General features: G+C 36.5%; 1 non-coding gene and 2 pseudogenes across 1 annotated transcript; all 3 read right to left on the reverse strand.

Moving 5' to 3' along the window:
• Positions 1-14,838: 14,838 nt before the first annotated feature.
• On the reverse strand, positions 14,839-18,526 carry LOC149215351 (separase-like; annotated as a pseudogene).
• A 9,088-nt stretch (positions 18,527-27,614) lies between these two features.
• LOC149215352 (uncharacterized) lies at positions 27,615-81,373 on the reverse strand (annotated as a pseudogene).
• Positions 81,374-129,064: 47,691 nt separating this feature from the next.
• On the reverse strand, positions 129,065-129,137 carry TRNAF-GAA (transfer RNA phenylalanine (anticodon GAA)). Its single transcript has one exon. It is a non-coding gene; the product is annotated as a tRNA-Phe (tRNA).
• Between the last annotated feature and the right edge of the window lie 15,042 nt (positions 129,138-144,179).

Genomic DNA, 144,179 nt, shown 5'->3' on the forward strand with positions numbered 1-144,179 from the left:
TTTATTTAGATCTTCATGTGCAAAAACACTTCAAACTACAAAAGACTGCTGCTCAATCTGTACCAAGAATCACAGCTTCACCCAGGTCGTCTCGGCCCAAATGACAAGGAAGTCACATGGTGGTCGAAACTGACATTTACGGAAATTTCCATAAAACCCATGCAGGTAAGAGAAACCCTCAGTATTTAACCAGAATGCCATTAACTTATAATGCTCAAATAACCATGGACTCTTGAGGGAAACGAACAGACAATACTGTGACAAACATCAACGCCACTGGAAAACGCCAAACGACAGAGGAACAAACATCTAAACAATACAGTAGCCGAACTTACCAAAGCGACACCAGACAGTCGAGGCATACAAGCCGGACCTGGAACAACAGAACCGCAACCAAACGTTTGCTATACAGTTAACCGAGCAGGCAAAAACCGCATTGTGTTTTCACCGCAGACAATACAACAAATACAAAGGAAAAATCGCAGAGACTGCAGAGCTAAACAACCAAGTAACAATAATAACCCAAAGGGCGCGAACAGGGTAAAACCCAAGCCGAGTAACTTTCCAGGATCTCGAGGAGGGACAGTTGTCCGCCGATAAGACCACCACAGTACATGCCGTAACCCAAGTTGATTGTAAATCAATCTGAATTTATTACCAAATCAATTGTATACTGTCCGATTCATAGGAGCGTTACACATCCGCTTGGGAGTCGCGGGACCACGTGCCCTTCACCTCGAACGATGCGAAGCCCGCAATAAGACCCCAAAACCTTTCCACCCCCAAAACTTTGGTTCGACTTAGGTTATATTGTTAATATAATGAAAAATCACGTCGGTCAACCAACGGTCAGCGATCGATCGATCGCATATAGTCCCCGACAGGGATCACGGAGTAACTCGACTATAAACCTAGAGTAATTGGACCATAAATCTACACAATGCAAAAATTAAAAGCCTAACAAATTGACAAAAAGCAATTAATAGAAAAATTGACAAAAAGCAATTAGTAGAATAACGCCGTACCTGCAACGATGCTGAAGCAGTCCGCTCAAGCCTGACAACTCGTGAAACCAGACCCTTGAATTTAACAGAGGAGTACCAGGCAAACAACGCTCCTTTCCCCAAACCATAACACATTCCATTAATAACAATACATTCCATTAATAATAAAAAAAGCCAATATGCGGCACATACATACATAAATACTTGCAGGTCTTTATTTCTTTCTCCAAACCACAATACATTCCATTAAAAACCCAATATGCGGCACAAAAAGTTCAAACAGTTCAAAAACCCCAATTTATTTAGATCTTCATGTGCAAAAACACTTCAAACTACAAAAGACTGCCGCTCAATCTGTACCAAGAATCACAGCTTCACCCAAGTCGTCTCGGCCCAAATGATAAGGAAGTCACATGGTGGTCGAAACCGACATTTACGGAAATTTCCATAAAACCCATGCAGGTAAGAGAAACCCTCAGTATTTAACCAGAATGCCATTAACTTATAATGCTCAAATAACCATGGACTCTTGAGGGAAACGAACAGACAATACTGTGACAAACATCAACGCCACTGGAAAATGCCAAACGACAGAGGAACAAACATCTAAACAATACAGTAGCCGAACTTACCAAAGCGACACCAGACAGTCGAGGCATACAAGCCGGACCTGGAACAACAAAACCGCAACCAAACGTTTGCTATACAGTTAACCGAGCAGGCAGGAACCGCATTCTGTTTTCACCGCAGACAATACAACAAATACAAAGGAAAAATCGCAGAGACTGCAGAGCTAAACAACCAAGTAACAATAATAACCCAAAGGGCGCGAACAGGGTAAAACCCAAGCCGACTAACTTTCCAGGATCTCGAGGAGGGACAGTTGTCCGCCGATAAGACCACCACAGTACATGCCGTCCGCTTGGGAGTCGCGGGACCACGTGCCGCTCAATCTGTACCAAGAATCATAGCTTCACCCAGGTCGTCTCGGCCCAAATGATAAGGAAGTCACATGGTGGTCGAAACCGACATTTACGGAAATTTCCATAAAACCCATGCAGGTAAGAGAAACCCTCAGTATTTAACCAGAATGCCATTAACTTATAATGCTCAGAAAATACTGTGACAAACATCAACGCCACTGGAAAACGCCAAACGACAGAGGAACAAACATCTAAACAATACAGTAGCCGAACTTACCAAAGCGACACCAGACAGTCGAGCCATACAAGCTGAACCTGGAACAACAGAACCGCAACCAAACGTTTGCTATACAGTTAACCGAGTAGGCAGGAACCGCATTGTGTTTTCACCGCAGACAATACAACAAATACAAAGGAAAAATCGCAGAGACTGCAGAGCTAAACAACCAAATAACAATAATAACCCAAAGGGCGCGAACAGGGTAAAACCCAAGCCACATGGTGGTCGAAACCGACATTTACGGAAATTTCCATAAAACCCATGCAGGTAAGAGAAACCCTCAGTATTTAACCAGAATGCCATTAACTTATAATGCTCAGACAATACTGTGACAAACATCAACGCCACTGGAAAACGCCAAACGACAGAGGAACAAACATCTAAACAATACAGTAGCCGAACTTACCAAAGCGACACCAGACAGTCGAGCCATACAAGCCGGACCTGGAACAACAGAACCGTAACCAAACGTTTGCTATACAGTTAACCGAGCAAGCAGGAACCACATTGTGTTTTCACCGCAGACAATACAACAAATACAAAGGAAAAATCACAGAGACTGTAGAGCTAAACAACCAAGTAACAATAATAACCCAAAGGGCGCGAACAGGGTAAAACCCAAGCCGAGTAACTTTCCAGCATCTCGAGGAGGGACAGTTGTCCGCCGATAAGACCACCACAGTACATGCCGTCCGCTTGGGAGTCGCGGGACCACGTGCCCTTCACCTCGAACGATGCGAAGCCCGCAATAAGACCCCAAAACCTTTCCACCCCCAAAACTTTGGTTCGACTAAGGTTATATTGTTCATATAATGAAAAATCACGTCGGTCAACCAACGGTCAGCGATCGATCGATCGCATATAGTCCCCGGCAGGGACTAATAATATTAGTTAAAATTTGTTTTTTGTATTTATCTTATAATTTAAGTGGGTTTTATATATGTTACTTTTAATCCATCTTAAAACTAGATCACATATCAATGGGGTTAAATTTATTAATGTTATTTTTTTTACCATTTAATTATCATGTTGTTGTGTAGATTTTAACTATTTAACATATTAAGAGGAATTCTTTTGGATAGAAAATGTGTCCAGTGCTTTGAAATGTCTAATTTTTCCAGTGGAAACACCACCCATCGTCAAGGACCAAAGCTTGAATGGTAAAACAAGAGGCCCAAAGAAAATTTAAAGCGACAATGAACAATTGACCGTTGAGAAGATTTTCAAAACGGTCTCTTCTTTCATGAAGGACTCCACCAACAAGCATATCACACAGTGCTTCATTTCCAGTTCTAAATCACACACCTATTTTTTTAATAGTATCATTCATTTTCAGGGAAGCAAACACATACAAATATATTTAACATATCCATCAGTACCATCTCCCCATCGGGGTGCAACCACATGTTCATACATTGATAATATCCCTTTTTATCTAGAGATGCAGTGCCAGTTCAACAAGAATGCAATACAGATTCATTGATATTTAAAACAAGTGTAGGAGACTACTTATCATAAAATTTGCAAGGAAACTGAGTCAGGAATAAGGACTCTCCACCCAACCATAGACAACTGCAACCACACTTACTTGCAGTTGTCACCCCCGAGCTAGAGTCCAAAGTCTAAGGGGGGTGCTTGCTTAAGGGAATCAATCACCAACCACCAACTGAAAGCATGGAATCCCAGAGAACCTCTTCCTCAATCCCACCAGTTGATTGCTACCATCTTCCTCAACACAAGGAGTCCAGAGGTTCTCTACCTCACCCCAACTTCACTCACAATGATTCACTCCCTTCTAGGAAGTCTAGAATCCAATGTAATAATAAGGCAATAACCATATGTATTCAATCAAGTCTTCCTTTGATGCTGCTTTAGGATTAGCCTCTTTCCAAGCTGTCTAGGGCTCTAGAGCTTGATATCTCAACCCCAAGCCTACAAGAGACCAAATCTGTTATAGGGCTCCAAAGATTACATCCCAAATCAAAACCTCCAAGGACCCAATCTATTACAAGGCTCCAGAGACTTTATTTCAACCCAAAACCTCCAAGGAATCAAGCTATTATAGGGATCTAGGGATCCGATCTCAACCCATAGCCTCTAGGGAAACAAAGTTGTCACAAGGCTACAAATACTAGCATCTCAACCCATAACCTCTAGGGAATCTGAGGACCAATCCCCTTCTCTTCTCTTCACTTCATGTTGAATGCCCACGTTGGATACCCTAAGGTGGTGTCCTCTTCTAACTGTTGCTCACCTCCCTTCTTCCAACTACTACTTGCTTCCATCTTCCAACTATTGCTCGCTTCCCTTCTTCTAAATGTTGCTCGCTTCTCTTCTTCCAAATGTTGCTCGCTTCCCTTCTTCCTATTACTACTCAATTCCCTTCTTCCAATTGTTGCTCACTTCTTGTTCTACATGGATTCTTCATCCTCATCCTTGTTGCCTTCCTAGTCTTGTCCTCCCTAATTTTTTGTTCGCTTTTTCTTGCTAAGGTTCTTTAGTGTATGGAGATGTGTCCGTTCTTTTGCATCTCATTTAATTTAAGAGTTATCCCATTAAAATCATGAACTCACCAATGTTTTATGGTTGTCCAAGAAATTCAAGTTTCTTTCTCTACACAAAAGAACCTCAATCATCCCAACCAAGGAATCCTCCTACCCAGCTTTGGAATATGTGTCCCTTTGACTAAATCCCCTTATTAAATTTCACATATTTGTAAAAATATTTACAATGCATTTTATGAGAGAACCATGGGTGGGGTTGTCACATTCCACCCACTCGCTTCACACCTCTCCTCTCCCTGACTTTCCAGCAGGTGAAATGCAAGATCGAGACCTTTTTTTTCATGGCTATCCAAGCTAGAAGCCTGAAGCAAAGGTGTGTAGCTTGAAACAAGCCCCCACTGGCGTTGTTCAGACTGTCACCGCAAAGCCTTCTTAGCAGGACACTAGTTTGTATGGATGCCTCATTGTTGAGGAAAAGATGGATGACAGGTCCCCAAGCAATGTAAAGGTTGACCAAGATGGAATCAACAAAGCACAATAAGTCTCATATATATCCAAGGGGAAGCATGCAACCTAAACAAGTTTTATGTTTAGTTTCTTTTGCTTTATTTCTCCTTAGCTCTCTACATGGCACAAGTTTTGATAGCCACACCTAATGGAATCCTATCAGAAGCTATTTTAGTAAACTTTGTTTCTTTTTTACATGGGCTGTGGTACTATGTCAGATCTACATTCTCATTGAGGGACCATTTGATTCCCCTTGTCGGGTAGATGGTGCACATTTATCTCTTCTCAGTTTGACCTCAGCCTCACGCCTCACAATGACTCTATGACTGTACTTTATGTATCATAGAGTCATATAGAGCAATATATATTTTTTTAAACGAAACTGGTACTTTTATATTAAAATCCCAGATTGCACGACCAAAACTGTTTACATAAAAAATATAAAACTAGCTTCAGTCGTTTCAACTGCTTTCGTGTTCTAGTATATCCAAAAAATAATTTTCTTACCCCTATGAGCCTTGTGGACTATGTTATTACACTGATATTCCCCATAAACTCGGTAAAACTTTCCTAATATATAGACATAGCTGCAATACATGAAAAAACATTAACCAAGATTTGTAGGCCCAAATTCCTCATTAGTGCCTTTGTTCCTTCCGCTCGTTCCTGCTCCTTCGTCACATGCATTGGAATTTCCTTGCAACCGGGAAATGAAAGGGTCACTAAGCCCAACGATAATTTCTTTTACCTTAGTGAACATACTATTATTGATTAGGTCTGAATTGGGGGAAAGAATATTTGATTCCATCTTGATAATCTTCTGCTCCAGGGACATCTCTACACTCTTGAACTTAATGCTGATTCGGTCTGAATTTGTCGCACGATCTTTCTCCAACAACTCCACCCTATGCGTGAGGAGGTTGAGCTTGCCCATCAACAATTTAAAAAATATTTCAATGACCCTTTTCCACCGAGCCGAGTTAGTGTCCAGAAGTTTCCCTCCTTGTGATGTCATCCTTAGTTCACTTAGAAATACACAATTACCTACCCTATAGTTTGCTTTTGTAACAACATGTGTCATATATGAAGATATAGTCTCCTTATATAAGATTTATTCTCCAACTTCACATTTTCCTTCAAATTTCGCCATTGATGCGTACATGTTTTCGAGCTTCATTCCCATTAAGTATATGACTTGCGCGAGAGACCTATTAAACTGACTGTGCAACCAATTTGCTGGGGCACTAGGTGAAATCTTCTCCATCTCTCCGTCATTAAAGTCCCTGTGAGAATTGAGGTTCTCCCGGACAAAAAAAAAAACCACCTATCCATGGAGCTCCTATGCTGAGATATGTATCTTGTCAATGATTGCAACACCTTGTCTTAGGATTCCAAACAACCCCCAATTGGTAAAACCTCTCGTTCCAGCACCCACCTTTTATGCATGCATTCCATTATTTCTCTCATCATGTCTCTGACAACACCATCATTGATGGCCATGCACTTCACCCATACAAACATTCCTATATGGTATGGGATTTGGGCCCTTATTCCAACCATTTATTTCACATGTTCTTGCTTCCAAAAACACGCCATGATTCACCATCTCATCAGTTTCCCTATTGAGATGGCTTAGTGCGTGGAAAAGCGAGAGCTCGTCAAAATTATTCATGTGGTAATTGATCCTTTTACTATGGAGGAGCTTGCGGGATTATATTTTTGTTGTTGGTTGAAAATATCTGGATGACTAGTAGAGAGTGCCCTACTACCCTTAATTTCTTGATTATGAGACTGAGAGTAACATTTAGGCCCTTCCAAAGCGCAAGGATCTCAACCTTATTATTAGTGGCTACTCCTAATATCCATGTAAATTTTATTTCCTCATGTTCATTGGGGCAAAAGATCATCCCTCCCGCTCCTGCTGGCCCTAAAAGCATATAAAGTAATAGTTACTAAAACATTCTTAGAGATTAATGTAATGGATCCAAATTAATATGTTACACTATCCAAAAAGGGTGTATCCCAATTGAGTGAATTATCAAATGAATCTTTGTAAGTGTGAATTGAATATGCTATTATTTTTCGAATACATGTTAGTATAAATATATTTCTAAAATAAACGATTTATTAATTTTAGTTATTTGTTATATATTAATGTAAAATTATTTTAATTTTGACTTTATTATGTGTTAAAAAAGTAAATTTCTTGAAAAGTATATCTTTTTTCAAGTTTTGTATTTTGAAAAGAGGTTTATGGATTTAATCTCTATTGATATATGATAGATCTGAAATTTAAATAGATCTAATTTGATTCTTTATATATGTGCACTACATATCAAATTCATGTGGAGCATGACAAAAATTACACATAACCCTTTGCATTGAAATATTTTAACTATGGTGGATACACACACATATATATCCACCTAAAATAGATAGAGAACTTTTTTACTTTCAGTCATTCTTTTTATATTATATATAATTGATATTGAAATATTTTTTGTTAATTAATATTTTTTTAAAATATTAGACACCAACTCCATATTTTTTTTAAAGGAACAAATATATTTATATTAATCAAAACTAGAATATGGCTGGTGCCATGACATTTAAAAGCACCAAAATTTCCACAGTCCTCCAAAATTGCTCTGACCAATGTCTTTGGCTATGTAGTGATTTTTTTTCTTCCAAATTTACTACATCATTCATCTACCTATTACTATGAAATTAACTACCTGGTTCCCTCCACATTGTTCTGCTTGAATTCTTCCATAGCAACCTTGTCTGCTTCCTCCTGTAGGTATGGTTCCATTGCTCCTTGCTAGCCCTGCTCCTGCTGCAACTCCTGCTTCTCAAGAATCATCGGAGTAAGAGCCCCTCCCTCACAAAGCGTCATATGCTAATCACTGTTGTTAGTGAGACCACATATTTCTTTTAACACTGAAACCAATGGAGTATCCACCTTGACCTCAAATTTCTCCACTTTGTAATCAAGATTTTCTATCTTGGATATGATTACCTCCACCGTCACTTGCACATTTTCAAGATCTTTTTTCAAACCTTCCAACTGGCCTGTTACCAGGGTGAAGTGAGAGAGAGCCTTAGAAATTATTTGCCCACCTATATTGGAGATGATCTCCTTGATTTCCTGCTTGAACACTAAGTCAATCTCATTTGGGGAGCCACCAACACTGTTTCTTGACGATGAGGACTTTTCTTCGACTCAGAGGGAATGTATGGACAGTCGCTGTGCGTGAATTCTATACAACCACCATCTTATAGCCAAACTTAACTCCAAAATTATGCTGGGGGGAGTCCCTTCGAGTTTAATGCTATTTGCATTCATTACACACCCTGCAAGCAATTGCGAATTCATTGCTTCTTGTTCTGGACCATAAACACATAGTCGAGCTAAGATGTTCTTCCTCGATCACAAAAATATCAATTCCTTCACTGCTAACTTGCCTTAAATCTTTACTGACGACATCCCACCTGTCCATGTGCTTAACATTAATCCTCGTGTTTATGCATCTGTTGGATGAAGGGCTCGTCATTCTGTTGGAACGATCACTAAAGTGCATTTGTACCGTGAAATGACTACAAAATTCACGCAACTTGTCAATCGGGTTATCCTCCTTAATGACCCTTAAGTATCTCGAGATCCTTGGGTTATGCACAACCATGGTATGTGACATATAGTTATTATGCCACCCTCCTCCATCAACTCCCCTTGATCCAAATTGAAGCCAATGTTGGCTTTGTCCTCTGCCATAGTGTTGTTCTCTCTCGTGATATGATAGAACTCCAAAAATTCAAAATTTATCCATGATCAATTAAATTCATTGTAGAGTTGGTCTTGTATTTGGGTCCTTGCACTTTTTCAATTTGTTAGATTTTTTAATTGTAACAAGAGTATCTCCAAAGACACTTAATTGAAGGATTCCTTCCATTGTTGCCAGCTTGAGCCCTTACCAAAGCCCAATTTCTTCCTCCTTATTATTTGAGGCAAATCCTAGACCCCACATAATTTTTTTTTTCAATTTTTCCATCAGGGTGAAAGATAACCCCTCATGCTCCTCCCTTGACACCAACTCCATATTACACAAAATTACTTATTTTATAATAAGAATTTTCTTATTTTCAATTAATTTCTATAGACAATTACCTATATAGAGTTGATATTGAAATATAATATTTTTAAAATATTTTATGATTATTAATATAAAAATATGTAATTTTTTTGTTTTATATATATATATATTGATACACATCAACTTTATTTTTAAAAGTAAAGGAGTTACATATTTCCTTTATAATAAGATGTAAAAAGTATATATTGGTAAAATTACTTTCAATTATTTATTTTTATTTTTATTTTTTTTATACAAAATTCATATTAATTTTATTTAATGTAGATATTGAAATATTTTATTTATGGTCTATATTGAAAAAATTATTAATTAAATAATAATTAATTAATTATTTCACCAAAGCTATAGCCTTGGCGATACTTGGCAAGCATGTGATTGTAAAGTTATGTGAAGGATAAAATCTCGTTGACCTCGTCGACAGAGTTGTTGATTCCTCTAATTACCAGAAATAAAAATAAAATCAAACAAAAAATCGCTATTAACCATTCAAATATTATTTATTAGTAATTTTTTTTCAAAATCCAACAATATTTAATTAATTAATCAACCAAAACCTATAATTGATTTATCAAAATGATCTAAATTTATTTATTTAATAACTTTATTTTTAATAAAAAAATTCAATAGTTTTTATTATTAGTTAGTTCGAAACATAAACCAATTCTATACCATTTAATTAATCCGCAAAAAAAACTTATTACTCTTAATTTATCAAAATTTATTTATTTAATAACTTTTTTTTTAATAAAAAAATTTCAATATTTTTTATTACTCTTCAATTTAATTTCAGGTAAATAATTGCTTACTAATCTTAAATTTAAAACTAAATAATTGCAAATGATATTAAATTAGGAGAGTTTATAATTCAAATATTTAAAAAAATACATCTCAACTTAATAATAAAGGAATTAATTTAATAATAAAATCCAAATTTAAAAAATTATAAAAAATAACTTAAAAATTCCAAATTTAAAAAGTTATAAAAAGTAATTAAAAATTATTAACTTTTAAAGAAATTTATAAAATTCGCTTAAAATTTATTTTTATTTTATTCGAATTTCCATTTAGGAAGCTCTTCACCGACACATCGTGTTTGTTTCTTTTAAGATATGGTATTTCAATAGAGCAATATAATTAACCTTTATATTAATTTTTATACTAAGTACTTGGAACTCCAATATTTACCTTTCAACTTCTCCTTCTTTCCACCTATAAAGCATTTAGTACAGTTGTGTTTTTTCCTTTTCATAATATAAATTCTATTTAATATATATTAAATAAGAGTTAAAGTTAAAATCATATCTATCTTTCTTCAAAGAAATAACTTCATATGGAAAATTTATCCTACTTCCCACCTATAAAGTGTATTAATGAATGTATGTGTTTTCTTCATCATGGGCGGTAAATCTTATTTAATATAGACTAGCAATAATTCCACTGTGAGATGCAAAGGAATGCTAATAAGAGGAGTGAGAATATGAAAGGAAATAGTTTGCACATTATTGTTTGTAGTATTTCGAGTTTGCATGAAGCTATCTAGGTTGAATGATCGCGGTCAACGAATCACATGCTTAATATTTAGCTGTCAGACTACAAAGGAGAGGGAGGAAAATCTTTTGCAAGCAAAAGTCTGAAACATCTTGAGTCGTTATTGACCAAACACTTTATTTAATGATCTAAACTACCCCACATCCAACTCCATCTTAAGTGTATATATGGCCCTTACATCTAACAACCCCAGTTTATGGATACCATGCACATGAAATATGAAATCATGTTGTGGTTGACATGGTTATCCTAAAGTAAGAAATATGATTCATTGTGTTGATGGTTCTCGTTAACTGACCCAACCAATTCATACATAGGTATGCTATTTACACATTAGGTTGAATAACCATTTAAGCTCCCCTTCGAGGCAAACATTTAATAGAAGTTTTTATGGTGTTCTTTACTTTCCAAAGGCAATATCATTAACACAGAAAAGTGATCCACTCCTTGCTTATCAATATAATTTAATTAAGATGAATTTGTCCAAAGGTAAGAGTCTTGAGTCCTACTCATGGCAAGGTTATTATAACACATAAAGTCAACAATAATTCATAGGTTACCATTGTCAAAAAGAAATTGTCATTAAAGCCTCTTGACCACCACAATTTACCAAAGTATGAATCTAGTCTAGTTGATATATTTATCAACCCATTAGCACACATGATCTACCAAAGGATATGAAGACAGGAATATGAGGAGGGGTGATCATCATTTGCACATAGTTGCACAAACACAACGTTTCATACAACCATCTACAAGGAAAATTAAAATCTAGCCTCGTCATGCTTACATGTCCAATGTCCAACACAGTTACTCATGTGTTTCACACAACCACCTACGAGGCAAAGTAAAACTCACCTCTCCATGCCTATATGTCTAGTGTCAAACACAGTTACAATAGGGACGTGATCTTAAACAATATAAACAAGTTAGAAGCATGGAATTTGGAGCAAGACGAAATCCTCCAAAGTCATGGAAAATCTCTAGCTTTGAAACTATACATATCAATCAAATAGATTATGCATAATTAATTCCACCTAATAATTACACCTAGCATAAATGGTACTATGCAAAGTATTGGTTTAATTCATTGTCACACCAACATTTACAGAGCAATGACAATTTATTCCATTTTCACCATAAAAAACAATGCAAGTACTCCCCGCATTGGTTTTTTTTTTGATTTTTTGTTTTCATCAGTTTCCGGGGAGAATTTGACCATCCGGGTGAAATTATGATCTCGGTAGACAACGCCAAAATAATTTTATCAAATGCTCATTCACATTGTGTTTCAAGACAATATATGGAGATTCCTTTCCAATTTAAAATATGGTTTGTCTGCCATCATTCTAAATCTTTAGAATGACAATCAAGGATATTATGTATCTTCCAATTAATGGTACCAATTTGATGTTCTTTATTTATTTTAAATGAAAAGATATATTTTCATTCAATCTTTTTCATGATAAAATATTATACAAATAAATATAGTTTTTATTAACAAAAATGTAGTCATATAAGGGTTCCAATTATTGAACTTATTGAGGTCAATTAGAACTGGTTTATTTATTTTATGCTGAAAGATATATTTTAATTCAATTAATTAGATTTAAAGGATTTTCTTTTATTTTAAGTTGAAGATATTTTCATCAATTTTTTATTATGATGAAAACTTGTATATGTCATTTTACTTTAATTGGCCTGAATTACATTTCAATGGTTTGAAGTTATATTTTCATTTAACTTTTTATGATGAAAATTTGTACAAATAATCTTATTTTAATTGATAAAAGTAGAGCAAATATACTTTATAAAAATATATATATTTTAAATAAAATATTTACTCTTCCAATTTAACAATATTTAAAGTTAACAAACCATATATAGATTGTAATTTTAATACAAAATAATAATATTCATATGTGGAAATGTTAAATGTAATATTCTTATGCATTATAGGCATATTATGAATAAGAAAAAAAAAAGAGAAACACTAAACAATTTTTTCTTTTTGTTTTTGAGAGTTTTATAATGTTTTAGATGACAATGTAAAGTTTTAGACACAATGTTATAGTCAAATATTTTATTGGACACCTCTATAAAAGATGAATTGTTCAATGTCTCCATATAATAAATGCACATTTCAACTTATATTTACATTTCCAATATATCATAATTATGCTTGACCATAGGAGCCATGTTGTTGATCTCGTTAGAGGAGAAGAATAGTCCTAAACCTTGAGACTTTTGTTGGAAAAATCTAATTTTATCAAAACACTATAAATGGCATGAAAAGACTACTCACTTTATAGGCCTCTAGGAACACAAATATAACATGCATGCATACCCTGCTTATTTTATAGGTTAAACCATGATCGTCACTTTAGTTTATGGTATTTTTTTCCCTACACAAAAAAACATTTGTTAACCAATATTGGGGCCCCATATAGGTCCAAAACTAAATTAACCTACCTAGTGTGCTTGTGGGAAGTGGCAGTAAGCTAAAGAGTATAGGGGAAGTACCCTTGACTCAACCTCAGGCTTCCTCGATGACAAGTGGTAGGTCTACTGATTCCCCTAATAAGAAAAAAGGTGGTAAGCCTAGTAAGTTAGGATGAACAATTATCATCCCACACAAGAAAGCATTTGTTGACCAATACTAGGGCCATGACAAGGTTCCAAACTTAGTTTACTTACCTACCATGCTTGTTGGAGGTTGCATTAGGATCAAGAGTATAGGGGCAATCCATTTGACTGAGCCTAAGGCATCCTCAATAAAAGGTGGTAGGTTTATCCTAATATATATATATAAAAGTGGTATCCAATTCCTACACAACTAGTTATAGTCGATGAGGATGGTTATCATTGGATGAGGATGCCCTAGTCAATTCTTAGGTTGACCATGCTTATGATGGTGACTATCACTTAATGTAGGTGGTAGGTGATTATCATTGACTATAGGTGGTAGTCAATTTCTGCACCTTTCACAATTGATGAAGAATAGAATCATTTGATATGGTTGGTTATACTCAATTCCTATGTCAACTATCATTACTATATGGGGTGATCATTTAGTGAGGTTGGTAGTCAATTCTTGGGTTTTATAATTTTAATTAGGATGACAACTCGATGAGGGTAGTAGTCAATTCCTACAATAAATATCATTAATAAGAATGACTATTACAAGATGAGATTATTATTCAATTCCTAAGCTTATTAACTTTCTTGAGGTGATGAGGGTAGTAGTCAATTCCTACCATAACTATCATTAATGAGAGTGACTATTACAAGATACTCATCTCACCTATGATATACATCACCACTTCTCTAGAGATGGGTATCTTTCTTATTTTTTGTTTTTCCCTTAAGTTATTCTAACTCTAAAACAACCAATTACCATTTTATTGATTATGACATGTCTATTGTTATTAAATGCTTCACTACATATCATGTTTCATATTTTACTAAGTATTATTAATGGGAAGATTGTAATTTATATTAAGATAAAAAGTATTAAAATCTTAAATACAATTTTTAAAATTAATTAGTATAATAAAGTTTGCTTTAAAAAAATAATATATATATATATATTTAATGTAACAAAGTTCTATACTAATTATTAAAACAATAATATTTTTGAAAATTATAATAAGTTAATAATTAAAACTAATTAATTTTATTTAAAAAAAAACTCTTCCATTACATGAAATGAGGGGCATTGGGTACCTTTTATAACACTGAAAATGTGGCCCCTTTAATTGTAAAAACCTTTTTTCACATGTTTTTTTTAATGGTAAAATTCCTTTTTCCTAGGTTAGTTTGGAAGACATTTTCCGTCAAACTCATCTAACTTATTTTCAAAAGTGGTTCATATCTCAAAAGCCCACATATCTAAGAAGTTAACCTTCAATTACCAATGTATTAAAGGATATAGACACTAGAAAGTGCTTTGGCAACTTTGCCAACAATTTATTCTTTTTGAGATCCTTCCAAGTTGTCTACCCTAGAGCTCTGCAGAATATTGAAAATTTTCCACAACAAACACCCTTCTCAATTTCATTATATCTGAGAGAAGCACTACTAGCCAAAAGGACTTTCATCCACTGGAACATGAGTTTCCACACCTCGACTTGTTGCCGCTAAGTCCAACATTAGCTTGACATATTTTATACACACATCTAAAACATTATGGATAATAGATTCTAAGGGTTCTCCCAATAAGAAGCAATTCCATGGACCAAGGCAAGAATCCTCAATTCCCCTTAGAAGTTTGGAAAGCCTTTTATCAAGTTCAATTCTCCACTGCCATCATCTACATTTATCCTCGTTTCTTGGAACATGCAAAGAATCAGAGGTTGACAACCAACTTTACTCAAGTACCATCCCAAACTCTTCAACAACTACATCCACAACTATTTTGGATGATCCATGGATCAATTTTTTGACCTTTGAGCCACTATGGATGTCATTTCCTTCTGAATCTTCATAATCCAGATCAACAGTGTATGGACAAGATACTGTACTCCCTCGAGCATCATCTTTTGACAACCCTTCAAAATAAGAATGAATAGGGAACAAAAGACCCATAGGTTTCCCCTTAGAGCCAAATCGTGTGAGAAAAATCCATGCTGAAGAAGAATTATTGAATGGCAGATCCCCCAGAAGAGACAAATATTTAGAATCCAATAAACTGCCACAGATAACTGTAGAAAGTGATACCTTTTTGAAAAAATCTCTGACAAAGTGTTCAAGGTCCTCCACAATCTCAAACATAAGTCTGAGGGCTTGTTGCACTCTTGTTATAAATTCATTCGAATTGTGATGATGTTCCTCACTATCAGAAGCTAAGGTTTCAAGCTTTGAGTCCAAAACAATAAGATGTTGCCGACGTAAAGTTGTTCCAAGAGAAGCTTTATGAAAATACGTATCCCAATGACTTCTAGAAGAGTTATTACCATGCCTCACAGGTAAGGAAAATAACCCACCCAATTCCAAGGGCAGATGCATAATAGCTAGTAACATGGATACCTTTTGAAAAAGTGTAGGAATTTGGCTACAAATAGAGAAAGCATAATGCATCCATCCTAACACCAATGACATTCGATTTTCAACAAATTTTCCACACTGTATCCAAGATAAACTACATAAAATTTTACTTAGAGAAAGCCAATTGACATGGTACAACAATGCTACCCTTTCAATCAGGAATATATCCACAGGCCTTCTCTTGCCAGAGCATTCAAGCTGGCAACAATGTGCAGTACCAAATGAACACATGCATAGAGATCTACCATTATGAAAAAATAGCAAAGAGATATTATGCAAAAAGATCTCATGCACCTTGTCCAACTCCTCATATGCCTTATAACATTTTCCTATTTGAAGTTGCAGTCTAGACAATACACTTCTTGTATGGCATTCCCAACAAAATGCAATAAGGTCATGCATAGAATGTACTTGATCTATTTCGATTTCACAATGACCACTGCAATCTCTCTCATGTGACAGTTCTTCAAATTTATTTCTAGATCCAATGTGGGAAACACTTTGTGGCTTCGAATGCGTTTTTTTCCTGAGTGAATAGAAAGATTTATCTATGTCATCCCTTGCTATCAAGCATCCACTTGATTGCTATGGAGTTTTTGATAATGACATATGTTTTGTACCTTCACTAGATAAACGACAATTATTTCTGGCTTTCAACCTGAACTTGTCTTTTTGCATGTACCCCCAGACTCCTTTAGGTAATCCCTTACTCCAATGCTAGAGTAATCTAAGTCCACTATTCTAGAAGACATTTTCCCCCTTTGACCAATTCCTCTTTTCTTCTTTATGTCATTGGCCATGCAAGCAAGAGATTTTGCTAGTTGTGCTTTGCTCATTTCTTTACATAAATTTTCCCGTGCCAATGTGTAAATATCTGAGTTGTCTTTAGTGCGACTTTTTGGAAGCTTTTCCGGTGGGATTTTTTGGTCTAATTTATCTAAAATCCGATAGGAATGTATTGAAATCACAATCTTGATGGATAACCCCTGCACAATCAAAGTTCCCTAGGGGTTTTTCAGGGTACTAAATTCATATATACAGTAAAAAAACTAGTTTAAATAACATAAATCAAGATTTCACCTCAAATTTTTCCGCCAGATTGCGGCACTGGAATGTCCAAAAAGTCGCACTAAAGACAACTCCGTAAATATCAACAACAAAAATCAGGTTCTTAGGAAAATGTACATCTTTTTTCTCCTTTGGATGCCTACACAGCAAATCTCCAATCTGCATGTCAAGCATGACTTCTATTGTTACTTGGAAAAGCTTACAAACAAGCTTCAAGTCCTGACAATGAAAAATCTGCTTTGCATTTTTCAATACCTCTTCAACTTTTTCCCATGAATGACGTTTCCGATAAATTTCATAAAGAAGGGTCCAAATGAATCCTGACCAAGTGGTAGATCTTGTGCATTTGAAATCTTCAGACCTTCCTAAAATATGTTTTCAGCTTCATCTCTATCTCCCACCATTTCATAGAGAACACCCACCTACATAAGATTTTCCAAATAATTTCCAAGAAAAACCAATTGACTAGGTTAATACTCCCCATTCTTCTCTACATCTAAAAAAGTTGGCCACACATTTGTTGTAACTGGTCCTAGGGCCTCCAGATAAATACCTCCCACTTCATTTGAGTCAATTTTTAAGTCAGAATTATTATCTCTTGCAACTTGAAATGACTTCTTATCCAAAAACATGAATTTTCGATTCAGAGCTTTTTTTGTTTGTTAATTTTGGTAGTTCCATTCCATTTTCTATTATATAGTAAGCAAGTTTACACCACACAGATTAACCAGGTGGCCTCAACTTGCCCCGAGGGTAAACCAAGTCTATTGGCCACCGGTCATCGTTATAAGCCATCCAAAAATATAATTGTTTTAATCTTTCTAGCCAGGCTAGATATGTCTATATCTCATGTCCAGACACTACATAACTGTAAAAACTAACATATGCATCATAAAAATTAAAAGCTAACCGCATAAACCAAAATTATGCATGGGGGAGTCTAGTCCTTCTGTTGCTCTAAGGCAGATGCGACGGGAGCATAATCTTCAGTAGTAGCCCCTGGCATAAAATATAGCTCTAGGATGCAAGGGATGTGGCGGTCAATCTTGTCCATCCTGACATCCTGTTTCTGCAGCTGGAATATAATTTTATCCATGTCTTTCTTGTAATTCGGCAGACCCTGGACTCTCACTGCCATCCCCACAGAAATTTTTTCCATCGCCTTACTGAGTAGACTCTTCATTAACCAGTACAAGTAGAGCGTTTGTTTAAACTATGTGATTCTCCCTCGAGTGTTCCATGGATTTGGAACAAGAGTCCTCCAATTGTCCATCTCTTCCTAAGTCTCCCTTTCTTTCTTTACCTCCTCTTCCCATTCTTCCATCAACTTCCAAATGCCAGCATCCATCCCTTCACGGTATGTCGCTGCAGCTTCAGCGATGAGGTGCTCTATAGATTTACGACCCCTGCGAGTTTCTGATGTGCTTGACCTCTTGCTTATCTGGTGGGCAGGGCCTCTCCTGCTGTGCCCACATCCTCTCTCTTCTCGGGCCATGACCTATTTGGCAAAGCCCTGATGACACCCAAAAGAAGTTAGATTCATCAAACTGTTCTTAACACACCACCTTGCCCAAGCATGAATTTCCTCTCCATACCTCTCCGCGTGCGTATAGGGGTAGCCCAAGGCCCACAAAAACTAGAGGGGGGGTCTCAGACTCTTACCCTAAGGCCCGTCAATATTCCCTACCCCCTTACTATGGATTATATGTCGATCATCTCGCTACGTCCCAAGTTGAGACAACAAGCCCTTCCTGAATCTGGAAGGACACCTATAGTGATTCCATCTTCTTGCACCCTTGGCCCGCAGAGAGATGGCTTTGCCTCTCATGTCCCTCCAACAAGTTTTCCACACAGGGTTCTTGGCTTTGCCTTCAATGTCATACGGGTTCCATCTATCCCAGTGGTTTATCTACAAACTACTGCCATGGTTGCAGTCCCATCCCCCTACCCTCAACATTTTCCTGCCTCTCGCTACATCCCCCATCCCCTCTGGAATTGCGGTGCCTCTCTCATGTGTCCCCTTGGCCTTAAATACAAAGCACAGACCCTCATAGCCCCGCAACCCGCTTTCCCCCCCACCGCAGCCATGGTTCTGACCCAATTGGGAGAAAATATAAATGAAAAATAAGGCCATTGAATGCAATTGTTGCCCCCAATGCCACTCGAAACGTTTTATTCCCCATTGCTTTGGTTGCTTTCCCCTCCCTTCCCCCCAACAAAACCCCAACCAGAACATTGATACAATGCTTAGGCAAGGCCAAGATACATACCCGGTTTCTGTAGGAGTCTGTTAGCGACCAAGGTTCCTCTCTTGCCATCGACCTTCCCCTGTTTTGTATTGCCACCCTTCTCCACAACCTTTCCCACCTGCACTGCATGTCAAATTTTCTCGCCTACTCCACCACCCTACCTTATTCTCTTCCCCGCCACCTTGCCCACTTACCAAACATGCATTCATGCCGAAGGACACTGCATCCCCTGCCTTGAGCATGTGGGGAACGATGGTGATTATTTCCTGAGTACTACGCATATCTGCAACCAGCGTGGCCGGACTGACAACAACTCGCACCCCGATCGGGAGCTTGATTTGCATGGCTTTTGATTTCTTGGCTCTGTCTGAGATCCTGGGCCATAATTGCCTCCATGGGTTCAAAGGCTATATCCAAGGGTCGGACTGGCCATTGCTTTTCTATCATGTCTTGCTGATGGTTTCATCCCCAATTAGCGAGGAAGTCGGCCCCTTTGTTTCCATCTCTCGTGACATGTCTGACCTGTATATAGTCAAATTTGGGGATGATTTCGCCTATCTCTTAGATGAGTCTTGCAGTCCTCCAACTATGGCTGAGTTTATCCCACTTAGTGCCATTGTTTAATTTTGCCACGGTATTTATGACCAAACTTGAATCAACTTCCACTTCTAGGTTTCGATATCCCATTCTGACAGCAATTAGGAGGCCTTGTCGTACTGCAGCAAACTCCGCCTCGTTGTTGTTGGAAATCTCGCAATTTTCTGCATAAATACGAAAGGTGTTAGCCTGAGGGTATCGGAAGAGGCCACCTAGTGCTGCCTCTCCAGGGTTTCCTTTGCAGGACCCATCAAAGTTAAGTTTTATGAATCCTTCTTGCGGGGGGATGAAATGGGACCTGAAGGTCATACCCGCACTGCTTGTCTTTCATGCTTTAATGTCAATCATCCCCAGGGCTAAATTGAGTTTTTGTAAGATTCGAGCTTCTTGGGGTGGCACTTGCCAATCCTCTTTGTGCCATGTCTCTACAAGGATTGTTTCCCTTATATTTTTTCTACGCCTTCCCATACTTTCTCTTGCGATGTTGCTTTATTCTTGAAAATTCTATGGTTGCACTCCTTCCAAATTGCCCATAGGGCGAATCCTGGCCCTAGACTCCAGGCCTGATTTACTACAAGGCTGGAATATATATGGTTCTGCCATAGGAGAATTTTTCCTTTAATGTTGTTTTGGTCTCTGTCCATTATTTCAAAAACTCCTTGCATTTGTGTCCATTTTGTTCCACAAACTGGCATGTGTTGAGGATATGCTCCATATCTTCCCAATGTTGGTGGCATAACCAGCTAAACAAGGGTCCCTGGAAACCTTGTCTCTGCAATTTATCCCAGGTCAATATGCATCCTTTACAAACCATCCAAAGGAAGTGAGTTACCTTTGGCCACCAACCTCCTTTCGAGATCTTTTTCCATATGATATCTTGCCCTTCCTGCTCTTGTCTTACTTGTAAATCGTACTTGTAAATGGCACATGGTTTCTTCACTGTGGATCTTTATAATATTGAGGACAAGAAGGCCATCTGTGAAGTTGGGTCGTGGTTTTGGAGGAGTGTTGGTCTCTTCATGCAGCCCTAAACTCCCAATTTTGACCTGGTAATGACTTCAATCTCCACAACCCCAGTTTGGGTAAGGCTTTTGAACCTTCCCTTGCATTTATGGCATCACACATCACTTTCCTCCATTGGGAACGCGCTAGGAAAATTCTATCTTCATTGTTCTGAAACATATATTTTTTTTCAAAACTACTTATGCCAGCATTTGTGTGGAGTTGGACTTCAACAAGGGTTTTCCTGTGGAGATTAATTTGATGGCTCGAAAATATGTTTCGGTCCAAAATCTTGACTATGAGAATATTTCATTTCGGTGTAGAGCATGCTATGAAATGGGGCATGTAATTAAAAATTTCCCCAAGCATTCTCAGAATAGCAAAGACTGGAAAAAATATTGGAGGCCCAAATGGTGGGAAGGAGCACAAGGTGATCAATATACAGTATTCAAAGAGGAAGAACTTCAGGACAAGAAATATCCAGAAGACAAGAAGGAAGAAGATCCAGTCAAAGAAATCATATCCACGACAACAAAATCTAGGCAAGAAAAATCGCTTACCAGTAGGGATTCTTGGGTGCAACTTCAATTGAAAAGCAACAAACTCTCATAGAAAACAGATCTCCTCCAAAACCAGAAGGAATATCATTGAAAAGGAAATTTCTTGGGCATATCATGTGAAGAGGAAGATTTCAAGAATATTATCGTGCAGTTGTTGAAGAATGATCCACCTGAATTTGCAGAAAATGTTGGTTTGACTCAAGTTGAGAAGAAAGGAAAAACAATTTCTCCAAGGAAAAAGTTTTTCTTCAAGAAAAACAAGAATTCAAACTATATCAAAATAAAATTGTAGTGAAAAATGGAATGTAAATGTGTCTGTATTTTGGGGGTTTTGGAAAAAAATTATTTGGAAAGGGAATAAAGTTTATGTGTCACGAGGAACTCATTTGAGGGTTTCGATCTTGTAATCCATTTTTTTTAATAACACAAATATCGACTAGTTCCATTTAAAAAAAAATGTTTTTAAATGTATTCTTGGGTCTAGCTTAGTTGGCAATCACCTTGATATGAATTATTGTGTCAACTAAGAGATCCAAGGTTCAAATCCCCTGAAAGTAACCCAGTCTATGGAGATGAGGATAGGTCATAGGCCCGAAAGATATAGTGGTAGCGATTAGAATCAACCTTGTGTCGCACAAGTACAAAACTGATCGAGTTGTTGAAGAATTCACATTATACAGGTTTCACAACTCAAACTTGTAATTCCAATAGATCCCTATTGGATTTTAAACAAAACTGACTATAGAATATAAAGGGCCAAAACATAGAAGATTTAAACTACAACTTTTTTTTTTTTTTGTATGGTGGAACATAATTCATAATTTAATGGTTAACGAGTAATGATAATACTCAAGTCCCCATCGTTAAAGAACGTTTGCTATTGAGAGGTCATTGGTTCAATTCTCTTGACACTCTTGGTGACAAGCTCTATGGTTGAGCTGACAGGAAGTGATCCTTTTGGGGGGATATGTTTGGTACAAATATTCCGTGGACGTAGAGATCATCGATCTCCGGGGATTGTGAACCACATAGGAAAATAGTACTTACTATTAATTTTTATAGACCGTTGTGATTAATTCATTATCATTGATCAAGGAAATTCAAGTCAATTAAGATTACCTACAAATGATTTGTAAAGAAGTAGACTTCGACTCTTACCACATGCCTTTGATCATTAATGTGTATCCATAAGTTTAAAGAAAATAAGATCTTACCCAATGAAAAATACTTATAAATCTTTTTATAAGACCCCCCAAAAAAAAGAGAACAATTTTAACATAAATACTCTTTCAAAGAAAAATAAATAAACTATATAAAATAATATTAGTTAAAATTTGTTTTTATTTTTGTATTTATCTTATAATTTACGTGGGTTTTATATATGTTACTTTTAATCCATCTTAAAACCAGATCACATATCAAAGGGGTTAAATTTATTAATGTTATTTTTTTTCACCATTTAATTATCATGTTGTTGTGTAGATTTTAACTATTTAACATATTGAGACGAATTCTTTTGGATAGAAAATGTGTCCAGTGCTTTGAAATGTCTAATTTTTCCAGTGGACACACCACCCATCGTCAAGGACCAAAGCTTGAATGGTAAAACAAGAGGCCCAAAGAAAATTTAAAGCGACAATGAACAATTGACCGTTGAGAGGATTTTCAAAAGGGTCTCTTCTTTCATCAAGGACTCCACCAACAAGCATATCACACAGTGCTTCATTTCCAGTTCTAAATCACACACTTAGTTTTTTTAATAGTATCATTCATTTTCAGGGAAGCAAACACATACAAATATATTTAACATATCCATCAGTACCATCTCCCCATCGGGGTGCAACCACATGTTCATACATTGATAATATCCCTTTTTATCTAGAGATGCAGTGCCAATTCAGCAAGAATGTAATACAGATTCATTGATATTTAAAACAAGTGTAGGATACTACTTATCATAAAATTTGCAAGGCAACTGAGTCAGGAACAAGGACTCTCCACCCAACCATAGACAACTGCAACCACACTTACTTGCAGTTGTCACCGCCAAGCCAGAGTCCAAAGTCTAAGGGGGGTGCTTGCTTAAGGGAATCAATCACCAACGACCAACTGAAAGCATGGAATCCCAGAGAACCTCTTCCTCAATCCCACCAGTTGATTGCTACCATCTTCTTCAACACAAGGAGTCCAGAGGTTCTCTACCTCACCCCAACTTCACACACAATGATTCACTCCCTTCTAGGAAGTCTAGAATCCAATGTAATAGTAAGGCAATAACCATATGTATTCAATCAAGTCTTCCTTTGATGCTGCTTTAGGATTAGCCTCTTTCCAAGATGTCTAGGGCTCTAGAGTTTGATATCTCAACCCCAAGCCTACAAGAGACCGAAGCTGTTACAGGGCTCTAGAGATTACATCCCAAACCAAAACCTCCAAGGACCCAATCTATTACAAGGCTCTAGAGACTTTATTTCAAACCAAAACCTCCAAGGAATCAAGCTATTATAGGGATCTAGGGATCCTATCTCAACCCATAGCCTCTAGGGAAACAAAGTTGTCACAAGGCTACAAATACTAGCATCTCAACCCATAACCTCTAGGGAATTTGAGGACCAATCCCCTTTTCTTCTCTTCACTTCATGTTGAATGCCGACGTTGGATACCCTAAGGTGGTGTCCTCTTCTAACTGTTGCTCACCTCCCTTCTTCCAACTATTGCTTGCTTCCATCTTCCAACTATTGCTCGCTTCCCTTCTTCCAAATGTTGCTTGCTTCCCTTCTTCCTATCACTACTCACTTCCCTTCTTCCAATTGTTGCTCGCTTCTTGTTCTACATGGATTCTTCATCCTCATCCTTGTTGCCTTCCTAGTCTTGTCCTCCCTAATTTTTTGTCCTCTTTTTCTTGCTAAGGTTCTTTAGTGTATGGAGATGTGTCCGTTCTTTTGCATCTCATTTAATTTAAGAGTTATCCCATTAAAATCATGAACTCACCAATGTTTTATGGTTGTCCTAGAAATTTAGGTTTCTTTCTCTGCACAAAAGAACCTCAATCATCCCAACCAAGCAATCCTCCTACCCAGCTTTGGAATATGTGTCCCTTTGACTCAATCCCCTTTTTAAATTTCACATATTTGTAAAAATATTTACAATGCATTTTATGAGAGAACCATGGGTGGGGTTGTCACATTCCACCCACTCGCCTCACACCTCTCCTCTCCCTGACTTTCCAATAGGTGAAATGCAAGATCGAGACCCTGTTTTTCATGGCTCTCCAAGCTAGAAGCTTGAAGCAAAGGTGTGTAGCTCGAAACAAGCCCCCACTAGCGCTGTCCAGACTGTCACCGCAAAGCCTTCTTAGCAGAACACAAGTTTGTATGGATGCCTCATTGTTGAGGAAAAGATGGATGACGGGTCCCCAAGCAATGTAAAAGTTGACCAAGATGGAATCAACAAAGCACAATAAATCTCATATATATCCAAGGGGAAGCATGCAACCTAAACAAGTTTTATGTTTAGTTTCTTTTGCTTTGTTTCTCCTTAGATCTCTACATGGCACAAGTTTTTATAGCCACACCTAATGGAATCCTATCAGAAGCTATTTTAGTAAACTCTGTTTCTTTTTTGCATGGGCTGTGGTACTATGTCAGATCTACATTCTCATTGAGGGACCATTTGATTCCCCTTGTCGGGTAGATGGTCCACATTTATCTCTTCTCCGTTTGACCTAAGTCTCACGCCTCACAATGACTCTATCACTGTACTTTATGTATCATAGTCATATAAAGCAATATATATTTTTTTAAACGAGAATGGTACTTTTATATTAAAAACCTGGATTGCACGACCAAAACTGTTTACATAAAAAATATAAAACTAGCTTCAGTCGTTTCAACTGCTTCCATGTTCTAGTATATCCAAAAAATAATTTTCTTACCCCTATGAGCCTTGTGGGCTATGTTATTACACTGATATTCCCCGTAAACTCGGTAAAACTTTCCCAATATATAGACATAGCTGCAATACATGAAAAAACATTAACCAAGATTTGTAGGCCCAACTTCCTCACTAGTGCCTTTGTTCCTTCCGCTCATTCCCGCTCCTTCGTCACATGCATTGGAATTTCCTTGCAACCGGGAAATGAAAGGGTCACTGAGCCCAACGATAATTTCCTTTACCTTAGTGAACATACTATTATTGATTAGGTCTGAATTGGGGGAAAGAATATCTGATTCCATCTTGATAATCTTATGCTCCAGGGACATCTCTACACTCTTGAAATTAACGCTGATTCGGTCTGAATTTGTCGCACGATATTTCTCCAACAACTCCACCCTACGCGTGAGGAGATTGAGCTTGCCCATCAACAATTTAAAAAAGATTTCAACGACCCTTTTCCACCGAGCCTAGTCAATGTCCAGAAGTTTCCCTCCTTGTGATGCCATCCTTAGTTCACTTAGAAAGACACAATTACCTAACCTATAGTTTGCTTTTGTAACAACATGTGTCATATATGAAGATATAGTCTCCTTATATAGGATTTATTCTCCAACTTCACATTTTCCTTCAAATTTTGCCATTGATGCGTACATGTTTTCGAGCTTCATTCCCATTAAGTATATGACCTGCGCGAGAGACCTATTAAACTGACTGTGCAACCAATTTGCTGGGGCACTAGGTGAAATCTTCTCCATCTCTCCGTCATTAAAGTCCCTGTGAGAATTGAGGTTCTCCTGAACAAAAAAAAATAACCACCTATCCATGGAGCTCCTATGCTGAGATATGTATCTTGTCAATGATTGCAACGCCTTATCTTAGGATTTCAAACGACATCCAATTGGTAAAACCTCTCGTTCCATCACCCACCTTTTATGCATGCATTCCATTATTTCTCTCATCATGTCTCTGACAACACCATCATTGATGGCCATGCGCTCCACCCATACAAACATTCCTATATGGTATGGGATTTGGGCCCTTATTCCAACCATTTATTTCACAAGTTCTTGCTTCCAAAAACACGCCATGATTTACCATCTCATCAGTTTCCCTATTGAGATGGCTTAGTGCATGGAAAAGCGAGAGCTCGTCAAAATTATTCATGTGGTAATTGATCCTTCTACTATGGAGGAGCTTGCGAGATTATATTTTTGTTGTTGGTTGAAAATATCTGGATGACTAGCAGAGAGTCCCCTACTACCCTTAATTTCTTGTTTATGAGACTGAGAGTAACATTTAGGCCCTTCCAAAGCGCAAGGATCTCAACCTTATTATTAGTTGCTACTCCTAATCTCCATGTAAATTTTATTTCCTCATGTTCATCGGGGCAAAAGATCATCCCTCTCGCTCCTGTTGGCCCTAAAAGCATATAAAGTACTAGTTACTAAAACATTCTTAGAGATTAATGTAATGGATCCAAATTAATATGTTACACTATCCAAAAAAGGTGTATCCCCATTGAGTGAATTATCAAATGAATCTATGTAAGTGTGAATTGAATATGTTATTATTTTTTGAATACATGTTAGTATAAATATATTTCTAAAATAAGCGATTTATTAATTTTAGTTATTTGTTATATATTAATGTAAAATTATTTTAATTTTACTTTATTATGTGTTAAAAAAGTAAATTTCTTGAAAAGTATATCTTTTTTCAAGTTTTGTATTTTGAAAAGAGGTTTATGGATTTAATCTCTATTGGTATATGATAGATCTAAAATTTAAATAGATCTAATTTGATTCTTTATATATGTGCACTACATATCAAATTCATGTGGAGCATGACAAAAATTACACATAACCCTTTGCATTGAAATATTTTAACTATGGTGGATACACACACACATATATATCCACCTAAAATAGATAGAGAAATTTTTTACTCTCAGTCATTCTTTTTATATTATATATAATTGATATTGAAATATTTTTTGTTAATTAATAGTTTTACACCAACTCCATATTTTTTTTAAAGGAACAAATATATTTATATTAATCAAAACTAGAATATGGCTAGTGCCATTACATTTAAAAGCACCAAATTTTCCAGAGTCCTCCAAAATTGCTCTGACCAATGTCTTTGGATATGTAGTGATTTTTTTTCTTCCAAATTTACCACATCATTCATCTACCTATTACTATGAAATTAACTACCTGGTTCCCTCCACATTGTTCTGCTAGAATTCTTCCATAGCAACCTTGTCTGCTTCCTCCTGTTGGTATGGTTCCATTGCTCCTTGCTAGCCCTGCTCCTGCTGCAACTCCTGCTTCTCGAGAATCACCGGAGCAAGAGCCCCTCCCTCACAAAGCGTGATATCCTAATCACTGTTGTTAGTGAGACCACATATTTCTTTTAACACTGAAACCAATGGAGTCTCCACCTTGACCTCAAAGTTCTCCACTTTGTAATCAAGATTTTCTATCTTGGATATGATTACCTCCACCGCCACTTGCACATTTTCGAGATCTTTTTTCAAACGTTCCAACTAGCCCGTTACCAGGGTGAAATGAGAGAGAGCCTTAGAAATTATTTTCCCACCTATATTGGAGATGATCTCCTTGATTTCTTGCTTGAACACTAAGTCAATCTCATTTGGGGAGCCACCAACGCTGTTTCTTGACGATGAGGACATTTCTTCGACTTAGAGGGAATGTATGGAGAGTCGCTATGCATGAATTCTACACAACCATCATCCTATAGCCGAACTTAACTCCAAAATTATGCTGGGGGGAGTCCCTTTGAGTTTAATGCTATTTGCATTCATTACACACCCTGCAAGCAATTGCGAATTCATTGCTTCTTGTTCTGGACCATAAACACACACAATCGAGCTAAGATGTTCTTCCTCGATCACAAAAATATCAATTCCTTCACTGCTAACTTGCCTTAAATCTTTATCGACGACATCCCACCTGTCCACATGCTTAACATTAATCCTCGTGTTTATGCATCTGTTGGATGAAGGGCTCGTCATTCTGTTGGAATGATCACTAAAGTGCATTTGTACCGTGAAATGACTACAAAATGCATGCAACTTGTCAATTGGGTTATCCTCCTTAATGACCCTTAAGTATCTCGAGATCCTTGGGTTATGCACAACCATGGTAGGTGACATATAGTTATTATGCCACCCTCCTCCATCAACTCCCCTTGATCCAAATTGAAGCCAATGTTGGCTTTGTCATCTGCCATAGTGTTGTTCTCTCTCCTGATATGATAGAACTCCAAAAATTAAAAATTTATCCATGATCAATTAAATTCATTGTAGAGTTGGTCTTGTATTTGGGTCCTTGCACTGTTTCAATTTGTTAGATTTTTTAATTGTAACAAAAGTGTCTCCATAGACACTTAATTGAAGGATTCCTTCCGTTGTTGCCAGCGTGAGCCCTTACCAAAGCCCAATTTCTTCCTCCTTATTATTTGAGGCAAATCCTAGACCCCACATATTTTTTTTTCAATTTTTCCATCGGGGCGAAAGATAACCCCTCCTGCTCCTCCCTTGACACCAACTCCATATTACACAAAATTACTTATTTTATAATAAGAATTTTCTTATTTTCAATTAATTTCTATAGACAATTACCTATATAGAGTTGATATTGAAATATAATATTTTATGATTATTAATATAAAAATATGTAATTTTTTGTTGTATATATATATATATATATATATATATATATATATAGACACACATCAACTAATTGTTTATAATAAAGTAATAAGAGTTACATATTTCCTTTATAATAAGAATGTAAAAAGTATATATTGGTAAAATTACTTTCAATTTTTTTTTTTTATTTTTTTATTTTATTTTTTTTTATTTTTATTTTTATTTTATTTATAATGTAGAATTTTATTTAATGTAGATATTGAAATATTTTATTTATGGTCTATATTGAAAAAAGATTAATTAAATAATAATTAATTAATTATTTCACCAAAACTATAGCCATGGCGATACTTGGCAAGCATGTGATTGTAAAGTTATGTAAAGGATAAAATCGACTCTTGGCGATACTTGGCAAGCATGTGATTGTAAAGTTATGTAAAGGATAAAATCAACATAGTTGTTGATTCCTCTAATTACCAGAAATAAAAATAAAATCAAACAAAAAAATCACTATTAACCATTCAAATATTATTTATTAGTCATTTTTTTCAAAATCAAACAATATTTAATTAATTAATCAAACAAAACCTATAATTGATTTATCAAAATGATCCAAATTTATTTATTTAATAACTTTATTTTTAATAAAAAAATTCAATAGTTTTTATTATTAGTTAGTTCGAAACATAAACCAATTTTATACCATGTAATTAATCCGCAAAACAAACTTATTACTCTTAATTTATCAAAATTTATTTATTTAATAACTTTATTTTTAATAAAAAATTTCAAATAATTTTTATTACTCTTCAATTTAATTTCAGGTAAATAACTGCTTACTAATCTTAAATTTAAAACTGAATAATTGCAAATGATATTAAATTAGGAGAGTTTATAATTCAAATATTTAAAAAAATACATCTCAACTTAATAATAAACGAAATTAATTTAATAATAAAATCCAAATTTAAAAAATTATAAAAAATAATTAAAAATTCCAAATTTAAAAAGTTATAAAAAATAATTAAAAATTATTAACTTTTAAAGAAATTTATAAAATTCGCTTAAAATTTATTTTTATTTTATTTGAATTTCCATTTAGGAAGCTCTTCACCGACACATCATGTTTGTTTCTTTTAAGATATGGTATTTCAATAGAGCAATATAAGTAACCTTTATATTAATTTTTATACTAAGTACTTGGAACTCCAATATTTACCTTTCAACTTCTTCTTTCCACCTATAAATCATTTAGTACATTTGTGTTTTTTCCTTTTCATAAGATAAAGTCTATTTAATATATATTAAATAAGAGTTAAAGTTAAAATCATATCTATTTTTCTTCAAAGAAATAACTTTATATGGAAAATTTATCCTACTTCCCACCTATAAAGTGTACTAATGAATGTATCTGTTTTCTTCATCATGGGAGGTAAATCTTATTTAATATACGCTAGCAAGAATTTCACTGTGAGATGCAAAGGAATGTTAATAAGAGGAGTGAGAATATGGAAGGAAATAGTTTGCACATTATTGTTTGTAGTATTTCGAGTTTGCATCAAGCTATCTAGGTTGAATGATTGCGGTCAACGAATCACATGCTTAGTATTTAGCAGTCAGATTACAAAGGAGAGGGAGGAAAATCTTTTACAAGCAAAAGTCTGAAACATCTTGAGTCGTTATTGACCAAACACTTTATTTAATGATCTAAACTACCCCACATCCAACTCCATCTTAAGTGTACATATGGCCCTTACATCTAACAACCCCAATTTATGGATACCATGCACATGAAATATGAAATCATGTTGTGGTTGACATGGTTATCCTAAAGTAAGAAATATGATTCATTGTGTTGATGGTTCTCGTTAAATGACCCAACCAATTCATAAATAGGTTTGTTATCTACACATTAGGTTGAATAACCATTTAAGCTCCCCTTTGAGGCAAACATTTAATAGAAGTTTTTATGGTCTTCTTTACTTTCCAAAGGCAATATCATTAACACAGAAAAGTGATCCACTCCTTGCTTATCAATATAATTTAATTTAAGATAAATTTGTCCAAAGGTAAGAGTCTTGACTCCTACTCATGGCAAGGTTCTTATAACACATAAAGTCAACAATAATTCATAGGTTACCATTGTCAAAAAGAAATTGTCATTAAAAGCCTCTTGACCACCACAATTTACCAAAGTATGAATCTAGTCTAGTTGATATATTTATCAACCCATTAGCACGCATGATCTATCAAAGGATATGAAGACAGGAAAATGAGGAGGGGTGATCATCATTTGCACTTAGTTGGACAAACACAACGTTTCATACAACCATCAACAAGGAAAAGTAAAATCTAGCCTCGTCATGCTTACATGTCCAATATCCAACACAATTACTCGTGTGTTTCACACAACCATCTATGAGGCAAAGTAAAACTCACCTCTCCATGGCTATATGTCTAGTGTCAAACACAGTTACAATAGGGACACGATCTTAAACATTATAAACAAGTTAGAAGCATGGAATTTGGAGCAAGACGAAATCCTCCAAAGTCATGGAAAATATCTGGCTTTGAAACTATACATATCAATCAAATAGATTACGTATAATTAATTCCGCTTAATAATTACACCTAGCATAAATGGTACTATTCAAAGTATTGGTTTAATTCATTGTCACACCAACATTTATAGAGCAATGACAATTTATTCCATTTTCACCATAAAAAAGAATGCAAGTACTCCCAGCATTGGTTTTTTTGATTTTTTTTTTCATCAGTTTCCGGAGAGAATTTGACCATCCGGGTGAAATTATGATCTCGATAGACAACACCAAAATAATTTTATCAAATGCTCATTCACATTGTGTTTCAAGACAATATATGGAGATTCCTTTCCAATTTAAAATATGGTTTGTCTGCCATCATTCTAAATCTTTAGAATGACAATCAAGGATATTATGTATCTTCCAATTCATGGTACCAATTTGATGTTCTTTATTTATTTTAAATGAAAAGATATATTTTCACGATAAAATATTATACAAATAATTATAATTTTTATTAACAAAAATGTAGTCATATAAGGGTTCCAATTATTGACCTTATTGAGGTCAATTAGAACTGATTTATTTATTTTATGCTGAAAGATATATTTTAATTCAATTAATTAAATTTAAAGGATTTTCTTTTATTTTAAGTTGAAGATATTTTCATCAATTTTTTTTAATGATGAAAACTTGTATATGTCATTTTACTTTAATTGGCACTAGTGTAATTAAATTTCAATGGTTTGAAGTTATATTTTCATTTAACTTTTTATGATGAAAATTTGTACAAATAATCTTATTTTAATTGATAAAAGTAAATCAAATATACTTTATAAAAATATATATATTTTAAATAAAATATTTACTCTTCCAATTTAACAATATTTTAAGTTAACAAACCATATATAAATTGTAATTTTAATACAAAATAATAATATTCATATGTGGAAATGTTAAATGTAATATTCTTATGCATTATATGCATATTATGAATAAGAAAAAAAAAAAGAGAAACACTAAACAATTTTTTCTTTTTGTTTTTAAGAGTTTTATAATGTTTTAGATGACAATATAAAGTTTTAGACACAACGTTATAGTCAAATATTTTATTGGACACCTCTATAAAAGATGAATTGTTCAATGTCTCCATATAATAAATGCACATTTCAACTTATATTTACATTTCCAATATATCATAATTATGCTTGACCATAGGAGCCATGTTGTTGATCTCGTTAGAGGAGAAGAATAGTCCTAAACCTTGAGACTTTTGTTGGAAAAATCTAATTTTATCAAAACACTATAAAGGGCATGAAAAGACTACTCACTTTATAGGTCTCTAGGAACACAAATATAACATGCATGCATACCCTGCTTATTTTATAGGTTAAATCATGATCGTCACTTTAGTTTATGGTATTTTTTTCCCTACACAAAAAACATTTGTAAACCAATATTGGGGCCCCATATAGGTCCAAAACTAAATTAACCTACCTAGTGTGCTTGTGGGAAGTGGCATTAAGCTAAAGAGTATAGGGGAAGTCCCCTCAACTCAACCTCAAGCTTCCTCGATGACAAGTTGTAGGTCTACTGATTCCCCTAATAAGAAAAAAGGTGGTAAGCCTAGTAAGTTAGGATGAACAATTATCATCCCACACAAGAAAGCATTTGTTGACCAATACCAGGGCCATGACAAGGTTCCAAACTTGGTTTACTTACCTACCATGCTTGTTGGAGGTTGCATTAGGATCAAGAGTATAGGGGCAATCCATTTTACTGAGCCTAAGGCCTCCTCAATAAAAGGTGGTAGCTTTATCCTAATATATAATAAAAAAGTGGTAACCAATTCCTACACAACTAGTTATAGTCGATGAGGATAGTTATCATTGGATGAGGATGCCCTAGTCAATTCTTAGGTTGACCATGCTTATGATGGTGACTATCACTTAATGTAGGTGGTAGGTGATTATCATTGACTGTAGGTGGTAGTCAATTTCTGCACCTTTCACAATTGATGAAGAATAGAATCATTTGATATGGTTGGTTATACTCAATTCCTATGTAAACTATCATTACTATGTGGGGTGATCATTTAGTGACGTTGGTAGTCAATTCTTGGGTTTTATAATTTTAATTAGGATGACAACTCGATGAGGGTAGTAGTCAATTCCTACAATAAATATCATTAATAAGAATGACTATTACAAGATGAGATTGTTATTCAATTCCCAAGCTAATTAACTTTCATGAGGTGATGAGGATAGTAGTCAATTCCTACCATAACTATCATTAATGAGAGTGACTATTACAAGATACCCATCTCACCTATGATATACATCACCACTTCTCTAGAGATGGGTATCTTTCTTATTTTTTGTTTTTACCTTAAGTTATTCTAACTCTAAAACAACCAATTACCATTTTATTGATTATGACATGTCTATGGTTATTAAATGCTTCACTACATATCATGTTTCATCTTTTACTAAGTATTATTAATGGGATGATTGTAATTTATATTAAGATAAAAAGTATTAAAATCTTAAATACAATTTTTAAAATTAATTAGTATAATAAAAATTGCTTTAAAAAAATAATACATTGTTATTATTATTTTTTCAATGTAACAAATTTCTATACTAATTATTAAAACAATAATATTTTTGAAAATTATAATAAGCTAATAATTAAAACTAATTAATTTTATTTTAAAAAAAATCTTCCATTACATGAAATGAAGGGCATTGGGTACCTTTTATAAGACTAAAAATGTGTCCCCTTTAATTGTAAAAACCTTTTTTCACATGTTTTTTTTAATGGTAAAATTCCTTTTTCCTAGGTCAGTTTGGAAGACATTTTCCGTCAAACTCATCTAACTTATTCTCAAAAGTGGTTCATATCTCAAAAGCCCCACATATCTAAGAAGTTAACCTTCAATTACCAATGTATTAAAGGATATAGACATTAGAAAGTGCTTTGGCAACTTTGCCAACAATTTATTCTTTTTGAGATCCTTCCAAGTTGTCTACCTAGAACTCTGCAGAATATTGAAAATTTTCCACAACAAACACCCTTCTCAATTTCATTATATCTGAGAGAAGCACTTCCAGCCAAAAGGACTTTCATCTACTGGAACATGAGTTTCCACACCTTGACTTGTTGCCACTAAGTCCAACATTAGCTTGACATATTTTATACACACATCTACAACATTATGGATAATATATTCTAAGGGTTCTCCCAATAAGAAGCAATTCCATGGACCAAGGCAAGAATCCTCAATTCCCCTTAGAAGTTTGGAAAGCCTTTTATCAAGTTCAATTCTCCACTACCATCATCTACATTTATCCTCGTTGCTTGGAACATGCAAAGAATCAGAGGTTGACAACCAACTTTCCTCAAGTACCATCCCAAACTCTTCAGCAACTACATCCACAACTATTTTGGATGATCCATGGATCAAGTTTTTGACCTCTGAGCCACTATGGATGTCATTTCCTTCTGAATCTTCATAATCCAGATCAATAGTGTATGGACAAGATACTATACTCCCTCGAGAATCATCTTTTGACAACCATTCACAATAAGAAAGAATAGGGAACAAAAGACCCATAGGTTTCCCCTTAGAGCCAAATCGTGTGAGAAACATCCATGTTGAAGAAGAATTATTGAATGGCAGATCCCCTAGAAGAGACACATATTTAGAATCCAATAAACCACTACAGATAACTGTAGAAAGTGATACCTTTTTGAAAAAATCTCTGACAAAGTGTTCAAGGTCCTCCACAATCTCAGAGATAAGTCTGAGGGCTTGTTGCACTCTTGTTATAAATTCATTCGAATTGTGATGATGTTCCTCACTATCAGAAGCTAAGGTTTCAAGCTTTGAGTCCAAAACAATAAGATGTTGCCGACATAAAGTTGTTCCAAGAGAAGTTTTATGAAAATACGTAGCCCAATGACTTCTAGAAGAGTTATTACCATGCCTCACAGGTAAGGAAAATAACCCACCCGATTCTAAGGGCAGATGCATAATAGCTAGTAACATGGATACCTTTTGAAAAAGTGTAGGAATTTGGCTACAAATAAAGAAAGCATGATGCATCCATCCTAACACCAATGACATCCGATTTTCAACAAATTTTCCACAATGTATCCAAGATAAACTACATAAAATTTTACTTATAGAAAGCCAATTGACATGGTACAACAACGCTACCCTTTTAATCAGGAATATATCCATATGCCTTCTCTTGCCAGAGCATTCAAGCTGGCAACAATGTGCAGTACCAAATGAATACATGCATAGAGATCTACCATTATGAAAAAATAACAAAGAGATATTATCCAAAAAGATCTCATGCACCTTGTCCAACTCCTCATATGCCTTATAACATTTTCCTATTTGAAGTTGCAGTCTAGACAATACACTTCTTGTATGGCATTCCCAACAAAATGAAATAAGGTCATGCATATAATGTACTTGATCTATTTCGATTTCACAATGACCATTGCAATCTCTCTCATGTGACAGTTCTTCAAATTTATTTCTAGATCCAATGTGGGAAACACTTTGTGGCTTCGACTGTGTTTTATTCCTGAGTGAGTAGAAAGATTTATCTATGTCATCCCTTGTTATCAAATATCCACTTGATTGCTATGGAGTTTTTGATAATGACATATGTTCTGTACCTTCACTAGATAAACAAAAATTATTTATGGCTTTTGAAGCTCAACTTGTCTTTTTGCATGTACCCTCAGACTCCTTTAGGTAATCCCTTACTCCAATGCTAGAGTAATCTAAGTCCACTATTCTAGAAGACATTTTCTCCCTTTGACCAATTCCTATTTTCTTCTTTAAGTCACTGGCCGTGTAAGTAAGAGATTTTGCTAGTTGTGCTTTGCTCATTTCTTTATATAAATTTTCCCGTGCCAATGTGTAAATATCTGAGTTGTCTTTAGAGCGACTTTTTGGAAGCTTTTCCGGTGGGATTTTTTGGTCTAATATATCTAAAATCCGTCAGGAATGTATTGAAATCACAATCTTGATGGATAACCCCTGGACAATCAAAGTGCCCTAGGGTTTTTCAGGGTACTGAATCGATATATACAGTAAAAAAACTAGTTTAAATAACACAAATCAAGATTTCACCTCAAATTTTTCCGCCAGATTGCGGCACCGGAATGTCCAAAAAGTCGCACTAAAGACAACTCTTTAAATATCAACAACAAAAATCAGGTTCTTAGGAAAATGTACATCTTTTTTCTCTTTTGGATGCCTACGCACCAAATCTCCAATCTGCATGTCAAGCATGACTTCTATTGTTACTTGGCAAAGCTTAAAAACAAGCTTCAAGTCCTGACGATGAAAAATCTGCTTTGCATTTTTCAATACCTCTTCAACCTTTTCCCATGAATGACGTTTCCGATAAATTTCATAAAGAAGGGTCCAAATGCATCCTGACCAAGTGGTAGATCTTGTGCATTTGAAATTTGCAGACCTTCCTAAAATATGTTTTCAGCTTCATCTCTATCTCCCACCATTTCATAGAGAACACCCACCTGCATAAGATTTTCCAAATAATTTCCAAGAACAACCCATTGACTAGGCTAATACTCCCCATTCTTCTCTACATCTAAAAAAGTTGGCCACACATTTGTTGTAACTGGTCCTAGGGCCTCCAGATAAATACTTCCCACTTCATTTGAGTCAATTTTTAAGTCAGAATTATTATCTCTTGCAACTTGAAATGACTTCTTATCCAAAAACATGAATTTTCAATTCAGAGATTTTTATGTTTGTTAATCTTTGTAGGTCCATTCAATTTTCTATTATATAGTAAGCAAGTTTACACCACACAGATTAACCAGGTGGCCTCAACTTGCCCCGAGGGTAAACCAAGTCTATTGGCCACCGGTCATCGTTATAAGCCATCCAAAAACATAATTGTTTCAGTCTTTCTAGCCAGGCTAGATATGTCTATATCTCATGTCCAGACACTACATAACTGTAAAAACTAACATATGCATCATAAAAATCAAAAGCTAACCGCATAAACCAAAATTATGCATGGGGGATTCTAGTCCTTTTGTTCCTCTAAGGCAGATGCGACGGGAGCAGGATCTTCAGCAGTAGCCCCTGGCATAAAATACAACTCCAGGATGCAAGGGATGTGGTGGTCAATCCTATCCATCCTGACATCCTGTTTGTGCAGCTGGAATATAATTTTATCCATGTCTTTCTTGTAATTCAACAGACCCTGGACTGTCACTGCCATCCCCACATAAATTTTCTCCATTGCCTTACTGAGTAGACTCTTCATTAACCAGTACAGGTAGAGCGTTTGTTTAAACTATGTGATTCTCCCTCGAGTGTTCCCTGGATTTGGAACAAGAGTCCTCCAATTGTTCATCTCTTCCTTAGTCTCCCTTTCTTTCTTTACCTCCTCTTCCCATTCTTCCATCAACTTCTGAATGCTAGCATCCATCCCTTCACGGTATGCCGTTGCAGCTTCAGCGATGAGGTGCTCTATAGATTTACGACCCCTGCATGTTTCCAATGTTCTTGACCTCTTGTTTATCTGGTGGGCAGGGCCTCTCTTGCCGTGCCTGCATCCTCTCTCTTCTCGGGCCATGACCTATTTTGTAGAGCCCTGATGATAGCCAAAAGAAGTTAGATTCATCAAACTGTTCTTAACACACCACCTTTCCCAACCATGAATTTCCTCTCCTCCATACCTCTCCGCGTGCGTACAGGGGTATCCCAAGGCCCACAGAAACCAGAGGGGGAGTCTCAGACTCTTACCCTAAGGCCCATCAATATTCCCTACCCCCTTACTATAGATTATATGTGAGTCGTCTCGCTACGTCCCAAACTGAGCCAACAAGCCCTTCCTGAATCTGGAAGGACACCTACAGTGATTCCATCTTCTTGCAACCTTGGCCCGCAGAGAGATGGCTTTGCCTCTTGTGTCCCTCCAACAAGTTTTCCACACAGGGTTCTTGGCTTTGCCTTCAATGTCATACGGGTTCCATCTATCCCAGTGGTTTATCTACAAACTACTGCCATGGTTGCAATCCCATCCCCCTACCCTCAGCATTTTCCTGCCTCTCGCTACATCCCCCATCCCCTTTGGAATTGCAGTGCCTCTCTCCTATGTCCCCTTGGCCTTAAATACAAAGTGCAGACCCTCATAGCCCCACAACCCGCTTTCCCCCCCAACGCAGCCATGGTTCTGACCCAATTGGGAGAAAATATAAATGCAAAACCAGGCCATTGAATGCAATTGCTACCCCCAATGCCACTCGAAACATTTAATTCCCCATTGCTTTAGTTGCTTTCCCCTCCCTTCTCGCCCTCAAAACCCCAACCAGAACATTGATACAATGTCGAGGCAAGGCCAAGATACATACCCGGTTTCTGTAGTAGTCTGTTCGCGACCAAGGTTCCTCTCTTGCCGTTGACCTTCCCCTGTTTTGTATTGCCACCCTTCTCCATAGCCTTTCCCACCTGCACTGCGCGTCAAACGTTCTCGCCTACTCCACCACCCTACCTTATTCTCTTCCTCGCCACCTTTCCCACTTACTAAACATGCATTCATGTTGAAGGACACTGCATCCCCTACCTTGAGCATGTGGGGGATGATGGTGATTATTTCCTGAGTACTACGCATATCTGCAACCAGTGTGGCCGGACTGACAATGACCCGCATCCTGATTGGGATATTGATTTGCATGGCTTTCGATTTCTTGGCTCTGTCTGAGATCCTAGGCCAGAATTGCCTCCAGGGGTTCAAAGGCTGTATCCTAGGGTCGGACCAGCCATTGCTTTTCTATCATGTCTTGCTGATGGTTTCATCCCCAATTAGCGAGGAATTCGGCCCCTTTGTTTCCATCTCTCTTGACATGTCTGACCTGTATATAGTCAAATTTGGGGATGATTTCACCTATCTCTTAGAATAGTCTTGCAGTCCTCCAACTATGGCTGAGTTTATCCCACTTAGTGCCATCGTTTAATTTTGCCACGGTATTTATGACCAAACTTGAATCAACTTCCACTTCTAGGTTTCAATATCCCATTTTGACAGCAATTAGGAGGCCTTGTCATATTGCAGCAAACTCCGCCTTGTTGTTGTTGGCAATCTCGCAGTTTTCTGCATAAATACGAAAGGTGTTAGCCTGAGGGTCTCGGAATAGGCCACCTAGTGCTGCCTCTCTAGGGTTTCCTTTGGAGGACCAATCAAAGTTAAGTTTTATGAATCCTTCTTGCGGGGGGATGAAATGGGACCTGAAGGTCATACCCGCACTGCTTGTCTTTCATGCTTTAGTGTCAATCATCCCCGGCTAAATTGAGTTTTTGTAAGATTTGGGCTTCTTGGGGTGGCACTTTCCAGTCCTCTTTGTGCCATGTCTCTACAAGGATTGTTTCCCTTATATTTTTGACTATGCCTTCCCATACTTTCTCTTGCGATGTTGCTTTATTCTTGAAAATTCTATGGTTGCACTCCTTCCAAATCGCCCATAGGGTGAATCCTAGCCCTATAATCCAGGCCTGATTTACTACAGGGCTGGAATATATATGGTTCTGCCATAGGAGAATTTTTCCTTTAATGTTGTTTTGGTCTCTATCCATTCTTTCAAAAACTCCTTACATTTGTGTCCATTTCTGTTCGACAAATTGGCATGTGTTGAGGATATGCTCCATATCTTCCCAATGTTTGTGGCATAGCCAGCAGAACAAGGGCACTTGGAAGCCTCGTCTCTGCAGTTTATCCCAGGTCAATATGTGTCCTTTACAAACCATCTAAAGGAAGTGAGTTACCTTTGGCCACCAACCTCCTTTCAAGATATTTTTCCATATGATATCTTGCCCTTCCTGCTCTTGTCTTACTTGTAAATCATAGGCTTCGCTTATATTAAAGGTACCTTTGGTGGTGTGACCCCATCTCAAAATTTCTGGGTCTTGACAGATCGTTATCTGCCTTGTCCTTAGTTCTTTATCTAGGTTTTCCCATTGTTCTGTTTCCGTCGCCTGGTCCCAGTCATCTTTTGTCTTCCATCTCCTCCAACTTTCCGCTCCTTGCTCTTCCTTCCAGTATTGTTTCACCACATGCATATTACTATCCTTGGTGTGCTGATATATCTCCCTAAGTTCCTGTCTCTCTATCATTTTTCCTCTTTGTTGCCAAGATTCCGTCCAGAATCTGGCTGTTTTGCCATTGTGAATCTCCCAGTAGGCATGCTGCTAGATAAGGTGCCTGTTGCGCGCTGCCAAATTCCATACCGTTGATCCCTTAGGAGGGTCTTGATATGTTAGGATATCCTCAGTTCTCACTGGCATGTTGAACTTCCGTGTCTGGATTTGTTTCCATAGATATACTCCCCCAACCATCCATCGCCACCAGAGTTTTTCTCCCATGGTTTGGTTTAAGATATAGGGGTCTCTAAGACCTAACCCACCATCCTCTTTCTTTTTGATCAGGCCTTGCCACGATACCAGTGCCCATTTCCTGATCTGTTGTGCTCTGCCCCACAAGAATTTTTTGAAGATGTCTACCATTTTGGAACACGCTCCTTTTGGGGCTGCCATTCCACAGAGTTGGTGTATTGGTAATGACTGTAGCACTGTTCTACCGACGATGTTTAGAGATCTGAAAGTACAACAACTGAGCTTTCCTTGAATTTTTTGGAGGATGTTCTGCCAACAAGAATTTCTTGAGGGGTTATCAGAGAGAGGCATGCCTAGGTATTTGAATGGCAGGTTCCCAGTACTGAACCATAGGATTCTGGTTAGGTAGTTCTTAACATTCCCCTGGGTATTAAAGAAAAAGATGCAGGATTTTTTATTATTTATATTAGTCCCTGAGGCTTCCATAAAGGTGTTTGAGATATCTCTAATGCTCCGGGCTTCCCTCAGGGTGGCTTGACATAACAAAATAATGTCGTCCACGAATTGCTCGTAGGACCCGATGGGCATGTCATTTCCCTAAATCCTTAAGCCTTAGAGCTAGGAATCACGTACCTTCTGTTTTATGTACCAGCCTAGACCATCCACTGCTAAGATAAAAAAGAAGGGCGAGATAGGGTCCCTAGGTCTAAGGCCCTAGGTTGGGTTGAATGTCGAGGTGGGAGTTCCATTCACAGGATTGAGAATACCAGGGAGGATATCATGGCAAGGTTCCAGTTGATCCGAGTTTGGGTGAAACCGTATGCTTTGAGGATACTCGATAGGTATCCCCAGATGAGTTTGTCATACGCCTTGGATAGATCCATCTTTATCATCATGCCTGGTATCTTTTGGGACTTAAGAGAGTGAACTACTTGTTGGGATGTAACGAAACCATCAAGGATTTTTTGACCCTCTACAAATCCTATTTGTTCAGGAGCAATGAGGTTGGGGAGAAGGGGCTTTAGGCATTTGACAATGAGAGTAGCTATAATATTGTAAATGACACTACAGAGGGCAATGGGCTTAAATCCTTAGGGATCATCAGACTTAGCAGTTTTAGGTATCAAAGCAATAAAATTATAATTAAGACTTGGACATACCTTTTGGTTACATCTCAATTCCTCCACCACCTTGAGGATGTCTTGCCCCATGAATGGCCATGTGGCTTGATAGAACTCTGTAGTGAATCCGTCCGGACCAGGGGCTTTGTTCTTCTGCATTCCTTTGACTATCTCTTCTACTTCTTCTTTGGAGACAGCTCACATCAATGCGATGTTGATATGATCATTAGTTATTAGTTTGGAGATGTGCTCCATGATTCTTTGAGTGGCTTCCATTCTATTATCAGGGCTTTCCGTGAGTATATCTTTGAAATAGTTGACTAGAAGGCCTTCCATCTCTTCATGTTGAACTTTGTGCTGCCCTTCCTCATCTTTTAGGGAGTATATTTGATTATCTTGTTGGTGGTGCACCATGGATTTATGGAAGAATCTTGTGTTTCTCTCTCCTTCCCTCAGCCACTGGACCTAAGATTTCTGTTTCCAGAGGATTTCTTCCTGTTGTCTTCATTCCTCTATCTTGTTTACAGTAATCCTTCCTCTTGAACCAGATCTTCTGACCTCCCCTCCTGTATAATTTTCTGTTGGACTTCCGCCATACACTTAATGAGTTCGTTCTGATCCTTGATAATGTGTCTGAACTCTTCATCATTCCACTTCCTGAGCTTCTTCTTTAGTTCTTTTAGCTTCAATTGGAAGGTGTGCATCCCATTCCTGCCCTGCTGTTCGCTTTGTGTCCACCATTCTTCAATTTTATTAAGGATTCCTAGGTCTTTGAGTTAGAAGGAGTCAAACCTAAAGGGCCGGTTCATGGGTCTTGCTTTTAGGTCCACCTCCAAGCAGACTGGCCAATGGTCCGACCCCATGCATGGGCGTATTGAAGCTTCTATGAAAATATCTCTACTTATTAGTTGGTCCGAGAGTAGGAATATATCTAGTCGGCATGCTATTTGATGAGTCCCTCCTCGCCTGTTATTCCAGGTATGAACCCCACTGATTGTGGGCATATAGACTAGGCATAGATTTGTGATGGTTTCGATGAAGGCTTCCATGTTTGCATCCGTTATTTTCCCCTGGGGTTGTGATCATGTTAAGGTCCCTCCCACTACCCATAGGTCTTTTGGGTATAAGTTTCTCAGATTTACCAGCCTTTGTAAGAAGGCTCCTCTTTCCCCCGGAATATGGGGTCCATAAATCCCTGAAAAAAGAACCCATTCATTGGATCCAATATTCCGAAATTTCCCTGTAAGAATTCTTGGTAGGCTAACCCAGTCTTCAAACCAAACTACTGTTGGATTCTAGAGAATCGCTAGCCCCCCTACACTGCCATTAGCATCCTGAGCCATGACTTGATATTCCGGCTTGAAGTGTTCCATTATTTCTTTCAACTTTCTTTCGTTGATTTTGGTTTCATGTATTATCATAATGCTTGGCTTATCTTTTTTCAACCTCTCTTTAAGGTACCGTTGTTTGCCTCTGCTATTGAGGCCTCTAATGTTCCAGGTTGTAATAATCATTTTAACAATTTTAGTGGTTGGTGGAATACCTATGACAATGGCACTACTCTTCCCGAGTTCACTAGCAGTTCCCCTACCATTTGTATGGATTCATTCATCGTTCTCCTACCTCTTTTTTTACCTCCTTTTCCTTGTGTTCCTGCTTCTTGCCCTTGGATGGCTTGGGCCCCTAAATGTTCAGGTTGGATTATTATCGCTGAGCCTCGCTTGTCTTTGTATTGTTGGAAAGTGTCCTTATAGAGTTGCTTCTTGTCTTCCGGGATAAATCTTTCATCTAGGTGTCTCCATTCCTGCAGTAGCCGCTTCATGACTTGTTCTTCTGCACTTAGGTCTTCTTTCTGGTTATCAATCTCCATTAGGGTTTGTTCCACCATTTGCATGCTTTCCATCATTCCTTTATCTGTCTCGTCACCATTTTATTCATTTTATTTCCTTCTAGTTCTTTGTCTTTTTTGACTTCCATTTCCGATGAGACGTCTCTCATATCTGTGCCCACGTCGTCTTCCTGTAATCTCGAAAAGCGGTTATGGGGTCTTTGTTCTTTCTCTGTTTGGTTTTCTTTTTGATTCCTTGGATGCCTCAAGGTTATTTTCCTCCATTGCACTTCTTGAAACACTTCTCCGTCTTCTTTAGCCATCGATTCCCCTGCCTGCCTACAAGGGGGGTTTTCTTTCAGGTTGAGGGGGCATGCCCAGAATAAGTAGCCATATTCATGGCATCTGCGGCACTGGAATGGTATGTGTTCATAGTCTAGAGGTTGTGGCCATACCTCGTCATGGTATTCCAACTCTATATAATCAGGGAGCGACTCCGTAATATTCATATAAACGCAGATTTTGGCATAGGAGGTATATCTGCGTTCCTTGTCGAATCTGCCACTTTAACAAAGGTGTTGATAGACTTCCCGATGCCTTCTAAAATCTCTGGATCCCAGAAGTCCATTGGTAGACTAAATAGTCATAGCCATATTGGGGCGGCCAGGTGTTTAGTCAATTTAGTGTCCTAAATTGCTTGCATAAATTATCAACCGAGGTTTGTAAACTGATGAAGTGTGGTGCACTATATGTGCTTAGTTAACCTTTCTCTTACTTCATTGTTTTCTATTTTATGTTGTTTTTGGGGGGGTTTCTATTCTTTGATGTCTAAGAATGTACAACCTGACACTATGAGAAAATTTAAGCGAATCTAATGAATTTTAAAGGAAAGGAAATGTTCCTAAGTTAATGTAATTTCCTAAAAATGGACCAAGAACTGTTGGCTAGTTAGAACTTAATAAAAAAAATAGAGCATCTATCTTATCTTATCATTAGTCCTAATCCATGGATCTAATTCTTAAAACCAAGAATGAAATGGATGTAGAAGGTAACTCAGTAATTGCATTCATTAAACATTCAACCATTCAATTTTGGAATATGATTAAATCAATCTCCTTGAAATAATTATTGGGAATATCAGTGATGCAACTAAGTGAGGATCTGAAAGCAAAAAGGTAAAAGCATGTAAAACTAACTGTAAACAACTAATGTATTTTTGACTTTCTCCAACATTCAAATGTGAAGTATTACTCTCTTGAAGTGCTGTGCAAGAAATCAATTATACCTTAGTTCCTAAGTTCCTAGGAAAATAACAATGTATTGAGTAAATTCAATCACTGTATGAATTAGACATTTAACCATTTAGTTTAGGATCATCATCATCTTGAAATGGATTTTGAAAACATCCATTACCATAGTTAATTGACAATTCTGTTTTAAGAAAACGAATGACAAAACAGTGAGAAAACTAAGCAACTGTGTATTCTTATTACTTCAATCTTGATTCAGTTTGGAAACAGAGCCGTTTTTCTCCACAAGATATCTTAGAAGAACAAGGTTGCATAGTTGTGATTTATCATTATGCTATTGATTAAAAACTGAAATGAAATATCATCCTAATTTAGAAAACAGATTTGCTGAAAACAGAGTAATGGAAACTGAACTAAAAACAACAAATGAAAAACCTCCTTCAGTGCAGGGGCCCTTTGCAACTGACGTGGCTGGAATGCTAGCTAGTTAAGGATGCGATTTAAATGATCATTGGCAACACGAAGTTTTTATTATGAAAAAATGAAGTTTGAATACAGAGTATAAACAAAAAGCCTGAACTTAACGTAATTCCTTCTAACTTTTGTAACTTCTCTCGGTTACATGCAACCGATATTTAAAGGAAAATAACATAACTTTTATGAGATAAACTTGCTACAAGTGGCTAATTCTAATTAAATGTAACATGACTGTTTATGAGATAAACTTGCTACAAGTGGCTAATTCGAATTGCAATAGGACTGTTTAAACTTTTGATTAGCTATAGCTGGCTAATTCGAATTAGATTTGTAACAGAACTGTTAGACTCTTGATTAGCTATGAAAGAGAAAATCAAGAGTCCTACTGCTTTCGGATAACGTACTTTGACTCCATCTTTGACCATGACCTTAGGCTTGCTTTCCTGTCGATCTGGACTGAGTGAATAGGATAGAATCCATGTGGAGATGATTTTAGAAATGCCCATGTGGCCCAATTCTTTATTTGACATCTAGAACCTGCAAAACCATGAGAGTAGCTATGGAATCCATAGTTAGCTGTGGAATAGGCTGCGTTCTGTAGATAATTTGCAAAAATCTATTCAAATATCAAGAACATGAAAGTATAATATGGAAATCATTCTAATGCTTTCCTTAAGACAAAACCTAGCATTTATCATTGATTGGGTCTGTAATATTATGAGAAAGTGAGGGAAAAAGGTGAGAAAAATGTCAAGGAGAGGATAATTATGAGGTTCAACATACCCCCATTGAAAAATCATTACATATCCTCATGCAATTTTCCAAAAATGTGAGTTCTTACCCTAATGCATTTGCTCAGACACCTGTGCTAATACATCCAATTTCCTTCTTTTGTTCTTCTTTGAAATGATTGTCATTCCGGGCTTTCCTATAAGAAGCTTGTACTTAAGGTTAATGACTGCTTTGTTCAAAATCTTATTCTTTCTTTTCAATTTCCTGTTTTTCTTATACCACAATCTTAGATGCAGAATGGTACTATCGTGAATTGCCTTGTCCAATTTATTTTGTTCCTTCAAGGCCTCATTCTCATGTTTGATATATCTTTTCAATATCTCTAATTCATAAATTTGTTGTTTGAGAGCATCAACTAGAGGTTCTTATGGATTGACAAAAGGTTTTGGGTTCGTTGAGGCACTTCTCTTCTCCAGTGATTCTATATAGTCATATATTTGTTGCTGCACTGGGTCTATGCTTGGAGATCTTCTGCTTGGGCTACCTTCAAAATGATGAATAGGAGAATTTTGAGGATTGTGTGTAGAAGAGATGTTAATAGGAGATGGTTCTGGGGTTTCCTCGCCTAAATTTATAAACTCTGTCCCTTTTGATGATGTTTTCTTTACCAAACCTTGGAGTATAGAGCTCCTTCTAAGTTGCAGAGGACTTACATTATCCTCATTTGTGAGATTTTTCTCCTTTCTTATCTTCCCTCTTGCCTTGATTTGCTTCCTGATTTCTGTAAGTTCTTCATAGATAAAATTTTCATCATCTTTCTACAATGAAGACTCAGGTCTGTTTTCAATAGATATACCAATCTTCTTTCTTCTATTTCTTCTGACATTATCTTCTTTAGGTGACTTTGGTGCTTCTTGGAAATGGTTTCTAATAAGGAAATTCTCCTAGGTATCTCCTATGGTTTTTAAATGAAACTCAATCAATATCTTTATCGGCCCATGATGATACATGGTTGTATCTATGAAATGTATTCTCTTTTGCACATTTGAGGCTATCCTTCTTAAATTATTTAGCAGGAAGAAAGGAAGATTGATTTCTCTATTTTCTAATAAATTCATCAGTAAACTGATAGGGTAGACATACATGCAACTAAACCTCCCCTTACAAGTGATAAATTTCTGTAAAACCAACAACATGTTTCTCCACTTACTTTTAATAGCTGAAATGGGAATACCTTTTCTAAAAACAGAGACATCCGTACCTGGGTTTTTGAGTACTACTTTCCATGATTCATTGTGGAACTCCTTGTTCTTGAACCATCTTTCACCATGCCTTGGAAGTTCTGTAGCCTCGATCATGAATGACTCAATCACTGCAAACTTGATATCTCCAATTTCTACCTCTGTGCCATCAAAAGATCGAGCAAAGGATTTTGTAATCTCCTTATGAAAACCATCAAATTTCTTGATGAATTTAAGTCATCCAAATTTCTGGAACATTTCTTTGAGTTGTGGGCATCCTTCCATGTACTTTACTCCTACCGGTTCTGATCTAACAATTAGCCCCATGCCTTCTACTACGCAGAGTTCTCAACCTTCAGAATTACCCTTCCTGGTTTTACGAAATGAAGTGGCTGCGAATATGGTGAAAGGAACTGCAGGTTTGTATGAAATGAATAGATGGTAGGGGTTCCAGAGACACGTAGACAAGTATGTCATGTCGTAGTCATGACCATTAATAATCAACGTGGGAGTTAATTATGCACCGTTATGTGACAAAAAATGGAGGATGTGGCAGATATGTAGTACGATGGAGATTACATCAAATCAAATGATGATTCGTCAAGGAAACATATGAATATCCATATTATATATACTTTATGTTTTAACCTTGCTATTTAAAATAAATTTTTGCACTTTACCTTTTAGAACTTAACCTTTTTGTTTGCTATTTTCTTTGGTGTTGATCCGTAGGTACCCTTTTAGGATATTGGTCTTCAAAACAAGATTCTTCAATTTCCTGCAATCATCATTTGTTTGTAAGCTGTATAATTATGCCAGAGCTGCTGAATGAGATATGGCTGCAGAATCAAATTAGCTGCAGAATGGAATCAGCTACGGAACATGATAAAAATGAAGTATGGCTATGGAACATGAATGTGAAATGAAATGGAAATGGAATATGACAGTGAAATGGAATGAAAGTGGAGTGAGATGGAATGAAACTGTAAAATGAAATGAATTTGTAGATTATGAACTGCAAATGAATGTAGCTTTATGTCACTACTTATTATAGAAAGGAAATGGAAAATATAGGATGTTAGAAATCTCTGATTTTCACCCTGTATTTTCTGTATAAGTGTGCCAATTAATGATTGGTTTTCATATTTATACATTTTATTATATATATATATATATATATATAGGAAAAATAAAAGCTAAGTCAGTGGAGAAGAATAATTCTTCTTCACCAACTTCATTTTAGTGTTATCTTGGAAAATCTTGATAAAATCCTCTCTTGAAATTGGCTTATGATATATCTTCAGCCGATGACCATTCACAAGAAGAGGTACCTCTCTTTCATCTCTTGTACTTATTCTCACTACTCCATTATTAAAGACTTCTTCAATTTCATATGGCCCAAGCCAATGAGTCTGAAACTTTCCTTGAAAATCTTTGAATTCTGAATCGACCAAAAGTGCCTAATCCCCTGCTTGAAACTTCTTCTCCTTGATGTACTTATCATGCCATTTAGCCCTTTGTTGTTGGACTATACTGGTTCTTTGAACTACATCTTGCATGATTTCATCAAGCTCATTGAGTTGCTCCAATCTATGTTTCTGTGCTTCTGATAAATCCAGTCCCAATTGGACTGCTATCTTTAAGGTTCTGGTTTGAAACTCTATAGGGAACATGACTTGCTTCCCATAAACAAGCTCATAGGAAGTATGTCCTGTTATGTTCCTCCATGTAGTTCTATAGGCCCATAAGGCTTCAGGAAACCTTTCTGCTCAATCTCTTCTGTGTAGATGTACAGTCTTAGTGAGAATTCCTTCAATCACCTTATTAGTAGATTCAACTTGACCATTTGCTTGTGGATGATAAGGAGTAGACTTTCTGTGTTTGATCTTGTAATCTTCTATAAGCCTTTCCACCATTTTAGATGTAAATTGAGATCCCTGATCTATCACAATTTCTCTTGGAACACCAAAACGAGTGAAGATGTCCTCAAAAAGAAAATTAACTACAGATTTTTCATTAGCAAAAGGTAATGCTTTAGCCTCTACCCATTTAGTGACATAATTAGTGCATACCAAAATATACTTCTTTTGTTTAGATGGAGGATTAATTGGTCCAACAAAATCCAAGGCCCATTTTTCAAAGGTTCAATGTGTACTTGAATTTGTAGTGACATTTCATCTGAATGAGTAGGTTTTCCTACCCTTTGGCATCTATCACACCTTTTGACATATTATTTGGCATCTCTGAAGGTGGAGGGCCAATAATATCCTAAATGAAGGATTTTATAGGCTGTCCTCTTGTCAGCAAAGTGTCCACCACAAGGTTCATCAAGACGTGCCTTAAGAATTTCAGGCATTTCATCTTCTCGAACACATCTTCTGATCATGAGATCTAGACCTATTTTATACAATTCGTTAGTAATCCATGAGTAACTTGCACTTGTTTGAATGATTTTTCTTTTCTCCTTAGGAAACAAATGTGAAGGTAATTTTCCTATGACTAAGTAATTGACAATATCTGCAAACTAAGGGGTCTGAGTGGTTACTGCAAAAAGATATTCATCAGGAAATTTATCTTCAACTGGAGTGTCATCTTTGATATTTTGAATTCTAGACAAGAAATCAGTAATTGTGTCTTGTTTTCTAGGCCTATCTAGAACAATGATGTTGAATTCTTGCAGGAGTAACAACCATCTTGTATCTCTGCCATTAGTAATAGGTTTATTCATTAAGTACCTAATTGCAGAGTGATCTGTATGAACAAAGGTTTCATAGCCTATTATGTAATGTTTGAACTTGTTGATAGCATGAACAACAACTAAGAATTCCTTCTCAGTTATAGTGTAATTTAACTCACTGGGAGTCAAATTCTTGCTTGTGTAATAGATGGCATAGGGGATCAATTTTTTTTATCTTAATACAGTTTCGAGAGCTGTATCTGAAGCATCTGTTGAAATATGAAAAGGTAGTTTCCAATTTGGACCTCTTAAGATGGGTGCTTCATAAATTTTTGCTTTTAAAGTGTCAATTGCCAAATGGCAATCAGGATTCCAATTGAATTCACAATCTTTGGTGAGTAATTTGAAGAGTGGGGATGCTAGTTTAGTGAAATTTTCTATAAACCTTCTATAGTATCCTGTGAATCCTAGAAAACTTCTAACATCTTTTTGACAACTTGGAATTGATAGTTTAGAGATGACTTCAACTTTAGATTTATCAACTTTAATTCCATCTCTTGAAATGTGATGTACTAAAACAATCCCTTCTGTAAACATCGTAAAACATTTTTCATGGCTTAGTGAAAGGTTTGCTTCCTTACATCTTTTAAGAACTTTCTCCAAATTTTCTAAAGCTTCTTCAAATGTATTCCCATAAAATGTAAATTCATCCATATACACCTCTACACAATCATGTATTAGATCAGAAAAAAATTCCTAGTACTGCTCTTTGGAATGTTGTAGGTGCATTTCACAATCCGAAAGGAAGTACTCAGTAGGCATAAGTTCCCCATGGACAAGTGAATTTGGTTTTATCTTTATCTTCTGGTGCTACATGAATTTGATTTTAACTGTTAAAACCATAAAAAAATGAGAAATACTTCTTACCTGCTAAAGTATCTAACACTTTATCTATAAATGGAAAAGGAAAATGATCTTTTAGGGTAGCTTTATTCAATTCTCGTTAATCAATACATACCCTCCATTTAACGTTATTTTTAGGCACAATCACTAGAGGAGAAACCCACTGGTTGTCTGAAATTGGGTAAATGAAGTTTACATTCAACAATTTTTGCAACTCCTCTTTCACAATTTCCCTAAGATTTGGATTCATCTTTCTTTGAGGTTGTCTGATAGGTTTACAATTTTCCTCAATGTATATGTCATGTATATAAGCTTAGGACTAGTTCGTTTCATTTTAGTGTATTCCCATGCATATGCAGAAGAATATTGTTGTAATGTTTTGAATAGATTTTCCTGTTGTAATTTTTCCAAGTTATTGTTTATGTTCAATGTTTTCCCTGGAAAGATTTCAACTGTAGAGCTACCAAATTCTCCCATAGAATAAAGAGACATCTGCCTAGATGACAAATATTCAATATTGGATTTTTCCTGAAATGGATCATGTTCATATTCTGGAGATGATTCAATATTTTCCATTATATTTAAGATTTGACTATCTTCACTAATGGTTGAAATAGTAAAGAGAGGTTGAATATCATTTTCATCATAAATCCATTCTTTGTCATCTATCTCTTTGATTTTTCTTGCTGGAGGATATAGAGTGAATTTCTTAGTTGAGTTACCATCAGAGATATACATATCACCAGATCTACAACTAATGAAAGCATCAGCTGTAGCCAACCAAGGTCTTCCTAATATAAGTGGATGTCCTCCTAGATTGTTCTTAGGGGTTAAGATCATAAAATCAATAGGGTACTCCCAAGAGTCTAAGGACACTGAAATATCTTCTAACACACCATCTGGTTTGATTAGAGATCTATTTTCCAATTGCAGTAATGTAGGTGTATAAAGAAGATTAGGAAGCTTGAGCTGTTCCATGGTTTGTTTGCTCATGATGTTTATTTCTGCTCCTAAATCAATCAATTTATTCGGAATTCCAACTCCATTGATATGTGTTTTTACAACTAGACTTCCTGGATCTACATATTTTTGTATGACAATTTTTCCCATCATTGTGTCTGCTATTTTCCCTGCCAGTCGAATTCTTTTCATTTATTTTGTTTTTCATGCTCAACTCCTTTATTTTTTTAGCTAGAATTGGAATCTCCTTAATGGCTTGTAACAAATGGATTTTGATATAGACATTTTTCAATTCATCTAGAAAATTATAATTATGCAACATAATATGCTTTTCTACCCCTTTATCAACTTATAATCTTCCAGGAAAAGGAGGTGTAGAAGTGGATATTGGTGGTTGCTTTGTGATAGGAGTTCAGTTTATTGGTTCTTTCTGTCTTTCATTTTCAGTATTCTGGTTTTGAAGAGATGTTCCTTCAAAACTTTTATTTCGTTGTAGAGAATTTTCCTCAGAATTCTCTTGTTCTTGAATAACTACAGAAGGCCTTTCCTTTTCTAATATCCTACCAGATCTCAGTTGGACATCATTGAGATCTAGAGGAGTGATCACATAAGTTTGAAATCGCTGTCCTTCCACCATATAGGTATTCTGAGGATTTTTATTGTTAGGGTTTGGTAATGGTTGGGCAGGTAATTGATTTGGTCTCTGTGGGAAAGGCAGTGAAATTTGAGGATTTTGGTTTTGAAGTTGGGGCTGTTGATTTTGTTGAGGAATTTGTTGGGGAGGATGGTTTGGATATGATGGAGGATATTGATAGTATTGAGAGAATTTTCCATAGGGATTTTTCACTCCTTGAGCCCAAGGTTGAGGTTGAGATTGAGATTGAGGCCAAGGTTGCTGCCAAGAATTCCAATTTGGTGGGGGCTAAATATACATTTGGTTGTTAAAACCCTGGTTTTGTGGCCCCTGCCAAGGCCTTCTAGAGACAAAGCAATGAGATTTTGTTGGATTTGAAATTGTTTCCTCTTGAAAAATAACCTTAAGACCAAGAATTGAAGGACAACTCTTGGTCTCATGGTTTTCTAAACAAATCACAAAAGTCTCTATGATTTTTTCATCCAAAGGGCATTCTCCTAAAGCATGCTTCTTTCTGCATTTGGGACATAAAATAGCTAGAGCATCAGTCTCGACTTTCTGCTTGTTTTGTAACTTAAGGGTGTTTATCTGTTCACTAAGTCTCCCTATAATATCTGTTTTAAATTCATCAAGCATGTTCCCAATTTCTGCCCTACTCGCTGATCCAGTTGCAGATTTATTCACCCTAGCAAGAGAAGGATCTCTTGGACCTTTCTCGGTTTTGGATTTTCCTCTTGAGAGGTGAACACATAGTTCTCCAATGTCATTTAATGGGAGTTGAGAGATATCTCCCTTCCCCATCATGTTAAGGATGTCTATCCACTCATCTATAATGGATTTTAATAAAAGAGATTTTAAAGTATCTTGATCTAAGTTTTCCATTTTTTCTCTTTTTAAGTTATAGTTGAATCTTTCAATTAAATCCTCCAAATTTTCATCCTCTCTTTGCATCATTTTAAACACTTCATCTTTGTGATTGATAGGCATGCAATAATCCAAATACCTATCCAAAAATGCTTTCTTCATGTCATTCCATGTTCTAATAGACTGAGTGACCAATCCCATGAACCATTTTAAAGCAACTCCTTTCAATGTTGAAGGAAACAATTTGAGTTTTTGAGAGTCTTGTAAATAATCATAAGTTCTGCACAAGACTTCAAATTCAAATAAAAAGGTTTCAGGATCTTCACTTTTTAATCCATGAAAATTTGAGAGGACATAACGTGAGATATTTTTCATTGTGGCATTTGTTTCTTCATCAACTATAGGGAATCCAAAAGAATTATTAACTTCCCTATTTCCTCTACCTTCTCCATTATTTCCTCTACCTCTTCCTCCTCCAAATAGTGTAAATTCTCCATTCACAACTCCCTCTCCTTCTTCTCTTCCTGCCATTATAGATTCTTCAGGATTAATATAAGGTTCAACCTACAAGGTTAATTACTCTTCCTCTGGTTCCTCTATCAATGGTATGTGGAAGAAAGGTTCTACTTCTTCCTCTCCTCTAGGAATTTCTAATTCTTCAGCTAAAATATGTTCACCCGCAGAGGTGAAAAAGGCTATTCCTTCTGTTGGAGATCCAAGATTTTCTTCCTCTAGGACTGCCTCAATAGATGAAGTAGGAGATCCTCTTAATTGGATTTTTGACCTTAGAACTTTAGGAAGTCTATGGCTAGTGAAATGTGGAATATGAGTTTGAGATGGAGGTGTATCTCTTATTAGTCTTGGTGAAGTAACTGGTGTTGTAGGAATTAAACTCTTGCCTCTAGCTATGAATCTACCCTTAGAGTCTCTTTCTTTAAGCATATCATTTTTTAGATGTAAGAGATGAGGTTACCTAATTACACTTCCCCGACAACGGTGCCAAAATGTTTAGTCAATTTAGTGTCCTAAATTGCTTGCCTAAATTATCAACCGATGTTTATAAACTGATGAAGTGTGGTGCATTATATGTGCTTAGTTAACCTTTCTCTTACTTCGTTGTTTTTTATTTAATGTTGTTTTTGGGGGGGTTTTTGTTCTTTGATGTCTAAGAATGTACAACCTGAAACTATGAGAAATTTTAAGTGAATCTAATGAATTTTAAAAGAAAGGAAATGTTCCTAAGTTAATCTAATTTCCTAAAAATGGACCAAGAACTGTTGGCTAGTTAGAACCTAATAAAAAAAATAGAGCATCTACTTATCTTATCATTAGTCCTAATCCATGGATCTAATTCTTAAAACCAAGAATGAAATGGATGCAGAAGGTAACTTAGTAATTGCAATCATTAAACATTCAACCATTCAATTTTGGAATATGATTAAATCAATCTCCTTGAAATGATTATTAGGAATATCAGTGATGCAACTAAGTGAGGATCTGAAAGCAAAAAGGTAAAATCACGTAAAACTAATTGTAAACAACTCATGTATTTTTGACTTTCTCCAACATTCAAATGTGAAGCATTACTCTCTTGAAGTGCTGTGCAAGAAATCAATTATACCTTAGTTCCTAAGTTCCTAGGAAAATAACAATACATTGAGTAAATTCAGTCACTGTATGAATTAGACATTTAACCATTTAGTTTAAGATCACAATCATCTAGAAATGGATTTTGAAAACATCCATTAACACAATTAATTGACATTTATGTTCTAAGAAAATTAATGACAAAACAGTAAGAAAACTAAGCAATTGTGTATTCTTATTACTTCAATCTCGATTTAGTTTGGAAACAGAGCCGTTTTTCTCCACAAGATAACTTAGAAGAACAAAGCTGCATAGTTGTGATTTATCATTGTGCTATTGATTAAAAATTGAAATGAAATATCATCCTAATTTAGAAAACAGATTTGCTGAAAACATAGTAATGGAAACTGAACTAAAAACAACAAATGAAAAACCTCCTTCAGTGCAGGGGCTCTCTGCAACTGGCATGGTTGGAATGCTAGCTAGTTAAGGATGCACTTTAAACGATCATTGGCAACACAAAGTTTGTATTATGAAAAAATGAAGTCTGAATACAGAGTATTAGCAAAAAGGCTGAACTTAACGTAATTCCTTCTAACTTTTGTAACTTCTCTCGGTTACATGCAACCGATATTTAAAGGAAAATAACATAACTGTTTATGAGATACAATTGCTACAGGTGGCTAATTCGAATTAAATGTAACATGACCGTTTATGAGATAAACTTGCTACAGGTGGCTAATTTGAATTGCAATAGGATTGTTTAAACTTTTGATTAGCTACAGGTGGCTAATTCAAATTAGATTTATAATAGAACTGTTAGATTCTTGATTATCTACGAAAGAGCAAATCAAGAGTCCTACTGCTTTTGGATAACATACTTTGACTCTATCTTTGACCATGACCTTAGGCTTGCTTTTCCGTCAATCTAGACCAAGTGAATAGGATAGAATCCATGTGGAGATGATTCTAGAAATGCCCATGTGGCCCAATTCTTTATTTGACACCTGGAACCTACCAAACCATGAGAGTAGCTACGAAATCCACAGTTAGCTACAGAATAGGCTGCGTTCTGTAGCTAATTTGAAAAAATTTATTCAAATAGCAAGAACATGAAAATATAATATGGAGATCATTTTAATGCTTTCCTTAAGCAAAAACCTAGCATTTATCATTGATTGGGTTTGTAATCTTATGAGAAAGTGAGGGAAAAAGGTGAGACCGACATTGTTGAAGAGACCGACATTGTTGACGAAGTATGGCCCATCTTCGAAAACCCTTTCTCTGTCTTCCATATTTGAGAAGATCATTGTGAAGAAACCCTTCACCCAAAGCTTTAGATCAATGTGGCCTTTTGGTTGCCATCTTTGCTAGATCCATTTAATCAACTCTTTCTTTGTCGTCCATGCCCCTATGAACTTGCAGATGAGGGCACGATCCTTCATGTATTTTCGGTACTCCTCCAGCTTGTTGTTCGGGATAACGAATCTTGGTTTTTTTGCAGCTCTTGGTAGACATTTTCCTCCCAATCCCACTTTCCATTTGGCCCCCAAAACCGATATTCCTTTACCTCTTCCCCTATTCCACCAGCGGTGCCATGCTGGCTCGATTCTCCTGCTGCGACATTCCTATAGGAGGGATCTCCCCTCCCCCTGCCATACCGTTCATCGATTTCTCAGTCATGGGTCGTAAGTCCATTTGCAGGCCTTTGTTTGGTAGTACTTTAGTAGTGTTGTCAGGGCAGGGTCGTGGAAACCCTGAAACCCTAACCGACTGTGCTCCTTACTCTCTCCGCCATCATTTTCTATTCAAAACTTTTTTTCTTATAAGTAGTGCTTCTTTGGAGTACTTAAGAGCTGTTAAAAGTTGTTCCTTTCTATGGTACTTTTAAAACAACATTTAAAAAATAATAGATGCAAGAAATGAAGACTCCCTTGTTTCAGTCGATTTGAAACAAGAGTTAATGCCCTCTTCTTCAGATCTTCAATAGTGGAGCCAAAACTCGAGAAAGTTCTTGTTGCCAAAACCCAGTCAGTTTGAGCTTTAAGAAATTCATCATACATGATATTTTGTTGAAACTCTAAGAGAGATTCTGAGTTATCTTTCACACAACTTTCCCAAAATTTTATAGAGTTGACAACAGTTCCAAACTTTTCCATTAAAATAGAAATACTCTTTTCAGAAAATGATACACAACAAAGAGCATGACTAACCCTGTTCTATCTCCAAAGAAGAGAACAACATTCTTCAAAGACCATCTTCTTCCAAGAGTTAAAAATTCCAAGAACCAATTCCTACAGCTTTGACTGTAGATGTGTAAATCCCTTTGAATTTGCATTTTCTTCCTCGGTATAGATTGCATGGACAAAATATGTAACAACAAGTTGGTGACACACATGATCCAAAAGCTGTGCGATGAAATCCTCTTACCACCCCCGCTTCCCACTCTCTGCATATGACAAAATTTCCACTGTTCATTCAAATTCTACCCGCCAATATCAACCATTTACCCGTTTAAACACAAAAACCCCAGTTTTACTCGTTTTCACCTGATTGTGCAGTAAAACCCTATGTAACCCATCTGCACCACCTGAAGCCTCTGTTAACCGATTCGAGCATGGTTTATCTCCTAAAAAACATTCTGGACTCACTCCACAGACCTTTCAAGCTCAAATGAAACCTTTTCGACCTCCCCTGCAAACTAATGCTTTCTTAACCGTTTGTTTTGTTTTACAGGTGATCAAAAGACCGCAACCTTGGATAAACAGTCTTAATACTAGTCATAAGGTCTGTTTACTCCAATATTGTTATCAAATCTATTCAAACAAAGATGGAAGATAAAACATACAATAAAAATACAAGCAAAGGAAACATGAAATTAAACGATTTACTGTTGAAACAGACAGTAAAAACCTAAACTACACATTGAAGGTAAAAGGACACAGTAAAGAATAGTCAATGTGTATCAAGATTAAAGAGTATCATATTGAAGACCAAGTCAAGTAAATCAGCTAGCATGAAGATAAACAGCAGGGAAGATAGTTACAAAACAGAGTATACAAATTCATGTCAAAGTGAAGACAGATGAAAAAACATAGCGGTAAAAGTAAAAAGTAAACAGTAAACAGTAAAAGCAAACATGAATACGTTAAGGGTTAAACAAATATGAAAACACTTTCACCAGCTACAACGAAGTTTATCCAAAGTAAAAGTGAAAAACAGTCAAAAGAAGTTTAAGGTTAAAAGATGAAATTAGAGCAAAAATGGTACATTCTTCTGAAATTTCTTGTTTAAGTCATAGTTTTTCAGAAACTATTGTGGCCAATCCAAGAAGTATTTCTAGAAACTAGAGGAGGTTTTTGTTCCTAACAGGCTGATCTACAAAAACCTATCTCACTTTTTACACAGGTATTACCAAAAGGGATATAAGTGCATGTCTTCAAAGCTTATTTTTCAGTTTGTGCAAAGTCCTGTTTTTGACATTTTTTTGCAGAAAATATTGTGAACAACTGGAGTTGAATTTTGGGAAACTAAGAGAGGTTTATCTCAAAAACATTATTATCTACAATAAAATCTTTCACTTTTTACATATCTATCTCGGATTAAGATATACAAGCGTATCATTGGACCCTAAGTTTGCAGAATTTCTGGGGCACAATGCACAAAGGAAGGATGCAGTTAGTGACTGGGATGCTTCATCATCAATTAAGAGTTGCTACCAAATTCGAATTTCTATTCTTCATCACCATAAATCCATAAACATAGTGCCAAATAGATTCATTAGTTTTGAATTTCCTTTATTTAAGTTCTATTATTGTAAAACAGTTTGAGATATTTGTAAACCAATCTTGATATTTTTTCAAGATATTTTAGTTTAGGACTAGTATAAATACTTCTTCATTTGAAGTATTTGGTGGGATTCTATAACATCTCTGTAAGTCTATGCTGTAAATTTAAGAAAGCTGTTGTAATCAAATCTGGATTTTTGTTGGAAAAGGAATGAAAGTTGAGGACATTTCATCAGATTCGCGTGTAGTCTAATTGCAAATAAGTATTCTATCCTTGTGATTTTATGTGTTTTATATATGTTTCAATGTTTCATTCATCTTAATTCTAAATGGTAAAATAGTCAAAGTATACCAGAATTAGCTTTATTGCTCTCTGCTATCAACAATCTACCATTTACATGTTTTCTTCTAAACTATTTTGATAGAGGAATTCTTAATTGCTCCTCTATCCCTGTAGTTTTTTCTTATAAGTCCCTGGTATAGGATTCTTAATTGCCCTCTGCTAGTTGACCTATGTTCCCTTCCTCTTTTTGATCCTAACTTGAGGATTCTTGATTGCCCTCTAGTTTTGATCAGAACTATCACCCATTCAATCTTCAAAGTTTGTTTTTACTCTGTTATCCTGCATGTTGAAATCCTACCTCAGCAATTTGACTTATTCCAGTGAACTATCCCTGTTTGACTCCATAGCCCAATGGCCTAAAAGCCTAGTTTTCTCATTTGTTTCAGAACCCCACCACCCAATCAAAATCAAAACACCCCTAACTTTCATAACTAACCTAATATCCCATCAAACAAAGCTAAATTATAAAGAGAGAGCCCTCTCTGGACTTAGTTGGCTAGAACCCGAGTCTAAAATATTGGTTTGTGGTTACCTTGGAAATTTCTTTCTTGAGCCTTGAGAAAATTCTGAGTGATAACAAGCTTTGTCCAATGTGACTCTTTTCTTTGATAAAATTTTCCATAAAAATATGTCTTTTTAAGGGGTTATCCAGATTCAATGTCATCTTCCACCACCATACTCTATAATTTATCACATATGCCTCCAACATGAGTTCCATCATGGCTTCATAACTTATTCTTTCATGTGAGAGACCTCTAGCCTTTATTATTTGATTATTTCAACTCATCCTCTTGATCTTGTAACACATTTGCATAACGTTTTAACAACAAAATGTAATTCAACCACTCTTCTATTAAATTTCCTAGTAAATTTTAATTCTCAACTAAACATCAATCTTGAACTCAACCACTAAGCCCCACTTGTTTTGAAACATAAAAAATTCTTGATGAGCCTTTTGAGTAAAGCTCACTGAACAAAGGAGGGGATAATCTAAAATTTCTATGACAATATATTGAAGGATCTTCACCTAGCCTTACTTCATCACCTTTGCCAATTTTGCATGCAATCCAATTACCAATAATTAGGAATACCTTAACCAAGAATTTCCATGCATTTCAATCCCATTTAAATGATTTTGCTTGAAATATGATCAAATCATCTACAAACCAACGTCAAAAATATTTCACCTTCATTACTTTTGCCCAAAGATGACGTAGACCCAATCTAACATTAATCCACCTTCTTTTTTTCAACTTCACACCTGTGATACCAAGTCATTCAATAGAAACACATGAAATTAGACTCCTTTAGAACCCCAAAATGTCGACGCAGAATTAATTGGAATTCAAATGATCCCCTCTTTACAAATCCAGGGGGTGCCTTTATTTCTTAATTTGGATTTGCTAGCTTAACACCTAACCTCATAACCACGCCGGCGAAGCCTTACAAATTCAAAAGTTATATTATCTAGAAGAACTTAAAAAGAAACATAAATTAAGTTTTGTATATGGATATTGATGCCTTGATTTTAAAAAATCTCTAAATGCAATGAAACTTTGATGCATAACCATGCGATATCCAAATGGCAAGATCTAACATTTCCCAAAATGAAACGTTTAATAAAGATATAGATTCTAAATGCTTTTAATAAAGCACACCAATGTTGGAACCTTGACACCAGAACCTTGAAGATCCAAAAGTTTTAACAATGCATATCTAAGAAAAGTTCGAATACAAATTTTCATATTTTCATTTCTCCCTTTCACAAACATGTTTTCTTTCTTTGATCTTCCTTCCAAACCAATGAAAAAATCAACTGAATTCTTCTTTGTAAACTCTAAGTTAAACAATTTCATATTTCAAATTTGATAGAGAATTTAGAGGGTTATGATCAAAGAATCTACACTTCCAGTGATAGAGAATTAATCTTGATAAAGACGAAGAAAAGAATAATAAGCACAACCAATTCTATTTAGAAATTATGTTAATGAACTAAAATTGCAATTGTCTTCTCTAAACTATTTCTTTGGGCATATATAATTGTCTAAGTCTTCATTCTTTGTTTAGTCTCTCTTCCTACTTGAGAAAGTCTTACTAATATAATTATACAGGAGAATAAATTGAATCCCTTAAAGATGGACTCATATATTCTAGGCTTAGTAAAAATACGAACAAATCAAATTTCCTCCTAAAATTACTCAAAAACATGCTAAACTAGCAAACTTCGTTATATTACATGGCAATTTAGAAAAGCTAGTTCCTCCTACGTGAACACACTAGAAATCCCTAAAAACTACAAACTTGGAAGAAAATGAATTATAAAAGATACTTGTGCATCAAAAAGACATTAATAAAAGGGAGCCTCCGTAAACTTTTTTCCCACAAATATTGACTAAATACATAAATATTAGATATCATTTGTGGGATTCAACTGTGTTAAGTAAGTCATTTACGCATGACCATTTCCATGAGAGGTAGTCGTAACTGACTAATTTCTCATGATTTTTGAATAGTTCACTTAGCACTCATTGCATCGGGTGATGCTCACAGGGGTGAAGAAGTGGGATTGAAACTAGTGAAATAAATCACATAGCATCAATCATCACTTCCGGGGCTTGCACCCGGTAACCAGGACTTCCCAGGAGGTCACCCATCCCAGAATCCTCTGGCTCAAGTGCGCTTAACTGTGGAGTTTTCCCCACAATCAAGCCCACTTAGCTTGCTACCCCATTTGCAAAACCTTAGCAAGTATTGTGCCTCATGAACCATTCAAGTAGAGATCCCTTGACTCTTTTTGAATTTAAGTATGGGGGTTTTACGTAGTGCATTAAAACCCCCATACTTACATAAATATTGTTTGGACACCTCCCCCCTCTTACTTCTTTTGTCTCTACTATTTTAGACCATTTAACCAAAGGGATCCCTTGATTTTCATTATTTATTGTCCAGAGAAAGTTAAATAACTTTTTTATTATCTTGTCAATAATCCCTTTTTAATATATATGTTATGGATAACCAATAAATAGGTATGCTTTCAAGTTCTCACTTGAAAAGTATTAACCTAACACCACTAAATAGTTGTGCAATTGTGTATTGCACCAATAAGAAATTCTTGATAAAATATTCTTGTCTAGCCACAACCAACTAGCACATTTGTAATCATTAGGTTTGAGGCGAAAACCCAAATTTTTGGTGCATTAATCCAGCGTACGTGAGGTCGCAAGGAATGTTTATGAAACTTGTCCTTCCAACTTGTCCCCCAACCCATTAAAAATCATACACATTTTGTTGAAGTTAAATTCCATGTTTATTTCTCCAAAATAACTATCCATGAGTGATTTATATGTAGAAATTCCCACTGTAGATTAAACTGATTATGCAATGTACTAAAGAAAAATATTTAATCTACTTCTACTATTAAACTTGCGGAAGCTTAATCAATTTTTAGCAAGATCAAACAGAACACATATAACAGAGAAGAAGATTCAATCACACATGAAACACAGAAGAATACTCTAGGGAAAGCCTCAACTAAAAACCCCACTATCTGTATTATCATACAAGTGGAAATATCTCAGGATTACACAGAGCTTTATATCTCAAGCTATCCAACTCTCAGTACAATCCCTCACTGCTGCTCATGGACATAATAGACAACACATATGCCTTCTCCTCAATCCTACAAGCCTCCTATTTCCTTGCGTAGTTTTCCCCGGGTCCTCCAGCTGTAACCTATGTGATTCTCACCTCACACACTGCTCTGACCTCTGTAGTAACTGCGCAATCCTCAAGGAATGAATTCCTTCTGCATGCAAGAGATATTCACATGGGAATATTCTAGCAACTCATAGTACACTACTCCTGCCTTTAATCTCAACTGGGTCTTTGTCAGAATTGACATGCATGAGTTATTTATGAGAGAATATTCAGTTATCTGGAGAACGCTAGTTGCATGCATGCATGCATTAACTGACTGAACTCACAATGAGTTCCACAAACTGTTTGGAACTAATTTAACTGGACTTAACTTAGTTAACTGAGCTAACTAATCACAACTCAAATACAACTCATCCTTATCTCCTTAATTAAGGGATAACTTCCTCAATCAAAGGGATCACTGTTGCATGTCTTCACAAAGACTTCATGTTTGAATTTAACCAACTAATTAACTCAACATGAATTAATTAATTATTTTTCAAACAGCTGGGGAGACTAAATTCGAATTTTAATTCAAGGACAAATTAAAATTGAAATATATCCTGAATTGTTATCTATAACAATGCTATTTTTAGCATTTCTTGTTGCTATGTTCAACACTCCCTCTCAACAAAAAAGGGATTCAACTCGATCTTGATGTTGAGCCTTTGGAATGTTCTGCATGCAACACTTCTCTCAAGTGTTGTTGCTCCAACAACTTCAGAAACAAAAAAAATATCCAACCTGAATCATTATGATGCCTCTGTCATCAAAGTCTCTGACTACTGTTGCCTATGTCGACTGAAAACTCTGCGCTTTTGTTGACTTAGCCTTTCTGCACTGTTGTCAATCCTTCTCTGCGCTCTTCAGTATCTGACTGCTCTAGCCTCTATCACTTTGATCTATGACGGCATCAATCCCATTTATTCCTCCCACGGCATCCGTGCCGCTACTGGTCCTTTCTCCCAGCACTGCATCCACACTGTGCCTCCTCTCATCATGTTTCATCGTGCTGTCCACTGCTGCACTGCAACTCAGTTACTGAGAAGTAAGTAACTGATCTCCCAACTAACCTCCCTATTGGGCTAGAAACACCCTCTGATGCTGAAGCTCCCTCTACCGCTCCATCCGCATCTGTCTCTACCCACTCAGCGAGTCTTGCTACTCCTCGTCGGGGCTCCTGTAGCAAATTCTAATAAAAGAGGTTGGGTACCTCAAGGATCCTGCCCCTATTTCAGCCTTCTTGGGACTATCACTTCACATTGCCCCACCTCACACCTAGAGGTATGGCTACATGTGCTCCCTCTGCCCACTTGGCTCAAAATTCCCCCCTACTGGAGGTCTCTGCATGAGTGGATGCCTCCACTCAGTCTCCTATTAGCATCTCCACCTATGGCTCCTCCACAATTGTTTGAGACTTGTTCTGGGGTTGTATGTTGAGAGGTAATTTACTCTCCCTCTCAACCACCAAGTCTCTAACAGTTGCCTTACTCCTCAAGGCTTTGCATGCATCTTGAACCTCAAGAGCATATAGGTTCTTGACTCATGAACCGATATGCTTCACCTGTCCCGTGGTGATGTGTCTAAGGAAAACCTTTCCCTTACTGAAGACAACATCATAGCCTTTGTCCTCCAACATCGCAATTGATACCAAGTTCTTGTTCAGTCTAGGCACATACTTCACATCTGTCAAGGTGATGAGAGCTCCATGCTCCCTCTGAAAAGCAACTGTGCCCACTCCTGAAACACTATACCTTTCATCATTACCCATCTCTATGCACATCCGGAGGTCTTTCTCCTTCAAGGTATTGAACAAACTCTTATCATTGGTCATGTGGAATGAGGCTCCACTGTCAAGAAACCAACATCAACCCATCATTGATGAAACCATGCATGCGATGAGGGTAAAATCCAATTCGAATTGAGAGTCCAATGCCTCACCTTCGGATCCTTCTGAGAATCCCTTCTTAGATTTCTTCAATGGAAAATTAGTTGCATAATGGCCCACCTCATGACAATTAAAGCATCTCACTTTAGATTTGTCAGTCTTCTTCCCTCCATGGGAAGAACTTGATTTGGAATGGGAAGCCTCCCCTTTCCCTTTCCTCGCCTTACTTGCTAAGGCTAGATTTTCTTCATCATCATGCTTAGATGAAGAACCATCCCTGGTGCTTCTTCTGATCTCCTCCTGCATCAGATCCGGCCACAGTCGTTCCCAATCTGGCAGTTTCTCTCTTCCATTCACTAAGTCTTGGTAGCTATGCTAGCTCTTAGGAAGACCGAGGAGAGCAAGACTCACCATATCATCATCAACTGTCGTGATTCCTACACTTCCAAGCTCATCTCTGCAGGTGGTGAGCTTGTTCAGATATGTAGAGATTGTGTTGCCCTTTTCACACTTGATTTTCCGAATCTTGTCCTTCAGCGCCCGTTTCCTTTGGTCGCTGTTGTTCTGATATAGGTCCTTCAATGTATTCCACATTGAAAACGGAGTCTCCTTCCCATGGGGACTCGAAACAATATGGTCTCGAACTCCCTCCAGAAGAATCCTCCTTGCTCTTGCCACACATTTCTTCCATTCCGACAATTCTTGGGCATTAGCTGCTACTGGCTTGGGGACTTCTTGATCAATGAATTCCTTCAAACCATTGTCTTCTAATACCGCTTCCATGCTATGTAATTCGAGCTGCCATCCAGGGCATACTCGAGTCTCAAGCCATTGAACGCCATTGGGGAACTTTGAGATATGATAAGAAATCGATTTTGTACCTACAATCAAGAACTTCAAACTTCGAACTTCTCCCCTCTTTGTATACTGTTCTCTGCTTTGATCACCTTTGCTCCGATACCATGTATAAATTCTCACTATAGATTAAATTGATTATGCAATGTACTAAAGAAAAATACTTAATCTACTTCTACTATCAAACTTGCGAAAGCTTAATTGATTTTGAGCAAGATCAAACAGAACACATATAACAGAGAACAAGATTCAATCATAGATGAAACACAGAAGAATACTCTGGGGAAAGCCTTAGCTAAAAACCCTGCTATCTGTATTATCATACAAGTGGAAATATCTCAGGATTACACAAAGCTTTAGATTTCAAGCTATCCAGCTCTCAGTACAATCCCTTAGTGCTGCTCATAGACAGAATAAAAAACACATATGCCTTCTCCTCAGTCCTCCAAGCCTCCTATTTCCTTGCACAGTTTTCCCTGGGTCCTCTAGCTATAACCTGTGTGATTCTCACCTCACACACTGCTCTGACCTCTATAGTAACTGCGCAATCCTCAAGGAATGAATTCCTTCTGCATGCAAGAGATATTCACATGGGAATATTCTAGCAACTGATAGTACACTGTCCTTTCCTTTAATCTCAATTGGGTCTTTGTCTGAACTGACATACATGAGTTATTTATGAGAAAATATTCAGTTATCTGGAGAACACTAGTTGCATGCATGCATGCATTAACTGACTGAACTCGCAATTAGTTCCACAAACTGTTTGGAACTAATTTAACTGGAATTAACTCAGTTAACTGAGCTAACTAATTACAACTCAAATACAACTCATCCTTATCTCCTTAATTAAGGGATAACTTCCTCAATCAAAGGGATAATTGTTGCATGTCTTCACAAAGACTTCATGTTTGAATTTCACCAACTAATTAACTCAAGATGAATTAATTAATTATTTTTCAAACAACTGGTGAGACTAAATTCGAATTTTAATTCTTAATTTTAATTCAAGGACAAATTAAAATTGGAATATATCTTGAAATGCTATCTATAGCAATGCTATTTTTAGCATTTCTTATTGCTATTTTCAACATTATATTGTTTAATCTTCCTATAAAACCTGTGCACAAACAAAAAGTATCATCAACAAAAAGCAAATTGGAGATGTATACTAAATATACAACTCTGATCCCTTTTACAACTCCTTCCCTTGTAGCCTTCGTGATCATTTACTTAACCCTTTTGCAGCTAATAACAAAAAAAAGTGAGACAATGGACAACCCTAAGTAAGCCCCTCGAGGAATTAAAAAACCATGAATGATATCCATTTCTTAACAAAAAAATTGAAATTGGGGTCATACATCATACTATCCAATTTACAGTTTTTGGATTCATACCATTTGCAAAAGCACCATTTTATACAACCAATTTACCTTATCACAAACCTTTCCCAAAAGAACCACCTACAAAGGAATAACCTGTAGCTTCTTGTTGTGTGGTTCAACTTCCCACCATTGGAGTAACTGGTTTAGTAAAGGCAAAGGTTAATCTTCATAACTACAACATGCAAATTTTCCTACTTGATTATTTGTAATCCTTCTTAGGTTTCACCCACTACATCATGAATCTACTCGTGAAGGGCGAACTTGTGCTATTCCTGAGAAATAAAACTAGACAACATCCCCTTCAATATATTCATTATGGCCTTAGCAATAACTATACAAACAAGACAACACAAAGAGATTGGACATAAGTATTCAAGGGACCAAGCATCACTCATTTTTGGATGATGGAAATGAATTTTGAATTTAAATTGGCCAAGACTTTCCCAAACAAACTCGATGCCTCAATCAACCTTAATAATTCCACCTCTAAAATATTATAAAAGCCAAGATCGAATTCCATGGTCGAACTATCTAGCCTAGGGCTCTTTGTCTTCTTCAACATATGCAGGGTTGCCTTCATGTCTTCTTTTGTCACCTCAACCTCTAATTCTTCATTCACCCTCTCATCAAAATACCTAGTAAAGGTTTTTACAATCTTCAACAAGTATCCAATATTAGTTATACCAAGGTATTTAAATAAATTTTGAAAATGATCCTTGTTAGCTCTAACAATATCTCTTAAGGGATTTTCCCTTAAATAATCAATTAGCCCCACTTCCCAAATAGTGGTAATTCTTTTTCCACCGCACAATTTTGAAAGAATTTTGTATTGTTGTCTCGTTCACCTCACCGAGTAGCTCTACTTTTGAGCCTCCAATTAATTTCTTCATTGTCCAAATTAAGTTTCTTTCTTTCTTGAATAACTTTCAAAGAATTAAATTTCCCATGATATAATACATTAGCAAAATTTAAATCAAAGAAAGAGGCCATATCCCCTTAAACCTTAGATAACTCCTTATAAGCCCCTTTATCTTATTTATGGATCAAACAACTAACAACTACAAGTGTTTTACTTACTTTAAATTATTGGAAAATTAAATCATAGAAAAGTCCCTGTCACATACCTAGGTTGACTCAATGTTTTATTTATTATTAATATAATACACATTTATTTCTGCTTATCCTTAATATAGTTCTTGTCTTGGTTCAACAAAGTACAACCATTCACCTTACGCTAGGGTATCCCCTCCAACTTCTTATGACTTATATTATCCCTATTGCAAGGTTATAAGGTTTGGTATACATTACATATCCATAGAACTATATAAGTTAACATAGACACCTTATGCACTAGAAGGGTCATATTATTTTGACCTTAGTGCATAAGGATTAACATTAATAAGGCGCTAGATTGTTATGGGTTGCAAATGAGTTTGGATGAATGGAAATGATGGTTTATTGGATTTTATGAACCACACTAATGGAGGCCACGTTGCCCTGGTCCATGTGATCTTCACATGGGTGTCAGGCTGGCTCTACGTGGATGCCCGAGATATACCCATACCAAATCAATGGTGGATAAATCACTCACCAAACCATAATATCACGACTTTCCTTGTTTCCCTGCTCATTTGATTATTTATTTATTTATTTGATTTTATTTTTTTCTTTCCGCTGAGTGCATGATTTTTCTTCCAGAGTGCTGCTTTGGAAGTGGGGAAACAAGGTAGCTATGGTCCCCTTCCTAGGTGTGTGGTTGCAAGTTTCTTCCATGAATTGTTGCTTCATCAATATCCAGAATGCATGTAAGGCGATAAATGGATGATATGGTCATTCTTGCCTTGTTACCATTCGGTGCTTTGATTGCTTCTCGCCATTCTAATCCACTCATATGTTTCTTTGTTACCTCAAGGTTTTCTAAGAATTTCAAAAATTGACTTGCTCAGTGTCGCTCAGAAGCGCCTCTGTGATTATCACTTAGTGTCAATAGGTAACTTCGTCTTTTTCTTTGTAATGGTTAGTGTCTGAGTAGTGTTTTCATAGTTCTGCTTGGGTCTCTCACCTAATTTCCTAAACATGATTTCCCTCAAATGATGTCATTTTAATGTGCAAGGTCACTCCATATTACGTGGTTATTTTCTTTGCTTTGCATTACAGGTGATGGCTTGCATATTATTCTTCTTTGTTGGTCTAAGGATAGTCTGTACTCTCCTTCGACCTCTCCACTTCTTCCTAAATACTGATAAGAGTAATTAAATTTTCCAAACATAGATTGGTTCGAATTCATGGTTTATATATGTATATGAATTTTTAGGAACCCTTGTATTGTTGGTAGTTAAGTTAAGGGTTTTTCTGAGTCGTTTCCAACAGGGTCGTGGGGTCATAACCATTTCAACCCATAATTCTTATAACCAGGCTGGGGTTTCAACCCTTGGAGAAGGTAATGGATATGCATTTTGGTTCCCAGTATTTAATGGTGTTGTTTTTCTTTTTCTTTTATTCCCTTCTTATGACATCAATGCATTCACTTTCTCTATATCAATGATTTTTTTGGGGTTCATGCAGGAACAAGACGCCTAAGTGTTTCAAATCTATAGGTATAACATTGTCCTACCCTACATTTTTTTTTTTGTTCCGTTTCATCAAGGTATGGTTGGGACTCATTCCTCTTCCTTTTTGAATTTATGGTGACAGGTATGCTGCTGTCATGACCGTCTAACTTCATAAACAAGCATCTATGCCTCTAAAAATCTCTCCACTTTTCCTATAGGTCATTTTTTTTCACATCCTCCCCTTGGATTCCTCGTTGTAAGATTTTGGCATAGGGGCCAATGGAACCCAAATTCTGCTTTTGGTTTTTCAATGTAGAGTAGTCTCCCTTAGGGAAAAAAATTCAATAGAGGAAATTTTGAGAAAATCGTCCTGTGGTATTCACTGTATCTGGTAAACTATGATGTACGACTGAATTATATATGTGTCAAATTGTGCTTAATCATGACATTCACTATGTAGCGAGATTCTATTAGATTATTTGTTTTTAATTGAATCTTCCGAAGGCTGAATATACTTCCTTTTACAGAGCCGATGCTTGTTATGAAAATGGTTACATCTTGCTTTCAGTTTCCTATGTGTGTGTGTTGTTCCAACCACTATTAGAGATGGTTTTTTATACTACATGTTTTGTAATTCCTTCACTCGTTCCCTGGCTTAAGCATGCTCAATGTCAGGCAAAAAGGTTAGCCCGATTTCTCTTCTCTATTTTCGCAATTGACATATGCATTTCTTCTATGGTCTGATTATAACGCTTCTTTAGTTTGTTTTCTTCACTGTTTCAAAAGTTGTAATTTCTAGATGGAATTTTTGTTACATATTTAGGCATACGACATGTATAAGTAACTGATTTGAATTATGATTTGAAATTGAATATTAAAAACAAAACTCCATGTGAATAAGAATGACAACGCTCTATAATTTCCTATTTTGCAAGTTCTTGTAGTTTATAAATGATTAACTAGTTATTCATGTTTGATCGTTATGTTTGTTGAATAGTGGCTTCAGTTGGATTTCATAATGCTATTTTTGATTATATATATCTCCATGAGTAGAGAATAAGAGGATGTTTTTTTTAATGTTATGTATATGTAATTAATTTCCTCCAACACTTTCACAAAATAGGTGTGTTGGTGAAAGTTTGTATGACTGTACGTGCTTTTCTATGGATTTTTATTTCTTTGTTTAATCTTGGATGATCTCAAGATGAACAACTGCATAAATTTCTTAGCATGGTTCAGGTCAACTACCTTCAAGGTGCAATTCTGTGTATTCCTACTCTCTTAATCATTTCAAATGTGATCATATACGAGGGAGGAAATTCATGCTTATCTTGATTTAGTTTGGATTTTGAATTACTATGGCCTTAAGAGGGATTACCCATCTTGGCTGCACATTGCAAGTGTAGAAATTTGTTCACCTAGTCAAATGATTGTCGTTGAATGATATTTTCCTTTTCCCTTCTTTTCTTAAGTTATGATTTCTATGTGAAGTAATAGTAGCTTATTTTCATTAACAATATTTAAGATAGTACACTCTCGAATACACTAAATATTAACTCTCATAGATCAATATAATACGCTACCACCTGATAGACATTCTTAATTTTCTAATTTTTTTGAACAAGATACAACCCTACTTGCTTAGTGAATCCCCATTTTTATATCATTACCTCCATAATTTTACGCTTCGACACATCTACTTTTCATTGCCATATATAACATGAGAATTAATAACATATTTTAAAACACTAGTCTCTTCGCACACACAATTATAACCTTTTTCAATCCATGTAGTTAAATCGATAATTGACTGAGGCTCAACATAATCTTAAAATATATTATACACTAAGACTTCAACTAGACCAATAGATAAAGCTTATTCATAAGTCACTTACATGCATAATTTCAAAAAATCCATATACACAATTCATCAACAAAAATGAATTGAATGATTCCAAATTCTCTAATCGTGTCTGCTATTGGAAATATACTTGGGAATTCACACTTTCCTCCCGACCATGAACTAAATCCACTAGTTCCCCCCAAGCTAAGATATGCTTGCGAATGGAATCAACAACCTTATTCATTCCTTAGGAATGTATTTTATAAATCTTTTTCCTTGGCATATTTTTTTAGCAGCATCCCCCCTTTTATTGGGTCTGTTAACTCACTTGCTTATGATTTATTTCTTTTATTCTTTTTATTTTCTGAAAAAGGTGCTTTCCTTTTTCTTTAAATCCCGCCTTTCTCTCCCGCGATGCTTTATTCCACCCATACTTAGTGTCTTTCTCCAACTAAGTGATTTAATAGATATTTCTCTCCCATCTGATTAAATCTTGTCTTATTGCCTCCTATGGATTTTTAGGAGTCATTTAGGGAGGATTTGTTTTGATCTCATCTACCAATAATGGTTTCCAAATCTTGGCAAAAATCTCTTAACTTTGTATTTATTTCTGTAATGACCAAAAGTCATATACGCAGGGGAAATATTTAAGATACTTCAAAGACGTAAATGTCCATTGTAAGACATGTAACTGTATATTGAATATTGTATAAGAATTGATATGACATGATTACAAATGAGAATGGGGGTTTTCTTATATACCCTAGGCACGTGCCCTTTCATGAATGGTCATGTCTCTAAGATAAGCCTTTTCATTACTAACTAACTAACCATTAGTTAATTAATTATTAATTATTATTATTTATGATTTTTATATGAATTATATTCATAACATTGCCTCTCTCTTCAAGAAGCTTTGTCCTCAAAGCTTACTAAGAATATCTTCTCGTCTCTAAAATTTCATCCTCATTGATACAAGATGATATGATGCTTTCAGTGATAGACAAAATTGTCGTACTGAGAACGAACCATACCATCCTAGGTTAATCTTTTGATCTCTAGAAATTTGTGATGAATAGTTATCGTAGGACTGGATTATGCAAACTTCAATGTTCTTGGTAACAAAATTTGTCGTTTATGTTCTGAGTGATACTGGTACATAGATCGATTGAAGATTCTTCTCTTGTGATTCAGATGTCGATAAATAGTTCTTCTGGTTGGACTTTCCCTTATCATGTTAGTGGTTGTTTCCTGATTTCCTTTAGGTGCTGTTGTTGTTGAGTTGGCTACTAAATCATCATTTGGAATGTCCATTGTTTGAACTGCAACTTCTTCATGTGTCTTCACTTCAATAGGTTATCCTCTTCTTGAGTTATGATTTTGATTGGATCGATATTTGTTTCTTTATCTTCAACTTGGAATGAAACAACTGGAGACTTCGACACCACTCCTTGAAGTTGTTCTAGCTTGCCATTTAATGATTTCTTGTCACTTTTAAGCTTCTTTATTTGCGTAACTAAGGCTTGGTTATGATTCCTTAAACGTGAAAGTTCACCATTTTCTGAATCGTTGACTTTGTCCTTAGTATATTTCTCTTTATTTTTTAAATTTTATATTTGCTCTAATAATTTTTTATTAAGGGTTTTTAGGCACAAATTTTCTTTTTTCTTTTTTTTGATAGATTCTCCTTTAGTTCCTTATCAGAACTTTCATTTTCTTGTTTTAGTCTTTGTTTCTTAACCTTTAATTTTTTCATCTGTGAAAGTAATTTCTCATTCTGGTCCCTTAGATGCCAAATTTCTTTGTTGCTTTCTGTTGATTTTTCCTGAAACCGATCTTCGAGATCTTTATATTTCTTTTCCGATGGTTCGTTCTTTTGTTGAAGTTTTGCAGTTTCTTCCTTTATTTTTTTTGTTTGCATCTGTTCATTATCATTATGCTCTTTGATACTAAATAATCTTCCACACGCTAGACATTTTAAATTGCAATTTTTTTAATATAAGTGTATCCAATAATGTCTAGACAAAATAGACATTTAGTCCAAAATAACGATTGTTGTGTATAACTCATCTTTTCATCCTTCATACTTAGATACCAATGTAACCTTGTAATCTTTTATGTAGCCATGATTTTTAATATAATCCCTTGCACTTTATACTTCAACTTGTCTTTTAACTTCTATAATAATATTTTTTTTTCTTAAACTCTCTTCTTCTTTTTATTTTTATTTTTAAATTTATTTTGTTATATATATATATATATATATATATATATAATTTTTTCTGTTTGAAAAGTTACAATCCCAGTGAAACATGGCTATTCACCTCTTTAGGGCATAATATAAAATATATGTCCACTTATGTGCCTTTGACTCAATTAATTTTCTCCAAGTAAAAGGTGAAACTTACCATTCACATAAAGAGATTTTGCAGCCCTTTTGTTTTTCTTTTACCTTGAAAATATCATGGGAAATTACCATGGGTTGCTAAAACAACGAGCTTGTAAACCACTTAATGAAGAATCAAGATAATCTTATCTACTCTTCCTTCTCTTACTAGTTTTAAAGATATTTGGAAAGATTCCCTTTTAACTTTATCATGCACTTTTTATCAATAATGTAAAACATTTATATATATATGAATGTTCTCCTTCAAAATTTACATCGGACTAATTTTTTTTCTTATTTAATAGTATAATTTTTATATGATTTTTTTCTTTAATCTTTATATCTTTTTTTTTTTAAAGAAACTGACAAAATAGAGAAACTCCAACTTTGTGTAGCGAAATACTTCAATTGTGATGACAACAACGTTGACAAAGGATTAATGGCTAAAGATCGAATCAGACTGGTTCTCTTCAGTGGTTGAGCATCAAGAGTATCGAACAACTCTAAGACCAATGTAACGACCACAAGTTTTATACACAGCGGAAATCTTTAAAATCTTCAAAGACGTAAATGTCCATTGTAAGACATGTAACTGTATATTGAATATTGTATAAGAATTGATATGAGATGATTACAAATGAGAATGAGGGCTTGCTTATATACCCTAGGCATGTGCCTTTTCATGAATGGTCATGTCTCTAAGACATGCCTTTTCATTACTAACTAACGAACCATTAGTTAATTTATTATTATTATATTTATATTTATATTTATTATTTTTATATGAATTATATTCATATTCATATTTATTATTTTTATATGAATTATATTCATAACACTTTCCCAAGTAAATTTCAAATTTTTATTTATTAATCAAACTTTATTTATTACATCATAGTAACTTTATTGTTCACACATTTCAATCCGACATGACTTCCTAGCCATCAAATATAAAAATAATCCAGTCTAAATATAACAAGACATTAACATAGAGAACAAAGGGGTATTACAGTCCCTGAATGAAGTATCATAAATATTCTAATAAATGAAAACTAGTTGTTTAAAGGAGTCATCTTCAAACCAAACATGATCAAACTTAAAGGTAGTTAAAGGCTTCTACTCATCTTCTTCCATTTGAAAAGCAACTAGGAGGTGATTATGGAAACCCTTAGAACCTACCTAATAATTATATTTTCTAGCCTTCTCCAAGATGTTCTCGACCACAAGAAACCTATCGACCCTCTTTGGAGATCCCATCTCTTCCCCTTCTAGAATTCCTCCAAGGGGGTATTGCTTTCACATTCTCCACATCTACCAATTTAATCTCCTTAAAGAGGCGAGAGAAGCAATATGCCAAAAGGTCAACCCTTACAACTTCTCCTCCATAACTTCCTATAATTTAGGGCCAAATTTAAATCTCCTCCCATAATTATATTGGCACCTTCCAAGGTTTAATGATCCTTAAAAAATTCCAAATACATTATTTTTCCCCATAAGGACCATAGAGATTTACAAATTTGAAAACCTATGGAAGGAACTCAACTCTTTCTTCAAGGATGATGCCTACAAAGAAGACATGTGTAGAGATAAAATCAATCCTTGAATTCCACCCAATCACAAGACCTTTGGACAAACCCTCCACATATATGAAATAGAAACTCCATTTTTTAATAAAGAAGACAAAACATCTATGGTGTTTGCACCTAAACACATTGTTTCCTAAAAGGAAACATCTAGTTTATACACTTCAATAACTCACTTCACTCAATTTAGGACTTGCAATTATGAAGTACCCCAAACTTCTCTCACTATTAATGAGAGTAATCATTGGGTCACCAATTTGGGCACTTTCTTGCTTGATGTACCATATTAATGGTTAAATGTTTACACTCAAGAAATCATTTCGATGCCTTTGACTTAGCTTTGGAAATGTTAGAGTTTCTATCAACATGAAACGATTTAACAAAAATTGAGGTTGGGCCTCCCTCCACATCACCTTTATCATCCAACTAAATAGATTTTTGAGGTTGTAGCTAATGGTTAGACTATAAGGGTGGTTTGTGTAGATTGGCCTAAGCAACACCTTTGTAAGGGTTCAACTAGATTATACTAAAAGTCAAAACCACCCATCCCAATTTTTTAAAACTCTCCATTACAAGAGAATGGGCTATAAGGGGGCACTCTTGAGGAGACACATAAAGGATATGATAAGCAAGGTAGTGTATCATTCTTCCAACCAAACCAATAAAAGGGTTCGAATGAGGGCATTAGAATTTATTAGATTAATAACGAAAGTTGGTTATGAAATTATGGTGCAAATGTTTCTTGGTTCCCAACAGGACGTCTGAAAGATTTCAACACTAGTCTCCTTATAGTAAGACCTGCCCTGCCCTTACCATTCATTGGTAGGTCCATAGATAAATGATCCCATATGTATGCCATGCCTCAAAAAATATGAATAAAATAAAATAAATGTTTAATCAATAAGTATCCCATGCCTCAAAAAAATTCAAAAAACATAAATCTTAATCTTTGTCATAAAAATTGTGGTGGAAAAATTCATTAATACGATTTTTTTTTTTTTTACAAGATTTGAACCTTGGTCTCTCACTTGAAGAATATGTCTATAAGATTTGAACCCTAATCTTGGTCTCCTCACTTGAGAAATGTATCTACAAGAGTTGAACCACAGTCTCCTTAGAGTAAGATCCATCTTTACCATCTATAATGATAAAACTCATCACTAACTCATCCCTAACAAACGCTATTGTGACATTAATCCATATTTTAAAAAGTTAAAAAAAAATCCAAAAATAACAAAATGAATACGTTCTAATATTAAAAGTTCTTATAAATAGTAATAACTGTTTATACACAATTATCGCAATATATGGAAGTAATATTAAACTTTATAATATATAGTAGTAATATTAAAATTTACAATATATAGTAGTAATATTAAAATTTACGAGAAAGATCACAAACTATTTGTATAAAAAAAACAAGAAAGATTAATATAAAAGTAATAATAACAATTAATAGATTTATAATTATTATTTACAACATTGTTTAAATATTATAAAATTAATTTAAATACGAGGAAGATTACTTCTTCTTTTTTTTTTTTTTTTTTCCACTAGAAAAATCGCAATCTTTCATTAACTTGAAAAATTACATGTTGTAGATGCATTAAGCATATGCTGTAGGGTTCATCTGCCTCATATGGGCTCAGTTTGTAAGTCTAGGATGTCTGTTATAAAACCAAAATCATCACGCAGGATGTTCATTTGTTGTTTTGTTATATATACATATTGCCACGCAGGGCTTCTGATAAGTAGTGCTGTCATCTATGTACATAAGCTATTCAAAAAGTATCATTCCAGATTGTGTCTCATGGGTTGGCTGCCCTATGATAGTGAGTTTCTATGTAAGGACGATGATAGTATTGATATGCGTTTGTTCCTCGCTGCTCCTGAATCATCCACTCTCCTCTGGGAAGTGTCGTGGCCTCCTTGGATAGTTGGTCGGCACTGCTGTTGTGTTCCCTGTAGATATGATTGCAAGTGATGTCAATAAATTGAGCCTTCAGTATATTTATTTCATCCAAGATATTACTGAGTGTGTGTGTGTGACAAACAGTAATGTTATTGAACCAATCTATGATGATCTTCGAGTCTCCAAATATATGAATGTGCATGCAGTTGTGCCCTAGTGCAAAATGCAAGAGATGACGAAGAGTGATAATCTCTGCGAAATTGTTTGTGCCAATCCCCAGTCCCATTTTGACTTTATAGTAGTGACTTTCATTAATGTATAATAGAAAACCTCCCCCACAACCCTGCTGCTGGGCAGCACCATCAAAAAATGCCCATGGAGTGCTTTTTTCAATATGCGGTGGGTCGCGCGGTCTTCTAGAGCGAGGTTGTGGCGGCTCAGGCAGTTCATTATAGGCAGATATAATATGAGCAGTAAGATGGGGCCAGCTCACTGGTTTTTCATCAAAGATTGCCCAATTTCGAGCCAGCCAGAGGTACCAGCTAATAATAATAGGTAGACTTTGTAATTTGGAGTTTTTGTGACCATTATACCATGATTCCCAGGTTCAGATTATATCGTCTCCTTCCCAATTGCCTGTGAATTGTATAGAGGAAGATACAGATTGCCACAAGGTCGTTAATGATGTACACTTTAGAAATATATGGTGGCTCGATTTGGAATCGCTTTTACACAGGGTACACCAGGTAGGTCCATAAACTGCTCGGCGCATGAGATATTCCCCTGTGGGTGCTACACCTTTAAGTATACACCAAAAGAAGAGTTTCTGCCTGGGGGGCGCGGTGAGCTTCCATAGTGACTTCCACCAAAATGAAATCAAATCCGGAACCTTGTGCGATATCAGCGATAGATAACCTGTCTTGGGTGTGTATATTCCATTCTCGGAATGATGCCAGATAAGCTCGTCCGGCCCTTGTTTAATCCTGATGTGTGACTCTGATAACGCATTTGTATATGCAGTCCATTCCTGGTGCCAGAGAGGTGGAAGATTAATCTGCAATGCGGATTTCCAGCGCTGGTCTAATATGGATGAGTTATGTGGATCAACAATGTCAGCCAGTACTTTAATCTCTAGTGAGTGTAGGTGCCGAATGAGGGCCTCAGGTAGTATATGCCTGCCGCCGCTACCATTCCAAGGGTCCATACCAATACGAGCCAAAGATCCGTCATTGATTTTCCATACCAGATTATCTCTGATGAGAGGCATAGAATTAAGAAGAGCTTTCCATACAGATGAGATACCAGATTTAGGCCAGGTTGGAAGTCGGATCCATTCCATGATGTGTAGAGGCCAGATATATTTGTGATATGTGATGCTGGTCCAGAGATTATTGCCTGTGAGTAAAGTCCACCCCATTTTTGCCGCAAGGGCTTGTGCAAATGTAGGCAGGTCTTTGAGTCCCCAGCCACCCCATTTTTTGGGAGTAGCAATCTTCTTCCATCCTACCCAAGCGAATATGCGTTTTTCCTGGTTCCCATTCCACAGATATCTGTTGCAAATTTGTTGTAATCTAGCCAAGATGCTCCTCGGAATCCAGGCAAGAGCCATCCAAAAGACCGGGGTGGCCTCCAGGACGGATTTTACCAATACAAGTCTGCCAGCTCTGGATAGATATCGGTGGCTCCAAATATTGAGGCGTTTCTCCAATTTTGCAACTAGCCAGACCCAGTCAGCTATCTTTTGACTGATAGGCTTGATCCAGAATCCTAGATATTTGAGGCCACGGTCTAAGGGATGGATGCAGAAAGGAAACAGATGGCGAGCCAGATGGGACTCTTGTATAGAGGTTCTAGACAGAATGATGGAAGATTTAGTGTGATTTGCAAGCATCCCTGTAGCAGCTGAGAATAGAGTGAGTATATTCGAGAAGGAGCGAGAATCCCTGATGCTGCCATCAAGGAAGATCATGACGTCGTCCACGAAAAGAAGATGGGTGAGAAAGCAGTCATCAGATATTTTGAGTCCACTAAGATCCCCATTTCTCTTTGTTGTATCGATAAGCCGACTCAGGCCGTCCATGACAATCAGGAAGAGAAGAGGAGACAGAGGACAACCCTGTCTAAGTCCACGTTCAGAGTGAAAAAACTGTGATGCTGACCCATTTATTAGAACACTAAAGGTGGGAGTGGAGATACAAGCCATGATCCAAGTGATGAAGTTGATGGGGAAGCCCAGATGGATAAGAAGCATCTTGATGTAGAGCCAGCTGACACGGTCAAAAGCCTTTGCTAAATCTATCTTTAAGATAGTGGCTTTGTGGTGCTTGGTCCAGATGGTGTGGAGGGCTTCCTGAGCCGCCCCGATGGCTTCATGAATCTGACGGTGTTCCAGGAAAGCAAATTGATGAGGGGCAATATTGCGGGACAGAATAGGGCGGAGGCGATTTGCTATGATTTTGGAGATGATCTTGTAAAGCACGTTACATAGAGAGATGGGGCGATAATCGTCGAAGGAGGAAGGGGAGTCCGATTTGGGGATCAGGGCTATGAAAGTAGAGTTGATGGCATTGTACAAAGACCCAGATACCCTGCATTCCTCCACAACCCTCAGTAAATCATTGCTGAGAAGCTCATAGAAAGTAATGTAAAACTCGATGGTCCACCCGTCCGGCCCCGGGCTACGATCCTTCTTGAACCATTTTAGGGTGTTCTCAAGTTCCCCAGGTGTCACAGGATCAAATAGTGTCTCCGCCTCATCCTCATTTACAAACCTGGGGAAGTGACTAGCAATGTTGATGATATCAGCAATAGTTGAGCCAGGGGGTTGTTTATAGAGATTTCTGAAGTGTGATGATCCCAGGTGTGAGAGCTTTGTGAAGGAGTCTGCTATTCCACCTTCTGGGAGAGGGAGGTTCCAAATGGTATTCTTAACCTTCCTGCCTTTAGCATAATTATGAAAGAATCGGGTATTGTCATCCCCAGCTTTTATCCAGGTGGCTCTACTACGAAGATGGATGGTCTCCTCTCGTTCTCTTAGGATTTTTGACTTCTGATTCTCAAGTTCCACCAGATGGACTTTGTCTTCAGCAGTAGCGAACCCCAGGCCTCTTTCATCCGAAAGAGAGGATAACTCAGATTCTATATGCAGTAGTGCTGAGTTATCCTTCTGATATTTCTCTCTGGCCCATTCAATAGAAAGGTGCTTGAGCTGTGACAGGTTTGAGCAGAACCCTTTTGCCAAGGAATCTGACCTATCAATCGGGTTTTGAGTCCAAAAATCCTTAACCATCTTGATATATGAGGGATCCTGTATCCAGCCATGATTAAACTTGAAGGGGGCTTTAGGTTTTTTATGAGGCCCTGATATCTCCAGGTATATTGGATAGTGATCCGATATACCTCCAGTACCCACCCATTGTTTATAAAAATGTAGTTGTTGTATCAGAGTACCTTTCATAATGAATCTATCGAGTCTGCGAGCAAGGGCAACATCTCCAATTCTTCTGTTCCTCCAGGTGGGGAGAGTTTTATGCATAGGGACATCGATCAGGTTATGTCGCTCCAGTAGGTCGGTCATATACCCAGTAATCGAATCAAACTGTGCCATGGTTCCCCATGATTCGCTATATCCCAGGGAGAAGTTTAGGTCGCCCCCAATTATGATGTTGTCTGCTGAGAGGATAGATAGACTCAATAAGTGGCTCCAAAATTTTTCTCTTTGTTGACAGGGGCCATATATGTTTATGACTCTGAGATCGGAGCCCAGGTCAGCCGAAAAGAAATCCAACCCCATGAATCCCTGTCCCCCCCATGTAGCTCGAGCCCTGATGGATGCTGGGTTATATCCAATCGCAAGGCCCCCCGATCTACCAGTGGAATCCATCGCTGTAAAATGCCATCCAGGGATGATGGAGGATAAGGAGGCGGAAATGGAGTCTGCCAGGCCAAGGGTCTCTTGGAGTAGGATAATGTCTACCGGGACAGATTCAAAAAGCCTGTGCAGGGCTAGTTTCTTGGAGGCACTAGCCAAGCCTCGACAGTTGAAAGAAAGGCACTTCATGGGGGAAGATTGCCCGGGGTGTTCACTGCTCTAAGAACCCCAACAATGGTGGATTGTCGCCCAGAGGCAACCTCCGCACCCGCCCTCTTGATGGCTTTTGACAAATGTGATTTTCTCCCCCGGGCAGACAAGGGAGTTGACCCAGATGCAATACCCAAACCGGCTATCTTTAGATGAGATCCAAGAGAGTGGACTCGTGGACGCAGGTTATAGTTGTGTTTTGACCCCCGGGATGATGAAGGTGAGGAGGATGGTGAGGGATGAATATGTAAAGAGGGAGCAGAAGGAGCAATAACAGGAGATGAAGGTATAGTGCAGAATGCAGCAGACATTGATGGAGAATGCATAGAGGAGCAAGGAGAGTAAATAGATAAGGGAGGGAAGAGAGATGTACCCGAAGCAGTTGCAGAAGCTGCAACAGCCCGAGATCTGGTAACCGACGGAGATAATGTGTTGTGAGCTGCTCCAGGAGCGTGTAGAGGAATGCTGATGGGGGGACCCGATGCCGGAGTACGCAGGGTGACCGGCGATATAGTCCTCGAGGGCACATTTGATGGCGCAGGGGATGCTTCTTGTTTCTTGTTAAGAGGACAGTCCTTGAAAATATGCCCCACCCTGTGACAGCGACGGCATCTGAAAGGCACCCCTTCGTAGTCCAGTATCTGAACTCTGGTGTATTTGCCCCAATGTAAAGTAATCTTCTCCTCCAATCCTTCGCGGGTGTCCAGATGTACCAGGATGCGAGCTAGCTTTCTGTTCCTTGATTCCACGAAGGTGCGGTCATGGTCGAGGTATGATCCCAGAGCATTCCCGATGCGTATGAAGACTTCTTCACTCCAGTACTGAAGGGGAAGCCCTGGCAAACGAACCCACAGCGGACCAGCTCCTATTTGTTCTCTCTCCGGGTCAAATAGAGGGCTCCATCTTTTTAGCAGAACCGACGCCATCTCAATGTGCCAATACCTCGCCAGAACCAAATCCGTGTAGTTTTCCTTTGCGAAATGTAGGGCAAACTAGCCTCTGGGTAATACTTGCACCTCAGGTAATTCTTTAAGAACCCCTCCCCAAATCTCCTTCACCCAAAGGGTGAGACGGGTCGCCGAATATGCTCTCCCTTGAACGTGCCCTACAAGAATGGTGTTCGCCATTCTGGCTGCTTCCCCAATAGCAGATGAATCTCCGAAGCGTATAGATATGTCCCTTGAGGTAGCTTTGACACACTTGGTCCGCTTCTTCCCAGTACGCGGAGCAGATGGGTGATCCACTAATGGATCCGGGGAGCCATCCAGGTGAGCTGATTTTGAAGATCTGACCCTGACGGCAGGGGTCTCAAAACATCCCGAGGGTGAGTGGAGGGAGACAGAGGGCATGACAGCCGCTGATGTGGGAGGACCAGATGATGTTGCAGCAAGGAAAGTAGTAGAGGGCGGATGCGGGTCGAATGAAGGCGACGGGGGAATAACAGTCGATAGGAAACGAAGGGTCCCAGGCGACAGGGGAGGGAGGTCTAGGCTAGGAGGCTCATGGGGGGAAGATCCGTCAGGCTGAAGAGAAGGGCGGTGTTCCGGGAGAGTTACCACTGGGGAAGAATGCGGCGACGGAACCGGAGGTCGGCTAGGGCCAGCTTCAGAAGAAATGAAGGTAGGGCACCCGAAAATTACCTGTTCAGGGTGCGGGTCATCAGAATAGTCTACCGCCTCCTCCGTTTCCATAATATCACCGACAATATCAGTAGTCATCCTGAAAAGGACAGATGGGCCTGAAAAACCGGGCCAGGTTACAGGTAGAATAGGTGCGCGGTTAGGAAGCGATCAGGTGACAGAGAAAGGACTGGCTGAAACCCTAGCCGAAACCCTTACGGTCTGTTTCAGAGCGCGCCATCCCTGCGTCATAATCCTATTTGACATTATCTTATGTAAATATGCCTAATAATACATCTCTGAGTAGGCATCTAACAATACATGAATCCAGGACATGGATGCAACCATTCAAATAGAAGGGATCATGTATATAGATCTACGACATGGATGCAACCATCCAAATAGAAGGGATCATGTGTATGGATAAGATTAGTACCTATTTATATAATATTATTAATTTTCTTGTGTAAGGTTAGACAACTTGTATTAATTTTCAAAAAAAAGTTGTACGACTGTTTTTCTTTTTTATTGGTATATCACTATGGAGATTTTGATGTATTATGTATAAAATCTAAACTTTTCTTAGTATAGAACAATTTAACAGCTAAGTGAAATCGTTATTATCCATCATGTTTGAAATAAATGCTTAACTAATTGTCAATTTAGCGAGGAAGTTTGGCCGGTCCAAGGTGTTTTATGAATTTTTTTTTGGCTGAAGTCAAGTGCCTTATTTATTGATTAAAATTAAATTAGAAAATATCAAATTTATTTTAATTTAAGTTTTATTTTCAGAAATTCCAGAAATTCGGAGTGTACTTATTCAAGTGTAAAAAACAAATAAAAAACAAGAGAGGTTGCATGCAGTTAGTCTTTGTAAGTGGGGAGCTAGGGGGAGCTAGATTTGAGTCCGCTGTTTATCTACAAGCATAGATTTATTTTAGATAAAAATCTAACATGAGCTGAGAGGGATCCAATATTTCTATGTGCAAATTTTTTTATAAACTGATATTATTTAAATATTTTGTATATTTATTTATTTTAAAATTTTTAAAATTTATATCTGGGCTGAAATAAACAAAATTTCAGCTTTGATGACGGATAGATATAGTTACACATCACATTGGGCTGTAAAATAAACCTCTCTACTCAATAACCTATTGATCCAGTTTAAGTTATTGATCAAATAGTAAACGTTGTTTATTTAAAAATAGTTAATTCAATAACATTTGAAAAACGTTTATTTAAAACCAGTTAATTCAATAACCGTTGAAGCAGGATCACCAACATCCAGTTCAATATGTTTATTATGATCCTCTGAGCGACTTGACCTTCGTGAACGAGTTTCATATTCTGAGTGTTGAGATGAAGACCCATATCCAGTAGTTCCATCGACAGTAAATCGAAATCACACCACGTTTCCCAAGTTTCCCAATAAGGTGTGAAACAACTAACTCGTGAACTACAAACACCTTCAATCCACCGAAAAATGACGAGGCCAACTAGCGTAAAATTAACTATACATCTAAAAAATTATTGAATCGTTTAACGATTGTGCTGTAAACGACTGTCGTATGGATGAAAGCCTCTGTGAGTCTGTGGCCCACTCAAGGAAATTCCCAATCTATCCTTGTAATCTGTTTTGTCTTGTACTGAATGCAACAGATGATAGTGAAAAAATCTCGACAGATCTACACCACCATGAAGAACTTCGAGTGAAGGTGCTGGTATTATATCCATACATGTGTAATATAAAGAAAGGTATAAATCCATGCATCCATAATAAAGCTGGTAATCCCAGCAAAACACTATGATCGCATCCATTATCAACCAAGGCATCAATTACACACAACCCTACCACCAAGCATCCAAGATCATCTAGAACAACCCGCTTTTTTTTTTATGAAAAATCGTAAGAGAAACCAAGGCAGCAATTACACACAACCCTACCACCAAGCATCCAAGATCATCCAGAACAACCTGCTTTTTGATGAAAATCACAAGTGAAATCATTGGAGGAGTCCCATGGATATTAGAAGATAACTGAGCTATGTCCAATCTAACGAGTCATTGACACACCCAAACAATGGATAGACCCCTACACTGCAGGCAGAGGAAAACTTCAGATATTTCATCCATTCGAACCGCAGATGGAGACAATTGAATCTCGAGAGTCCCGGTGTCGCAGCGAAAAACCCACAGCTCCCGAGAAGAAAATTACTCTGCTTGCCTTCAGGCTTGCTATTCTGGAGAATGCTGCCAGCGGGCTCAGAACCTTGGCCTTCGTCTCGGCGATTGTCGTCCTCCTCGGAGGCTTCGCAGTAACTTTAGGAAAGGTAGACTTCTGGTTCATGAGCAGTCCTATTTTCCCTTATCTTTTATCCAGTGAATCTGGACGAGACGGTCGGCTTCTGTCTCCAGTCGTCTGTTGACCTGTAAAAAATGAAATCAAAAAGCATGTGGACCTGCAGACTTCTGAGCTGGCTAAGTACTTCTGTGCCATCGAGATCGAGGAACGCAAATAACCTGAATCGACTTGCCTCAAGAACAATGTCAGTTCCAGACCATCGAGCAAAATATTTGATATTGAAGGCCAAATTCTTAGCATCCATGTAGATGGGTGATGTTAGCATCATTGGTGTCGACTTTGACATGCGTGACCTTGTCTCTCTATCGGCTAGCCAAGCAAGACTTCGGGTAAGACTTAGGTAGCGATACCAAAAATCGGAAATAGGTAGATTACGTGGAATTGAGGAAAATCCTTAGCCTAAGTGATAGTGCCTCGGAAATAGGTAGATCACGTGGAATTGAGGAAAATCCTTAGCCTAAGTGATAGTGCCTCCCAAAATCAGAAAAGGGTTGATTACGTGGAATTGAGGAAAATCGTTAGCCTAGGTGATAGTCCCTGTAGATTACGTGGAATTGAGGAAATCCTTAGCTTGAGTGATAGCGCCTCCCAAAATCAGAAATCAGTTGTCTTAAAGAGACTTTTTGTAAGTTTTTTTGGTGGGTTTTCTCGGTCAAATTTCTTTAAAATCCAGCAGCAATTTATTGAAATCGCAAGTTTGATAGCTAATTTCTGCACAATCAAAGCGTCCCAAGGGTTTTTCAGGGCACTAAATCCAAATATGTAGTTAAAAAACCATTTTAAATAATACAAATCAAGATTTAACCTCAATTTTTTCCGCCGGATTCCGTCACCGGATTCTCCAAAAAGTCCCACTAAAGACAACTCCAATCGGAAATAAGTTGATTACGTGGAATTGAGGAAAATACTTAGCCTAAATGATAGTGCCTCCCAAGCGACCGCCATTTAATGTTTTCAGCTAATGCCAGCGTTAGTTTATTTTTTGAAAATGCTGAAGGGAAACAATATAACATATGCTTTTGGCTGGCCTTTTTTGGGATAGGCAAAATAAGACAGCCTAACCAATTGCATTAGAAAGGGGAATAATATAACATATTTTTTTGGCTTGCTTGTTTTGGGAATAGGCTAAATAAGATGGCCAAACCAATTGTATTAGGAAAATATGTTGTTGTTTATAAAAGTTTGATTATTTGTTACAATAATTCATTGAAACTAATGCTAATTCTAAATTTTCAATTACTATAATCCTTACTCTTTCGCGCCTTGCCTGCGACAGGGACTAATAAATGTACTTGGAATGTCCAGTACACAGGCACCCAAGAGTCCAGGGCATGTGACTAATAAAACATGTTTAATCATCTAGATATCTTGGTCAAGATGCTTGAAAATTAAAAATTTTATTCAGATGTCCACATTTTTGGGGAATTTTTTAATTTTTTGAAATTTTGGAATGCTTTTGAATTTTTTTTAAAGAGATTCAAAGTGAATTAAAGATATTTATTTACAATGAAAATTTCAAATATAAAAAATGTTTTTTTGAAGGGTCCTTATTTAATTTTCAATAAAATGGGGTTGTTGTAAACCTCACAATGCAATGCTAGTATTATAGTGAGAATAATTAACAACATAATTAGCATTGATAGTTAGTACTTGAATGAGAAGTGTTGAGACCAATTCCATTAGTCATGTTACTATGAGAGTGAGTGAGAAGGTATGTCATGCTTACCAAAAAAAATGTTAAATGTCATCATTAGTATCATAGTGACAAGGCACGACATTAATACCAACAATCAATGACATTATTGTGGCTTCTTACCTAGTTTATTAGTATTAGAGTGAGAAGGAAGGTATGAATGACAACATTACTACCAACAATGTTAGTGCTAAAGTGGGAAAGAAAGCACAACAATGCCATGATAATATTAGTACTAGAGCTAACATCCACATTAACAAAAGTGTTTTTACTATAGCCATAAAGTATGCTCAAATAATATCGATGATATTAAAACAAGGGTGAATTGGAAGGCATGAAACCGATATTATGATCTTAGAAGGCAATGATATTATATCAAGGATGCTTGTACTAGAGTATGGTGAAGGATATGATACCAAAACTATCGACAATGGTAATAGTAGAGAGAATTAAAATGTATGGCACCAATATTAGTCATGGTATTAGTCATGTTTTTCTTGATGATGAGTCATGGTATTGACTCGAAACGTCAAAATTCAAAAATGTATATTGTGGATGATCAGAGATCTCAAAAATGTATATTGTGGATGTCAGATCAGAGATCTCAAAAACATCAAAATATTCACCACAGCTCCAAACTCTAAAAGACACCAATATTGTAAAGAATGATAGTACCATGTCAATTGGGTTTAGCTTGAGTGGTTGAAACAAATGTTGTTATCCTCCTCACCTACAGACAATTCTTGCATGTGACATGTTAATCTCACAATGAGTATTTCTTCTAACAACTTCGAACCTTATTGTATGAGCAAATATTTCTCATGAAAAAAAAAATACTTTATGAACAAAAAAAGTGTACTATATGAACAATAAAACCAATAATAGTACTATATGATTTGGAAAGCATAACATAATTGTTGATATTGATAATAGCACACATATGAGTGATAATAGTACCCATATAATAATTGAATTAGAGTGAACAAAAGTGCTAGATACCAATTTTCTATTAGTAAATTTAATTCTAAAGCAAAACGAAAGGCATAACACCAATACTATCAAACACGCTAGTACAAGAATGATAGAAATCCATGTCATCAAAACCATTGTGATGTAATCCATGTCATTAAGACCATTTTGATATGGTGGTCTAATATAGTAGTCTCTTGTAATACTAGTTCTAGAATAAGGGATGATATCACTACCAAAAATGGTAGTACTCATGATGACTAGAGTGATATACAAGGATGATGTCTAGTGATAATAGTATAAAGACAAAATGAGAGGAATACTAGAGTTATAATTATATGTTGTTCTTGTATAATTGATAATTATAGTAGAGTGAAAATAGACATCAATATCATCAACTATAATGATCGCACATTGCCAAATTTATAATCACTAATATTTACAATTAAGATTAATATTAAAGTCATAAATAATATCCATATCTTTGATAATCATAATATTTAAAATTGAAAGAAAATGAAATTATACCAACTTCTATACTCACTTTAAATTCAATTGTGAAATTTACAAACTTATTATTTTATCATATATTTATCACTATATGAACATACATATATATCTCATAAATACACTTTATAATAATAAAACAAATATATACATAAAACTAAATTTTACATAATACATACATTTTGCAAAAATAAAATAAATATAAATATATAACAAAATCTGACTTTAAAAAATATAATGATAAGTAAATAAATTTATTACATAAAATAAATAACAACGAAACATGTGTATATGGATAAAAAGGACTCTCAGAATTATATGAACGCACAGGACTACCAGGACTAATGGCAATACTTTATGGTTCTTGCATATTGATCGATGTAGGAATGCATGAACCTAACGATATGCTTGTGCTTGCAACCACGTAATGTCACAGAAAGAATTTGGCACGATAATCAGTCCATAGTATATTGTGTAAAAGGCTATGCAACTATTAATTTTTAGTTTAGTGACAAATCACTGCAATTATCGCTCGTGCACCATGCTAGTGGAGTTGGTGGGAACCCTCTTAAGCAGATTACGCTGTCTTGTAAATGAAGAATACTGGATCAATTGATCTTGTTACTCGTGCACCATGCTAATGGAGTTGGTGGAAACCTTCTTAATCACATTAAGCCTTCTTGTACATGAAGAATACTTGATCAATTGATCTGGTTACTGTAATTATGGGTATAGGCATGATACTTTGTATTTACAAGTTCAGATAAATGATGATGGATTGATTGACTCAATTGTATATTTTAATATGATTTTTTTATTTAGTAAATGGTTTTGTGAATATGAAAAGCATAATGGATATAATGTGTATTTAGCAAATGAATTAGTGACCAAGTTCATATGACATGGAAGGATCCAATTGTTTCTTAAGATTGGACATGTTAAAACACTTTCTAGTGTTTTACATATTTGGCCAACAAAATTTTCTTTGTGAAAGATGCTTGATGTGGGTTTGTTGATCCAGATTTAAACAAGAATGCAATAAAGTATGGAAAAAACCATGAATACAGAGATGTAACATAAATAATGCTTCATTTCATTAATGTAAAACACTGAAACATGCTTACAAACAAAAATGGAAATAAACCAGCTAGGGCGATGGTAGCTTATCTCTGAGAAGAGATGTGGCGGCTACATGCCTCTGAACTGTCTTACAATGAGGCTCGAAGGCCTATTTATTGTTGAGAAACAATGGAAAACCCTAAACATCCAAAAACCTAACCCTAGGAGATGAAACGCCAAACTGTGGGCCCCGTTCGGGTAAATTGGTACATCAATTTCTCGGGGTCGTAACTTTGGCATACGATCTCCGTTTGATGCGCACAATACCTCGTTAAAAAGATCTATCCAAGGACTACAACTTTGGGAAGAGAAACATCGGTCCATGGACCAATGTTGCTCCCAGATTTCCCAAAAAACGTAGTTTAGGGCCTCAAAATAGTTCTGGAAGTTCAGCACCCAAAAAACTGCTAAAAATAGTAAATTGTGCTACAATTAAGGAAACTGAAAAAATGACAGAGACAATTGTGGGGGTCCAAGTGGGATAGGTGGGTGGCCACCAACATCCACCTGGATCATTTGTAGGATATATTTGAATATGATATTGGAAAAATGGTTTGAGGAGTAATCGTGTTGTTGAGAGTTTTGAGCTTGGATTGGAATTCTACACAAGCTATCGGGAAGCATTATCACCAATGGGTGTAATAGTTCCCTTGTTCTTAAGAATGAAACTAATATGACTCATACTCTTCCTATGGAGAATACATTGCTTTAGCATTAGAGAATGAGAAATATTTGAGATAAGGGGCTTCATATTTTGCATAATAAAGGTATACTTAAAGATAAGTATTATTGTTTTTTAGATTTCATAATCTATGAACTATATATGTATATATATATATGTATGGTAAAAAAAATAATGCAAGATTTCCATTTAGTGTTACCAGGGAAAAATGATCTTCAAGCTAATATGCAATAGTGTTTAGACCTACACATATTTCATGTGTGGGAGGATATACTATGTCTCATTTGTTGACGATTTTCTAAGAAACATTTTTGTGTTTCCTTGATAAGAAATCTAATGTTTATGAAAAATTCAAAGAGTTGAGCACCAATAATGGAGGGAATTTTGTGGAAATCGTTTTGAGTTGTTTGGCAAACATTATGGAATAACATGATAAAATACAACTACATACATGTCTCAATAGAGTTGGGTTGCAGAGAGGACGAATAATATGTTCATGGAGAAAGAAAAAAACACACTTAGTGGTGGAAGCATAGAATATAATTTTTGAGCCCTGATAGTAGATACTCTATTTTATCTCGATCATCTACATCAACATTACTAGATAAGTGTTATGAAACCAGCTCAAGAAAAGATAGAAAAGATAGATCAACGCCTTAGAATTCAGCCTCTTCGAGGGGGCAACCTTCTTTACATTACATAAATGAACAATTCTTGGATGATACAAATGACAAAACCTCCCTATTGGGCTAGAAACACCATCTGATGCTGAAGCTCCCTCTGCCTCTCCATCTGCATCTGTCTCTACCCACTCAGCCAGTCCTGCTACTCCTCGTCGGGGCTCCCGTAGAAAAGTCTAATAAAATAGGTTGGGTACCTCAAGGATTCTGCCCTTATTTCAACCTTCTTGGGACTATCACTTCACATTGCCCCACCTCACACCTAGAGGTATGGCTACATGTGCTCCCTCTGCCCACTTGGCTCAAAATTCCCCCCTACTAAAGGTCTCTTCATGAGTGGATGCCTCCTCTCGGTCTCCTCTTAGCATCTCCACCTATGGCTCCTCCACAATTGTCTGAGACTTCTTTTGGGGCTGTATGTTGAGAGGTAATTTACTCTCCCTCTCAACCACCATGTCTCTAACATTTGCCTTTCTCCTCAAGGCTTTGCATGCATCTTGAGCCTCAAAAGCATATAGGTTCTTGACTCGTGAACCGATCTGCTTCACCTGTCCCGTGGTGATGTGTCTAAGGAAAACCTTTCCCTTATTGAAGAAAACATCATAGCCTTTGTCCTCCAACATTGTGATCGATACCAAGTTCTTGTTCAGTCTAGGCACATACTTCACATCTGTCAAGGTGATGAGAGCTCCATGATCCCTCTGAAAAGCAACCGTTCCCACTCCTGAAACACTATACCTTTCGTCATTACCCATCTCTATGCGCATCTGGAGGTCTTTCTCCTCCAAGGTATTGAACAAACTCTTATCGCCAATCATGTGGAATGAGGCTCCACTGTTAAGAAACCAAAATCAACCCATCATTGATGAAACCATGCATGTGATGAGGGTAAAATCCAATTCGAACTGAGAGGCCAATGCCTCACCTTCACTTCTTGGATTTCTTCAATGGACAATTAGTTGCATAATGGTCCACCTCATGACAATTAAAGCATCTCACTTTAGATTTGTCAATCTTCTTCCCTCCATGGGAAGAAATTGATTTGGAATGGGAAGCCTCCCCTTTCCCTTTCCTCGCCTTACTTTCTAAGGCTATATTTTCTTCATCATCATGCTTAGATGAAGAACCATCTTTGGTGCTTCTTCTGATCTCCTCCTGCATCAGATCCCACCACAGTCATTCCTAATCTGGTAGTTTCTCTCTTCCATTCACTAAGTCCTGGTAGCTATGCCAGCTCTTAGGAAGACCAAGGAGAGTAAGACTCACCATATCATCATCAACTATCGTGATTCCCACACTTCCAAGCTCATCTCTGCAGGTGGTGAGCTTGTTCAGATATGTAGAGATTGTGTCGCCCTTTTCACACTTGATTTTTTGAATCTTGTCCTTCAACGCTAGTTTCCTATGGTCGCTGCTGTTCTGATATAGGTCCTTCAATGTATTCTACATTGAGAACAGAGTCTCCTTCCCATGGAGACTCGAAACAATATGGTCTCGAACTCCCTCCAGAAGAATCCTCCTTACTCTTGCCACACATTTCTTCCATTCCGACAATTCTTGGGCATCAGCTGTTGCTGGCTTAGGGACTTCTTGATCAATGAAGTCCTTCAAACCATTGTCTTCTAATACCACTTCCATGCGATCCTTCCATGCTATGTAATTTGAGCTGCCATCCAGGGCATACTCGAGTCTCAAGCCATTGAACGCCATTGGGGAACTTTGAGATGTGATAAGAAATCGATTTTGTACCTACAATCAAGAACTTCAAACTTTGAACTTCTCCCTTCTTTGTATATTGTTCTCTTCTTTGATCACCTTTGCTCTGATACCATGTAGAAATTCTCACTATAGATTAAACTGATTATGCAATGTACTAAAGAAAAATACTTAATCTACTTCTACTATCAAACTTGCAGAAGCTTAATCGATTTTGAGCAAGATCAAATAGAACACATATAATAGAGAAGAAGATTCAATCATAGATGAAACACAAGAGAATACTCTGGGGAAAGCCTTAGCTAAAAACCTCGCTATCTGTATTATCATACAAGTGGAAATATCTCAGGATTACACAAAGCTTTAGATCTCAAGCTATCCAGCTCTCAGTACAATCCCTTAGTGCTGCTCATAGACAGAATAAACAACACATGTGCCTTCTCCTCAGTCCTCCAAGCCTCCTATTTCCTTGCACATTTTTCCTTGGGTCCTCCAGCTGTAACCTGTGTGATTCTCACCTCACACACTGCGTTGACCTCTATAGTAACTGCGAAATCCTCAAGGAATGAATTCCTTTTGCATGCAAGAGATATTCACATGGGAATATTCTAGCAACTGATAGTACATTGTCCTTGCCTTTAATCTCAACTTGGTCTTTGTCTGAACTGATATACATGAGTTATTTATGAGAGAATATTCGGTTATCTGGAGAACACTAGTTTCATGCATGCATGCATTAACTGACTAAACTCGCAATTAGTTCCACAAACTATTTGGAACTAATTTAACTGGACTTAACTCAGTTAACTGAGCTAACTAATTACAACTCAAATACAACTCATCCTTATCTCCTTAATTAAGGGATAACTTCCTCAATCAAAGGGATAATTGTTGCATGTCTTCACAAAGACTTCATGTTTGAATTTCACCAACTAATTAACTCAAGATGAATTAATTAATTATTTTTCAAACAACTGGCGAGACTAAATTTGAATTTTAATTCAAGGACAAATTAAAATTGGAATATATCCTGAAATGCTATCTATAGCAATGCTATTTTTAGCATTTCTTATTGCTATTTTCAACATTATATTGTTTAATCTTCCTATAAAACCTGTGCACAAACAACAAGTATCATCAACAAAAATCAAATTGGAGATGTATACTAAATATACAACTCTGATCCCTTTTACAACCCCTTCCCTTGTAGCCTTCGTGATCATTTACTTAACCCTTTTGCAGCTAATAACAAAAAAAAGTGAGACAATGGACAACCCTACGTAAGCCCCCTCGAGGAATTAAAAAACCATGAATGATATCCATTTCTTAACAAAAAAATTGAAATTGGGGTCACACACCATACTATCCAATTTACAGTTTTTAGATTCATACCATTGCAAAAGCACCATTTTGTACAACCAATTTACCTTATCACAAACATTTCCCAAAAGAACCACCTACAAAGGAATAACCTGCAGCTTCTTGTCATTTGGTTCAAATTCCCACCATTGGAGTAATTGGTTAAGTAAAGGCAAAGGTTAATCTTCATAACTACAACATGCAAATTTTCCTACTTGATTATGTGTAATCCTTCTTAGGTTTCACCCACTACATCATGAATCTACCCGTGAAGGGCGAACTTGTGCTATTCTTGAGAAATAAAACTAGACAACATCCCCTTCAATATATTCATTATGGCCTTAGCAATAACTATACAAATAAGACAACACAAAGAGATTGGACATAAGTCTTCAAGGGACCAAGCATCACTCCTTTTTGGATGAGGGAAATGAATTTTGAATTTAAATTTTCCAAGACTTTCCCAAACAAACTCGATGCCTCAATCAACCTTAATAATTCCACCTCTAAAATATTATAAAAGCCAAGATCGAATTCCATGGTCCAACCATCTAGCCTAGGGCTCTTTGTCTTCTTCAATATATGTAGGGTTGCCTTCATGTCTTCTTTTGTCACCTCAACCTCTAATTCTTCATTCACCCTCTCATCAAAATACCTAGTAAAGATTTTTACAATCTTCAACAAGTCTCCAATATTAGTTATACCATGGTATTTAAATAAATTTTGAAAATGATCCTTGCTAGCTCTAACAATATCTCTTAAGGGATTTTCCCTTAAATAATAATTTAGCCCCACTTCCCAAATGGTGGTAATTCTTTTCCCATCGCACAATTTTGAAAGAATTTCATATTGTTGTCTTGTTCACCTCACCGAGTAGCTCTACTTTTGAGCCTCCAATTAATTTCTTCATTGTCCAAATTAAGTTTCTTTCTTTCTTCAATAACTTTCAAAGAATTAAAATTCCCATGATATAATACATTAGCAAAATTTAAATCAAACAAAGAGGCCATATCCCCTTAAACCTCAGATAACTCCTTATAAGTCCCTTTCTCTTCTTTATGGATCAAACAACTAACAACTACAAGTCCTTTACCTACTTTAAATTATTTGAAAATTAAATCATAGAAAAGTCCTTGTCACATACCTAGGTTGAATCAATGTTTTATTTATTTATTTGTTATTAATATAATACATATTTATTTCGGCTTTACAACTATGCTTTCATTCACAAGGTTATCTTAAAATATCCTTAATATAGTTCTTGTCTTGGTTCAACAAAGTACAACCACTCACCTTACGCTAGGGTATCCCCTCCAAATTCTTATGACTTATATTATCCCTATTGCAAGGTTATAAGGTTTGGTATACATTACATATCCATAGAACTATATAAGTTAACATAGACACCTTGTGCACAAGAAGGGTCATATTATTTCGACCTTGGTGCATAAGGATTAACATTAATAAGGCGCTAGATTGTTATGGGTTGCAAATGAGTTTGGCTGAATGGAAATGATGGTTTATTGGATTTTATGAACCACACTAATGGAGGCCACGTCGCCCTGGTCCATGTGATCTTCACATGGGTGTTAGGCTGGCTTTACGTGGATGCCCGAGATATACCCATACCAAATCAATGGTGGATAAATCACTCACCAAACCATAATATCACGACTTGCCTTATTTCCCCGCTCATTTGATTATTTATTTATTTATTTATTTTTTTCTTTCTGTTGAGTGCATGGTTTTTCTTCCAGAGTGCTTCTTTGGAAGTGGGGAAACAAGGCAGCTATGGTCCCCTTCCTAGGTGTGTGGTTGCAAGTTTCTTCCATGAATTGTTGGTTCATCAATATCAAAAATGCATGTAAGGCGATAAATGGATGATATGGTCATTCTTGCCTTGCTACCATTTAGTGCTTTGATTGCTTCTCGCCATTCTAATCCACTCATATGTTTCTTTGTTACCTCAAGTTTTTCTAAGAATTTCAAAAATTGACTCGCTCAGTGTTGCTCAGAAGCGCCTTTGCAACTTCCTTGGGTGATTATCACTTAGTGTCAATAGGTAACTTCGTATTTTTCTTTGTAATGGTTATTGCCCGAGTAGTGTTTTCATAGTTCTGCTTGGGCCTGTCACCTAATTTCCTAAACATGATTTCCCTCAAATGATGTCATTTTAATGTGCAAGGTCGCTCCACATTACGTGGTTATTGTCTTTGCTTTGCATTACAGGTGATGGCTTGCATATTATTCTTCTCTATTGGTCTAAGGATAGTCTGTACTCTCCTTCGACCTCTCCACTTCTTCCTGAATACTGATAAGAGTAATTTAATTTTCCAAACATAGATTGGTTTGAATTCATGGTTTATATATGTATATGAATTTGTAGGAACCCTTGTATTGTTGGTAGTTTACTTAAGGGTTTTTCTGAGTCGTTTCCAACAGGGTCGTGGGGTCATAACCATTTCAACCCATAATTCTTATAACTAGGTTGGGTTTCAACCCTTGGAGAAGGTAATGGATATGAATTCTGGTTCCTAGTCTTTAATGGTGTTGTTTTTCTTTTTCTTTTATTCCCTTCTTATGACATCAATGCGTTCACTTTCTCTATATCAATGATTTTTTTGGGGTTCATGCAGGAACAAGACGCCTAAGTGTTTCAAATCTATAGGTATAACATTGTCCTACCCTACGTTTTTTTTTTGTTCCATTTCACAAAGGTATGGTTGTGACTCATTCCTCTTTCTTTTTGAATTTATGGTGACAGGTATGCCGCTGTCGTGACTGTCTAACTTCATAAAAAAGCATCTATGCCTCTAACAATCTCTCCACTGTTCCTACAGGTCATTTTTTTTTCACATCCTCCCCCTGGATTCCTCGTTGTACGATTTTGGCATAGGGGTCAATGGAACCCAAATTCTGCTAAGTTTGGTTTTTCAATGTAGAGTAGTCTCCCTTAGGGAAAAAAATTCAATAGAGGAAATTTTGAGAAAATCATCCTATGGTATTCACCGTATCTGGTAACCTATGATGTACGAATGAATTATATATGTGTCAAACTGTGTTTAATCATGACATTCATTATGTAGCGAGATTTTATTAGATTATTTATTTTTAATTGAACCTTCCGAAGGTTGAATATACTTCCTTTTACAGAACTGATGCTTGTTATTAAAATGGTTATATCTTGCTTTCAGTTTCCTATGTGTGTGTGTTGTTCCAACCACTATTAGAGATGGTTTTTTATACTACATGTTTTGTAATTCCTTCACTCATTCCCTGGCTTAAGCATACTCAATGTCAGGCAAAAAGGTTAGCCTGATTTCTCTTCTCTATTTTCGCAATTGACATATGCATTTCTTCTATGGTCTGATTATAACGCTTCTTTAGTTGGATTTCTTCACTGTTTCAAAAGTTGTAATTTCTATATGGAATGTTTGTTACATATTTAGGTGTACGACATGCATAAGTAACTGATTTGAATTATGATTTGAAATGAAATATTAAAAACAAAACTCCATGTGAATAAGAATGACAACGCTCTATAATTTCCTATTTTGCAAGTTCTTGTAGTTTATAAATGATTAACTAGTTATTCATGTTTGATCGTTATGTTTGTTGAATAATGGCTTCAGTTGGATTTCATAATGCTATTTTTTATTATATATATCTCCATGAGTAGAGAATAAGAGGATGTTTTTTTTAATATTATGTATATGTAATTAATTTCCTCCAACACTTTCACAAAATAGGTGTGTTGGTGAAAGTTTGTATGACTGTACATGCTTTTCTATGGATTTTTCTTTCTTTGTTTAATCTTGGATGATCTCTAGAAGAACAACCACATAAATTTCTTAGCACGGTTCATGTCAACTACCTTCAAGGTGCAATTCTGTGTATTCCTACTCTCTTAATCATTTTCAAATTTGATCATAGACGAAGGAGGAAATTCATGCTTATCTTGATTTAGTTTGGATTTTGAATTACTATGGCCTTAAGAGGGAGTACCCATCTTGGCTGCACATCGCAAGTGTAGAAATTTGTTCACCTGGTCGAATGGTTGTCATTGAATGATATTTTCCTTTTTCCTTCTTTTCTTAAGTTATGATTTCTATGTGAAGTAATAGTAGCTTATTTTCATTAACAATATTTAAGATAGTACACTCTCGAATACGTTGAATATTAACTCTCATAGATCAATATAATACTCTACCACCTGATAGACATTCTAAATTGTCTCCTTTTTTTTTAACAAGATACAACCCTACTTGCTTAGCGAATCCCCATTTTTATATCATTACCTCCATAATTTTACCCTTCGACACATCTACTTTTCATTGCCATATATAACGTGAGAATTAATAACATATTTTAAAACACTAGTCTCTTTGCACACACAATTATAACCTTTTTCAATCCATGTAGTTAAATCGATAATTGACTGAGGCTCAACATAATCTTAAAATATATTATACACTAAGACTTCAGCTAGACCAATAGATAAAGCTTATTCATAAGTCACTTACATGCATAAGTTCTAAAAATCTATATACACAATTCATCAACAAAAATGAATTGAATGATTCCAAATTCTCTAATTGTGTATGCTATTGGAAATATACTTGGGAATTCACACTTTCCTCCCGACCATGAACTAAATCCACTAGTTCCCCCCAAGCTAAGATATGCTTGCGAATGGAATCAACAACTTTCTTCATTCCTTAGGAATGTATTTTATAAATCTTTTTCCTTGGCATATTTTTTTAGCAACACCCCCCCTTTTATTGGGTTTGTTAACCCACTTGCTTATGATTTATTTCTTTTAGTCTTTTATTTTCTGAAAAAGGTTCTTTCCTTTTTCTTTAAATCCTGCCTTTCTCTCCTGCGATGCTTTATTCCACCCATACTTAGTGTCTTTCTCCAACTAAGTGATTTAATAGATCTTTCTTTCCCATCTTATTAAATCTTGTCTTATTGCCTCCTATGGATTTTTAGGAGTCATTTAAGGGAGGATTTTTTTTGATCTCATCTATCAATAATGGTTTCCAAATCTTGGCAAAAATCTCTTAACTCTGTGTTTCTTTCTGTAATGACCAAAAATCATATACGCAGGGAAAATATTTCAAAAACTTCAAAGACGTAAATGTCCATTGTAAGACATGTAAACTGTATATTGAATATTGTATAAGAATTGATATGACATGATTACAAATGAGAATGGGGGTTTTCTTATATACCCTAGGCACGTGCCCTTTCATGAATGGTCATGTCTCTAAGACAAGCCTTTTCATTACTAACTAACTAACCATTAGTTAATTAATTATTAATTATTATTAATTATGATTTTTATATGAATTATATTCATAACATTGCCTCTCTCTTCAGGAAGCTTTGTCCTCAAAGCTTACTAAGAATATCTTCTCGTCTCTGAAATTTCATCTTTGTTGATACAAGATGATATGATGCTTTCAGTGATAGACAAAATTATCGTACTGAGAACGAACCATACCATCCTAGGTTAATCTTTTGATCTCTAGAAATTTGTGATGAATAGTTATCGTAGGACTGGATTATGCAAAATTCAATGTTCTTGGGAACAAAATTTGTCATTTATGTTCTGAGTGATACTGGTACGTAGATTGATTGAAGATTCTGCTCTTGTGATTCAGATGTCGATAAATAGTTCTTCTGGTTGGACTTTCCCTTATCATGTTAGTCGTTGTTTCCTGATTTCCTTTAGGTGTTGTTGTTGTTGAGTTGGCTACTAAATCATCATTTGGAATGTCCATTGTTTGAACTGCAACTTCTTCATGTGTCTTCACTTCAATAGTTTATCCTCTTTTTGAGTTATGGTTTTGATTGGATCGATATTTGTTTCTTTATCTTCAACTTGGAATGAAACAACTGGAGACTTCGACACCACTTCTTGAAGTTGTTCTAGCTTGCCATTTAATGATTTCTTGTCACTTTTAAGCTTCTTTATTTGCGTAACTAAGGCTTGGTTATGATTCCTTAGACGTGAAAGTTCACCATTTTCTGAATCATTGTCTTTGTCCTCAGTATATTTCTCTTTATTTTTTAAATTTTATATTTGCTCTAATAATTTTTTATTAAGGGTTTTTAGGCACAAATTTTCTTTTTTCTTTTTTTGATAGATTCTCCTTTAGTTCCTTATCAGAACTTTCATTTTGTTGTTTTAGTCTTTGTTTCTTAACCTTTAATTTTTTTATCTATGAAAGTAATTTCTCATTGTGGTCCCTTAGACGCCAAATTTCTTTGTTGCTTTCTGTTGATTTTTCCTGAAACCGATCTTCGAGATCTTTATATTTCTTTTCTGATGGTTCGTTCTTTTGTTGAAGTTTTGTAGTTTCTTCCTTTAATTTTTTTGTTTGCATCTGTTCATTATCATTATGCTCTTCGATACTAAATAATCTTCCACACGCTAGACATTTTAAATTGCAATTTTTTTTTAATATAAGTGTATCCAATAATGTCTAGACAAGATAGACATTTAGTCCAAAATAACGATTGTTGTGTATAACTCATCTTTTCATCCTTCATACTTAGATACCAATCTAACCTTGTAATCTTTTATGTAGCCATGATTTTTAATATAATCCCTTGCACTTTATACTTCTCTTTTAACTTCTATAGTAATATTTTTTCAAAAATAGAATTATAATATTTTTTTTCTTAAACTCTCTTCTTCTTTTTTTATTTTTATTTTTATTTTTATTTTTTATTTTTAAATTTATTTTGTTATATATATATAATTTATTTTGTTTGAAAAGTTACAATCCTAGTGAAACATGGCTATTCACCTCTTTGGGGCATAATATAAAATATATGTCCACTTATGTGCCTTTGACTCAATTAATTTTCTCCAAGTAAAAAGTGAAACTTACCATTCACATAAAGAGATTTTGCAGCCTTTTTGTTTTTCTTTTACCTTGAAAATACCATGGGAAATTACCATGGGTTGCTAAAACCACGAGCTTGTAAACCACTTAATGAAGAATCAATATAATCTTATCTACTCTTCCTTCTCTTACTAGTTTTAAAGATATTTGGAAAGATTCCCTTTTAACTTTATCATGCACTTTTTATCAATAATGTAAAACATTTTTATATATATGAATGTTCTCCTTCAAAATTTACATCGGACTAATTTTTTATCTTATTTAATAGTATAATTTTTATATGATTTTTTTCTTTAATCTTTATATCTAATTTTTTTTTTTTAAACGAAATTGACAAAATAGAGAAACTTCAAGTTTGTGTAGCGAAATACTTCAATTGTGATGACAACAAGGTTGACAAAGGATTAATGGCTAAAGATTGAATAAGACTGGTTCTCTTCAGTGGTTAAGCGTCCAGAGGATCGAACAACTCTAAGACCAATGTAACGACCACAAGTCGTATACGCAACAAAAATCTTTAAAATACTTCAAAGACGTAAATGTCCATTGTAAGACATGTAACTGTATATTGAATATTGTATAAGAATTGATATGAGATGATTACAAATGAGAATGAGGGCTTGCTTATATACCATAGGCACATGCCCTTTCATGAATGGTCATGTCTCTAAGACATGCCTTTTCATTACTAACTAACTAACCATTAGTTAATTTATTATATTTATATTTATATTTATATTTATTATTTTTATATGAATTATATTCATATTCATATTTATTATTTTTATATGAATTATATTCATAACACTTTCCCAAGTAAATTCCAAATTTTTATTTATTAATTAAACTTTTTTTATTACATCATAGTAACTTTATTGTTCACACTCACTTCAATCCGACATGACTTCCTAGCCATCAAATATAAAAATAATCCAGACTAAATATAACAAGACATTAACATAGAGAACAAAGGGGTATTACAGTCCCTCAATGAAGTATCATAAATATTTTAATCGATGGAAACTAGTTGTTTAAAGGAGTCATCTTCAAACCAAGCATGATCAAACTTAAAGGTAGTTAAAGGCTTCTACTCATCTTCTTCCATTTGAAAAGCAACTAGGAGGTGATTATGGAAACCCTTAGAACCTACATAATACTTATATTTTCCAGCCTTCTCCAAGACCTTCTCGACAACAAGAAACCTATCGAACCTCTTTGGAGATCCCATCTCTTCCCCTTCTAGAATTCCTCCAAGGGGGTATTTCTTTCACATTCTCCACATCAACCAATTTAATCTCCTCAAAGAGGTGAGAGAAGCAATCTGCCAAAAGGTCAACCCTTACAACTTCTCCTCCATAACTTCCTATAATTTAGGGCCAAATTTAAATCTCCTCCCATAATTATATTGGCACCTTCCAAGGTTTATTGATCCTTAAAAAATTCCAAATACATTATTTTTCCCCATAAGGACCATAGAGATTTACAAATTTGAAAACCTATCGAAGGACCTCAACTCTTTCTTCAAGGATGATGCCTACAAAGAAGACATGTGTAGAGATAAAATCAATCCTTGAATTCCACCCAATCACAAGACCTTTGGACAAACCCTCCACATCTATGAAACAAAAACTCCATTTTTTGATAAAGAAGACAAAACATCTATGGTGTTTGCACCTAAACACATTCTTTCCTAAAAGGAAACATCTAGTTTATACACTTCAATAACTCACTTCACTCAATTTAGGACTTGCAATTATGAAGTACCCCAAACTTCTCTCACTATTAATGAGAGTAATCATTGGGTCACCGATTTGGGCACTTTCTTGCTTGATGTACCATATTAATGGTTAAATGTTTACACTCAAGAAATTATTTCGATGCCTTTGACTTAGCTTTAGAAATGTTAGAGTTTCTATCAACATGAAACGATTTAACAAGAATTGAGGTTGGGCCTCCCTCCACATCACCTTTATCATCCAACTAAATAGATTTTTGAGGATGTAGCTAATGATTAGACTATAAGGGTGGTTTGTGTAGATTGGCATAAGCAACACCTTTGTATGGGTTCAACTAGATTATACTAAAAGTCAAAACCACCCATTCCAATTTTTAAAACTCTCCATTACAAGAGAATGGGCTATAAGGGGGCACTCTTGAGGAGACACATAAAGTATATGATATAAACAAGGTAGTGTATCATTTTTCCAACCAAACCAATAAAAGGGTTCGAATGGGGGCATTAGAATTTATTAGATTAATAAGGAAAGTTGGTTATGAAATTATGGTGCAAATGTTTCTTGGTTCCCAAAAGGACGTCTGAAAGATTTCAACACTAGTCTCCTTATAGTAAGACCTGCCCTGCCCTTCCCTTACCACTCACTGGTAGGTCCATAGATAAATGATCCCATATGTATGCCATGCCTCCAAAAATATGAATAAAATAAAATAAATGTTTAATCAATAAGTATCCCATGCCTCAAAAAATGCAAAAAACATAAATCTTAATCTATATCATAAAAATTATGGTGGAAAAATTCATTAATGCATTTTTTTTTACAAGATCTGAACCTTGGTCTCCTCACTTGAAGAATATGTCTATAAGATTTGAACCTAATCTTGGTCTCCTCACTTGAGAAATGTATCTATAAGAGTTGAACCATAAGGAGTGTATCTATAAGAGTATCTATAAGAGTTGAACCATAGTCTCCTTAGAGTAAGATCCATCTTTACCATCTATAATGATAAAACTCATCACTAACTCATCCCCACCAGACGGTATTGTGACATTAATCCATATTTTAAAAATTAAAAAAATCCAAAACGTTATTGTGACTGTTTTTCTTTTTTTATTGGTATATTACTATGGAGATTTTGATGTATTATGTATAAAATCTAAACTTTTCTTAGTATAGAACAATTTAACAGCTAAGTGAAATCGTTATTATCCATCATGTTTGAAATAAATGCTCTACTAATTGTCAATTTAGCGAGGAAGTTTGGCCGGTCCAAGGTGTTTTATAAATATTTTTTTTGCTTAAGTCAAATGCCTTATTTATTGATTAAAATTAAATTAGAAAATATCAAATCTATTTTAATTTAAGTTTTATTTTCAGAAATTCCAGAAATTCGGAGTCTACTTATTCAAGTGTAAAAAACAAATAAAAAACAGGAGAGGTTGCATGCAGTTAGTCTGTGTCTTGAGTGGGGAGCTAGATTTGAGTCACTTGTTTATCTATAAGTATAGATTTATTTTAAATAAAAATCTAATATGAGCTGAGAGGATCCAATATTTCTGTGTACAAATTTTTTTATAAATTGATATTATTTAAATATTTTGTATATTTATTTAATTACTTTTAAATTTTTTAAAATTTATATCTAGGTTGAAATAAACAAAATTTCAACTTTGATAACTGATAAATTATCACTGAGTCTGTGGCCTACTAAAGGAAATTCCCAATCTATCCTTGTAATCTGTTTTGTCTTGTACTGAATGCAACAGATGATAGTGAAAAAATCTCGACAGATCTACACCACCATGAAGAACTTCGAGTGAAGGTGCTGGTATTATATCTATACATGTGTAATATAAAGAAAGGTGTAAATCCATGCATCCATAATAAAGCTGGGAATCCCAGCAAAATGCTATGATCACATCCATTACTCTGCCTGCCTTCATTCAGGCTTGCTATTCTGGAGAATGCTGCCAGCGGGCTCAGAACCTTGGCCTTCGTCCCGACGATTGTCGTCCTCCTCGGAGGCTTCGCAGTAACTTTAGGAAAGGTAGACTTCTGGTTCATGAGCAGTCCTATTTTCCCTTATCCTTCATCCAGTGAATCTGGACGAGACCGTTGGCTTCTGTCTCCAATCGGCTGTTGACCTATAAAAAATGAAATCAAAAAGCATGTGGACCTGCACACTTCTGAGCTGGCTAAGTACTTCTGTGCCATCGAGATCGAGGAACGCAAATAACCTGAATCGACTTGCCTCAAGAACAATGTCAGTTCCAGACCATCGAGCAAAATATTTGATATCGAAGGCCAAATTCTTAGCATCCATGTAGATCGGTGATGTTAGCATCATTGGTGTCGACTTTGACATGCGTGACCAATGATCAAATTTGAAGGGCAGGTCTTAATTTCATTTAGAAGAGCACATATTCAGGTCGCACTTCTATAATGAGAAGCATAAAAAAAAAGAGCAATTCAATTGACAACAGTAAATTATTTTCAAATTTCTTTTTATTTTTTCACAGGAGAATGTTGGAACAACAACCCCATGGATGTTGTGTATAAGGCAGGTCTGATATGAGCCGCAACTAATATATCGGATGCATTTACCATTAATGGATAAACAGGAGACCTATATTCCTCCTCCAGTTTAGATAAGGACTAATTTTGTAGGAAATTTTTGTGACCAACACGTTCAAGCCAATATACAAGTAGCTCAATCAAATTTAAGTTTATTGCGTGAATGAAAAAATTCAGTAAAATTCTAAACAGGTTTAGGATTCAACAAAAGAGTGTACAAAGGTGTATATGTTTTTGATATCTCCTTTTTAATATGAAAACATACCAAGAATTGGGAATCCGCAAACAAATCAAATCTAGTATGTTAGGAACCCTGTTGAATGCGCTCCTCTCCAGCATAAATCGTGCTTAAACCTTGCTTGACAGGCGTTTGTTGAATGATGAATCTATGCTCCTCTCCAGCTTAAATCGTCGTCAAACCTTGCTTTGGGTAGCCTTCAGGCACAACCCAGTGAAATTACAGACCTAATACATGGCCCATATTGACATCTAGTCGCTCTCAATTGAAACTACCAAATGTAATGGTATCAAAGGGTAATTGTGACATAATAATTAATATGAACTTCCATCATATGCACAATTAGAAAAGCAACTCAAAAAGAAACTGTTGTTTTTGAAATGGGAGCAACTCAGAAACTGCCAAATGTAATGGTATCAAAAGGTAATTGTGACATAATAATTAATAAGAACTTCCATCATATGCACAATTAGAAAAAAAAACTCAAAAGGAAACTGTTGTTTTTGAAATGGGAGTTTTTGAAATGGGATTTAAGTTTTAACATGAAAAGAAATTTACAAATTCAACATTCCTAAAATTCTAATTTCAGAGAGAATGAAATTTAAAAAAAAAGGTTGACAGTTTGGCAGCACTTCATAAAAAATTTAAGATATTATTCCAATTTTTTTTTAAATGACAAAAATCAATTTTTAATTTTTTTTTATTAGTATAATTTTCTCCCTACTTCTCTGACGTGCCAAAGACCCTTTGAAGGGCTCTGACGTGTTCAATTTTGATCCCTGTGCGTGACCTTGTCTCTCTATCTGCTAGCCAAGCAAGACTTCGGGTAAGACTTAGGTAGCGATACCAAAAATCGGAAATAGGTAGATTACGTGGAATTGAGGAAAATCCTTAGCCTAAGTGATAGTGCCTCGGAAATAGGTAGATTACGTGGAATTGAGGAAAATCCTTAGCCTAGGTGATATTGCCTCCCAAAATCGGAAATGGGTTGATTACATAGAATTGAGGAAAATCCTTACCCTAGGTGATAGTGCCTCGGAAATAGGTAGATTACGTGGAATTGAGGAAATTTTTAGCTTAAGTGATAGCGCCTCCCAAAATCGAAAACAAGTTGTCTTTAAAGAGATTTTTTGGAAGCTTTTCACGTGAGTTTTTCAGGTCAAATTTCTCTAAAATCTAGCAGCAATTTATTGAAATCACAAGTTTGATAGTTAATTCTGCACAATCAAAGCGTCCGAGGGGTTTTTCAAGGCGCTAAATCCAAATATGCAGTTAAAAAATCATTCTAAATAGTACAAATCAAGATTTAACCTTAATTTTTTTCTGCCGGATTCTGTCACCGGAATCTCCAAAAAGTCGCACTAAAGACAACTCCAATCGGAAATAGGTTGATTACGTGGAATTGAGGAAAATCCTTAGCCTAAGTGATAGTGCCTTGGAAATAAGTAGATTACGTGGAATTGAGGAAAATCCTTAGCCTAAGTGATAGTGCCTTGGAAATAAGTAGATTACGTGGAATTGAGGAAAGTCCTTAGCCTAAGTGATAGTGCCTCCCAAGCGACTGCCATTTAATGTTTTCAACTTATGCCAGCGTTAGTTTATTTTTTTGAAAATGCTGAAGGGAAACAATATAACATATGCTTTTGGCTGGCCTTTTTTGGGATAGGCCAAATAAGACGGCCTAACCAATTGCATTAGAAAGGGAAATAATATAACATATGTTTTTGGCTTGCTTGTTTTGGGAATAGGCTAAATAAGATGGCCAAACCAATTGTATTAAGAAAATAGGTTAAGATGGCCAAACCAATTGTATTAGGAAAATAGGTTGTTGTTTATAAAAATTTGATTATTTGTTACAATAATTCATTGAAACTAATGCTAATTCTAAATTTTCAATTACTATAATAATCCTCACTCTGCCCCGCCTTGCCTGCGACAGAGACTAATAAATGTACTTGGAAAGTACGGTACACAGGCACCCAAGAGTCTAGGAGTCTAGGGCATGTGACTAATAAAACATGTTTAATCATCTAGATATCTTGGTCAAGATGCTTGAAAACTAAAAATTTTATTCAGATGTCCGCATTTTTGGGGAATTTTTTAATTTTTTGAGATTTTGGAATGCTTTTGAATTTTTTAAAGAGATTAAAAGTGAATTAAAGATATTTATTTACAATGAAAATTTCAAATATAAAAAATGTTTTTTTGAAGGGTCCCTATTTAATTTTCAATAAAATGGGGTTGTTGTAAACCTCACAATGCAATGCTAGTATTATAGTGAGAATAATTAACAACATAATTAGCATTGATAGTTAGTACTTGAATGAGAAGTGTTGAGACCAATTCCATTAGTCATGTTAGTATGAGAGCGAGTGAGAAGGTATGTCTTGCTTACAAAAAAAAATGTTAAATGTCACCATTAGTATCATAGTATCATAGTGACAAGGCACGACATTAATACCAGCAATTAATGACATTATTGTGGCTTCTTACCTAGTTTATTAGTATTAGAGTGAGAAGGAAGGTATGAATGACATCAATACTACCAACAATGTTAGTGCTAAAGTGGGAAAGAAAGCACAACAATGCCATCGATAATATTAGTGCTAGAGTTAACATCCACATTAACAAAAGTGTTTTTACTATAGCCGTAAAGTATGACTCAAATAATATCGATGATATTAAAACAAGGGTGAATTGGAAGGCATGAAACTGGTATTATGATCTTAGAAGGCAATGCTATTATATCAAGGATGCTTGTACTAGAGTATGGTGAAGGATATGATACCAAAACTATCGACAATGGTAATAGTAGAGAGAATTAAAATGCATGGCACCAATATTAGTCATGGTATTAGTCATGTTTTTCTTGATGATGAGTCATGGTATTGACTCGAAACGTCAAAATTCAAAAATGTATATTGTGGATGATCAGAGATCTCAAAAACATCAAAATCTTCACCACAGAAATCTCCAAACTCTAAAAGACACCAATATTGTAAAGAATGATAGTACCATGTCAATTAGGTTTAGCTTGAGTGGTTGAAACAAATGTTGTTATCCTCCTCACCTACAGACAATTCTTGCATGTGACATGTTAATCTCATAATGAGTATTTCTTGTAACAACTTCGAGCGTTATTGTATGAGCAAATATTTCTCATGAAAAAAAAATACTTTATGAACAAAAAAAATGTACTATATGAACAATAAAACCAATAATAGTACTATATGATTTGGAAAGCATAACATAATTATTGACATTGATAATAGCACACATATGAGTGATAATAGTACCCATATAATAATTGAATTAGAGTGAACAAAAGTGCTAGATACCAATTTTCTATTAGTAAATTTAATTCTAAAGCAAAAAGAAAGGCATAACACCAATACTATCAAACATGCTAGTACAAGAATGATAGAAATCCATGTCATCAAAATCATTGTGATGTAATCCATGTCATTAAGACCATTTTGATATGGTGGTCTAGTCTCTTGTAATACTAGTTCTAGAATAAGGGATGATATCACTACCAAAAATGGTAGTACTCATGATGACTAGAGTGATATACAAGGATGATGTCTAGTGATAATAGTATAAAGACAAAATGAGAGGAATACTAGAGTTATAATTATATGTTGTTATTGTATAAATGATAATTATAGTAGAGTGAAAAAAGACATCAATATCATTAACTATAATGATGGCACATTGCCAATTTTATAATCACTAATGTTTACAATTAAAATTAATATTAAAACCATAAATAATATCCATATCTTTGATAATCATAATATTTAAAATTGAAAGAAAATGAAATTATACCAACTTCTATACTCACTTTAAATTCAATTGTGAAATTTACAAACTTATTATTTTATCATATATTTATCACTGAACATACATATATATCCTGTACATACACTTTATAATAATAAAACAAATATATACATAAAACTAAATTTTACATTAAGAATATAATATATATTGTTCATAAAAATAAAAATATAATACATACATTAAGAATATAATATATATTGTTCATAAAAATAAAAATATAATACATACATTTTGCAAAAATAAAATAAATATAAATATATAACAAAATCTGACTTTAAAAAAATATAATGATAAATAAATAAATTTATTATATAAAATAAATAACAACGAAACATGTGTATATGGATAAAAAGGACTCTCAGAATTATATGAACGCACAGGACTACCAGGACTTATGGCAATATTTTATGGTTCTTGCATATCGATCGATGTAGGAATGCATGAACCTAACGATATGCTTGTGCTTGCAACCACGTAATGTCACAGAAAGAATTTGGCACGATAATCCATCCATAGTATATTGTTTTAAAGGCTATGCAACTATTAATTTTTAGTTTAGTGACAAATCACTGCAATTATCGCTCGTGCACCATGCTAATGGAGTTGGTGGGAACCTTGATTAGGCTTTCTCGTAAATGAAGAATACTAGATCAATTGATCTTGTTACTCGTGCACCACGCTAATGGAGTTGGTGGAAACCTTCTTAATCACATTAAGCCTTCTTGTAAATGAAGAATACTTGATCAATTGATCTGGTCACTGTACTTATGGGTATAGGCATGATAGGTATAGGCATGATACTTTGTATTTACAAGTATACATTCAGATAAATGATGATAGATTGATTGACTCAATTGTATATTTTAATATGACTTTTTATTTAGTAAATGGTTTTGTGAATATGAAAAGTATAATGGATGTAATGTGTATTTAGCAAATGAATTAGTGACCAAGTTCATATGACATGGAAGGGTCTAATTGTTTCTTAAGATTGGACATGTTAAAACACTTTCTAGTGTTTTACATATTTGGCCAACAAAATTATCTTTGTGAAAGATGCTTGATGTGGGTTTGTTGATCCAGATTTAAACAAGAACGGAATAACGTATGGAAATAACAATGAATACAGAGATGCAACATAAATAATGCTTCATTTCATTAATGTAAAATAATGAAACATGCTTACAAACAAAAATGGAAATAACCCACCTAGGGTGATGGTAGCTTATTGTTGGCTAGTTGAATTGTTTATTGATTAAACAGTCAAGTACCACATTAATTTGTCAACCTGGGAAAGTCTTTTATTTCAAAGGCTACCACGTACTGTATGTACTTAATTCCAAAAGCATTAAAAAGCTGTAGTATACACGATTCTGTTTCACTCTATGTTATAACAGTGCAAAGATAAAATGAAAGCAGTTAACTAAGAATACAAATCTGAAAAGAGAAGTGATGGATGCTCTGTTAGCAGAGGATCAGGACCCTATCCTCCAGGTAAGGACGTTCAACACCTGCCCCTGTAACCAGATTGCTAATACACACTGCAATTCTAATTCACCGGTGAAGTATTCTTTTACAGCTTCAAACGATTAACAAAACAGAGTACCAGCAAAAAGGAAATTATCAGAGGTAATGCTACAGAATCCAAAACAGAGTACCAGCAAAAAGAAATTACCAAACACACTTACACACTTGACAGGAAATAAATGGGTGAATCTTGTGAAGAAGGTGGGCCCTGTCCCTCTCACAAGATTCCCCAGAACACAAATGCTGGATTAGGTGCTCAGAACAATTTTCTATTCATCTGCCAAAAGATCTAGTTACAATAAAAGTTCAGACTTTGCTGTTTGTCTTTCAAAACTTCCCTTACAACTTGTTTTTCTTCCCCCCCTCTTTCTAATGTAGATGTCTCCTCTTTATAGAGGAGACATCTATTACAATAGACTGTCATAATTCATTCAGTTAAACCTTTTTGTCAAAAATAAGAAATCCATCCTTGTTACAGGATGTTGTTACAACAGTGTGACAGCGTATTCTTTCTTGGGTCTTTTTACTGTTACACAGCTGGTAACCAAACTTCAACCGTCTTCTTGGAATCCTCGCACTATCCTTTGCCGCTTCCCCATTGTTGCTGATTTAGTAAACTCATGTTGTTCCTGGTATTTTAGCAACTGTAACCGTGTTTTACCCTTTTTGGACAGTTGTTGATCATGCCGCGTCAGCATGGAATTCTGGCGATCTTTTGATAGTTGCCGTTTGTTATTTCCGGTATTCCAGTTGTTTGCAAAATAACATTTCCCTGCTTTAGATAGTTGCTGTTGCTGGTGTTGTAGCAACTGCGTAGTTGCTGTTTCTGGTGTTGCAGCAACTGCGTAGTTGCTGTTTCTGGTGTTACAGCAAATATGAATTATAATTTATGCAGACTTTAGACAGTTCAACGGTTACTTAGCAACTTAGTTAGCTTTTCCAAAGATAAATATAAAGATAACATGAATATGTAATGAATAATTAAACACATAGTCATGCAGAGAGTTACTTCATACCTTGGGGTGATTAGGTCGTTATGTAATCAAAGCTTTCAACTTATGAACTGAAAAAGGGTAATATTATAGCAAAAATACAAGGTCAAAATGGTCAATTTGGAGTCCTAACATCCCCCCCAACTGAAGAGATTGCATGTCCTCATGCAATGCTTACTCTGAATCTGAGTCGGAGTACTGGGATGAACAGTGTAAATTACTGAGACAATAACTATAGAAAGTGGCATCAAACTTGTCTTTGAACCCACAGACAGTCTGTATTTGCCTCCATGCTGTCGCCTCTTCTTTCTTTGATAATCCAAACTGACCCTTGTATTGCTGACCAGATAACTATAGAAGTGGAAATTTAAATCTGTAGCCAATCCAATTCTCAGCACATTGTTCCATACATTTAACATAGTAAGGTACCCTTGAAATTGCTGCTTGTAAATTGGGTGGATTATAAGGATGATACTCTTGCCTTTCCTTGGGATAGTTTTCCCAAAATAGGTTGTTAGCCTTAATAGCCAAGGGTGCCTTGGTTCTCACATAGTGTTGGCAATCTCGCAGGACCACTGCTTGTAGTTGCCTGATGTGATCCTTCATTGCAGGTTCACTTAACATTCTCTGGTGCCGTGCAATGAAAGTGGTTGCATTTTGAGGTTCAGCGCTGATCCAAAGAAGGCAGTTTTGTTCATTATGTTGTGCTGAGATAAAGGCGTTTTGCCACGTGAGTTGGTTGGCTAAAAAGGAAATGAAAGCTCTGAGCTGTATGTCGCCAACAAGAGGGAGTATATTCATGTTTCTCTCTTCGGACATGGCTTCATTGTGGAGATAAAGCTCGCACAACAAATTCTGATCATTTTTGGGTGCCTCTGCAAAGGTTTGAATAAATTGTTCTGATGTAACCACCTGATGAGGTCTACCTTCTCTAACTGCCTTTATCTGTAAGAATGTCAGTCGTTCCCTCAAAAATGTTGCATAGTTGAAAGAGGGTTTCCTTGTGGCAAGTATTCTTTGGAACAACTCAAACATCTGGGACAGTCTAGCTTTTAGTTCCTTAATTTCTTTGTACTGAGCTCTAGACTGCTCAAGTGCTTCCCAGTTCTTATATGCATAATTGAACCAGATCCCCTTTTGCTGTTGGAATGCTTTGCCTTGTGACAACTCATATTCTCTCCACCATTTTCCTTTTAATTCTTGAAAACTAGCGGTCTCTGTGCATGCATCACTAACAGAGGGAGGTTCTGTTTGTGTAAAGGCATCAACAAGGATTTTCTGCTCTGTGATAATTGGAGTAGGCTGGGATGATCCGATGTCTTCCTTTCCATTTCCAGCTACTGTTTCTTCTTCTTGTTCTATAATAGTTTGGGTAGGCCGGGGTGATTTTACGTTTTCTTCATTCTGTACTGATTCCTGCGTAACTGCTTCTTCTTCTTGTTCCATTTGGGTAGGCCGGGGTGAGTTTATGTCTTCTTCTCCATTCCCAGTCAATGTTTCTTCTTCTTGTTCAGCTTGGGTAAACCGGGGTAACTTTATGTCTTCTTTGCCATTTCCTCCTGATTCCTGTGTTACAACCAATCCTTCTGGTTCTTTCTTCACACTTTTTAGAGATCCTGCTGGTTCTTGTGTTACAGCAGGTTGTTCTGTTTTCACCTGTATAGTTTTTGGAGAACTTGCTGGTTCTTGTGTTTCAGCAAGTTCTTCTGTTTGCTCCTGTGCAGTTTCTGGGGAACCTACTGGTTCTTGTGTTACAGTAGGTTCTTTTGTCTGCTCCTGCACCTTTTCTGGAGAGCCTGCTGGTTCTTGTGTGACAGCAGGTTCTTCTGTCTGCTCCTGCACCTTTTCTGGAGAGCCTGCTGGTTCTTGTGTGACAGCAGGTTCTTCTGTCTGCTCCTGCACCTTTTCTGGAGAGCCTGCTGGTTCTTGTGTGACAGCAGGTTCTTCTGTCTGCTCCTGCACCTTTTTTGGAGAGCCTGCTGGTTCTTGTGTGACAACAGGTTGCTCTGTTTCAGCAGATGGTTGTGGTGTTTCTGTTTTTGCTTCTGCAGTTTGTGTAACAACAGGTTCTTTTGTTTCAACCACAACAGCAGAGACTTCAGTCATTGGTTCTGCAACTATCTTGTATCCCGCTTGAGTATATATCTCACCACAGTTGGCGCACATGTATTCGCTCTCTTTACTCTTCTCTGCTGCAGATGCTACTCGTGCTAAAATGTGCAGGCTAAATTCATTTTGATAGGCTTCCTTGACCCTTATTATTTCCTCCTGGTAATCCTGAATTTGGGATTTCAGAAATTCAATTTCTTCCTGTAGGGCAGATATGGTAGGCTGATCTTGTGGAGCGGCAGGTTCCAGTGGGGGCAGAGGTTGTGTTTCGTCATTTTGATCACTTATATCCCCAACAGGTGGTTCTTGTGTGTCACCTGGGGTAGTGGCTGTTTCTTGTGTTGCAGCCACTTGGCCAATATTACCTTGGGTGTCAGCAGCTGGTTCTTGTGTGACAACTGCTTTAAAAGATGATGTCGCGACACTATGAACACTCTGCATCTCAGCCTCCGAGGGTGAGGGAGAGGAGTTTCCAGGGCTGGTGGGAATGCGGGTTTTTAACGTGATTGGTGGTGAGCTGGGGAGGGTGTGGCTAGGAGATTCAGCTATTACAAACGACCGAGTCCTTTGCTTGGGTAGAGAAGCAGGGAATTCAGAAATTTTTCTTTTCAGGCTGGCTTTCTTTAAAATGGGGATAGTGGCAGAAGTAGCAGCTGCTTTAGCCGAAGCCCTAGTTCTTCTTCTTTTTGGTGGGGTTTCATTTTTCTGCTGCATTTTTCGTTTGAGAAGGGTAATATGGATGTTATCATCAGAGTCATCGGTAGAAATAACAAGTATGGGAATGGATGGATTGGTTCTATTGGGGGATGGAGTTGTTTCCGTGGGTATTTCTACTGCTGATTGTACATTTTCAGCAACTTGTGGGGGTGTTTGCTGGAGGACTTCTTTAGGTATTTGCTCTAGAATGTCCTCTGTTTGCTGAGGGATTTCTTCGGATATTTGCTCTGGAATGTCCTCTGTTTGCTGAGGGATTTCTTCATCCTGCTGAGGTATGTCCTCAGCTTGGTGAAGAATTTCCTCTTCCTGATGAGGAATTTCCTGTTCTGGCTGAGGGATTTCTGCCTCTTGATGGGGATTAATGGGGGGTGGGGGGTTATTTAAGGCGAGGCCTCTATTTATCAACAATTGAGCTAGACGGTGGTGTTTCAAGGAAAGAAGCGGACGCTTTGCGTTGACAATGTAACGTGACATATTTTTAAGACATCCCAATAAATAATATGGCATATTTATCAACTGACCATTCCTCAAGTGATTCAACAAGACGAAATCGTGCTGGTAAATTACCTGGTACCGGCCTTCGCACGTCAGGTATTGCTTCACAAATTCAGCAACTTTCGGCCACGGTTGAGGCAATGACTGAAGTGCTACGCCTCTGCCCTTGGGTTCCACCTGCTCGCCTGGTTGAAGAAAATCCTGCTGCGCATTAAGGATCAAGTGCTTCCTACTGAACCACCGTGTGCCATTAGCTGGTAGCCCGGTAACTTGGGCTATGACTTCCTCCGTGACTGGGATTTGAACTCCCTGAACGACAGAAAATCCCTCTGTTAAATTGCATGCAAACTCGAGGACTTGTTGTGCGTCAAAGTCTGGAAGTCTCCTAAAATAATCTAGCCATCCCGCTTGCAGAAAGATTTGATAAACCTCGGGATAGAGCTCGAGAAGTGCTGTTGTGCCAGGTTCGTATGTGATGAGATTTCCTCCCATAGCTGTTGTTTCAGTGAAAATTCTCAGTTCAGAGCCGAGCTTCCGAGTTCAGTTCAGAGTAAATCGTTGCAAATGGTAACATGCCGTGATGGGATGACTTTTACATATTACCGAGAGAGTTAAGGGCGGCGACAGTTGGCGTACTATGCAATTATGAGATCGCTTTGGTAATCCCCCCCCAAAAGCTATGCGTAAGTGATATGATTGGAAGTATAATTATTCGGTAGTCCCATTAGCATCTCCACATTAACTATTATTTAATGTCCATACATAATCATGCGTACCTTTATGTTTTACCTTTTTGGTTGCTGCGTCGAAAAGTCTTGTCTTATCCTTTGCTGGATCCATAATGATTAAAGCAGGTCTAAGAGTAATACCGGAGATTTTTAATAATAATGACGGGAAGTAATAGTGAAGTATTGTAATCATCATAGGAAATTGTTTATTTTATAAAAATTCGTTTCTTTGGGGGCTGAAGTGGAGAGACTGGTGCTTTTATAAATGAGATAAATGATGAAAAATGTATTACGGGATCGGGAAGTGGTGTTGCAGCAACGGGGATTGGTGTTGCAGCCACTGGAAGTGATGTTACATCCATGGGAAAAGATGTTGCAGCAACAGGAAGTGGTGTTGCAGCAACGGGAAAGTGGTGTTGCAGCAACAGGAAATGGTGTTGCAGCAACAGGGCTCCCAAGTCCGCAAAGTGATTCCTTTGAAGCTTTTGTTCTCAGCTATTTTCCAAAGCTAAAATCTGCAAAATACTGAAATGTAATATGGCAACCCTTGGCAGGGATTATTAGTTAAAAAGAATATCTAATCTAAAAAAAATGCATAAATAAACAGAAATTTAAGTGCTTTGAGGGACAACAAGTTCCCCTAGGGAAGCATAGTGTTTATTTTCCATGCAAGTGGCTTTAAAATCTTCTTTAGAAACAGGCCGCTGATATAAACGGAGTCGATACCCATTCACTAGTAGTGGTGTTCTGCTTCCATCAATTGTTAAAAGTCTGACTGTCCCATTTGGAAAAACAACATCCACTTCATAAGGCCCTAACCACCTTGTTCTTAACTTACCTTGGAAATTCTCGAAACGGGAGTCATAGAGTAGAGCCCAGTTACCTTTTTGAAACTGCTTTTGCTTGATGGTTCTGTCATGCCACCTGCTTCTTTGTTGTTGTATCATGGTTGTTTGATGGATGGCATCTAGTCTCTTCTCGTCCAATTCTTGAAGCTGCTGCAACCTGGCTGTCTGTGCATAAGTCAAGTCAAGATTAACAGCTAAAAAAGTTCTTAAAGTTTTAATTTCAAATTCTACAGGGAAAACAACATTTTTTCCAAAAACTAATTCATACGGTGAAAAACCTGTAGTATTCCTCCAAGTAGTTCGATAGGCCCATAATGCCTCAGGCAACCTTTGAAACCAGTCCCTTCTATTCTCCTTTATTGTTTTTGTTAGGATGGCTTCTATGACTTTATTGGTGCTTTCTACCTGCCCATTTGCTTGGGGGTGATAAGGTGTAGTCATTTTGTGCTTAATATGATATTTCTGAAGCGTATTTTTGAAGCCATGAGAGTTGAAAGGAGGTCCTCCATCCGTGACTAATTCTCTAGGCAATCCAAATCTAACAAAGATCTCTTCAAATAAAAATGTTAGTACTGCTTCTTCATTAGCTTTAAGGAGTGCCTTAGCCTCTACCCATTTAGTCATATAATCTGTGCATACTAATATGTACACTCTTTGATTGGATGGAGGATTAATGGGACCTATAAAATCTAATGCCCATCTCTCAAAAATTTCAAGAATTACCTGGGGATTGAGTGGCATTTCATCCCTGTGATTAGGCTGGACCATTCTTTGACAGCTATCACAGGCCTTCACATATTTCCTTGCATCTTTGAAGAGTGAGGGCCAATAATAACCCATTCTGAGTACCTTGTGTGCTGTTCTTTTGTCTGCAAAATGCCCTCCACAAGGTCTATCGTGACAAGCTTTTAATACATCATAAATTTCATCTTCACCAATGCATCTCCGGATTTCTTGATCAATTCCTGTGTGGAAAAGACACCCGCTTATTCAGCTGTACCTAGCACTTTGCTGGATGATCTTTCTTTTTTCCCTGTGTGATAGGTGCGATGGTAATTTTCCTGCAACTAAATAATTGGCAATGTCTGCATACCAAGGTGGTGAGCAAATACTGCAAATAAATATTCATCAGGAAAAGAATCATCTACTGGAATATTTTCATCAGTTTTTAATCGAGAAAGGAAATCAGCAACTACATTTTCTTTTCCTGGCCTATCTACAATTGTGATATCAAATTCTTGTAATAATAATAGCCATCTGGTGACTCGGGCATTTGTAACTGATTTATTCATTAAATATTTAATGGTCGAGTGATCAGTATGCACAAAAGTAGTGTAGCCAGTAATATAATGTCGAAATTTATTGATAACATAAATGACTGCTAGGAATTCCTTCTCAGTGACTATATAATTTAGTTCAGCTGGTGTCATATTCTTACTGATAAAATAAATGGCATAGGGAAGACTATTTTCTTCCTGTCCCAAGACAACTCCAATTGCAGTATCTGAGGCATCAAAGGATATATGAAAGGGTAACGCCCAATCAGGTCCTCTCAAAATGGGAGCTGTAGACAACTGATGTTTAAGTTCATTAAATGCTTTTTCACAATCATCAGTTCACTTAAATTCATCATTCTTCGTTAATAACACAAATAGAGGTGAAGCTATTTTGGAAAAATTCTTAATAAATCTTCTATAGTATCCAGCATGTCCTAAAAAGCTTCTTACATCGGTTTGTGTTTTGGGGATAGGGAGCGTCTGAATTACCTATATTTTGGCTGGATCGACTTGAATTCCTAGGAATGAGATGAAGTGACCCAATACAATACCTTGATTCATCATCATATGACATTTTTCAGTGCTTAAGGCAAGGTGTGCTTCTATACATCGCTTAAGTACTTTTTCAAGATTCTGTAGTGCATCTTCAAAAGTCACTCCATAAGGAGTAAAGTCATCCATAAATATTTCTAATGAATCATTTAGCATATCAAAAAAAATCCCTATCACTACTCTTTGAAATGTTGCTGGAGCATTACATAGCCCAAATGGAAGAACCCTGTAAGCAAAGGTCCCCCATGGGCTAGTAAACGTGGTCTTGTCCTGGTCTTGGGGTGCAATCTTAATCTAATTGTATCCACTAAATCCGTCCAAAAATGAAAAGAATTTCTTACCTGCCAAATTATCTAATACCCGATCAATGAATGGTAAAGGAAAATGGTCTTTCTGGGTGGCTTTATTCAGAGCTCTGTAATCCACACACACTCTCCATTTGCAATTTTTCTTGGGTACAATTACAAGTGGGGAAACCCACTCACTATCAGATATAGGGTATATAAATCCTGCTTTCAAGAGTTTAGTTCCTCCTTCACAATTTCCCTTAGATTGGGATTCATCCGCCGTTGGGGTTGACAGACTGGGCGAGATCCTTCTTTAATATAAATGCGGTGAGTGCATAGCTCAGGAGAGATCCCTTTCATGTCTGTATAATCCCACGCAAATGCTTCTTTATTTTCCCGGAGTAACTTTATTAACCGCTGTTTTTCATTATCAGTTAAGTTAGGATTTATATTTAATGTTTTGCCAGGCTCAATTTCTATTGTTGTACTTTTGGAGGGGCTGCCTACTGTTGTCTGATATAAATTTTTATCTTTCAGGTTCTGCTGAGATTCAGATTCCAAGATTGCAGTGAAGTGATTATACATTTCTAGGCTGATCGAATAGGGTTCAGAAATAAAACTGTTGATTAATTCATCTTCGGTAGAGTCTTTGAAAGTTAAAGCTTGTCCGATAGTCAAGATAGGTTAGGTTTCTTCATCCTCATAATCTACCCATACAGAATTGTCATTATTAATCATGGGTGTAGCATGAGGATAAATGGTAAGCTGTTTGGTTTCCTGCCCATTAGAGATGGTCATTGATCCTGATCTACAGCTGATGAAAGCATCTGCTGTAGCCAGCCAAGGTCTTCCTAGAATCAGTGGATGACCCCCCAACTTTGTTTTAGTTTGTAACACCACAAAGTCAGTTGGGTAATTCTAGGATTCTACAGAAATTATTAGATCTTCAATGACCCCTTCAGGTTTAATTGTAGAGCGATCAACCAACTCTAGGATGGTTGGAGTTTCCCTAATAAAGCTTTTTAACTGAAACAATTGTGTTGTTTCAAGTGTCATAATATTTATTGCAGCACCTAAATCTACTAGAACTTTAGAGACAAAGGTTTTTCCAACCTGAACTGTTACTGTAGGGTGACCAGGGTCACCATATTTCACAGGAGGATCTTTTTCTGTCATTAAAGCAGTCAGCTCTCCCATCACATGAACTGTGAGGGGGTCCTTAGCTTTTCTTCCAGGTTTTTTTATGCAGATATCTCTAACAGTCCTAGCATAAATGGGAACATCTCTTAGCGCTTGCAACAATGAGATTTTAACATATGAATTATGTAGTTCGCCTAAAAGGTTAAAAACAGGTTGCTCAAGTGTTTTAGTGAGAGCCAGACGTTTAGGGAATGGCGGATCTGCTGTTTGATCATTGTTGTTAGATGCTGATTCAACTGTTTCAGCATTATTGTTAGGTGGTTTTTCTTTTCTAACTTCCTCTTTATCTGAGTCAGTAATGTCATCAATGATGGGTTCAAAAATTCTCCCTGAGCGAAGATGGATATCGTTACATTGCATGGGGGAGACAGGCTGATTTTGAATATCAATTACTTGCAGGGCTTTATTGTTATTTGGGTTGGGGTTGGGTTGCACAGGCAGCTGCGGTCTAATTGCCTGGTTATTTGGAGGAGTATTGGATGGTAAGGAAAGAGACTGTTGATGTTGAGGAAATGGCATCTGTTGGCCTGCCCAGTTCGGATTCCATTGATTAAAATACGGTTGCTGGGGAGCCCAAGGATTCCATATGGTAGGATCAGGAAAAGGAAGATTTGGTTGCTGCATAGGTAGAAAATTCATTGTGTTAAAGGGTGGGTACTACATTTGGTTCATGGGTGGGTAATTTGTTTGAAAAGGAGAATGATTATTCCAACGACTAAATGCTGTGTTAGAATTCATACCTTGTCTTTGTGGCCATTGCCTCCTCTGTGTCATCAGGTACACTGCTTCAGCCTCTTCTTCAGTTGACTGCAATGCTGCTTTAATTCCAGGCAGAGAGGGGCATTTTTGGGTCTCATGGTCCTTTTCGCAGATCATGCAGATTGGTACCTTATCTAGTGGGCATTCCCTGAGTGGGTGTTTTTCCCTGCATTTGGAACAAAAGATATCTAGGGCAGCTTTTGCTTCTGCCTGTTTCTTTTTTACCTGTAGAGCATCAATTTGTGAAGCAAAAGAGCTTAACATCTCAGTTTTAAATTCTTCCAACAAATTACCTATTTCAACCCTTATTGCTCCTCCACTTGCCGACTTTTGAACTCTTGAATATACATTGTCCCTGCTTTTTGATCTGCTTACTGCTCCTCTTGAACATCTCATGCAGAGATTGATAATTTCATCAAATGGTTCCTTGGAAATGTCCCCTTTTCCCGACATATTCAACATGTCCAAGCAGTCATCTCGTACCCCTTTCAGCAAAATTGTTTTCAGAATATCTTTACTCATGTTAGGGTGGCCAGACCGCTGCAGATTATACTGCAGTCTTTCCACAAAATCTTCCAGATTCTCGTCCTCCTTCTGAACCATTTTAAACAATTCTTCCTTCCTTTCTCTTGTCCGACAGTAATCCTGATATTTGGCCAGAAAGCTTTCTTTCATCTGATCCCAGGTAGTGATAGCCTGAGCTCCTAAGCTCATAAACCACCTTAACGCATTCCCTTTCAGTGTTGCTGGAAACAATTTTAGTTTCTGATTAGGGCTCACATAATCATAACTCCTACATAGTATATCAAATTCAAAGAGGAATTCATTCGGGTCTTCAGAGGATAACCCATGAAAGCTGGGTAATGCTGACAGTGGAATGTTCTTCATAGGGGTTGCTCCTCTCGGGAGCTCCCCAATGGGGAATTCCAAGGTAGAGAGTGAGTTTTCCCCCCTTCCTTCTGCTCTGTTATCCTCCATTGGTCTTTTTCTTGAATCACTTACTTTATCTTCTGTCTCTTCAGGTTCTTCTACCGGTTCCTCAGTGTATTCTGGTACTTCCATCTTCCTTTCAGGTCCTAGTACTTCCTCCGTCTGTCGATCTGTTTGTGAGGAATACTGGATCTGAGGTCTCCGGGAACTTGTCCTCTGTGATGTCTCGGCCTTTGAGATAATTTCGTCAATAAAGGTTTTTCTTCCTCCTCTGCCTTTGCCGCCTGTGAAATTAGGTTTCCTGCGTCCTCTCATGCACCTGTTATTCTTAAAAAGAAATCATTAATGCTTTTAGAAATCTCTAGTCGCCTTCCCCGGCAACGGCGCCAAAATGTTGGCTAGTTGAATTGTTTATTGATTAAACAGTCAAGTACCACATTAATTTGTCAACCTAGGAAAGTCTTTTATTTCAAAGGCTACCACGTACTGTATGTACTTAATTCCAAAAGCATTAAAAAGCTGTAGTATACACGATTCTGTTTCACTCTATGTTATAACAGTGCATTGCAAAGATAAAATGAAAGCAGTTAACTAAGAATACAAATCTGAAAAGAGAATTGATGGATGCTCTATTAGCAGAGGATCAGGACCCTATCCTCCAGGTAAGGACGTTCAACACCTGCCCCTGTAACCAGATTGCTAATACACACTGCAATTCTAATTCACCGGTGAAGTATTCTTTTACAGCTTCAAACGATTAACAAAACAGAGTACCAACAAAAAGGAAATTATCAGAGGTAATGCTACAGAATCCACAACATAGTACCAGCAAAAAGAAATTACCAAACACACTTACACACTTGACAGGAAATAAATGGGTGAATCTTGTGAAGAAGGTGGGCCCTGTCCCTCTCACAAGATTCCCCAGAACACAAATGTTGGATTAGGTGCTCAGAACAAGTTTCTATTCATCTGCCAAAAGATCTAGTTACAATAAAAGTTCAGACTTTGTTGTTTGTCTTTCAAAACTTTCCTTACAACTTGTTTTTCTTCCCCCCCTCTTTCTAATGTAGATGTCTCCTCTTTATAGAGGAGACATCTATTACAATAGACTGTCATAATTCATTCAATTAAACCTTTTTGTCAAAAATAAGAAATCCATCCTTGTTACAGGATGCTGTTACAACAATGTGACAGCGTATTCTTTCTTGGGTCTTTTTACTGTTACACAGCTGGTAACCAAACTTCAACCGTCTTCTTGGAATCCTCGCACTATCCTTTGCCGCTTCCCCATTGTTGCTGATTATTAAACTCATGTTGTTCCTGGTATTTTAGCAACTGTAACCGTGTTTTACCCTTTTTGGACAGTTGCTGATCATGCTGCGTCAGCATGGAATTCTGACGATCTTCTGATAGTTGCCGTTTGTTATTTCCGGTATTCCAGTTGTTTGCAAAATAACATTTCCCTGCTTTAGATAGTTTATGTTGTTGGTGCTGTAGCAATTGCGTAGTTGTTGTTTCTGGTGTTGCAGCAACTGCGTAGTTGCTGTTTCTGGTGTTACAAAAACTATGAATTATAATTTCCGCAGACTTTAGACAGTTCAACAGTTACTTAGCAACTTAGTTAGCTTTTCCAAACATAAATATAAAGATAACATGAATATGTAATGAATAATTAAACACATAGTCATGCGGAGAGTTACTTCTTACCTTGGGGTGATTAGGTCATTATGTAATCAAAGCTTTCAACTTATGAACTGAAAAAGGGTAATATTATAGCAAAAATACAAGGTCAAAATGGTCAATTTGGAGTCCTAACACTTATCTTTTAGAAGAGATGTGGTATCTACATGCCTCTGAACTGTCTTACAATGAGGCTTGAAGGCCTATTTACTGTTGAGAAACAATGGAAAACCCTAAACATCCAAAAACCTAACCCTAGGAGATGAAACGCCAAACTGTGGGCCCTGTTCGGGTAAATTGGTACATCAACTTCTCGGGGTCGTAACTTTGGCATACGATCTTCGTTTGATGCGCACAATACCTCGTTAGAAAGATCTATCCAAAGACCACAATTTTGGGAAGAGAAACATTGGTCTATAGACCCATGTTGTTCCCAGATTTCCCAAAAAAATGTCATTTAGGGCCTCAAAACGGCTCTGGAAGTTCAGCACCCAAAAAACTGTTAAAAATAGTAAATTGTGCTACAATTAAGGAAACTGAAAAAATGACAGGGACAGTTGTGGGGGTCCAAGTGGGATAGGTGGGTGGCCACCAACATCCACCTGGATCATTTGTAAGATATATTTGAATATGATATTGGAAAGATGGTTTGAGGAGTAATCATGTTGTTGAGGGTTTTGAGCTTGGATTGGAATTCTATACAAGCTATCGGGAAGCATTATCACCAATGGGTGTAATAGTTCCCTTGTTCTTAAGAAAGAAACTCATATGAATCATACTCTTCCTATGGAGAATACATTGCTTTAGCATTAGAGAATGAGACATATTTGAGATAAGAGGCTTCATATTTTGCATAATAAAAGTATACTTAAAGATATATATTATTGTGTTTTAGATTTCATAATCTATGAACTATATATATATATATGGTAAACAAAATAATGCAAGATTTCCATTTAGTGTTACCAGGGAAAAATGATCTTCAAGCTAATATGCCGTAGTGTTTAGACCTACACATATTTCATGTGTGGGAGGATATACTATGTCTCATTTGTTGACGATTTTCTAAGAAACATGTTTGTGTTTCCTTGATAAGAAATCTAATGTTTATGAAAAAGTCAAAGAGTTGAGCACCAATAATGGAGGAAATTTTGTGGAAATTGTTTTGAGTTGTTTGGTAAACATTATGGAATAGCACGATAAAATACAACTACATACACGTCTCAATAGAGTTGGGTTGCAGAGAGGACGAATAAGATGTTCATGGAGAAAGAAAAAAATACACTTAGTGGTGGAAGCATAGAATATAATTTTTGAGCCCTGATAGTAGATACTCTATTTTATCTCGATCACCTACATCAACATTACTAGATAAGATACACTTAGTGGTGCAAGCATAGAATATAATTTCTGAGCCCTGATAGTAGATACTCTATTTTATCTCGATCACCTACATCAACATTACTAGATAAGATACACTTAGTGGTGCAAGCATAGAATATAATTTCTGAGCCCTGATAGTAGATACTCTATTTTATCTCGATCACCTACATCAACATTACTAGATAAGATTCTAGATTGCTAAAAAGTCGTCTTATACATCTTAGTTTTTCTTGTGAAGCTTATGCTCATGTTCGAAAGGAGAAAAGGAGAAAGTTGGATATTAAAGAATAGACATATATCTTCATTAGTTATAAAGATGGAGTAAAAGGCTAAAAACTTTGGAATCTAGTAATAAGGAAGATTGTTTATAGTCATGATGTGATCTTTGGAGAAGTTAATAATAATCCCAAACATGATGTTTATAGTCATTACTTATTATAATGAATTTGATTGATATGGTTGTTTCTATGGCTTTAAGAATGTTCACTATGATAAGATTGTTTTTTCACTCTATGCTCATGTTTACTATGAGAAGATTGTTTTTACACTATGATTTTTACACTCTATGCTCCTGTTCTAAAGGAGAAAAGGAGAAAAGGAGAAAGCTGGATACTAAAGCAAAGAAATGCATCTTCATTAGATATAAAGATAGAGTAAAAAGATACAAACTTTGAAATCTAGTAATAAGGAAGATTGTTTATAGTCATGATATGATCTTTGGAGAAGTTAACAATAATCCAAGCATGAATATAGGAGAATAGAGAATTTGATTCAATAAATTAAGATGACTTAGATGAATTACATGAGAAAGAGTAACTAGGATATCTAGAGGAAATTATTTTGGATAAAAAAGCAATAAAAAAATTATAATCCACTTAAAATTTGTCTGTATTTATTTTATCTACTATAAAAATGATTCTAGAATTGTTAAATAAAAAAATGTAAAAGAAACTACTACATATATTTAATTTCTAGATTTGCGACGCATTAGTGGGATCTTATTAGCAAAGCAAAATAAACACCATTTTTCCTCGAATTAAATCTAAAAATATATAAAAATATTGAATTAAAAAAAAATCATTTCCAAATTAATATTAGAAATTCTGTTCTAAAAGATAAAGATTACAAATAATAAATAAATAAATTATATATTAACTAAGTTAACTTTTCAAATAAACAATATTTTACCATAAATTATGAATAGACCAAATTAACATTTCAAGCAAATAATATTCTACCATAATACAGTGAATCCCCTAAATGATGCTCATCTTTAAAAATTCCACCTGTTTAGTCCCATGGTTGGAACTCGAAAAAAATAATAATAAAAAAAAAATATTATGACACAATGCATTACAAGGGACCTTCAAAAAGTTGAAACATAGGTTTATGTTTAAATTAAATTACTATCAACATCCATCCATTTAATGACTTGGAAATCCTGGAAAAAAGAAATATAAAAAAAATATCATGACACGATGCATTACAAGGGACCTTCACTGAGTTGGAAACGATAAGTTTATGTTTAAATTAAATTATTATCAACATCCATTCATTCAATGGGTGGGAAACATGTATTCGTATATAAATTACTATCAACATATATTTATATAGGAAAAATATATTTCAAAATTTCAATCAAAATATTTCAATTTTTAAAAATCAATGTTTAACAGAAAAAAATAGCAAAGAATACAGGCTACTTTCTAACATTATTAAACACTTATTACAAAATAATAAAATACTTATCTTTTTTAACATAAAAATAAAATAAATGGTCTAATATATAACAGAAATCTAATCGTTGCAAGCTATATAGAGATTATAATGTAAAATCATGTAATGCTATATTAAAAATATATAAAATATATGTTGATTAATTAATGAAAAATAAAAAATAATATTAAATATGTAAGTTCAATTAATTTTTAAGAAAAAATTATATATAGAATAATATTGTCAATTTTAAAAAAATTTCAAGCATGGAAAAAATTTAAGAAATCTAAAAGAGTAATAAAATAAAATTATTTTTTTATAAATTCAGCCTCACTTCATATTGGGAGAAGAAATTCACTTGAGTATCAAACTCACCAAAACCTGATTGTCCATTCCACTTTACATAAATAACGTTAGATTAAGTTTTCCTTGTAATGTAACAAAATTATATAAGATTATTTACCAAAACATGACACTGATTAGACAGAAGGTAAAATATTGCATGAAATTTGGATAGTTAGAAAATTAAAATGCTACCTGCAAAAATTACATAAATTAATATCATAGTTAAAACATATTTGTGTGAAGTAAATTTTATCAGAGTAAAAAATGTTGCATGAAATTGGATAGTTACAAAACTAAAATGTTGCTTGCAAAAATTACATAAATTAATATCATAATTAAAATATGTATGACCGTGAGTAAATTTTATCAAAGTAAAAAATGTTAAGTATTTCAGATATATAAGTTAAGTGATATCATAGGTAAAAATATATTTTTGTGACTTAATTTTTTTTAGTTAAAAATAGTAAGCATTTATGATATATATAAATTATGTAAATTGATATTATAGTTAAAATATTTTTGTGTGAGATAAAATTTATCTAAGTAGAAATTAATTAGTATTTCAGATATATAAATTAAGTAAATTAATATCCTATGTAAAAAGCTTTTGTGTGAGGTAAATTTTATCCATTAATTTTTTTTTTTGTAAGGTGGGGCAGGACTCTCTGATTTACATGTCCATTATGTACCCCTCTACGGGGGAAGGGTAGCCCAAGATTTGAACCCAAGACTTCCGGTTCGGTGAAACTTCATTTCCACGGCCCTTGCGGCTTGAGCTACCCCATGTGGACAATTTTATCCATTAAAAATTAATAAAAACTTCAAATATTAAAAAGCTAAAATGCATTTAAGAAGCTAGCCTAAATGCATTTTAACTCTGATTTTTTGAGATGCAAAATTCTTTTACACTGAAAAATATTTGATCTAGAATTAAGATAGATCCGGGTTGATTTATAAACAAACCTATAACATGATAAATTAAGATAAATCTAAATTAATTTATAAAAAAACATTTAACCTAATATATTAATTTTATTTTTTTTCACAAATTATTACTGACAAATTTTATTGATATAAAACCGCATAGCTCAAGAGGTGGGACACATGTTTGTATCCGCAGCCCTGACAGGTTCATATCTCAAGAGACATGTTCTACTTGGTGTAATGAAAAAATTAAATAAAAAAAAAAAAAAATGTTATATAAAAAATAAGTAATAAATGATTTTTTCCATAAATAAAATATAAAAAATAAGTAATAAATGATTTTTTCCATAAATAAAATATAAAATGTTTTTTAAGGTCAAATTGTCTGTGTACTTTAGAGATGACGTAACACTTGGTTTGGTCAACTCTAAACACCTTTCCAACTGCAAGTCAAATTTCCTTGATCGTACGATACACCAGTGATAACTTATCTAATTTTATTATCCAAAACCGTAATCAACTTCTTACATTAGAAGTTGAAACCGTTCCATCTTTCCATCTGCAATGCGGTGAGCGTGGATCGAACACGCGACCTTCAACTTATCTAATTTAATTAGATAAAACCCATCTTTCCATCTGCAATGCGGTGAGCGTGGATCGAACACGCGACCTTCAACTTATCTAATTAAACCCATCTTTCCATCTGCAATGCGGTGAGCGTGGATCGAACACGCGACCTTCAACTTATCTAATTTAATTAGATAAAACCGTAATCAACTTGTTACATTAGAAGATGAAACCCTAAACAGCTTTCCATCTGCAATGCGGTGAGCGTGGATCGAACACGCGACCTTCAACTTATCTAATTAAACCCATCTTTCCATCTGCAATGCGGTGAGCGTGGATCGAACACGCGACCTTCAACTTATCTAATTTAATTAGATAAAACCGTAATCAACTTGTTACATTAGAAGATGAAACCCTAAACAGCTTTCCACCTGCAATGCGGTGAGCGTGGATCGAACACGCGACCTTCAGATCTTCAGTCTGACGCTCTCCCAACTGAGCTATCCCCGCTGAATGAAAATAATGACATGAGAAATATTCATGTCCTCGGTCCAACTTTTAGAGGGCATAATTTAACCAAATTACTGCCTACACTTAACGTGTCTCCATTGTCTGCTGTGCTAGCGTTTCTTGTTACTGTGGGTTGACTGTTGCAACCAGGCGTTATTTATGGCATTAAATCCCATGCAATACGACACAGAGAACAGAAATGGAGATGAGAGGTACATGCAAGGCTAGCGCTCAACCGTTTGAGTTACATACCCACCTATTTCACTGCTGTTTACAGGAGAAAATATGGGATTCTGCAGGCATATCCACCTATTAATTATTAATTATTTTTCCTACAATATTTATTTTTTTATATATTCCATTTCTTCAGTGTATAAGTAAAACATGTCTCTGAGAGATTTGAACTTACCAAAGCAGGTAACAAAAACATGTGCCTTACTTCTTGAGCTAAACTTTATATATTCAATTTTTTATCAATAAAAATGGTAAATTGGATAGTATGATGTGACCCCAATTTCAATTGTTGTGTTAAGAAATGGATATAATTCATGATATCCTAATTCCTCGAGGGGGCTTATGTAGGGTTGTCCATTGTCTCACTATTTTTTTGTTATTAGCTACAAAAGGGTTAAATAAATGATCACGAAGGCTACAAGGGAAGGAGTTGTAAAAGGGACTATAGTTGTATATTTAGTATACATCTCCAATTTGCTTTTTTTTTTTAATGATACCTATTGTTTGTGCACAGGTTTTATAGGAAGATTAAACAATATAAATCACTCATGGATAGTTATTTTGGAGAAATAAACATGGAATTTAACTTCAACAAAACGTGTATGCGTTTTAATGGGTTGGGGGACGAGTTGGAAGGACAAATTTCATAAGCATTCCTTGTAACCTCAAGTACGTTGGATTAATGCACCAAAATTTTGGGTCTTCGCCACAAACTTAATGCTTACAAATGTGCTAGTTGGTTGTGGCTAGACAAGAATATCCAATCAAGAATTTCTTACTGGTGCAATACATAATTACACAACTATTTAGAGGTGTTAGGTTGAAACTTGTCAAGTAAGAACTTGAAAGCATACCTATTTATTGGTTATCCATAAGATATATTAAAAAGGGATTATTGACAAGATAATAAAAAAGTTATTTAACTTCCTTTGGACAAAAATTAATGAAAATCAAGGGATCCCTTTGGTTAAATAATCTAAAATAGTAGAGACAAAAGAAGTAAGAGGGGCAAGGGGTCCAAACAATATTTATGTATTTAGTCAATATTTGTGGGCAAAAAGTTTACAGAGGTTCCTTTTTATTAATGTCTTTTTGATGCACAAGTATCTTTTAAAATTCATTTTCTTCTAAGTTTGTAGTTTTTAGGGATTTTTAGTGTGTTCACATAGGAGGAATTAGCTTTTCTAAATTGCCATGTAATATAATGAAGTTTGCTAGTTTAGCATGTTTTTGAGTAATTTTAGGAGGAAATTTGATTTGTTCATATTTTTACTAAGCCTGGAATATATAAGTCCATCTTTAAGGGATTCAAGTTATTCTCCTCCATAATTATATAAATAAGACCTTCTAAAGTAGGAAGGTAGAGATAAACAAAGAAGGAAGACTTAGACAATTATATATGCCCAAAGAAATAGTTTAGAGAAGACAATTGCAATTTTAGTTCATTAACATAATTTCTAAATAGCATTGGTTGTGTTTATTATTATTTTCTTCGTCTTTATTAAAAAGATTAATTCTCTATCACTAGAAGTGTAGCTTCTTTGATCATAACCCTCTAAATTCTCTATCAAATTTGAAATATGAAATTGTTCAACTTAGAGTTTACAAAGAAGAATTGAGTTGAATTTTTCATTGGTTTGGAAGGAAGATTAAAGAAAGAAAACTTCTTTGTGAAAGATAGAAATGCAAATATGACAATTTGTATTCGAACTTTTCTTAGATATGCATTGTTCAAACTTTTGGATCTTCAAGGTTCTGATGTTGAGGTTCCAACATTGGTGTGCTCTATTGTAGGCATTTAGAATCTATATCTTTATAAAACGTTGAATTTTGGGAAATGTTGGATCTTTCCATTTGGATATCATAGGGTTATGCATCAAAGTTTCGTTGCATCTAGAGATTTTTGAATAGCCGGACATCGATATCCATATCCAAAACTTAATTTATGTTTCTTTTTAAGTTCTTCTAGATAATATAACTTCTGAATTTGTAAGGCTCCATCAACGTGGTTCTGAGGTTAGGTGTTAAGCTAGAAAATCCAAATTAAGAAATAAAGGCACCCCCTGGATTTGTAAAGAGAGGATCATTTGAATTTCTAGGCATGGACAATGTTAATTTTGATTTCTTCTAGAATATGAAATATAATAAATTTTTCATGGAAAAAAAGAGAAACATTATCTTTGAGTTGGGTTAAGTATTGAAACCTCATCTTCAATTTGAATTTTTTTCACCTATATGAACTTTTTGTGCCTTTTTATAATATGTAAATGCGTAAGACCGACAATTTTATATTTTGAAAATAAAAGCTACAAAACATTATCTTTAATTTGGGTTAAGTATTGAAATCTCTTGTTCAATGTGATTTTTACCTATTTGAATGTTTGTGCCTTTGTAGAGAGGAAAAACTAGCTACTTGTCACCCTACCTTACAAGGGGAATTAAACTTCTCTCCAACTTGTAGGCGAGGAGAATTTAACTTGGGTGGGGAGGAAAACAATAATTTCTCCCAACTACAATAAACAAACCCAGTTGGATGTCCCTTAAGTAGTTCGAAGAAATATTTTTATCCTCCCCACCCAAGTTCATTTCCACATGTTGACCTCATAATGAGTATATCTTTGTAATGGATTCTCAAACATGTTTACTCCCCACATAAGACATAAAACTAATTCTTTATATGTATGTGTCCTTCTTCAAAACTTTCTCCTCACAACTTGGACTATTATTTAATTACGTTGGTAGGTGTTTTCTTTATCAGCTTGGGGTGGGAAAACATTGTTCACCCCAGCCAATCCAAAGCTTTCATTTTGGTCGTTCAAGAAAATAAAAATTTGACAGGTTGTGCAAGTTGAGTGGAGGTCGCTTTGACTGCATACATGCCTACCATTTAGCCATGGCCTTTGCCTTTCCCCTCTGTAGTGTTTTCGCCTCTACCTGACCCCTCTCCACCCTAGCCTCCCAACTCTCACCTACATAAAATTTTCCCTTTGCCTTGGAAACCCTCAACCTGACGTTGTTCCACAGAGTCGGAGCAACAGCAGGAGGGGTGGGCTCAGTTGGTCGTCGTCTTCCAGCCTTGCGGAGCAAGTATTTCCGATGTGAGAGCTTCAATCTTTGGGTCATTTATGTGGCGAACTCTCCTTCAAGTCCTCCATTCTCTACTCTTTGTTACTTGGAATCACCTCCACCCGCGCTATCGCCCTTAGCCTCGCAATTCTCACATGCATAAAATTTTCCCTCTACCACAAGTTTAATTTTGGGACTCGTAATGGATCTGATTATTTGTATTGTTGAAAGCAGACCAAACAATGAAAAGACCTTGGAGAAGGTCTTGTTTCTTGTCGACCATATCACGCCATGGTGGAGGGTTCTAGACAACAATAGCGCCGAAAAACACAACAACATGTTGTTTAAAGGATTGCAAAAATGCATCGAGTTCATGGCAAAAGAGCCCAGTAACTTCAACCCAAAATTGATAAGGAATATAAGCATTCTAGCACTAAAAAATTGTGCCTGTTCTTCAGTAAAGGATCAATTTATAAATGCAACTTGTCAAATTTGTCACCAGCTTGCCTCTGGAGGGTCCCAACTCTCTTCTACAGTTGATAACATATATAAAGTTGCTCTGAACATTCTTTCAAGGATGAGAATATTTTTGGCGAACATGAAATTCTGAAGGTTGTTGAATATTATTATCGTTACTATGAAGCTAATACAAAGCTCAGAAAAAATACTAAGCAATTTTTGAATGGAATTGCAGATAATCTTGGGCAAGGATCCATATTTCCTCTTGCTGCGGTTTTACATATCTATGCAGTTAGCTTGAGTTTTGAGGACTTGGAGATTTCAGGTGTATGTAATGATGATGATATTTATATTGAGGATGATGTATCTGAAGCTCCAAAGATTTCCATACATGTTGAAAATCAAGATTCAGAACTTCTCTCAAAATCATTTAAAATAATTCAGTGTACTATTGATAAGTTTAAGTGGACATCTGGAGAATTGGTCGTTCATAGGCATGGAAATAAAGGGGCATTATGTGATGGTAAATCTAAGACTTATGCAGTGATCAAATGATCGGATTTAAACAGGAACACAACAAATTACAGAGATAACCATAAACACAGAGATGCAACAGAAATAATACTTCATTTCATTAATGTAAAATACTGAAATATGCTTACAGACAGAAATGGAAATAAACCAGCTAGGGCGATGGTAGCTTATCTCTGAGAAGAGATGTGGTGGCTACATGCCTCTGAACTGCCTTACAATGAGGCTCAAGGGCCTTTTTAATTATTGAACAATAAGATAAAACCCTAAACAACCAAAACCCTAACCCAAGGATATGTAACACTAAGAGTTTATGGGCTCCGTTGGGGTGAGTTGGACAGCCAACTTCCTAGGGTCGTGATTTGGTCACATTATCTCCGTTTGACGCGCATGATAACCCGTTGGAAAGATCTCTCCGAGGACTACGACGGAAAAGAAGATTTTAGACAAAAGATTGCTGGCAGTAGATTTCCAAAAAAACGTCGTTTAGGGACTCAAAATGGCTCTGGAAGTTTTGGACCCAAAAAAATGCTAAAAATAGTAAACTGTGCTACAATTAAGGAAACTGAAAAACTAAAAGAAGCAATGGTGGGGGTCCTAGTGGAATTGGCGAGTGACCACCAATATCCACCTGGATCATTCCTCCCCCCTTAGGAAGCAATGGTCCCCATTGCATTGAGTTCCTCCATGAGATGAGGAAACTTCTGATGAACTTGGTCCCTGGTGAGCCACTTGCCCTGGCGAAGGATTTTGCCTGCTTTGAAAACTCGATACAGTTGGATATTCTGCTAGCAAGTGTGCTTGATCTGTGTGTCCATAATCTGATCAGTTGCAGCTTGTTCCATGCAATCTGGATTTAACTCTGTGGGTGTGAGCTATTCTACAATGTTGGATGTGTTTATTAATGGTGGAAAGTATGGCCGAATGCGGTCCACATTGAACACTGGGTGCAGGCCAAGGAATGGGAGAATGTTGAGCTTAAGTGCATTATCTCCCACAGCCTTGGTAATGGTGTAAGGACCATATTGGAGTGGTCTGAGTTTCTGATAGGCTCCAGTAAGGCGTTCCTTTTGCAAATGCAACCAAACTTTGTCGCCCACCTGAAACTTGTGTGGCACCTGATGTTTATCATGTCGCTGCTTGTACTTGACATTTGATTTCTCCAGAATGTCATGGACCTACTGACAAACATGTTGGATGTGCTCAATGAATTTGTTTGCCTTATCTGTTTCGGACTGGAAATGGGTCGAATCTACGTGAGTAGCTGCAAATGGCATGGCCACATCAATGGGACATAATGGTTTTAATCTCATGCCCACCTGAAAAGGGCAGTGGCTAGTCGAGCTCTGGAGAGCCCAGTTGTAGCTGTGCTGCACATAGGGGAGTCTCTTGTCCCATGTGTGTGGATGCTTTGAGGTGTACATGTGCAAAATGTGTATGATCGTCCTGTTGACAACCTTTGTTTGGCCATCAGTTTGAGGATGGAAGGCTGTGGACTTAGTGAGTTTGGTGTCCAGCATCGACCAAAGATTGGACCAAAATGTACTGAGGAACCTGATGTCTTGATCTGAAATTATAGACTGTGGGATCCCAAAGTGTACTCACACTCGTTCAAAGAAGAGTTTAACAGTGGCTTCTGTTGTGATATTCTTCTTGTAGGCTTCCATAATGGCCATCTTCGAGAACTTGTCGACAACCACAAAAACACAGTCGTTTCCATGCTTAGTGGAAGGAAGGCCTGACATGTAATCCATGGAGATGGATTCCCAAGGTCGACTAGGGGTAGGCAGTGGGGTATAGAGGCCTTGCTTCTTGATGGTCGGTTTGGAAATGGTGCAGGCAGTGCATGATCTAATGTACTTCCTGACATCCTGTCGAAGATTTGGCCAATAGAAATACTTCTGCAGTATTGCCACCATTTTCTCGACCTTGAAATGCCTAGCAGCCCGACTATAGTGTGCTTCCCAAATCATCTTGGCACGCTCACTTGAAGGAACACAAAGGTGATCCAGGTGGCATAACAGGGCATCCTAGAGGTGAAAATCTAGAACATGTTGTCCCTCCAAGAGTGTCTGGTATGTGTGGCCGAATTCTGGGTCACTTTTGTAGAGAAGTGGCCAATCAGAAGTCTCGTGCCCACAAGATTTGAGCACGGTGGTTAACAACATGATCGGTGGTCGACTGAGGCAATCTGAAACATTATTGGTGCTGCCCTTATTATACTTGATATTCAAATGGAACTGTTGTAGGTATGTGGACCACTTCTGATGGTGATCATTCTGCAATTTCCCTTGAGTCTGTATGAACTGCAGGGGTTGGTGGTCTGTGTGGATGACTGTTTCCCTCCCCAAAATGTAATGCTTCCATTGTCGATAGGCCTGCACAATGGAATACATCTCTTTGTCATAAGTGGGATACTTCCGAACTGTGTCTGAAAGTGTCTCACTGTGATATGCTACTGGATGCCCATGTTGAGTAAGGACTGCCCCAATAGCATAGTCAAAGGCATCTGTCTCGACCTCAAATGGTTGTTGCAAGTCTGGTAATGCGAGCACTAGTGCCAAGCAGAGGCGATCTTTCAACTTTGTGGTTGCCTTCTGTTGAGATTCAGACCAAAAGAATTTTGCTTTTGCTCCTTCCTTGGTGACTTGACTTAAGGGCCAAGTGATATGAGAAAACCCCAACATGAACCTGCGGTAAATGTTGGCAAGACCTAGAAAGCTGTGGAGCTCTGTCAGAGTGGTTGGAGATGGCCAATCCCAAATGACTTGGATATTGGCTGGATCCACATGCACCCCCTATTCATCAATAATATATCCCAGATACTAAACCTGGGTCATGCCAAAAGTGCATTTCTCCAAATTGGCACATAACATGTGTTGTTGCAATGTTTGGAGAACCTGTCTGATGTGGTGGAGGTGCTCTTCCCAACTCTGGCTAAATATTAGGATGTCATCCAAGTATACCACTACAAATGAGTTGGTGAATGGCCACAAGATGTCATCCATTAGCCTCATGAAGGTTGCAAGAGCATTCATCAATCCGAAAGGCATAACCAACCATTTGAAAAGGCCCTCCTTGGCTTTGAATGCAGTCTTCCACACATCGAAGGGTTCGATTGGTACCTGGTGATATCCTGACTTCAAATCGACCTTGTTGAAATATTTTCCCCCCTTCAGTTGGTCCAGGAGGTCATCAATCCATGGGATCGGGTACTTATTACAGACAGTGATCTTGTTCAACGCCCGATAGTCAATACAGAGTCTCCAAGTCCCATCCTTCTTCTGTACCAACACGAACGGGCTCCCACAGGGTGATGAACTCAGACGGATGTGCCTTTTCTACAACAGCTCCTAAATCTACCTCTTGATTTCATCATTATATAGAACGGAGTGCCGATAGATTGGTCCATTGGGCAGCAACGCACCTGGGGTTAGATCAATGGAGTGCTTGACTTGACAGTGCAGAGGAACCCCTGCGGGGGAGGTGAATATATCCTCGTACTCCTCCACGACCTTGTCCATCTGTAGTTGTCGTGCGGAGGGGTCCTGTTTGGAGGACGTGGCCACCGTCTTCTTCTTTCCTTGAGGGTGTATCATCAAGAAAACAAATTTCCTGATTTTGGAAATGAGCTTACTTCATTGTTTTGTAGTAACAAAAGAGATGGCGGTAAGCAGTGCTACCTCCAGTATCCTACACAACTTATTTCCTAAAGTAACAATAACAACATGGGGCCTTGATTCATACACATCATGTCGCTTCCACAAGTATGGTTGTCCTAATAATACATCACAAACTTCAAGGTGAGCAATGTCACACAATACCTCATCCGTGAAGGGCTTGATGTTGTATGGAAGGTGACATTGTTGGCCCACGCGAAGATCCTGTCCTTGGTGAAGCCACCTGATGGTGTATGGTTGTGGATGTGTTATGTTCAGTAATCCCAGTCGCTTCATGACCTCTACCGAAATGAGGTTTTTTTGGCTCCCGCCGTCGACAATGAACTATAGCGGGGAGCCCTTTATCCACATCTGGGAGTGGAAGAGACGCTCCTCCTCCTCTGGATCTTTGGGTTCCTTCTTCTAGATCTTCCTGGTGGCAACAATGGCGTTGGGCTCTGCATCGATAATCTGCTTCCCTTTGTTATTCCCCTTGTCGGGTTTTGACTCAGAGTTGGAACATGCATCTGATTCTGAAACCTTTAGCTTAGCCACCAATTATTGCTTGGCCCGACACTCACTTGTGTTGTGAGTGGAGCTCTTATGGAACTCACACCACTTTCCTGTGTCCTTTTTCGACTTCACGACGTTGTTCTTTTCTTGCAGCGTTGGCGGGTTGTCTTGGGCCGCCCCGCCTTAGCTTTGTCCTTTGTTCTGCGGTTTGAGGGGACCTTTCCCTTGCTTCGGATTCACAGATCCAAAGTCTCGCTTCTTCTGTTTAAACTTTTGCTCGACCTTGACGACATATCGGTATGCTGTGCTGAGCGAGGAGATGTTAAAGAATTCTATTTCTTCCTGGATGTACTTGTGTAGGCAGCCACGGTATTTGAGTACCAAATGCTACTCTGAATCCTTGATACCCAACTTTGTGCGAAGGGTATGGAAAATATTGGTAAACTCCAACACGTCTTGGTCCCTCCCTGCCATAGTGTGGTCCACTTTATGTATTGATCCTCATAGCTTCTGACAGGGTAGTACTGCTCCAGGATACAATAACCATCCATATCCCTTTTCCTTTTGTGATTGCGATATAGCATATGACATAGTTCTTCGTCGATATTGCATATTGCATAGTTCTTTGTCGATATCGCATATTGCAAAACCCACCGATTTCCATATCCAAATCCCGTCACCACTTCGCTTGCCTATTGCAATAAAGTCTTTATTGTTGATTGCGATAAATTCTTTCTCACCGATTATGATAAAGTCCTCCCCGCCGATCGTGATAATTCCTCTCCACACCAATTGTGATATTGCAATCGGGGATCACACAAATTAAAAGTTCCTCCTTCGATATAGCAAGTTCCACCTGCCGATTGCGATAACGTAAGTCCCTTCCGACTTGCAATTGCGATGTGTGAGACATGGTAAAAAATTTCTCCCATGTATTATGATTGCGATACCAACATGCCCAGATCAACGACCCAGATTGAATCGACCCGGATCAACAAACCCAAATCAACAAACATCAAAACATCCATTTCGCTTCCGCTCAATGGGAAAATGAGGGTATTTTTTGGTGTATATCTAGAAGCACAATCATCAAACAGAATGCAGTGAAAGGTGGGACAATGAGAAACAAAGGACAGTGAGGCACTTTCAGTACATTTTAATCAGCAAACAACACAGTAGGATCGAAAGGTCGGATGTTCTGAATTTCCACAAATACAGTACCAACACTTCAAACAATTGCAATTTTCCTAAATTATTGTAAAAATTAGATAAATTTCATTTAGAGGTGACTCGTATTTGTCTTCAAAATCTGTTAAAACAGAAATTCCCTATGATGGCTATTTTAGTTAGAAGAAAAATAGGGTTAGATCTCTTAGTTGTTGATTGAATCTAGCCTAGGAGGCAGATTTTGTGAAGGATATCTCACTCTATATATGTGTGGTTTCTTGACTTTGAAAAGAGGTATCTATGATGTGAGGGAGACCACTTTGTATATTTTTTTTAATTAATAGAAATACAGTTTGCAACAATCCTCTGTTTTGAACATGAGATTCATTTTTGTTTTCAAATCCATCCTATCATGCTTATATGTTGTTATTAGTTTTCATAGCTTATTTGATTACTTGGAATTCAATGTTACATTACTCCAACTTCCTTCAATTTGTTGTGATTACTGTGAATGTCCATATCCACATTAATAAACCAAAAATTCCTCAACTTCCATAAAACAGTGTTTTTTGTAATTGATTTTCTTTAATTGACTCCATGCCCAATGGTGGTTTTCCTCACACTCTTTCACCTATAAAAATCACATAGAAAACTAGAGTTAGCCATCTTTATTTTTTAGCTTATCATAGTCAAACTTTTAAATATATTGAGAGAGCCCTCTCAGATTGGAAGGGCTAACTTCCAATAAAAAGTTGGCTTGAAATAGTTATGTTGGGTTGAAGGTTGGCACAGCCCAACTTGTTCCAGTCTAGTGATAACAATACCAAAAGTGCATTTCTCCAAATTGGCACACAACTTGTGTTGTCGCAGGGTTTGGAGGACCTATCGAATATCGTGGAGGTGCTATTCCAAACTCTTGCTGAAGATCATAATGTCATCCAAATACACCACCACGAATGAGTTGATGAAGAGTTGCAAGATGTCATCCATCAGCCTCATGAAGGTTGTGGGGGCATTCATCAACCCAAAAGGCATGACCAGCCATTCAAAAAGGCCCTCCTTGGATTTGAAGGGAGTCTTCCATAGATTAGAAGGTTTGATCGATACCTGGTGATAACCAAACTTCAATTCAATATTGTTGAAATATTTGGCCCACTTTAGCTGGTCCAAAAGGTCATCAATCCGTGGGATTGGATACCTATTCCAGACAGTGATATTATTCAACGCCCGATTGTCAATATAGATACTCTAGGTCTCGTCCTTCTTCTATACCAACATGATCGGGCTCCCACAGGGTAATGAACTTAGCCTGATGTGCCCTTTCTACAACATCTCCTAAATCTACCTCCCGATTTCATTGTTCTCTAGAACAAAGCATCGATAGATCAATCCATTGGGTAGCGGTGCACCCGAGGTCAGATCAATTGAGTGCTTGACCTGATAGTGTAGAGGTACCCTTGTGGATAAGATGAAGATGTCTCTGTACTCCTCCACAACCTTGTCCATCAACTGTTGTCGTGCGGAGGAGCCCTATTTGGAGGATTTGGAGACAATCTTCTTCTTTCTCTAAGGGAAAATCATAAGGAAAACAAATTTCTCGATCTGGGAAATGATCTTACTACCCAAATTATTTTGTACAACTTATTGTCCAAAGTAATAATAAAAATCCAAGGCCTAGAATCATACACAAAATGTCGCTTCTAGAAGTATGGTTGGCCTAACAGTACATCACAAAATTCAAGAGGAGAAACATCACACAGTACCTCATATGTGAAGGGCTTTATTTTGTAGGGAAGGAAACATTATTGGCTATTGCGGAGATCTCGTCCTTGGTGAATCCACTCAATAGTGTATGTCTAAAGATGTGATGTGGTTGGTAGGCCCAACCACTTCACAAACTTTGTTGAAATGAGGTTCTTTTGGCTCTCGCTGTCAAAAATGAAGTGCAGCAGAAAACCTTTCACGCACATCTATGAGTGAAAGAGTCGCTCCCCCTCCTCTGGATCTTCGGGCTCATCCTTCTAGATCTTGGTGGAAGCAATGGTGGCACTAGGCTCTGCATTTATAATCTTCTTCCCTTTTTAATTCCCCTTGTCAGTTTCTAACTTAGGGTTGGAACATGTATCTAATTCAGAAACCTTCATCTCGACCACCAAGGATTACTTGGCTTGACACTCACTTATGTTGTGATTGGGGCTCTTATGGAACTCACACCATTTCCCTGTGTCCCTTTTTGTCTTTGTGGGTTGTTCTTTGCTTACAACTTCATCGAGTTGTCCTGGGTCGCCTCGCCTTGGATTTTTCCTTTTTTCTGCAGCTTGGGGGTGCCTTTCCCTTACTTAGGATTTGTAGATCCAAAGTCTCTCTTCTTATGTTAAATTTCAGCTCAATATTGACAACATATCGATAGGCGACGCCAAGAGAGGAGATGTTCAGGAACTCCATCTCATCCTGGATGTACTTGTGTAGATAACCGCGGTACTTGAGTACCAAATGCCTCTCACAATCCTTGATACACAACTTCGTGTGAAGGGTATGGAAAACATTTGTGAACTCCAACACATCTTAGTCCCTTCCCTTCCACACTATGGTCCACATTATGTATTTATCTTCATAGCTCTCGACAGGGTAATATTGTTCCTTGATGGTACCTCGAAAAGAATTACAAGTGGGTGCAGCTGAAAATAGTAAGGATTCCCTCTCATACTTTCGTTCATAGTAGGTTTCTCACTAGTCCTTGACATGTGGGGTGACTTGGAGGAGTGAGAAAGTAATATTTTCCCAATCGGAAAAGTCATGAGCTGAAAAATATCCTTCCAACAGACTTAACCATCTATCTACAATGTCCGCATCTATCTGGTCTTCATATATGGGAATGTCAAAGTTAACTTGTACCTTAAAAGGAGTGGCACCTCCAGAGTGGCAGTTGGAAGAAGATGTGTCGCCTGTGGGTAGCCGCTAAAGGATCTGGGCAAAGTTATTCATAATCACGTTCCTTTGTCACTCGAGGGATTCCTTGAGCAATATTTTGAAAGGATACCTTACTCCCTTGTCTTTATTTTCTTCTGCTATGGTAGGTCGTCGAGGTTTGTGAGGTTGGTTGTGCAAAGTTTCAACCAGTTTGAGCCCTAACTCCTTATACCCTAACCTCGTTGGGGACATGAAAATAAAAAATGAGAAAGAGAATATCGCTTTGATACCACTAATCTAGACTTATGCGGGAACACAATAAAATACAGGGATACACATAAACACAAAGGTGCAGTAGAAATAAAACTTCATTACATTAATATCAAAGAATTGAAATATGCTTACATATAGAAATGAAAATAAAATAGCTCGGGTGATGGTAACTTATCTATGAGAAGAGATGTGGCAGCTACATGCCTCTAAACTATGCTACAATGAGGCTCAAAGGCCTTTTTATTATTGAACAACAAGGGAAATCCCTAACCCTAGGAGATGGAATGCCAAGAGTTTGTGGACCTCGTTGGGGTTAGTTGCGCAACCAACTTCCCAGGGTCATAACTTGGTCATATTATCTTTGTTTGGTGCGTACAATACCTTGTTGGAAAGATATCTTTTAGTACTACTAGATTTGTTGCATGCCCTTTCCCATGGCTACGGGCCTTTTATGGACCTCAAAAAAATTGTCGTTTAGGGGGTCAAAACTACTCTAGAAGTTTAGGACCCAAATGTTTTTGCTAATAATAGCAAATGCTACTATAAACAAGGATACTGATGAAACCGACTAGAGGTCTAGGTGGAATAGGTATGTTTCCACCAACATCCACCTGGAGCATTCCTCCCTCCTTAGGAAGCAATGGTACCCATTGCGTGCAGAGCCTCAATTAGGTGAGGAAATTTATGGTGAACCTGGTCCCTGGTGAGCCACTTCCCCTAGTGAAGGAGTTGTCCCGCTTTGATAAATTGATATTGTTATCCTTTGTTGGCGAGTGTTCTTGATCTGCATGTCCATGATTCGATCAATTGTGGCATGTTCCCTGCAGTCTGGGTTGAATTCTATTGGTGTGAGTTGTTTTGTAATGTTGGATGTGTCCAAAAATGGTGAAAAGTATGGTCGAAGGTGGTCCACATTGAATATTGGGTGCAAGCCAAGGAATGGTGGAATGTTGAGCTCGAAGGCATTGTCCCCTACATCCTTGGTGATGGTGTATGGTTCATATCAAAGCCGGCGAAGCTTGCAGTGGGGCCCAACAAGGTGTTCCTTCTATGGATGTAGCCAAACTTTTATGCCCACCTGTAACTTGTGTGGCACCCGATGTTGATCATTTCGCTGCTTGTACTTAGCATTGGCTCTCTCCAATATGTCATGGACCTGCTGGCCAGTTTGTTGAATGCACTCAATGAAGTTGCTAGCCCTGTCAACTTTGTACTGGACATGAGCCAAATATACTTGAGTAGTTTCAAATGGTATGGCCACATCAACAGGACATAGTGGTTGGAATCCCAATCCCACCTGAAAGGGGTTGTGGCCAGTTGAGTTATGGAGAGATCTTTTGTAGCTATGATGGACATAAGGATAGATTTCATCCCATGTGTGTGGATTCTTCGAGTTGTACACGCACATAATGTGTATGATCATCTTGTTGTCGATCTCTATTTGTCCATCAGTTTGGGGGTGGAAATTCGTGGACTTAGTGAGCTTCCTATCCAACACCAACTAGAGACTTGATCAAATTGTACTTAGGAACCTGTTGTCCTAATTTGAGATAATGGATTGTGGGATCACAAAGTGTACCCAAACTAATTCAAGGAAGATATTATCAGTGGCTTTTGTTGTGATACTCTTCTTGCAAGTCGCTAGAATGGCCATCTTATAGAATTTTTTGACAACAACGAAAACACAGTCATTTCTATGCTTAGTAGAAGGAAGGCCTAACATCTAATCCATAGAGATGGATTCCCAAGGTTGACTAGGAGTAGGCAAAGGAGTATATAGACATTTCTTATTGATGGTTAGTTTGGAAATGACGGAGGAAATTCATGATTTGATGTACTTCCCAACATCTTGTTGAAGGTTCAGCCAATAAAAATACTTCTGCAATATTGTCACTGTTTTCTCTATCCCAAAATGTTCAGCAACCCGACTGTAGTGCTCCTCCCAAATAATCTTGGCACACTCGCTTGAGGGAACGTAGAGGTGTCCCAGGTGGCATAATAGTGCATCCTGGAGGTGAAATTTTGGAACTTGCTTGCTTTCCAAGAGTGTTTGGTATGTGTTTTCGAATTTTGAATGGCCCTTGTAAAGATGCAACCACCCCGCAATCTCATGCCCACAGGAGTCTAGCACAGTGGTCAGTTCCATGAGTGACAGTCGGATGAGGCAATCTGCAAAATTGTTGGTGCTACCCTTCTTGTACTTAATGTTCAAATGTAGCTGTTGCAGGTA

Source organism: Pinus tabuliformis, chromosome 1_1, assembly GCF_031772625.1.
Source record: "Pinus tabuliformis cultivar Carrire ecotype Pingquan chromosome 1_1, CPIR1, whole genome shotgun sequence".
In the NCBI taxonomy this organism is placed as follows: domain Eukaryota; kingdom Viridiplantae; phylum Streptophyta; class Pinopsida; order Pinales; family Pinaceae; genus Pinus; species Pinus tabuliformis.